Source organism: Leucopleurus acutus (assembly GCF_964270905.1).
Source record: "Leucopleurus acutus genome assembly, chromosome: 1".
NCBI classification, from domain to species: Eukaryota; Metazoa; Chordata; class Mammalia; order Artiodactyla; family Delphinidae; genus Leucopleurus; species Leucopleurus acutus.
In genome coordinates, this window is record NC_139142.1 from 160106795 (window position 1) to 160250973 (window position 144179).

The 144179-nt window shown below is 46.4% G+C and overlaps 1 protein-coding gene across 2 annotated transcripts; it reads right to left on the bottom strand.

Annotated features, from left to right (window-relative positions):
• Window positions 1-28530: 28530 nt before the first annotated feature.
• On the bottom strand, window positions 28531-86936 carry ST8SIA2 (ST8 alpha-N-acetyl-neuraminide alpha-2,8-sialyltransferase 2; the record flags this gene model as incomplete). 2 transcript variants are annotated; one of them, XM_082852975.1, is made up of 6 exons in its annotated part: window positions 28531-28816; window positions 41951-42244; window positions 46670-46927; window positions 50985-51113; window positions 53166-53228; window positions 86839-86936. In XM_082852975.1, 6 exons carry the CDS (start codon window positions 86934-86936, stop codon window positions 28531-28533), a joined length of 1128 nt encoding a protein of 375 aa, XP_082709101.1. The 2 variants fall into 2 exon arrangements, with proteins under 2 accessions (XP_082709101.1, XP_082709102.1); XM_082852976.1 differs by lacking the exon at window positions 53166-53228.
• Between the last annotated feature and the right edge of the window lie 57243 nt (window positions 86937-144179).

Sequence of the window (144179 nt, forward strand, 5' to 3'; positions counted from 1 at the left end):
TGACCAGCCCTCTTTTCTGGGCCACTCTTGCCCTCACGTTGTGTTTGTGGGGGGAATAGCCACATGTCTCAGAAGGAAGCAAACCGGGACAGTGTCTGGAACCTCATTTTTACCAGATGTCAATCGTTGTTATGATAGAATGCCAAGAAAACTTGATGTTTAAATAATATAATAATCTGCTGTTGAAAACATAATAAAATATAATGTTCCAATAAAATAATCAAAGTGGTAGATGAGGTTGCTCATAATATTCTCTCATGGTCCTCTGTTCTTCTCTTCTGTTGCACTCAGCAGAGCCCTAATTGATACATTGCCTGTAGGATGATTATTTTCTTGTTCATCCATTCCTGGTGATGGATACTCCATCTGGGCAAGAACCAACACTGTTCTCTTCACCCTGTATCCTGGCCACCTTGCACAGGGCCTGGCATACAGTGTGTGCTTAGAAATAAACTGTGAGTTAACGAATTTATATGCATTCTTATGTCTCCCTCTCTCAGAAAATAAATGACCATGGCATCAGATGCTTTTCGAGCAAGTGAGTGTCCACCTTCCACATACACTGGGGAAATCCACCCACAGGTTCTGAATGGGGAACACTTCTTTAGAGAGGAGGGCCAGCCTTGGCCCCAAAGTTAAACACTGACTCTTCCCTTTCCTTTCTTTTTTTAAGTCCAGGCCGTGTGGCATGTGGGATCTTAGTTCCCCTACCAGGGATCGAACCTTTACCCCTGCATTGGAAGCGTGGAGTCTTAACCACTGGACTGCCAGGTAAGTCCTCTTCCCTTTATTTTCTAATAGACGAACACAGACACTGATCTTTTTAAAAGCTTCACCAAGACTTGAAGGAATTACATGAAAGAAAATAAAACCTTAAAATTGGCTCTGGGGTTTCACTTCCTGCAAAACACATCATCCTGTCTCTGTCCTCACTCCCCTCCCTATAGCAAGCTTTTGGCTGAGCCCCAGGTCTGCCCAAGTTATGAGGTCTCTCCTTCCACACCTGATTCGTTCTGGTGTTCCTATCCCCTCACCCCAACTCCCACCTTAGTTCTAGAGCTCCCACCCCTGTGTCTAGCCAGGTTGGAGCTGTCAGAAGTGAGTTAGCATCAAAATCATCTCTGGAGAGATATCCTCTAACTCCTGCAGAGCTCTCCTTCTACGTTATCAAAACTGCAGACCCACAACCCAATAGAAGCATTTGCTTCCAGATTTGTTCATCCAGATGCTTACACGGGACTTGTGTCTGCACCCTGTAAAAGAGGCACCGGAATGCTCTTTCCCAGAAGCAGGGAGAGCCTGTTCCAAAGGAAAATCGCAGCTTCTGTCCCAAAGCCACCTGAAATGAATACTTCAGGCTCTGGCTTCTGGCCATTCGAGTCTCAGAAATATTAGGACTCAATGTCAGAGACCCTTGTTTTGCAAACCTCTTCACCCATAAGCTAGGGCCAAGGTGACACTCTCAGACATTAAGGGACAGTGAGTTGCCTGGAAAGTTCAGCTTACAGCAAAGGCAGTAAGACTGTCCAGTGAGGAGTTGCTGGCACAGAAACAGCATGGTCTCGGGCCCCTGATGCTTACCTGGGTCACTCAGAACATGTCCCCCACGCAGGGTGAAGCCTGCTAAGGCTGAGTGCAGTGGGGAGGAAAAGAGGGTATTGTAATCAGCCCTTCACTCCACAAACGCAGGACAAACTCAGAGCACCCTGGCTCAGATCTTAAAAGACAGGGCTTTCCTGGGGATGGGGGCAGCGGGGGCCTGTGCCCGGCTCCTTGGAGGAGGGGAGCCACACAAACGCCCAGAAGCTCTGGGGAGGGCCAGCCCTGTCTGCATGGGGGGGATGCTCTGTCCTAAAATACTCTGCTGCCCATTCCAGCTCACAACCTGCTTTCCAGGGACAGGGTCCTGGTTTGTCCCTACCATGACCACAGGCTGCCTTGTCTCCAACCCTCTCTTATTTGTATTTATTTATTTTTAATTTAAAAAATTATGTTTATTTATTTGGTTGTGTCCGGTCTTAGTTGCAGCGCGTGGGTGGCACACGGGCTTCTCTCTAGTCGTGGCTCATGGGCTCTAAAGCCTGTGGGCTTAGTTGCCCCGGGGCACGTGGGATCTTAGTTCCCCAGCTAGGGATCGAAGCCGCATCCCCTGCATTGGAGGGTGGATTCTTAACTACTGGACCACCAGGGAAGTCCCTTTCCAATCCTCTCTTGTATCACCTTCTACAAAGGGTGGCAAACAGACCACACCTGGGCTGTTCCTGTGTGGCCACCTGGAGGGTGGTGACATATTTCTAAAAGATGTTGACTGTTTTTGTCCCTTGATTATTCCTGTCTTTGCTTCCCCTACTCCACCGTGATTATCTTGCAGCCACAGCAGCAAGAAGTTATGTCAAACTCAACAAATCCAACAGAGTCCCACACGCGACTGTGCTTCAGGGAAGGTGAGATCCCCAGGCAGTGAGCATGATTATGGAGACATCAAGGGTAGAACCCGGAAGCTGGGTGACCATCCTCAGCCCCACCAGCCCTACCCTGAGGCCCAGAAGAACAGAATCAGTCCTGGACCCTCCGACAGGCATAGAGACAGTGGAGGGCTGGCCTGAAGCGCATGGAAGAGAGGAATGAAGGGGGTGCTGGTGGATGCCTGGGTTGATAAGTTGACACCAAGGACCAGATGGCACCCCTGCCCCCATGCTGTGCACCAAATAAGTCCCCAGGATTTAGGCATAGTCACAGGGAAGTAAGGAAATTCTGGATTGATTGAGTTAGAGTTTCCCCCAGCCCTGTGGAGTGATGGCTCAAAATAGAAATAAACTTGAGTTATAGAAAGATGAGGTAAGTTTTATTACTTGTGCACCGAACTGAGGAATGCGATTCGTGTCTGCAACACATGTTTCAAGACTGAAAGGCCCTTTCTTCAGGAGGCAGAACGCTGGGCTTATTTACAGATTCGATGTTGGAGAAGGAGGGAGGGGCGGTCTTGAATTAGGGAGTAGAGGACACAAGCTTGTATGCTCAGGGGCAGAGTGGGGATGAGGGAGAGGCACGTGGAGGGGGGGAGGGTGCGGATGGCTGGTTAGCTTCTTTGTCCCGGGAAGGTGGTGAGGCAGGGGGCCAGTGACTCAGCATATCATCAATTTTCCAGGACCTGGGCTCAGTAGGCAATTTTCTTTTAGAAGCAGGAGATGGCTCTGAGCTGTGCAGCCAGGCCTTCTTCCTGGGACCAAGCTCCAGCTCAGCTCAGCTCAGCATCTCCTCACACTACTTGTTAACTTTTATAATACAACCATGCCCATGAAACTTGCCGACATTGCCACTTGCTGAGTCAGCTGCTGACAAATAGCTTCTTGATGAAGAACTCCGATGGGTGTGCTCTGTGATAGGAGAACCTGAAATAAATTGTGCTAAGCCTCATGCTGGGTGTTGAAATGAAGACAGAGAAGAGAAGGGACCACAAAAAGAAAAAAGAAAAGAAAGAAAAGAAGAGAATGTCTGACTTTCCAGCAAAGAAATTCCCTGATCCATTTTTACAAGAAATCCATATTTTACTCTTTTAGGATAAATTCTTTTAGAATGGATACTGAAGAGCTAAAACCATCTCCTTTTAATTTCCTTATTCCTTTCACCCCCATCTTGAAAGCACCAAAAGACACATAACAAACAGATGCAATGCCCTCCTTCAAACCAAGCAATAAACAAGGCACGATCGCCTTGCACGTGCCGCGTGCCTCCTGCAAAAGAAAAGCTGCTTCTGACCAAAGGGTTCTATTAACGCTCTCTCCTGGAAATGATTCAAGCTTGAGTTCCCTCGAACTGTACCTTCTGTGATCACCTAGGTGGTATAGTTAGCTTAATGGGTGCAATTATGAAAATGGCTCTTGTTAACCATAAGCCCGGTAGCTTTCCACAGTAACTGTGTTTCCTAGCAAGAAACTGGGGAATGTGTCCCTGACTCCAGGTCTTCCAGGATCCTTACAGGTAGAAGGAGGAAAATGGGTCTAAAACCCTGGATTTCCAATGGTGATGTTTGGAACCTTTAAATTCCTTAGAATCTTCAGGGTTTGTCCTTTGGAGGAGAGGAAAGCTAGGAGTCACCTACTCCCTCTTAAGATGGAGGGGTTCTGTTTGTCAGTTTCATTTGAGGGAGGTAAGGTCTATGTTGCTGAAATAGATTTGAAAAGCACGTGACTATGACAGCCAAGAATGGACTGTAAATCAGTCTTCCCTTCAAAGGGAAAGTTGGGCAATGTGGGGTTTTTGGTGAACTTTTGCCTGGATCAGGGGGGTCTTGATCTGAGTCATATAATACAGTACTGAGGAAACCAGTCCCATCCATGTGGGAATGATGCCATTGAGGTTTTGTGCAGGTTTCTGCCCTACACTGCTTGACTGAGGGTCATGACTAGAGCGTGATGGCTTTTCTTGTCAGTCCTAGTTTGAGTTAACTAGTACTTTAAAGAGGGTGGGCTGTCCTATGGAGAGATGTAACAGCTTAAGTGGGTGTTCATAGGGACAGCTGCACCACCTTTTGCTGTTCAATCTCAGCATAGCCTTTGGGGCAGAAATACCGGTGTTCTTGGTCTGCCAGTCACTATCTCTTTGACCTTGGCACCTTTTTTTAAAAAAAATATTTATTTATTATTTAGTTATTTTGGCTGTGCCAGGTCTTAGCTGTGGCATGTGGGATCTTTAGTTGCGGCACACAGACTTCTTAGTTGCAGCACATGAACTCTTAGTTGCGACATGCATGCAGGATCTAGTTCCCTGACCAGGGATTGAATGCCAGGCCCCCTGCATTGGGAGCACGGAGACTTACACAGGGAAGTCCCTGACCTTGGCAACTTCTTAAACTTCAGCCTCTTCATCTGAAAAGTGTGGAGGACAGAGACTATCTTATGAAGTTATTGTAAGAATGGAATCAGATACTTCACATGTAATGTGTAGCATGATGCCTGGCACAGAGCAGGATCTCAGTGTATCATTCCCGTTATCATCATTATCCTGAGAGTGGACGCCTAGCTCATTGACTGAACAGTGCTGAGGCTGCACATGAGCCCATGGAGATATTCCAGTGGAATATGAGGCATGGAAGCCCAGTGCAGTCATTCAAGGATGAACTCCAAGTTCTCTCCTGTTGCATTCAGGAAGGGCAAGGTCTCCTGCTCACTGGGTATGCTACTGATGCTAATGACAAGCGGTCCTTGGAGATTTACCGGGAGGGCATGAACAAGATGGCTCCATTAGGCAGCTTTTGAAAGAGCATCTTCTTGAATTCTCCCTCCCAACCTGGTCTTGAAGTAGGATCATCTGTGTCCAGTGCTGTGGACTTTATGAAATGCAGCTCATTACAGAAGCCAAAATGCTTAGTGGCTTTCCTGAGGGGAAATGGTACAAAATAACTTAACAGAGAATGGCTTGAAAGAAGGAACAAAAAGGCGTTTTGTTCCTTAAAGGAGAATGTTGAACACTCAGTCCAAACACCCCCATAATAATTCATTACTTTATACCAAGCAGACATCTTTTAAATTAGGCAGAATACAAATGAGACTTGTTTTGTGCCGTTAATTTCAATGGTTTTACAAAATATTTGAAGCACTGGCTTTTCTGCCTCCTTTGGAGGCAGACCAAGTCAGGCTGAATCTACTTGTATTAAAAGCCATTCATGGGACCCAGCCAGCCCCATCTTACAGATGGAGCACCATATGTTTGGGCTTGCCCCCGCCCTAACCCCATGTGGAGTGGTCATGTGCAGTCCAAGAATAGAATGCACTATTTCTCTACGTCTGCATTTCTGATTCACCTCTAACCTACAACCACTTTGCATTCTGGACGGAGGTAGGCAAGTTCATCTGGAAAAGATTCAGAGAGACGCTGAGAGTCAGAAGGGATGATTTTGGTGTTCTTTTGTCCCTTCTAGACTCAAGGCATCAAATGCAATCGCATCCAAGAGCTTAGTGCATCTATAAAATGGGACTTGGAAGTATTCCATTTTTACTTTTCCAGGAATATATTAGGCCTTTTAACTTGAAAGCGTAACACTGACTTTTTATTAAGGTCGGGAGGCTCTAGAAAGAATGAATTAAGTGGTTCTGGCCTATTCAAAAGCATTTGATCTTAATTTGATGCTTCTTGGGGGGAATCCCAGAATGGAAAAGCAGAAGTACTGTTGCTCAGATGAGACTGGTGAGTATGGAATCTGAATCATATCTACAACTAGCGTAAGCCTTGAGTGTTTGGAGGGACTTGATGGGAAGAATGGGCCAAAGGTATGTAAGAGAGAAATGCTCGTTTTCCCATTTATGCAGGCTGGAGTGGTTGAAAGAGCATGGAACAGGGAAGTCTGGTCTTTTCCCTGCTTTTGACTTGAGCGAGTGATAGGACAATGTTCCTCACCTGTACAATAAGGGAATCAGGTAGAACTGGCCAATAGATTTCATCTTTCATGCCATCTTGCATTGATGGGTACTGGCTGAGGCTGGGCTTTGTGGGCGGCGTGGTGAGATGAATTAGATGTTTGCCATGAGCCCAGGATCTGAGAGAGAGTGTGTTTACCACTTATTGGATTCAGCCTCAAATGTCTCCAAGGTCCCCTCCAGCAGTAACATTTTGTAACTGTGATTCAGTTTGTTCAACAATTGACCTTCAGAAGCATGGGCACCATTTGGAAACCTCTTAGTGACTGAAGAAGGGCATTTCAGCTTCCAAATCATTCTCTAACACCAGGAGAGCCTCTGTACAAACTCCTATTTCCATTGGCCCATTGTTATGAAGTTTTACTTCCTGGCTAAGGTACTGTTCTAGCAACAAACAATTTGATGTCATGGTAACACAGATGCAGCTAATCTGAAATTCTGATTTCAAGGAGATTGTAAGCCAGAAGCAAGAGGCAGATAATGGAAGTTCATCTTGTTTCAGATTGCTATAGTGTGGCCCACATCTTCTTACAGTTCTTGAAGTTTCAATCAGCCATAATCATGGTGCTCGAGTTATCAGATGTCTATTTTCTGGGTCCTTAGAGAGGGAGCTCTACAAATCTAGGTCTCTGACATCATCTGACCCTGTAGGATGGGCTTTCAAGTAAGCTGCCTGAACCATTACCTGTAACAGCATGTTAAAACAGGACTTTCTGTCTCCTTTAGCTGAGATGCCAAAGGCCAAGAACACAACAAAAGCAGCCAAGCACCTTCATATTCCAAAACCAGGAGCTAGACATCTAAGCAGGGCTTACAAAGGGAGTGACTTAAACCAGTGTCCTGACCCTCAGTCCATCACGCATCTCAAGGGTATAAAGGAATCAAAACTGGAAACTGAAAAGAGAGGATATCTGGGGGAAGAATTGTTGGTATGTGATGAGACCCACCCCATATCCCAATCCACACTCTGTAGGGGAGAGGAGCCATCTGGAGGACCACCTGGAAAGTTATTATTCCCTGGAATTGGAGGACACTGTGGACTGTGACCTGATATATGTATGAGTTAGAAGTTAAGGTACCAGAGCTGGGAGAATCAGGGCTGCTGGGTAGCAGTATGGTGAATCTCCCATGTGTCAAAGGAGATTTGTCCTAGAGATTCCTTAAGAGGGACTTTGACCAAGAGATACAATTGGGAGGGTGACAGACCAGATGTCTGATAATCCTTGAGTGCCCACACTTTACCATTGTATACCTAAATGGTGTTTGAAAACCGTGTGTGTGTGTGTGTGTGTGTGTGTGTGTGTGTGTGTCTTTGTGTTAGTCAGGAGAGACTAGACTTGTGTTTTGAAGCAATCTCCAGTTTTCAGTGGCCTAACACAATAAAGGTTAATTTTGCACATAACATAAGCAGTGAAGGTTGCTATTGAACTCTATTCCACACTCAGGGACCCAGGCTGATGGAGGTTCCCTCATTCTGGAGTTGTTTCATCTCGATCCTGCAGTCTCTTTGTGCACCTCATAGGGAAACAGAGAGCCAGATGGTTGTATGCTGGTTCTTATGTTTTATTCCAGAAGTACCATGCCACGCCTGCCTGTAGTCAACTGGCCAGATCTAGTTACAGTTAACCCCCAACCGAAAGTGGGGTGGGTAGCGTGGAGGGCAGATGGAATGCTTCTTGACCGTTGCTGCCTTTGCCACAGGCTTTTTGATCGTGAGCTTCAGTGTACAGGGATCTGGCTGGCCTCAGGTGTCAGTATTTTTGTTTTTTTCTCTTGAGTTGGTCATGTTCCAGAAGAAGTCTCTTCTACTGTCTTACCTAGAGAGTGAGGCCTAGTAGCCAATCTCTGGAAGAGGGAAGGAGGCGGAATGGGTGGTGAGGGGAGTCTCAGCACTGAGTATGCATAGGGTCATTCAGTTCCTCTGTTCTGTACATATTCTTTGGTTTCATCTGCTTCAATGTTAGGTGTGGGAGGAGCCATCACCCAGTTTCTTAGAGGCGAGAGGAAATCAGAGGGTCTAATCACTTCTTTAAAGTCTTTTAACCAGTTTTCCTGTTTTTAGCCTCATCTTCATACCCAAATTCATGGGCACCTGGCGCCACCTTTCCTGCTGCCAGCTTAGAGCATAGCCAAGCCATTCACCCATCTGTCTTTCATCTTCCCAATTTCTCATTTTTTCTCCCATTCTTTATGTGCCAGAGAATTTTTATCCCTTTTTAAATATTTTAATAGGGTTTCTGAAGGAAGTAGAGGTGGATGGATGCTTTAAACCCCCATCTTGATGCAGAAGACATGTTCTCATAATTTTTAGAAAACCCCCTTTCTAATAGGATGCCCACGCCTTGAGTTGTGTATACATCTTACTTCCAACTGTTTTTATTGGAACTTGGGACAGCTCTGTCCGACTGCCATTCAGGAAGAGAAAATGAGCATTTTTACTCACTCTGTCTTCCTCCTCTTTAGCAAGGGTAATAAGTAGATTTCTTAATTTTCGAGCATTTTTGTAGATGACAGACCATGGTTAATTCAAGGAAGCTTGGTAGAGTAGGGCCAATGTATGTGGAAAAGGGTTTTTCCTTTCTCATCAACCAGATCACATATTCATCTACCCAATATGCCTTCAAGACCTAAAACGCTGTGCTCTGAATGGTACCATAAACCTTCAGAGTGGGAAACAACAGCATAGTGTGGCTTTATCATAAGCGTTTTCAATGGAGAAGAGGCAGAGGGTCTCTTAATGTTTTAAGAGTTTATTTAATGGTTTATTTGAAGCTTGATGAGAGCCCACTTTGTTCTCTTTATAGGGAGTCATAAAAGACCTGATTTCCAGAAACACATTGTAATTTAGCTGGTTCTTTTTTTCTCAGAGAATATGGTGGAATGAAGGGAGACTTTGGGGAGTGGGTGGTGTATGTGAGACACAGGGACACCATGTTGAAATTACAGCCTGGACTGAGCTCTCACAGGCTTTATTTTGCCTCCAGTAGAAACGAGTCATTGTTTGTGCTTTCCAAAGGGAGAACAAACAAATGCTTTGTGCTTGGGGTTTAGCTTCTGAACCCTGGTATAGTGTTTAGAAGATTATTGGGACTCGGTTAATCAACACTACTTTTACATGTGATCATTTGACCTCTTCCAGTTCCCTGGTGTAGAGCTAAGGCCCTCTGAGTTGAGCTCTGATGGCAGTCACCTGATGCCACACCTAGGAACCAGGGGCTAGAATTACGGAGCTAGGACAATGTCCTCTGCACCATCCAGGCCAGCTTTCTGCCTTTAGCACATGCTAAGGAAAAGTTCGGTTTGAATCTAGCCTATGACTTAATGGTTCCCGGGGAAACCTCACTGTAATTCCATAATGGAAGTCACATTATTCTTTAGATTCTCTCTCAGGATTGGCAAGGACAACGCCTAAGTCATAAGCAGGCAGGGCTCCTCTTTGTGCCCCAGTTCTAGAAAAAGGCTAGACCCCCCTCATTGTGCATGCCTTTTTAAATAGGCTGAGTTCAGAGTTACCATCTGGTATAGGCAGGAGTGGAGCTGGTGCCTCGATTTCACCTTGCTTCCTCCAACATCTTTTCATCAGTCTTGATGACTGTCCTGTCAATTTATTACCTTAAATTTGTTTTTTTTCTTTCTTTTTTTTTTTTTTTTTTTGCTGTATGCGGGCCTCTCACTGTTGTGATCTCTCCCGTTGCGGAGCACAGGCTCCGGACGCGCAGGCTCAGCGGCCATGGCTCACAGGCCCAGCCGCTCCGCGGCATGTGGGATCTTCCCGGACCGGGGCATGAACCCATGTCCCCTGCATTGGTAGGTGGACTCTCAACCACTGCGCCACCAGGGAAGCCCCAACCTTAAATATTTTTGAAAAGGCACCACTTTGTAGAATGGGCTTCTCTTCTGTCCTCTACCCCCACCTCCAGATATGATTCAGGGGAGAACCTCCTGTTAGTTTTTCCCCCTTTCTTTTTAACTGAGAAAGCAAAGTGTGAGGCACATGACTCTTTACCATGCTGCATTTATTCCTGCCATTCATTTCTTCCTCTTGTAAGTGGGAGGCTCACATTTAAGACTGTACATCCTTCATGTCCACGGAGAGGGTAAGAATAATGCCCTTGTTCAGGATGGGAAACTGGAGATTATGGTCACATTAGTGGGATCCTGACTGATGACATCATTAGGTGCTTCGATCCTGCTCCTCATAGCCAAGAAAAGTCCTTTTGTCCCTAGGTCAGAAGAAAAAGTATAGGCTCCTGCTAGCCCAGCTGAGCAATTTGAGGAGCTCCCACTGCTTTCCTCCTCAGCTCCTCTTCTCTGTCTATTGTGACTCCCATTAGAGGGTGGCAGGAGACTTCCACTATCCCTGAAAAGGATCAGGAAAAAGCTGAGTTGCACCTGAATGGCCTATGCAGTTGACAGCAATCCTGGGAAACTGTAGTATTTCCTGAAAGATTGGACTGGAGACTAGCAGACTTTCAGAGGTCATCACAGACCTTCTGAAGAGGCACCTTGGAAGTTGGAGTGGAGGGTGGCTGGGACTCCTCCATGTACTAGCTTGGAAGTTAACAACATCAAGTTAAAAGTGGACAAACCCCAGATAACTAGGGATCAGTTGAAGCTGGTAGAGGAGACATGGACAGCCAGCATCAGGACCATCTGAGGCAGAATACCACTGGAGAGGGGGAGACAAAGCTGCATGGAAATGCTATGAAATAAGATACCCATACTGGCTGCCCCTGGAGTGCCCCTGGAGAAATTTGTTCCTAGCAAGTTTCTGAAGATGCACTGCAGGAAGGACAGTATAGATTATGAAAGTTTGTGTCCTAAATATTATATGAGACAGGAGAATGTTGTAGAAAGAGCATGGGCTCAGAAGTGAGATCAGTTGTCACTTGTTGGTTGTTACGTCCTTGGACAAATTACCTAACAAGTCTGATCTCCATTTATTCATGTGGAAAATGTGGAAATGTGGAATATATATCTATATCTATCTCCACTAACATAGTGCTTGGAGAAATGTGGACACTTGGTGTATTAGATGTGGGAAACTAACATTCATCCCTACTCCCTTATAAAGTCTCTGCTATATTTGTGGGGTTGGAATTCTGAGAACTACACTTCCCAGCATCCCTTATCAGCAGGATTCTAATTTAGATTCAGAATGGGAGGCATCCAGGTGTGATTTAGAAACAGAAAATAAAAACAGAAAGTCGCTATTGCACCTGCAAATTTTTGGACAGTTACATGAACTTCAGAAAACAGTAGACACGAGCTTTTGCCAGTGGCTTCTGGGACTGCCCCCAAAAGTTGACCCACTTTAGGGCAATGGGCAGCATAGATCACTAGTGGCAGTTTTTTTTTTTGGGGGGGGGTCTCTGTACTTTCTCATTTCCTGAAAGTTAGTTTTGACTTTCCCTGACTTTATCTTCTCAGTTTATTCAATAGTATTGTAAACCTCTAATTCCCTGCACTAAATCCCTTCCTGTTCAAAATACCTAGGGAGGTTTCTGTTTTCCTGGCTGAATCTTACTAACATATCTGAGTTTTAAAAATACAGAAAGAATGGTGAGAATGAATGGTCTTATGTTTTCCTAATAAAAAGAGGAACAATTGCAAATCTGAAAGATGACACTGAGGGCTAGAATTGTAACAATTGGCATTGAGAATTGGGAAAACTTGGCTCAGGTTTAACCAGGAGAGCTTGAGGAAGAGAGGATAGGAAGTCATAGGTATCTGGGTAAGAAGTGAAATTTTAATTGCTTATCTTTCCCTGCCACTGGACAAGGAATTCTTGAAGCAGAATGATCTCAAGCAGAATAAATTGAACAAAGAAAAATGTAACCTGAATGGAAAAATAAGCTTCCTAATACTGATGTACATGAGACTGTAGGTGGAGAAGAGGTGATTGAAATAAAGAGATTTACCCCATAATAGATAGAGGTGCACCCATGTAACCTATGGTGGGAGGAAGAAACCTATAACTGCAACGAAATGTTATCTCTTTAATGTTTTATTAGACAAACCTCCTGACCCTTTTAAAATAAATGTCATCTGCACCCCATTCAAATAGCCCTTTCAAAGTTGGTTAAATTATAAGTTTGTCTTCCTATTATCTGAGGGAAAGCATGAGCCCTTCCTCCCATGCAGACCACAAGGCACTTCTCAGAGAGGATCTCAGGTGGCACCTTGGTATAACAGAAAGCCTGTAATTTTGATGCATTCAGCAGTGGAGGTGCAGTTGTCAGTCTGCTTCTACTTGTGAGAATTCTCTTCACCCTCTTCTTCCATGCAGCTTTTCAGTAAAGACAAAGCCTTATTTTTTTAAAAAATTGAAGTACAGTTGATTTACAGTGTTGTGTTAATTACTGCTGTACAGCAAAGTGATTCAGTTATACATTTTTTTTAATATTCTTTTCCATTATGGTTTATCATAGGACATTGAATATAGTTGTCTGTGCTATACAGTAGGACCTTGTTGTTTTTCCATTCTAGATATAAAAGCTTACATCTACTAACACCAACCTCCCACTCCATCCCTCCTCCAACCCCCTCCCCCTTTGCAACCACCAGTCTCTTCTCTATGTCCATGATTCTGTTTCTGTTTCACAGATAGGTTCATTTGTGTCATAGTTTAGACTCCACATATAACTGATGTCATATTGTATTTGTCCTTCTCTTTCTGACTTACTTCACTTAGTATGATAATCTCTAGTTGCATTACGTTGCTGCAAATGGCATTATTTCATTCTTTTTTTAAATGACTGAGTAGTATTTCATTGTATATATATATACCAAATCTTCTTTATCCATTTAGGTTGTTTCCATGTCTTAACTATTGTGAATAGTGCTGCTATGAACATAGGGGCACATGTATCTTTTTGAATTATAGTTTTGTCTGTATATAGGCCCAGGACTGGGATTGCTGGATCATGTGGAAATTCTATTTTTATTTTTCTGAGGAACTTCCATACTGCTTTCCACAGTGGCTACACCAACTTACATTCCCACCAACAGTGTAGGAGGGTTCCCTAAGACAGAACCTTATTTTAAACTCTGAGTTTGTTATCTTATTTTCCACAACAAAATCAATCCAGATAAAGGAGCAAATATGAAAAGAGACTTCATCAAGTAACAGAGATGTGTCTCTTCCATGATCTGTTCATGACTGTCCACACCAGATTGGGGTTGAGAGAGGCAATTTCAGTATTTTGAATTGTCCAGATGGCTCCTCCAATCTGAGCTTCCACTTTCCTCCGGGGCTTGAGTGCAGTTCCCTCCAATGCTCACAGCTGACTGGATGGGAGTGGAATACCTAAGGGGTGAGGTTCAAGAAATTCCTGTCTTTGCCCACCTGGGCCACCCAAGGGGAGATTTCTTTGAAAAGACTCTGAAATGAGCCAAGGATCAGTCACTCTGGGGTCCACTCAGTGTGCTGGGCCAGATGGAAGACGGCAGTAATGAATGAACATGAGCTAGGGAGGACATGGCTAGTCAAGGCCACAAGGAGCGGGCAAATGGAGATGCTACATCAGAAGATAGGGCATAGTGATGCCAGTGGCTCAGGACATGAGAGGGAGCAGACTCAGAGCCCTCTCATCTTGGACATAGTCAGAGGAACTTGTGGTTGCTGGGTTGGGCATCTTTCATGTATAATTTTGAATTCTCATGCCAGAGTACAAGAGATGCATTAAGGTGTCTGGCTACCTCTAACTCCAACTTTTTCTACCATTCGGTAGATTTGGTTAGATAATCTGTTGTTTTGGAGGACACACATATATTAGGATAAGTAATGACCATGTTGATAATATATTTCTTGAGGAACTATTTAGGGTGTTTGTAAAGACATAAGGTTGTCCTTATATATATGTGGACATATTCTGCCTGTTGCATTTGGTAGAATTAAAAGTGTTAAGTAAATCAAGAGAGCAGATCCCCTACAGTAGGGACTGGGGTAAAGTGAAGAGATTAGGAGGAGGGAAACACAGTGCGTGGCCATGGTGAGGAGGTCCAAGAGCACAGCTTATTGTTGATCGGGTGGAGCCGAGAATGCAGCCAGGAGCACCCTCAGCAGCCCGCACCCAGCCCAGTTGCTATGGTTAGAGGGTCTCCTGCAAGAAAAAGAGCACAGTCCTGCTCGGCCAGCTCAGAGATCTATGGAGCTGCCATTACTTTCATCCTTAGCTCCTCCTTTCTATCCGCTTGACTCCCACTGGTGAGAAGCAAGAGAATACTATCCTCCATGAGAAAGACCAGGAGAGAGAGGATATGGGCTTCAGTGGCCAATAGAGTTAACAGCCATCCTGGGAAACGCTGTAGCATTTCCTCAAGGACTGGACAGGTGACTGGTATTACAGTGAGAAGAGCTGCAAACCAACCACGGAAACTGTGATTAGAAATGGAACACCGAGGTCTTGTTAGCCACACCTTGGGGGAAGGCACAGTGGGAAGAAGATGAAGCCATGAGGGGTGGGCTTGGATTGGAAGAAACAAGCTGACACAGTGGACAACAGCTGCCTACTGAGTGGGCACCTGCCTGTCCTTCCTCCCCCTGGCACGGCAGAGACCATTATCCACAAATCAACGTTCTCATGAATCCAAGTGGCCTCCCCTGGGGCAGCGTCAAGACCTAGAGGGGTGGCGGGACTGGTGATGGCAGGGCTGATTCCTTTGGTGGCTTTTGTGAATTGGCAGAAATTGGCAGCAGTGTGGCAGCCAGCTGCTTGAGCTGTCCCCTGTCCTTTGCTGTCACCAAGGAGGGGAAACTTCCCAGAGAGGGTAGTCGAGAGTCTATCCATCTATCAAAATTCCACGCATTCAAGGCCCAGCTCATCTATCATCTCCTCTGTGAAACCTGTTCTGAATCCCCCCAGCTTGGATAGGTGGTTCCCTTTTATTTTGCTCTGCCTTGGTTGTACATAATTGTTCCATTAGACTTGAACCTGCAGGGGCAGGGATTATGTCTTCCACAATGCCCGGAACAGGGCTAGTTCCTTGCTGCCTCTCAGTGTGTCCATGAAATTGAATGAATGACTGGAAGATGACGTGGTTAGGCACACTGGGAGCCTTCTCCTTACCTGTTCTTGTTGGTGCCATCTGTTGAGTGGCTCGTTAGTTGAGGGTTGTGTACTGTACATGTGGAGGACACCCCAGAGCTGCCCCAGAGCTGGACGGTCACCATGCTTTGGGAGTATGGGAGGATAAGGGCCAGAGTGTCCCATCCCTCCCTCTCCCTTTGTGGTCCCTGTGTGTGTAGAGGAAAGGGGAGCTGTCTTCATAGGTGCGTGAACTAAGTCCCTAGGGCTTGTTTCCAAGTTCTGCTTCCCCTCAGTAGTAGAGGTCGTCATAAAGAATGGTAAGTTGAAGAGGAAGAATCTGTAGTGTGTGAATTAGAGAACTAACAGCAAGGGGAACACTCATTTACTGCAGGAATTCAAATGCCCCCTCCTCTGTGAAGCATGTCCCCTAGTGTCCTCCCGGGTGAACCTTCCTACAAGCAGAGTTCTTTGCTCCTTTCTTTCTGTTCTCTCTCTCTCTCTCTCTCAGCAGCAATCTGCTCATTCCTCTACATTAACACTTACAGCGCTGTACCATATCTCCACCCTCCCTCCTCCACTCCCACCCCTGGGCTATGAGTCCCTCAAGACCATGGACAGAGTGTTCATGTGTCATGACACCCGGTGGGAATGCCCTGATGTTTCTTAAAGGAATGGATATAGAGATGAATGAGTAAGTGAGTGAATGAATGCATGGGCCTCAATTGCTGTGCAGATAGGGAGGCAGAGATTCATAGAAGGAATTCTGAACCTGGGTTAAACCCTAGCTTGACCACTTACTAGCCATCTGATAAGCCATGGGCCTTGGCCACCTCATCTGTAAAATGGGGATAAATAATCCTGACCTTACAGCGCTGATGGAGGAGGGAGATTATCTAGTCAAAGATCCCAAGGCGGTGGCTGACACATGCTAGACACTCAGCAAATGGACAATTCTAAGACTACTTGACTCAGGGTGTTGCAGGGATACCAAGCCATTTGGAAAAAGGTGCCTCTTCTGGAGTGCAATAGGATAGGAATTGAGGGGGTGCCAACACTAAACTAGGGGTGCCAACTGGCATTCAAAACCCTCAGCTGTCTGTTCCATTACTATGAACACTCCTGCAGCTCTCTGGTAGAGGGAGGTGGAGAAACCTACCTATTCTGTTCAGGTATGGAAACCGAGGTCTGGGCAGCCAATCTGGTGAGTAGCCAGAGAGAAATATTTTCAGGAAACAGGGAAGCACCAGGACATTCATTCATTCAACAGGCATTCCTTCATTATTGGGCACCTACTGCCTGTCAGGCCCTCCTACTTGCTGCAAAGACAGCCAAGGAGGTGAGCTGAGCCAGGTGGGAGCTGAGAACTCTCCACACACTAGTCCTTGCCCCCTGAGCCTGGGAGAGAGGCTGGAAAAGAAGGCAGTGAGTTGCCCTGCATTTATCAGCTGCCTTCTGTGGGTGAAGGACTCAAGGTGTCTCATCAGGTTCAATTCCAAGAGCATCTGAGCCAGGAGGTGTCTTTTCTCAGTTTACTGATGAGGAAACAGAGACAGGAGGTGAGGCAGCTGGACCCAGCCCACGCTGCAGGCAGAATGCTGTAGAGGAGAGGTTAGGCCTGGGTGGTCTGAGGTCCCCAAGTTTCCCAATGCTGCAGAGGGCTGGAGGCCACCTCTCTGCTGTAACCCAGTCTGGTATGAACACCTAATTTTGAGGCATGCTGTTGGAGCAAAAGTCCTGACTAGGATAGCTGGTGGCATCTTGCAGAGGCCACGGGAAGCACCAGGACATTTCCCATCCTGTATCTGTGGTCTTCTTGCTCATCATTCATGCCTTTCTGTCCTCTGTTTCATTGGTTTTACTTCTCCTTTCCAGCCTGGCCTCTGCCAGAAGGTGATTCCACATTTTTCTAGCAGCCCATGGTTTGGCTGCCCCCATCTCATTCCCAGACACCAGGCCAAGCGACCCAGCATGTGCAGGTGGGAATGTCTAGTTCCAGCTTCCCTGCTAAGTTCAAAAGGCAGCAGCTGGGGCTTCCCTGGTGGCACAGTGGTTGAGAGTCCACCTGCCAATGCAGGGGACACGGGTTCGTGCCCCGGTCTGGGAAGATCCCACATGCCGCAGAGCGGCTGGGCCCGTGAGCCATGGCCGCTGGGCCTGCGCGTCTGGAGCCTGTGCTCTGCAACGGGAGAGGCCACAACAGTGAGAGGCCCGCGTACCGGGAAAAAAAAAAAAAAAGGCAGCAGCTGCATCCACAGGGCCCAAGGCTGTGCAGCCATTGCCTGTCACTGTCACTGCACTAATGAGAGTTTCCACTGGGTGGGCCTGGGGGTGACAGCTTGGGGTGTGGAGGGGCTAGCGTCTGCAACTGGTGTGGGAACAGCACCTGTGGATCACTCACCAGCAAGGCTAATGCAGACCCCAGGGCATCAAGGGAAGCTGATCAAAGTGAAGCTTAGGGGCTTCCTGAACCCCTTTGGAACCTGAAGACTTGGGTTCAAATCCAAGCTCAACCACTTCCTAGCTTTTTGATCTTGAGCAAGTTAACCAGCTTCTTTGCCTCAGTTTTCTCATCTGCGAAGTGGGAATATTAATAGCATCCACATGAAAGGGGTGGCCGTGAGGTTTAAATGACTTAGTCCATGTAAAGCATTTAGTTAGAGCTCAATAAACATTATCTGTTATTTTCTGGTCCTCTGCCACCCGCTCCGTGCCCCATCACCCTTCTGCCTGCCAGCCCTCACAGATACTATTCAAAATAGTTGTTTCCCATCACTGGCCTTGCCTGACTGTCCTAAGATGCCTCTCCTTCTCCGCATGCCTCCCCACGTTTCTAGAATTGAATTTGCAATCTGTACTCACAGGGCCACACAGATCATGTTCTCTGGGTTAAGTGATGTACCCATGGAAAACAAGAGGGAGAAAAGGCAGCCACTTCTCTAGGCTTGGCTTCCACAAAAACACCAATGTGATGAGGCTCTGGTGTCTTGCCCAGTGGTCCAAAATGCCCAAGCAGCCCTCCTGCCTGGAGTGTGTGGGAGCAGGGGTGATATGCGAAATATTCAACAATTCAGAGGGGCCCTGACCAATCAGAGTGGACTCTGGCCACAGTGCTGGATCACGGGGTACTGGGGGCTGGGGTCTGTAGCTCTTGACCAATTGGCAAGGAAGTAGTTTAACAATCGACATTGCTGCACAGGTATGTTCTGGGTCTATAGCAGCTCCCCTGGTGGGAAGAGTCAATGAGGGGCCTGTGTGGAGTCTGGGTGGAAGAAAGGCAAGTCCTGTTCTCTTTCCATGACCACATGGTAGAAGGTTGAGAGAATTAAGTGGTCTTGAGGGGCTAGCAGGGTGGGCTGGTGTTAACTGTGTTGGCTTTGACATCAAACTATCCACTTATGAGTTTTGGCATCTTGAGCAAGTTTTTAACCTCTGAGAAACTTGGTTATCTAACCTGTGAAATGGGGGCAATGAAACACACAGGGCTATTGCTAAGGATAAGTGTGATAGAAATCACCAGAATGCAGGGCCTAGCTGAGGAAGTGGGAGCAATCTCTGTTCCTCTTTAGGATGCCTTGGTGTTCTTTCCATAAGGTGAGACTCCTCCCAACTTCGGGGATCAATGAGGTACAAGTCTTTCTTCGAAGCACTCACACACCTGTGCAGCTCATGCTTGTTCTTTCATTCATGCAATGGGGGTTTACTAAGTGCCTTCTCTGTGCCGGGCACAGTTCCAGCAGCTGGAGAGGCTTCAGGGAACACACCAGACAGGGCCCCTGTCCTCATGGAGCTTGCATTTTGGAAGGAGAAGCAAGCAATATGGCAGCCAAGCCTTTCCTCCTGCATCAGGCACTCAACAGTCCTGAGTCCTGGACGTGACTGACACAGGAGCAGCAACAATAAAACCTGCTAACCTGAAATCGAGGAAGAAAACCCTCAGAAGCCATAAATGAAAGCGTGGCCTCCAACCAGAGGCCTGAGCTGGGCTGCTGTGGAAGAGGTGCCAGGGTTCGGGAACTGGATCTGGGTCAGCACTTTCCAGCTGGGGCTGCACCTCAGCACCAGCTGGGGAGCTTCTGAAGATGCACAGGCCACACCCCAGACCAATCCCATCAGAATCCCGGGGTGTGGGGTCCAGGTACCAGTGGGTTTTAAACTCCCCCAGTGGCTCCAATGTGCAGCTGAGCTGGCCAAGGTCTTTGAAGTGGGGCTGGAGATGAGCCTCCCGTGTAGGGCAAGAGTCATGAAGGTCTCTGAGTAGGTGGAAGGAGACTGGAAAAACTCCCACCAGCTCAGCTCAAGGGGTAAAATGCTGGTCATCTACCTGCAGGGGCCACAGGGGACAAAGTGTCACTGTGAGAATTCAGAGCTCGTCTGTGCTTCCTGAGAGGGCCAGGAAAGTGGTCACACTGTCGTCTGTTGCCAGTGTCCCAAGAAAAGACATTAACCATAACCATGGAGGGTGGCCATTTCTGCCACCCAGAGCACAAGACACTGCTATGGAAAACAAGTCCCCACTGAACAGTCTAGAAGGGCAGGCAAACAATAAACAGGGGAGCAAATATGTCAGTGTTTCCCAATCCTGGCTGTGCACTAGAAGGAGTTTTTTTTTTTTTTTTTTAAACTTATGTCCCTCATTTGTTTCTAGAGATATTGATTAAACTTGTCCCCATTGTGGCCTGGACATGGGGGTCTTTTATGAATTTTCTCAGGGTTGAGAACTACAAAATAAGTGAGATAATTCAGATGGCTTATAAGGACCACCTAGCAGGATAATGTGTATGTAATAGAGAGTGATTGGCTGAGAGAGACTTGCGACAGACTCCCCCGGAGGTGACGTTCAGTTTGAGACTTGAAAGATGAGGTAGGTGTGTCCTGCAAGGAGCTGGAGAAGAAGCTTTCCAGGCAGAGGGGACAGAATGTGCAAAGGCTGGAATGAGTCTGGAAAGTACTAGGAAAAGCAGAAAAGCCTGTGTGGCTGGTGTGTAGTGAGCCAGAGGGGAGAGGAGCATTCAAGACTACATAAGCCATGGTAAGATGCTTCGAATTCTCTTCCAAGGGCGAAGGAAAGCCACTGATATGTTTAAGCAGGGCAATTACATGAGCAGAATCCTAAAACTCGTGGCTGCATGCATTTCATTGGCTCCCACTTACCCCCACCCGACTTTTCTCTCTGCCCCATCCTTTATTTGCATTTTCACAATTACTCTGGGAAGAAGGTAGGTAGCTGTCTTCTCCATTTTATAGCTGAGAAGGCACCAGTGTTGAATGACTCATCCGTGTCCCCTGGGTTCTTGAATGGCAGGCTTCTGGATCATCTGGTACCCGTCCCAGAGCTCTTGCCCAGAGATACTCCTGAGCACGAGAAGTCACAGTTGTTGTTACAGCGAGTCCCCGACATATGAAGCTCCAAGTTGCGAACTTTCAAAGATGCGAATGTGCATTCGCATGTCCAATTACGTAAGTTAGTTCACATGTCTGGTGTACATTGTCACGTGTGTGCATCCTCTGCAAGTAGTTGTACTTTTGTGTATTGGGTTGGCCAATATGTTCATTCGTTTTTTACCATCAGCTGGCTCTAATAGCACTTAGTTGTCTTTAACTTCATTCGAAACGATTTTGTTAGATTGTATGTGACAGCTGTCATATCAGCGTGCATTTAAAAAAAGACTTATCAAACTTGGTGAATTTTTGTGTAGCCATTTTAATATTGAAGATGGAAGGAAAAAAAGCAACATTTTTGGCATACTATTCTTTATTATTTCAAGAAAGGTAAAAACACAACCAAAACACACACACACACACACACACACACACACACACACACAAAAGATTTGTGTAGTGTATGGAAAAGGTGTTGTGACTGATCGAACGGTCGTGTCAAAAGTGGCTTTCGAAGTTTCATGCTGGAGATTTCTCCTTGCTGGGTGATGCTCCGTGGTTGGGTAGACCAGCTGAAGTTGATAGTGATTGAGACACTAATTGAAAACAATCAATGTTATACCATGTGGGAGATAGCCAACATACTCAAAATATCCAAATCAAGTGTTGAAAAGCATTTGTACCAGCTTGGTTATGTTCATCGCTTTGATGTTTGGGTTCCACATAAATTAAGCGAAAAAAACCTTCTGGACCATATTTCCACACGCGATTCTCTACTTAAATGTAATGAAAACATTCCATTTTTAAAACAAATTGTGACGGGTGATGAAAAGTGGATACTGTACAACAATGTGGAATGGAAGAGATCATGGGGCAAAGGAAATTAACCACCACCAACCACACCAAAGGCCGGTCTTCATCCAAAGAAGGTGATGTTGTGTATATGGTGGAATTGGAAGGGAGTCCTCTATAATGAGCTCCTTCTGGAAAACCAAACAATTAATTCCAACAAGTACTTCTCCCAATTGGACCAACTGAAAGCATCACTCGACGAAAAGAGTCCAGAATTAGTCAACAGAAAACACATAATGTTCCTTCAGGATAACGCAAGACTGCATGTTTCTTTGATGACCAGACAAAAACTGTTACAGCTTGGCTGGGAAGTTCTGATTCATCCACCATATTCAACAGACATTGCATCTTCGGATTTCCATGTATTTCGGTCTTTACATAATTCTCTTAATGGAAAAAAATTTCAATTCCCTGGAAGACTGTAAAAGGCACCTGGAACCATTCTTTGCTCAAAAAGTTTTGGGAAGATGGAATTATGAAGTTGCCTGAAAAATAGCAGAAAGTAGTGGAATAAAAGGGTGAATAGGTTGTTCAATAAAGTTCTTGGAGAAAATGAAATATATGTCTTTTATTTTTACTTAAAAACCGAAGGCATTTTTTGGCCAACCCAATACTTTACAGTACTGTATAGAGTACAGTATTACGGGTACCTTTATTTCAAACTCAGGATGTCTGGAAGCAAGCGTAAAAGCAGTGGTATATAGCCGATTGTGTTCGTTGGGTACCTAGGCTAACTTTGTTGGACTTACAAAGTGGACTTATGAATGTGCTCTCAGAATGGAACTCATTCATACGTAGGGGACTTACTATACATTGAGTTACATTCACTGCAACCCTGGCTGTGGGGATGGGAAAGTTCAATCCTGGCTTTCCTTGAGCAAAGCAGCTCACCCCAAAGTGGTCTTCTTTGCAACAGCCAACATCCCATCACAGACACTGTCCTGCAACTCTACCGTGACAGGCTTTTTCTAGAAAATGAAGGAGCTTTGAAATAAATCAAAGGGGTGTTTTGTGGCGCCAGCCTCACCTTGACTTACCTCAATGTTCCGCCCTGGAGTCTGCAGTCCTTGTTGGCTGGGCCTGCTCTGCAGGGTCCACGTGGGCCACGGGGCCATCTCCCCACTGCCTGGTTGTCAGCCAGGCAGTAATATTCTATTACTTCCCCAAGGACTGACTGCTGACAGCTAGTGCTAGATCAGTTTTAGGGAAACCTCTTTAATACTTGAACATGTTGTCATGGCTGCAGTATTTGGGGTTTTCTTGACACACATCTTAGAACCCCTTGGGAATCCCATTTCCCACCCCAAGTTCTAGGGGGAGGTGGGATGGCTGAGGAAGTGGCAAGGAAGACGGAGAGAGGCCACAAAGGACCTTCAGCGTCCTTGCTGGGTGGCTCTGTTGGGCTTTGGCTACAGCCAACTGGGGTGATTCTAAACACATGGGATGACCTGGGGTTGGAGAGCTCAATGCACTGTTTGTGGAAACTGGTCCCACCACCTGGACCACTAAGGATGGAAATGAAACTCCTACCCTCATCATGAAGCCCAAAGGTGACAAAAACATTGCTTCTAGACAGTAACCATGGAAACCTCTCATTGCTATGGATGGCCCACCACCAGAACAGCTCCTTGTTCTATGGCATAGAGTGCCCCCTCTCTCCTCCCCTCCTGCCACTTCACTACATTGCCCCAGGCCAGGGCTCCGGTCCCCAGGAAGAGCTATAACTTGGCTCTCCAAGGTTCACCCTGATTTTGGTGGGTGCCAAGGCAAAGAGCCCTGGAGAGGAGAAAATGAAAGGATGGAGATAAAGATGGGAAAAGATGATGACATCCGGCAGTGCTGGTGAGAGACAGGCAGGCTGGGGCAGACTGTCAGTGTCATTGGGGATGCTATTAAGGGCATTCATGAGGCAGCATGCATGTCTGGAGTCCCATCTGACTGGCATCATTCATTCCTGTTCCTGTTCCATTCATTCTGGAAGGGGAGCCTTAATTAGGCATGAAGAGATTTATCAAACAGCAGCCCTTGGAGCTGGTAGTCTCTTTGCCATCTGGACGGATGGTTTCTACCTTGTGACAACAGCAGTGGGAATGATTTATGAGGTCCTACAGCTCCACCCCCTGGGCCTGGTAAAACCTGAATGGCTTTTGTCCTCTCTGAAAAAGAGCGAGATTTTGCCTGTGCTGATGGGCTCATGAGCGGGGCTTCACAGTAAGGTTTGCCCGACTCTGTGAAGTTGATGCCCAGACCCGTGGCAGCCAGGACCTTGCCTAGGGTCAGTTTTCAATTTACAGTGACTCAACTGCAAGGATGAACAGAAAAAGCCCTGGAGTGGGGACCAGAAGACCTGGATGCAAATTCTTTTGGTGAGCTATGTGGCTTCATGTGTTTTTTGCCTCAGTCTTATGACTTATACAATGGGGATAATGATTTCTGCATCTTCCTAACCCACATGATTCTTTGGAAGTTCCTGTGACACTATAAGACACAAAATGACTTTCTTAATTATGCAACCCTTGATAGGCATTGAGGATTTAATCCAACAAACATTTATTGAGCAATTGCTGTGTGCTATGCACCACCCCTGGTGCTGTGATGGACATGGATGAATAAAACACAGTCCCTGCCCTTGGCGAGCTTACAGTCTAAGAACAGTCATAAGACAAGTGCACAATAACTATAATACAAGGCAGAATATGGTAAGTGCCATGAGAAAGGTACAAATAAAGTGCTACGGTGGTTCAGTGGAGGGAGAGATCCCAGTGGTTGGTAGATCGGGAGGGGGCTTCATGAAAGATGTGGTTTCTGCATGGGTCTTGAAAGAACCAGGAGAGAGTGTTTCAGGGGATGAGAACAGCAAGACCAAAGGCACAGAGACAGGAAAACCGGGCACCCCTTCCAGGAATGACGGCTACTCTAGATGGGCTGGTACAAGGTGTAAAGGAAGGATGGGGCTTTACTGGATGGTCTGTAATGTCAGGACGAAGACTTGCACATTATTTTAAAAGTTTGTGAATGGCTGGAGATAAAAAAAAAAAATCTCTATGAATGTCTAGGATGGACTGGAGAACATGAAAGTGTACCCAGAGGAAATCTGGGAGAGGAGACTGCTGCTGAAATTGAGAGACCAGAAGACAAGAATAGTGCAAGAGTAGCAAGGGAATGCATGGAGAAGACATGAAGATGACTTTAGGGTCTCAGAATTGGGTGGTTGAGAGGATCATGGGTCTTCTAACAGTCAAAGGAGAGATTGTAGAGGAAGGGGAGGCAGAGATGATACACTTGACTTCAGAGATGTTGAGTTTCTGGCGCTGCCGGAGCCGATGGGGTGAATGGCTAACGAGCAGTGTGCAATCGAGCCTGGAGCTCAGGGGAGGCGCTAGGCTGCCGGAAGTGTAGGATGCCTCCGAAGGAAGGCGGGAGGTTGCTGATGAGTGTGCAGGGATGTGACGAAAGGGGGCCGAGGAGAGGACGCCAAGGTGGGGAAGATCTCAGTGTGGGGTAAGGAGAGAGGAAAATCATGGTCGGATCTACCTCAGCTACTTTTTAGATGAAGGTAAGGGTGTCAATAAATAAATCGTAAATACATAAATAAATAAATACATAAATAAACAACAAAGGGGCATCGGCAAAGGAGAAGAGTCACGAGAACGTGGCTTCCTGGGCACCAAGGGGACAGGGAACGTCCAGGAGGCGTCAGTGTAGGGCCAAGCAGTGCAAAAAGCTTGGTGACGAGAAAGGGCTTTTGACGCGGCAGCTGAGTCTCTGGTCCCAGGAGCATGGGGGCCACGAGGGGGTCGAGAGGAAAGGCGGTGCCAGCACCAGAAAGCCCCCCACCCCCAGGTCTGGTGGTGAAGGGACGAGCCACAGCAGCCAGGACGGGTGGAATGAGTGCCTGTTGGTGGAAAGAGAGGACAGAGGCAGCAGAGTGGCTGAGGACCAGTGAGAGGATGAATGTCGTTTCCCCAGAAGTGGGAGGAAGGAAGTGAAAGGGGAGGGGAGAGATCAAGAGATTTTAAGGAGAGACTGCATTTCAGATGATTCCACCTCTTCACCGAAGGAGGAGGCTGACGGTAGGGGTCATTTGGGGGTTTGAGGCAAATGGAGAAGATCTGAGGGGCTTCAGGGTGGGTGATGATGGGGTGACTGGGGATTGACTGATGGTCAAAAGGAGGTTGGCTGACGGAGCACCTGCTCCCGGAGGCCTGTGGCCACTGTTATTACAAGGCAGCAGATCAGGGTACCGGGTACCAGGTACAGGCCGGGACTCCGTGGGGCTGCCCCAGACTAGCTGGGCTGCGTCAGAGGCTACAGTGGAACCTCGGGCAAATTGAGCTCTAAATAGGAGAAAAGGACAGGCTGCCTCCTGATCATGGTGCCCAGATGGAGAGGGCGAGGGGGGAAGGGAAGTCGAGGTCTCTGGAGCTCACGCCATCACAGGGCCAAAGTGTCTTGGCAGTACAGGACCTGCGGGTTGGGAATGGTGATGTGCGGATTGTCCTGGGTCCCCAGGCTTCTCTGGAGAGAACCCAGAGGCAGGTTTTAAGAGTTCCTTCCCTTTCCACTCCATCAATTTCAGTTTAAGGACCCAAGACCAAGAAGAGACAGAAAGAAAACCGTGTTTTCCAAAGAGCTCTGGCCCCTTTACTCCCCTGCAAGTGGGCACTGTCAGGTATGCGGAATGCAGGGCCAACTCCAAGACCTGACATCGAGTTCCTCTCTGCACTCACCACTGGAAACTTCTGGAACCCAAGGCCTTAGCTAACCCACTGAGGCCCCACTGGCAATTTTGCCTGTTCCCCAGGGCACTGCGAGCTTCAACAATGAAATGTCTTCCGAGGTCTCTGAGAGGCTCAAGAAGAAAGGCCCTGGAGAAGTGTAAAATGTGATACTAATTATTTCCACTTCTTGTGAGAAGTCCAAACCACTCTGTCCCCATAGAGTCTGTTAGGGCTGTTGCTTTTTTAAATATTAATTTTCTAATGCAAATCCCAAATCTCAGACTTCAAGCGTCAACAAGAAGAACAAGGGAAGAAACACAGAGACATAGTATCGTGATCTTGGTCTGGAGCTGGAGCGTCTGCATGCAGGGTTAATAGGTTCTGAGCATCCTTCCACTGTCTCCACTGGCTTCCCGTCAGGCATTAATTTAGAGCAAATGTCCTGCTTGAATTGCCATTGATTAATTATGTCATCTCATATGCTTGGGAGCGGATCTTGATCCCTTTTCTTAACCCCCTTCCCCTTCAATATAATGTTTTTTGACTTATCTTTCAAATATATTTGAAAACACCGTTATTTATCAGGCAAGGGAATGAATCTAACAGATCAAGCTGGCTAACGCTTGTCTACATGTGACGTGTCATTCCAGCCCCTAAATCATCGGCATCAAGCCCAGGTTTCCCTGGGGAGAGTATGTCCAGTATTTGGATACTACATTTGGCTTTGGGTTTTGCAAAAAGTCTTAACTCTTCATCTTAATAGGGGGGAAAAGGATTTTGCCAAATTCTAAAATCACTGCCTCTGTGAAAAGAAGGAGGTGGGGATGGACATTGCAACCTCTCCCCACAGAGCTGAAAACCTCAGTGTTGGAGCTCAGTGCCGGCAAGTGTGACGATCGGGGTAGGAAAGTGACAAGAAAGTGACATTGACACAGCAGTCTGGCTGCAGAGACACCCCCCCCCCCCCACCCGCTGGAGTGCAGGATGCAGAAAGCAAACACAGTGGCTGTAGAGAAATGGAGCTCGATGCTTAACATTCTTCCATGCTCTGGGGCCTCACTCTCTGGGGCTCCCGGGGCACCCGGGAAGGCAATCACATATATTTTAAAGGGATGACATTTATCTTTGCGGTGCCCTTTCAAGCTTTTGCGGCGGCTTCCCCGGAGGCAGAAGGGAAGAGCACAGTCCTTCCTGTGACATTCTAACAGAGCAGGAAGGAGGCTAACCCTGAGGATGAAAGCCCAGGGTCCCTTCCTCCTTGACAACTCAAGTGGCTTTAAAGAACAACCACCACACTTTGGACACTCTTTTGACTTATTCGGGGCTGGAGTGCTGACTCTTAGTAGGAAGCTGTGATTTTTCGAAAACACGATTTGGAACACCCTAGCAATTTAGTGTCATGTGCCTGCTCGGTCCCAGGTTCTTGGGGGTTCTTGCAAAGCCAGAATAGGACCTGTCCACTGTCTTCTCCAGCCTTCTCTCCAGAGCTATGGAGGCTGGTCTGGGACAGGTGGGTCAACTGTGGTTTGTCCTGTGGGCAGTTCAACTCTAAGTTCATGGAACCAAGTCCTCAGCTCTGACGTGGCCTCTGCTCCTTTTGGTGACCTTGTGCTCCTTGGCTGGGCTGAATGTTCCAACCTCCCTCTTCCTGGTAACAGCACCATTTTAGACTTGGGTCAAGTTGTCCCCTCTGGTCTTGGCTCACCCAGAATCCACATTTCTCAGAGGCTCAGGGCAGCGGCCAACAAGTGGTTCTCCAATCTTCCATGAGCCCAAAGACCCCTCCAACTTGGGAGGCAGTGTGTCATCCAGTCATGGGACTGACATCTCTTCCTGTCAAGTCCTTCTGCCCCCAAAGATGCTCTGAGTCTCAATCTGATCCAGGTGGGTTCTCCACACCTTCTTCCTGTGGCTTATCTGCCTAATGCTAGATGAACACCACACAGTTATAAATACTCAGGTCAATATATATATGCAGGTATAGATATATATATTCTGGTCACTGTTTTACACTTGAACAAAGAAAACCACTAGCCTGCTTGTTCTAGAGTTTGTGCCACCCCGACTCCCATCTGCCTGTGGTGTAGCTGGCAGGAAATGTGAGCCACTGAGTCCCACAGGGCGCTCACCTTACGTGGCCCCGTCGCACTGGCCGACAGTCAGTTTCAAAGCCCCCTGCTCGTGCAGGTTCTTCAGGGCCTTGAACTCCAAGGGCATGGTATGGGGACCGGCCTGGGAAGTGTAGCCGTACTTGAGGCTGTCGTAATAGTGGTACTTGACGGGGTTCTGGTTCTGATCTAGTGGAAAGGGCCAGAAGCCATAGAGGTAGATCTGGTTGCAGAAACGCGTGGCCAGGGTGTACATCAAGAGGCCCGTGGTGGGTCTTTTGATGTGAACTTTGTTAGTCAGCCAGTATCTGGGGGAAAAAAAAAAAGAAAGTGAAACAAAGAAACAAAAAAGAAACCTGAGTTTACGAATTATCCTTTCCAGGAAGGGGAAGATTTTGTCCTGGGCCACAGCCTGCTGCCTGCTGAGGACATGAGGTTCAGAGATGAAAGGGGCTTGCCCAGGTTCACCTGGGTAGAAAGGGCAGGACCTTGACTTGAGCTCAGGCTGGTTGAAACCTAAAGCAGGGGCTGGCAAACTTTTTCTGTAAAGGGCCAGGTGGCAACAATGGCTGGCTTTGCGGCCATACTCCTGGCCTCTGCCATTGTAGCCCGAGAGCGCCACGGACAACACACACGGGTGTGGCTGCACCATAGTTTGCCGACCCTGATAAAGGGCCGCCTCTTGCATGGTGCCCACTGCCTATTGCCACACCTGACTTTGGCAGGGGTTGACCTCCTTGCCTCCTAAGCATCATCAGATTTCTTTCCCATCCCTGCCCACAGGCCCCACACCCCGCCCCCTTCCGCCTCTGATGCAGGCTGCCCATCTCTGAGCATACGTGGCTTCCCTGGAGGGCAGAGGGAGCAGCAAACAGCGGCCTTCCCTGTGAGGCTGGGTTCTGCAAAGGACTCTGTCAGAAGTATGAGAGGAAACACGGGGAGGGGGCAGGGCGGGGAGAGCAGAGCTTTAGGCTAAGGGCTTCCTGTGTTGAGTGAGGTGCTGAGCTACCTTTGTACATAGAGGGCCTTGGTTTACCTTAATCGAGAAAGAAGTGAGGAAGAAACCATCTTCATTTCACAGGCTAAGCAACAGAGGTTGAGAGGTGGTTTCAGTGACAGTTCTGTCTACAACTACCGGTGTGCCTTTGGGCAAGTTGCTTCTCCCTGCTGGACCCACTTTTTCACATTTATGCAACGATGGGGCACAGACCAAGGGATTGCCAAGACAGCCTCCAAGTTCCACCACAATCCAGAAGTGTCTTCAGAACTGGGAAAAGAGACACTCTCTTTGCCATCATTTTTGTTTTCCATCATGGTGTTTCTCCTGCTTGGATTTAGAACCCACTGGGATGCATGGTCCAACCTCTTTATTTCTAGTAAAACCTTCCACTTACCCAATGCTGAATCCTTTTAGATGTAATGCGTATGCCTTGGTGGAAAGCCGTACTTCCCTATCACAAAGTCCTTACTACTGTGTCTCCAACAGACAGTGTCCGTGGTTTTCTGTACTCAAACACACTCTGTGGGCCCCCATCCCACGAGCCCCCATTTGCCACTGTGAGAAACACCCATCCCCCATCGGAAGCACAGGCCAACGACGTTCCCCGTGGCGCCTAGGCACAGTGATGCCCAAGACTATAAAGTCACACGTGTCACTGAAATTCATGCCAGAAGGTAAAACGACGCTGCACAGAACGCTTACATATTGCTAAAAGTTACAACTGTTTTCCATTATTAACAGTGCTTCTAGCTCAAAGTTTGGGGGCAGCTTCTCTAGAAGCCCAAGTACACCCTTTTGCAAGAGGTTCCTTCTGCAGCTCCAAAATAGGGACCCCCAAACATTTCAGAGACTCAAGCTTAAATCCTTTAGCTTTTGGGGGAGACATTAGCCTTTGTATCAGACAAGGTTATAGATTCCTAATAACCCATATAATTTCAGTAAATCATATACTATTGGATATAATAAAACTTATTTCAAGGCTCCCTCCCCCCCATCCTGTCTGTCAGGCCAGGGTGATCTGAATTTCCCCCCTAACATTGATGATGGAGTCTGTGGTCCCCAACAGCCGGAATCAGAGTGAACATGATTCTTCTGGGCTCTGCAGGCGGCCCCCTTTCACAACGGCTGTTGTTTCATAAGCCTGTCCGTTGAAGGCCCCTTTCTCTGTACCCTCTCCTTTTTCATCTTGTCTGAGCCAAGAAACTTCCCTGCAGCTGAATTTTCCAACCTGGAATCAGACAGAGAAGCAGAGGCAGAGGACAGAAGAATGGCTCTAGTCACTGCAAACACAATACAAAAAATAATAGGAAAAGAGTTGGCGGACATACCACAGAACGTCATCATTTCTGTCCTGCATGGTTGAGAAGTTTCATCCCAGCTGATATGTAGGGGGCATGGTGCTGGCTCAGGGGGCTGCTTGAAGCTGAGACTGGGGCTTATTCGATAGGGAGCCCTTCCTTAGACTACCTCAATACTCTATACGCTCAGTGGGGCTGAGCTGAGCTTGGGAGGACCCTGGGGGTTGAGGGCAGGAAGAGTGCATGGAGGAGAAGAATTCAGAAGAGCAGCAGCTGACACCTCGGCTTAACTACATCTAATAATGGGGAGCTCACCCCCTCTTGAGCTACTCCATTGCACTTTCAGCTTTAACTTAATGGTTCTCAACCTAGGCTGCCCCTGCCTGGAGCTTTAAGACGACCCATCCTGGGTCCCACATCCAGGTGCAGCCTGGACGCTGGGATTTTTAAAACCTCCCCCAGTAATTCAAATGTGCAGCAAAGGCTAAGAAGCCTGCTCTAACTGGTAGGTGGTTCTGCCAGAAGAACCTAAGAACGAGACTTATTTAGAGAAAAGAGGGGAAAAGAGTAAGCATAAGGGATAGTCATCGAGTTTTAAAGACAGTTGGGCCTGGAGAACTCATCTAGCTCAGCGGTCTGGCAGGGGATATAGCTGAGCGAGCTGGGAGTTGGGACATGTGTGTAAGGAAAACTGACACTGGCCTCTGTGTTGCCAAGGCAATAGGGAGTGGGGGGGACTGTGGCATCTAAAGGGGTAGCTGGTTTTATTGTTGTCTTGTATGGTCATGTCAAATTTTCTGATTTTTTAAAAGGTATCAGAAATCTGGATTTTAACACAAATTCTCCAAATTTTTAAATGTTGGCAACTACTTAAAAAAAATTTTTTTTTTAATCCGGTGAGTCCCTATTGGGTGAGTTAACAGACCATATCTATGGGTAATCCACGGTTCTCCTGGATTGAACTTGTCCTCTTCTTTCAATTTACAGAGCAAAAAGTGAGAATCCAGGGTGACTTGCCTGAGAAGAGGCAAACCTCTCACACAGCTGGTCAGATAGAGCTTGGATAAAATGCAGCCTCCCCACTCCTGGTTCTTGGGCTTTTTTCACTCCATAGTGATTCGGGGGGGTGGGGGCGTTGCCGGGGTCAGGGATGAGCTGGCTGCAGCTGCTGTTGACACTATCCAGGGACACATGAGCCACGGGCTGTGTCCCCTCATGAGAGCATCTCAAAGACTGTTCACTCCCTGAGAAATTCAAGCCCTAACAACGGCCACATGACAGATTAGGGATCTGCGGTTTGTTTATTTTCTGATTGTAAGGGCTTAGCAGGGTAAGACTTTCAGAAATAAATTTCTTTTCAAGCCATTGATGCTCTGCCCAGAGAGAGGCAGGGAAGAATTGAATCAGTGGGGAAACGTCCAAGTAGCTCATAGGTGGGTCTGAGTTTACCCAGACAAGTGCAGTGCCCTCCCCGTAGATGTGCCTTTCCCCTACATGTCCTCTTGGTGAACTCTCTTTTTTTTTTTTCCCCTCAAACTGAGCACGTGAATCACGTCTTCCTGGAAATGCTCCCTTTGTTCCACTCTCAGCTCAAACTGAATTAGTCATTCCCCCCTTATTATTATGAGTTTTGTTTCCATGGATCCTATCGTGCGTATCAACCCGAGCTGATCCTTCATTACTGTATGGGTTGGACTCCCACTTGAAACTGTACTGTGATCTCCCCAAGGGCAGAGGCCATGCCTTACACTCCTTTGTGGGGTCGTCAGAGGCACCTGGCTCAGTGTGTGGTGCAGCCAAGGCACTATGGCAGAGACAGCATCGCTCAACCAATCCTCCATGGGCTTGCCTATATCTCTCAGCATCCCTTGTAAATGAGCTGGGGTCCCATGACCAGTTCTGGCCAATAGACTGCAACAAGAAATGGTCCCTGCTGGACCAACTGTTCCCCGAGAGCTTACTCCTGCCTTGGAGAACCTCAGTGCCTCCTGGAAAGATGATGTCAGCCTAAGATGAAAGAAGCCTAAATCCTAGAATCGCTGGTTGGAAGACAGCTCCAACCAACCTACATCGCATTTTGCGAGGATGAGAAATAAACTTCTGTTGTGCTAAATCACAAGGGTTTCGGGGATCGTTATTGTAACATAAACTAGAATTGATTATCCTGGCTTCCATGGCGCTCGGCAACTTTGGACTTAAATGGAATTGAAAAATGGGAAGAAGTAGAAAAGGAGAGAGGGGGAAGCTAGCAGTGCATGCAGCTTTGTGACTCTGGCCAGCTAAGACAGGAATAGAAACACCCAGCCTCTCAGATCTGCTGCCCAGAATTGCTCACTGGGAAAGGTGTTAACAGCAAAAGAGGCTCCGCAATGAACTGAGAGCTCAGTGGCAGGGAGGGACCCTCTCATTTCCGATTCTGCCTCTGTGGGTAAACAAGAGCTCCTGAGTGAGGTCTGACAGGGACACGGGGACGCCGTTTAATGAGCAGCTTGTTCTAGAAGCTGACAGTTATGCGGGAACAAATCACTCTCCATTTCCTTTATCGCTCCTCAGTCGCCCTGGCCAATTTAGAGACTGTGTGCATGGCCGACTTGTAGACGATTTCTTTCCTTGAGATAACAGCTGGGTGTTAAAACACAAACTAATTAATTTTGCCTTCCTGAACGAGGTTAGCTGGGTGCATCCAGGATGCTGTATTGACAATGCACCTTTAATATCCCAGTCTGGAGGCTTTAATTAGAAGGCAAAGTAATCTCCAGAAAGGCGGTAATTATTTTTCAAATTCGTTACCCCAATTGCCAAGACAATTAAGTGGCATATTTTATGAGCACGGACGGCAATAAATGAAGATTGCCAAAATCATCACCAAAGCACACTTGTCCTTCTCCCTGGATTCCTGTGCTTGGTATGTGGCAAGCATGGTGGCTGCCATGGTTGGAAAAAGTGACCAAAGGGGCTTTCTCTAAGAAGCTGAAAGCACTTTGTGGGATATAGCTCATATCATCCTTAAGGAACAGGAATGCCTCACAGGTGGTCATCGAGGGATACTTGGTGATGCTTTGCACAGGATCATCAGCAAAGCCAGAAACAGGGCTCTCAGACTCCTGTTCTCCCGTCATCTACACCACCAGCCCGATCTCTGGTCCAGGGGCCTCAAAGCTCATTGCTGTCTTTCCTTGGGAACACCTTAGAGCTCTGGTGTCTTGGGGGGCATCTCAGGATGTAGCTTCCCAGCTTTGTGGAACCGGAGATCGGGGGGCTTGTTTCAGAATTTGGGGCTGGTGTGCAGAGCTGGTTAAGCCCTGGGGATGCTTGAGGCTGATTCCTGGTCCCCAGGCCTCCATGCTTACCCAAGCCAGTGCTCTCATTCAAGTAAGCCAGGCTAGCCTCAAGTATTACCATGCCACCAAAAGCTCCCCCATGACTCCTGGGGTCCACAGGATAACATCCAGCAGCCTCAGCCCAACTTGTGAAGCCCTTGAGATTTGGGCCTGAAATCCCTCCCACCACCTGGCATGCACAGCCACACTGCCACCAGGAACTTCTGGTTTCTTCCAGGACACCACCACCTCCTACTTCTACTGGCTGGCAACTCCTTCTCAGCTTCCCTGAAGGAAGCCTTCTAGGACCTGCCTGGATGGTTTTGTGTACTGTATGTTGTTCTTTTCCTATCCTAGCACCGATCATGCTATGCTGTAATGATTTGTTTACTTGTCTTCCTCCTCCCCTACAATTTAAACTTCTATGAGCGAGTGGGTTGACTTTTTGCTTCCACGTAACCCCGGATCCGAGCATAGCTCACCCATAGAGTGGGTGCTTCACAGATCTCTGTTTAATGAAGCAGTGAGTAAAGATTAGCAAGTAGGGGTTAATGTCTCCCTTCGGGGGCACCGGCAGGAGAGGTGGAAGGAGCCTGGCCTTACCCTAAACCCTTCTAGGCAGCCACTGGGTTCTCACATGTGAAACTTGGGCTAACAGCATCCTAGACAGTATGTTGCCAAAAGAAAGAAGGAAAAACCATGATGCCGGTTACTTAAGGCGTTCCTCCTGCTACACGTGGGGGTGGCCCCAGGGAGTCTAGAGACTGCAGCTCCCGCACAGGTATCGCTTCTATCACTAGAGGCCCTGCAGGGACCCAGCAAGACCATTTCTTGGGGGTTTAAAACTTCTGGCTAGATTCTGGAATCTAAACTGAGGCCACTACAAATAGAAAAAAAAGTTATATTTAACCTCATTCATAATTAAAGGAAAATTCAATTTCATACAACGAGATGCCATTTTTCACCGGATTGGCAGAGATAATAGTTGTTGATAACACATCATGTTGGGGAGGTTATGGGAAAACAGGTATTTTCAATAATCATAGGTGGGAGTGTAAATTGGTACATACCTCTGTGGTGGGCAATTTGGCAATCTCTATGAAAACTAACAATGCGTACAGCATATATCCATCTCTCTTTTTTAGCAATGGCACATCTAAAAAGCAAGACTACATATATACATATGTGTGTAGATGCCAGTCCAGGACAATTGCTGTAATACTGATCATACCAGCAGAAGACTGGAAAAGCTTGCGATGCCCACTGATGCCTTCTGCTAACAGAAATTTTGGTCCAGACACGGTGGAGTATAAGGCAGTTGTGAAGGAGAATGAGGTGTTGCATGTCGATATGGAATAATTTCCGGAATTTAGCAAAGTGCAGTACTTAAAACATGCTCCCTTAGGTGTGAAAGGGGATATTTCTGGAAGGATACACATAGAAAAACCAGTTTAATAGGCTGCTTCTGTGGAGGAGGCTCACTTTTCACTTGAAATCCTTCCATACTATTTGGCTTTTTCTTTTGACCATGTCCATTGCTATTTAAAAAAAAAATCCATTAAAAATGACCAACACCATCTGTGCTTTAACACCCCAGACCTTCCTCCCTTTCTGTAGGTAACACCACCATGCAATGCACTTCCACACTCCGTGTCCACTGCAGGAGACTGGGCCTCAACTCCTGTGACCAGCCCTGGAGACATGCTCTGTGGACTCTGATAGGCATGTCTGGGAGGGACCCCCTCCAGCCTTAGCTGGTCTCTCCCCTGCCTCCCTGCACCCTGCTTCCTCTCTCACCCTGGACCTGCCCTCCGGCCTCAGGTTCTGCTCCCCTCTGACAGGCAGCAAGGCCTACTTTGCCGAGCCGCTGCTCCAGCCCTGGCAGTGGTGCCCGCTGGATCAGTGCCTTCCGAGGGCCTAGGCTCAGCACTCCTGATGCCTAATTAAGTATGAATTCACCGGCCTTCTGTGCCATAGGCTTCTGGGCTGGGCGGCTGGTTACACAGGCCAGCCAGCGAGCTGCTTTCCTGCCCGAGGGCAGCCCTCTCTGTAGGTCCCAGCCTTCCCCATTGTGGTAACTGAATTAGAGCCATTCACTACCAGCTGCTGACCAGAGCTTCCCACTTCCTGCAGCCAAATTCAATTGCCTGGGTGTTCTTCCCCTCCATTGCTCACGCCCATTGCCGACAGCCAGCCAGGGCACTGTGCCACCTTGAGGGCCGGCAGAGCCAGAAGCTTCTGGAAGCCAGGTTGGGTCAGGGGCAGTGAGTGTCAAAGGGCAGGCCTTCTGCTCAGTGTCTCTGCCTCAAGCTGCCCACTTCCCTGTAATGTCCAGGACCGATAACTGCCACAGATGGCAGGAATCTTGAGAGTACACGGTGGGTAGAGATTCTCCTAGCACAGGTGTGTTGAATCAAAGGCTCTCTGTTGGGGGGGGGGGTGGGCATGGGTACTATCTAGCCCAACTGTTAAAGGCTGAATTGCATCCCCTTGAAACTCATATGTTGAAGTCATAACTTCCAGTACTTGAGAATGTGACCTTTGGAGATAAGGGTCTTTACAGAGACAACCAAGTTAAAATGAGGCTACTAGAGTGAGTTCTAATCCAATATAACTGATGTCCTTAAATCTGGAGACAGACAGGGAGAATGATGAAGATGGCCATCTACGAGCCAAAGAGAGAGGCCTGGAAGAGATTGTTCCCTCAGAGGCCCCAGAAGGATTTCTAGCCTCCAGAACTGTAGGGCAATACATTTCTGTGCTTTAGGCCACCCAGCCTGTGGTACTTTGTTACAGCAGCCCTAGCAAACTAACACCCTAACTGTATAATACATATTTCCCTCTCCACAGCCCAGTAAGGGGCATCCCTTGCTGTCTGGACATCTCCAAGAATGCAGAATTCATCCGTTCCTAAGAGACAACTATACCATTTCAGATGATCTTTATTTGTTGGAATGTTCTTCCCAGTGTCCAGAGGAAACCAGACTTACTCTAGATCCTTTCCCAACCCTAGTTCATACCTGGAGACTCACAGCCCAAATCTGCGAGCCCTTCAAGGGCAGGAACCTTGATTTATTGATTTTTGTGTTCCCCCAGCACAGGCCTGGAACCCTTGAGGTGCCTGTAAGTATCTGCTGAATAAGAAAGATTGCTCTCATACTCCTTGGAGACTTCTCTTCCCAAATCCTTTCAACTTTTGAATTTCTTTGCCACTGTGGCCCCTCTCCAGCCTGGTACCCAAAACGGAATGTGATTCTCCAACAATCCATCACTGACCTCCCTGACTCTCAAAGATGTTACCCATCCATCCATTGCTATGGGTGTGTAATGCTAAGATCACATTATCCCTTTGAGCAACCACACATCTGCTGATGGTTGGTACTGTTTATCCCTCTTTACCTGTACAACTGTTTGGAACCCAAGTACAGAATCTTGCATTCATTCATATGAAATTTCTTCCTCTTAGATTGGCTCGTTGTTTCAGCCTGTCAAGAGAAATTTGGATTCAACTCTGAGGCCCCCAATATTGGGAATTCCCCAAAAGTCACATCACCTGTGAATTTGCTAAGCAGACAATTGATGCCTTCAAGTAAGTCACTGGTAAAAATGGGGACAGTTGGCAGGACAGGGTGCTGGTGGCCTGTTCTTAAAGATCTCCATGAAGTCAACATTAATCTAATCAATTAGTGTCTTTGGGGCATCAATGGTCAACAGACAGTGGTCAGTCTGTGTGTCAAGGATATGGGAAGGCAGGCGGCAGTGGGAAAAGCAGAGACTTTGAAGCTTCTACATGTGGATTCTAATCCCCCTCTTCCCATCTGAGTGATCTTGGGCAATCCTCTTCACATTCCTGAGCCTGTTTCCTTATGAGTAAACTGGGGATGGAAATAGTATCTAACTTATAAGGCTGTTCTGAGGTGTCCTGACCTTCCCGCTTGTGCTGCTTAGTGGGGAAGCTGCCCTGTGCTTGCGATAACAGGTGCTTGCGATAACAGGTGCTGTGCAGGTGGAGTCTTGACACGCTGCTATCCACTGCGGTCTACTAACACCACACCTTCAGTGCAGCAGCTCCCAGCCCTCTGAGCTCATAGCACCCCCAAATCCAGAACTGGGTGGGTGTGAATTTCTGCTGCATCTGGTGCATTGCATTAAAGCGAGACAATGTGGTTAAGTTCATGGTTGTGACTCTTACTGGCTGGGTGACCTCATACAAATCACCCAACTTGTCTGGTCATCAAGTTCCTCATTTGTAAGATGAAGACACTAGGGTGCTCAAAGTCAATTCCCACTTGACAGTCTGATCAACAAGCACAAGGATTCTAGTTTCCTCACACGTGTTATTTTCCACTATTTTGATAATAGCCATTCTAGTGGGTGTGAAGTTGTAACGCATTGTTGTTTTGTCTTATATTTCCCTAGTGATTAGTGATGTTGAGCACCTTTTCATGTGCTTATTGGCCACTTGTATATCTACTTTGGAGAAATGTCTATTCAAGTCCTTTGGCCATTGTTGAATTGGGTTGTTTGATTTTTGTTGTTGTTGAGTTATAGGAGGTCTCTATATATTCTGGGTATTAATCCCTTATTAGATAATATGATTTGCAAATATTTTCTCCTATTCTATGGGTAGCTTTTTAACTCTCTTGATATATTGTCTTTTTGGCACACGAAGAGTTTTAATTTTGATGAAGTCCATTTTAATCTATTTTGTTGTTTGTTGCTGTTGTTGTTACCTGTGTTTTTGGTGTCATACTTAAGAAACCATTGCCAAACCCAAGGTCATAAGGAGATTCCCTATGCTTTTCTATAAGAGTGAATTTCTTCTAAGTAAATTGTACACTTTAAAATGGTTTCAATGGGCTATACTATCAAAAAACCAAAATAATGAGTGTTGGCCAGGATGTGGGTAAATTGAATAACAAGTGTTGGATGAATGTGGAGAAACTGGAACTCTTGTACACTGTTGGTAGATTGTAAAACGGTGCTGCCACTATGGAAAACAGTATGGAGGCTCCTTAAAAAATTAAAAATGGAGCTACGGTATGATCCAACAATTCCACTTCTGAGTGGATATCCAAAAGAATTGAAAGCAGGGTCTCAAAGAGCTATTCACAGACCCATGTTCATAGCAGCACTATTCACAAGAGTCAAGAGGTAAAAGCAACACAAATGTCCATGGATGGATGAATGGATAAACAAATCATGGCATATACATACAACAGTATATTATTCAGCCTTCAAAAGGAAGGAGGTTCTGACACATGCTGCAACATGGATGAAACTTGAGGACATTACATTAAGTGAAACCAGCCAGTCACAAATAAGCAAATACTATATTACTTTACTTATATGAGGCATCTAAAGTAGCCGAAATCATAGAAACAGAAGTAGAATGGTGGTTACCAGGGGTTGGATAGATGAGGAAGAGGGGACTTGTGTTTAATCAGTACAGAGTTTTGGATTGGCATGAAGAAAAAGTTCTGGAGGTCTGTTTCACAACAATGTGAAAATACTTAACACTACTGAACGGCACAGTTGAAAATGGTTAAAATGGTAAATTTCATGTGGTGTATATTTTACCACAATAAAAAAGTGTTTATCCTGTCCCACCCCATAAATGGGGTGTTTGTTGGACAACAGATTTTTAATAAGGAAATAAGATTATTCTGCAAACTACAACCCATATTGGAACTTTGAGGTAAAGTTCAGGTGAATTTGACTTAGTCCATTGTTCTATAGACTCCTTTATTAAATGGAGCCTAAATAAATTTCCCTCCCAGTGATTTCACCCTCTGGTCCTGCTTCTACCTCTTGAGTCTACAGGACAAGTCTAATCCCTTGGTTGGGGGTTGGTGGCAGCTGCCCTGATCACAGTACTTATGACTGATTGTCTGTCTCCCCTGTGTTGGCACAGGACACACATTCTGTCGTAGGTATTGCTCCCCAGTATAAATAGAGAAAGCAGGGCACAGGAGACAAGCCATCTGGTCAAGGATGTTATACAACCAAGGGAGTAACAGAGCTGGGATGTGAACCCAGGTGTCCCTACCTCCAAAGCTCATGTTCCTCATGCTAGGCCAGATTGCCTCTTAGCCAGATTCCTCCTCAGCCTTCTTCTCTATGACCCCTTGTTGTTTTCTCAGATGCCTTTGTTCTGCATTCCTCACCAGCTCATTCCTCCTCTTGCAGTAAACACCAGGTAAGTTCCCACCTGGTGGGAACAGAGGCAAGCCCTTCCTCTCAATACAGACATTGCCCACCTTCTCAGTGATGCCCTACTGGACCCAAACCCTATAGGGCCCAGTGTCCGCACAGAGGGAGGGGGCCATTGTCAGAAATCCATCCCAAGGCCCCTGAAGCCCTCATTCCTGCTCCCTCCCCTTGCTAAAAGGAGAACCCTTTCCCATCCGTCTCTCCTGCAGTATTTCCTCCCGGGAGTTCCTGCAAAGGAAGATGTTGCAATCTCAGGATTAACAGCCCGTTTGTTTAAAGGGCTTATTACTGGTGCTTAATGCTATTTTGACAGGTGAAAGTGAGTCAATTATAGCTGGAAATAGTTCTGGCTGCACAGTTTCTTCCAGGTGGTTGCCCATTCCCTAGCCAAGGGACCTTTTTTCTCTTTACCAAAGGGCACTTCGTCTCTTTCCCTCATATCCTCTGACCTCCAAACCACATAAAGACTTTCCTCCTTCCAGGAAGGAACAAGGTTAAAGGCATGGAGCCTAAATCCATGAGATGCGGGCTGCTGCAGCAGCCCCCCTCCATGAGGGGGTGAAGTGAGTGCCAAAGGGAGGCTTGACAGGTCAACCTCCAGGATAAAGAATGCAGCCCTAGGGAGCCTGGGTCCATACAGGTATCACTCTTCTCCATCAGCCACGAATGTGGCTGCCTCTCATTGAATGTCTCTCTAGGTCTTTCTTGAGGGCAATGGGTTTCTGTATTGATACCTATCCTAATTAGACCAGTGCTGGTCACAGGCTTGGGTGCCTCAGGTCGGGGGTCACCTTTATGAAGACAGCAAGAGTTCTTTCTGGGTGGCTCAAAGGACTTCCTAGGGTCACACCAAGTTAGGCTAAGGCCCCAGTGAAGATCATTCCAATGTCCCCCAGAAACTGTCTTATGTCACCAGAGCAGGACTGTGAACTGCCAGGTGGTTGGATGGACCACTGGATGCAGGGCCAAGCTGGCAGTCAGGAGTGTCATGAGATGTATTTGTAACAGGTATCTCACAGTGAATATGCCCAAGAGAGAGCTCTCTTCCTCAACATGCCCAAACACACAGACTTCTTCCAGACTCTCCCATCACAGGGAATGGCGCCACTGTCCACACATCTGCTCCAGCTCTAACCCTGACAGTCATCCTGGATTTCTCTCTTTCTCTCACCCCTTGAGGTCCTTAAATAGAATCCATTAGCAAATCCTGCTGCCTCTACTCCAAATGTCCTAGCAAATCTGACCAAAGCGTTGCATATCTACTACCACTGTCCCAGTCTAAGCCACAGTGATTCCCAACCTGGATTCTTGCAACCGCTTCCCAACAGATATTCCTGCTTTCCTTTTTGCCCCCCTGTGGTTCCTCCTCCACCCAGTGGCTGTCTGAGGATCATTCTCCACACTGCTCTCTGGGTGGGGGCAACAGATTGCTCAGAACTGGCACGCCACATGCCACACATTTGCCAGCCTACTTCTCCAGGAAGGGAGGCTCAGAAAGGCCAGGTGACTTGCAGAGGTCAGACAACGAGTGAGTGGTGGAGCTGGGCTGCAAATGCACCTGGGAAAAGAAAACCGCCTCTCAAGCACCCCCCACACCCCATGGCTGCTCACCCGCGGACGGCGTGCAGCAGGCGCAGAGAGGGGTATGCAGTACGCACGTTGACGCGGTGCTTCAGGATGAGCTCGTTGACCCACTCGACCCGCTCCTTGCCGCCCCTGGCCATGAAGGCGGGGATCCACAGGATGCTGCCGTTGAGGCTGTGCAGCCGCTGCAGCAGCTTCTCCCGCCACGTGGCGTTGACCAAGTCCTCGAAGGCCCGCTGGATTACAGAGGGGTTCATGGTCACCAGGTCTGTCTTGAGCCCCACGTCCCGGGCGTACTCCTGCACCGGGGCCAGGTTGCACCTGCCGGAGAAAAAGGCAGCGATGGTCCTTTTGGGGAAGCTGAGGCGCTGCTGCTTATACTTAACTTTATCCATCCTTTATCTCTCCTTGCCTCCTTCTCATCCCCAAACAAAGACCTAGGGCATCCTCCTGAATTCACCAGGCCCTCCTGTCATCCCTGTTCTTTCTTCTCCTGACACACATATTGACTGGGCCCTTAGCACATACATAGAACCTTGCTGGGCCCCGGGGTTGTACAATGCCTGTCTGTAAGTCAGCCCTCAGCCCACAAGATGACCATGCTATAGGCAGGTGTGACCTGGTCACATTAGGTGACAGAGTGAGGGCTCTGAAGACACACTCCTGGGTTCAGAATTCAGCTCTGATATTTTCTACCTGTGTGATTCTAGGTAACCGGATCAACCTCTCTGTGCTTTCTGAGAGCTTCCTCCTGGCTCAGGAAGAGCCACAACAGTTTTTTTTAGCTATGACGGAGATCACAACAGCATCCCCTCCCAGGGATGAAGCCAGTGCCTAGACACCCAGTACTTAGAACGTTGCTGGACCACAGTGAGAGCTCAGTACATGTTAACTGTTATCATCATCCTCATGGGGAGGAGCATCGGGTGGGCTTCCTGAGGTGGTGACCATCGTGGGAAGTCTGGAAGGATGGCAGAGCAGAAGCCCATCTGTGGATAAGGCACCTCAGGTGAATGTTTCTCCAGCTTGCAAGAGCAGAAGAATCATCTCAGGCAGTGGTTAAAAATACAGAACCCCGGGCTTCCCTGGTGGTGCAGTGGTTGAGAGTCCGCCTGCCGATGCAGGGGGCACGGGTTCGTGCCCCAGTCCGGGAAGATCCCACGTGCCGCTGAGCCTGCACATCCGGAACCTGTGCTCCGCAACGGCAGAGGCCACAACAATGAGAGGTCCGCATACCGCAAAAAAAAAAAACAAAAAAAAACAAAAAACCAGAATCCCCAGGTCCCTCACCTGGAGGTCCAGATTCAGCAGGTGAGCTGAGGAATTGATATTTAGTCTTATAACCAGGCAGTTTAGGAAACATCACGCTATGGCATTTCAGGCCCAATAAATGTATCACGGGGGCCTAGGGGTATGAAGCAGTGTGGGTGTTTAGGAGAAGGCAGGTGATTTGCTCTGATGGGGGCATATTGTGTACAGGAGATGGGGTGAGAGAGGCAAGCAAGGTGAGATAGCAAAGGGTCTATGTGTCAGGGATGCTGCCACCTGGCAGCCAGTGGGGGTCTGTACACAGTGGCGCCGTGTGACTTTTGTCCTGAAAGACCACACAAGTCGGCCCCATAGACAGGCAGATCTGTGAGAACCATAGAGTAAAGGTCAAAGTACAGCCACACATTGTTCTAAGTGGCTCTCGCCGTGGTGTTTCAGGTCCCTCTTTTCCAAGTGCGTGTGGACCATTGTGGACGTGAGTCCTGGGAGAGGCAGAGCATGCTGTGGCCGTGCCTCTCAAAGTGCGGTCCACTCATCGGCACAAGGGTATTTGAAATGCAGAGTCTCGGGCCCCACCCCAGACCTGATGACTCTGCATCTTGATAAACTCAGGTGATTCATATGCTGGTCATGTTTGGAGACACTGGGCTAGAGCCTAACGGAAGGACTTCAGAGACCACCAGCCCAACCGCCCAGGTTACAGATGATGAAACTGAGGCCCAGAAAGGGGAGTGACACACTCCAAGTCACGTGACAAATGGGCAGCAGAGCCAAGACTAGACTCCAGACATCATACCACTCATCTTGCTGTGCAAGTGTCAAAAAAACGAAACAAAGCAAAACAAAAAAACTGTTGGTTAGAACCTGCTGTGGCCTCTGGAAATCCTGGGGCCAGGCTGGGTGGAGCACTGAAAACTCAATACGGAAACCAGGTCAGGAAGGCCGCCTTCAACGCTGCCAGGCTCCCCAGGAGGTGATCAGACCCTGCCAGGGTCAGCTTTTGCCCTCTGACCATACCTTTAACGCCCTCCCGAACTACCCTCACCCCTTCTCTGGCTTCCAATCAGACAAACCTGCCACTTCCCTTCTCCTCTCCCTTCTCCCCTCCATCCTCAATTTTTTGACTGGAGAGCTTTGAGAAACAGGACTGAACCACTGGGTACGCCAGGCACAGACAGAACCTGGGAAAGGACAACAAACTAAAACAAGTGTGGCTGCAGGGCTGCAGCAGCTCGTGCATCACAGCAGATGCAGGAGTCAGCACACCATCTAATCCCACGTCCTGAGGTCCAGGGAGCTCTGTGATAAGGCCGCTTCCCAAAGCCCGGGACAAGGCTGTCTTTGCATCAAGAGAGTCCCGATAGAAACGTGAGATGCGGTTCTGCCAGTGCTGGGGTGCTGTTTGGGATGAAACTCGAGGCTCTGTGTGCCCTACTTTTGACCAGGGGACAGCAAGCCCTTGTTTTTGAGTTGGGTTGGGGGTCAGGTATCAGGGCCATGAGTTACTGAGTCCAAATGTGTCCCCAGGCGACTGGAAAATGAGAAATGAGAATGAGACCTCATTCTCTCTTTGGAGAGAATGATGGTCAAGTACAAATACAAGTTTCTCTGTCGTCCCTTCACTTCCCAGATTTTGTCTACAGGAGAATAAAGGAACTAGTAGAATACACCTTAAAAGAGTTGTCCAAACTTGGGCCAACAACTGGCCAGCCCAGGAGACTTTTTTAACCAAACTTTTGTGCTGGGCTCTATCCTGGGGTCAGCAAACTTTTTCTGCAAAGGGCCAGATAAATATTTTAGGCTGGTGGGCTATATGCCCTCTCTGCTGCAGTTCTTCAACTCTGTACAACTAATTCAACTCTACATTGCAGTGAGAAAGCAGCCACTGAGGATATGAGAATGAATGGGCATGGCTGTGTTTCAGTAAAACTTTATTGACAAAAACAGGTTATGGGCCATAGTCTGCCTGCCTCTGTTCTACACCAACGGTTCTCAATCTTGGCTGTACAAGATCCTTTTTGACCCACGTCCTAGAGAAATGGAAATAAAAACAAAAATAAACAAATGGGACCTAATGAAACTTAAAAGCTTTTGCACAGCAAAGGAAACCATAAACAAGATGAAAAGACAACCCTCAGAATGGGAGAAAATATTTGCAAACGAAGCAACTGACAAAGGATATATCTCCAAAATATACAAGCAGCTCATGAAGCTCAATACTGAAAGAAAGAAACAATCCAATCCAAAAATGGGCAGAAGAACTAAATAGACATTTCTCCAAAGAACATATACAGATTGCCAACAAACACATGAGAGGATGCTCAACATTACTAATCATTAGAGAAATGCAAATCAAAACCACAATGAGGTTATCACCTCACACCGGTCAGAATGGCCATCATCAAAAAATCTACAAACAATAAATGCTGGAGAGGGTGTGGAGAAAAGGGAACCCTCTTGCACTGTTGGTGGGAATGTAAACTGATACAGTCACTATGGAGAATAGTATGGAGGTTCCTTAAAAAGCTAAAAATAGAACTACCATACGACCCAGCAATCCCACTACTGGGCATATACCCTGAGAAAACCATACTTCAAAAAGAGACATGTACCACAATGTTCATTGCAGCACTATTTACAATAGCCAGGACATGGAAGCAGCCCAAGTGTCCATCGACAGAGGAATGGATAAAGAAGATGTGGCACATATATACAATGGAATATTACTCAGCCATAAAAGGAATGAAATTGAGCTATTTGTAATGAGGTGGATGGACCTAGAGACTGTCATACAGAGTGAAGTAAGTCAGAAAGAGAAAAACAAATACCGTATGCTAACACATATATATGGAATGTAAAGAATAAAAAATGGTTCTGAGGAATCTAGGGGCAGGACAGGAATAAAGACGCAGCCATAGAGAATGCACTTGAGGACACGAGGAGGGGGAAGGGTAAGCTGGGACGAAGTGAGAGAGTGGCATGGACATATATTCACTACCAAAGGTAAAATAGATAGCTAGTGGGAAGCAGCCGCATAGCACAGGGAGATCAGCTCGGTGCTTTGTGACCACCTAGAGGGGTGGGATAGGGAGGGTGGGAGGGAGATGCAAGAGGGAGGAGATATGGGGATATATGTATATGTACAACTGATTCACTTTGTTTTAAAGCAGAAACTAACACACCATTGTAAAGCAATTATACTCCAATAAAGATGTTTAAAAAGAAGAATCTTGGCTGTACACCAGAAGCCCTCAGGCTCCCTGGGCTACATGCCTCCACCCCTCAGACAGACTTAATTGGTCTGGGGTGCAGTCTGGACATTGGAACTTTCCAAGGCTACCGAGCAATTCTAATGGACAGTCAAGGTTGAGAAAGGGGACTCACCCAACTAATCTTGTTTCAACCTTTTGGGACAACTGGCAAAGCTCAACTTAAATATGCCTGTCACTTTGTGTCCAGGGGACCTACTGCGGTTACCTGATGACAAAGCTGTGTGTGTCAATCTCCTGCCCGCAGCCGCTGTTCAGCAAGACCCCGGAGTTGCCCACGATGGCACAAGTCCCGAAGTGCTTGTTCTTCAGTGGAGAGGTTCTGGGGAGGAGCTCATAGAGGTTCTGGGACACGTTCATTGTGCTGTCTCGGTCAAAGATGTAATGAATAATATCTCCGGGTTTCAGGGTCCCCTTGAGGACAGAAATGTCCTTTTCAGCATCCAAGAACTTTAAGATTTGCTTCCTACGAAAACCAAACACACATGAGGAAAAAGTCTCCTGTTGCTACCTGCCCTTTGCCAACCCGGCTTTTCCTCTCCTTGGTCACCCTGCAGGGCTGATGCAGCCCAGCACACAGGGGCAGCTAGAGGTCAGATGCCCTCCGAGAATCTCTGGTTACACAGTTTTTAAAGTAAGATCTCCAGTTAGGATCCTCACCTTCCTAGGGGCAGGAATAAAACTTCCCTGGTAATTCTGAGAGGATTTCTATCCTTTTTCTGACCACATCTCATCCCGTCTATGTGTTTGACTGGAGAATCTCCAATCTCTGGTTCTGGGCAGAGACTGGCAACACGGCCCAGAGGCCAATCTGGTCCTCCTTCTAGGAGATAGGATACCTGCCCTGGGAAATGACTTCATCAGGACTGAATGTGAGCTCATCATAAAGGGCCCTGGAAGGAAGGGTGACCTGCCATCCTGGTTTGCCTAGAAAAGCATGGTTTTAGACTGAAAGCCTTGTACCCCAGGGACAAACTGTACCTGAGTCTTGGGCAAACCCAGACCATGGTCACCCTATCTCATACTCCCCTCTCTGAGTGGGATTCAGGGCCACCATCTGACAGGCAGTCCTGAATTAGGACCTGGAAACCGGAATGACAGGGGTCCCTCATTCCTCAGTGGCCAATTTTCTTCCCTGGAAGCCTTCTCTATGCACAGGGGCCTTCCAGGGGGCGAGTGGGTGTGTGGACACTGTGAGGTGTGTCAACCACTCCCCGTTTGCAGGACTGCGAACGTGTCCTGCCGTCCGTGCACTGGTCCTTTCTGTGCTGTGTGCTCCCTGGCCCTCCTCACTGCTGGCTTGTTTGGAGTTTGTAAATATTGATACCTCTCTGGTCCCACAGAGCAGCGTTGCTTTGTGCTGTTTCATAACAACGGTGATCAAAAGACAGCCCTCTAGGCTTCAGCGTGACTTTTAGGGGGAAAGCTCCAGAATCATCTAGCAAAGCACATAGATGGGATGGGATGTGGTCAGAAAAGGGATAGGAATCCTCTCAGAATCACCAGGGGAGTTTTATTCCTGCCCCCAGGAAGGTGAGGATCCTAACTGGAGGTTTCCTTTTAAAAACTGTGTAAACTGCCCCAAAGATTTTTAGAAATGATTCAAGTCATCCAGAGAAGGAAATCTGGTACCCAGATCACCTGGAATTAATTTCATTTCCTGCAGCTAGCGAGCCCCCATCTAGAACAGACACAATGATGCTGTTCTCTTCCACCAAGCCCAGAGTAACAGGACCTTCACACGCTTTGCGAATGTGATGATTTGCAAGGTGGCTGCCCCGTTGCACAGATGCTAACACTGATCCCTGAGAGCCTGTGTGATCTGAGATGGTCACAACCTGTGGTGTATCCCAGCAGGATGCACATTCAATTATTTGGGGAGCTATAAAGAATTCAGAGGCTCCAGGCTGACGCCTGAGAAATCCTGATTCTGAGTGTGGCCCGGGTCTCAGCACGCTTTCAAAGGCTCTGCAGGGGACTCTAAGGTGGGTCCAGGTTTGGGAGCCTCTGGCGTCACCAAGGGGCACCTAGAATGCTCGACAGGGCACAACGCTCCTGTTCCCCTGGTCTTGCCTTATCAATAGTCTGGATCTCGTGCTTTCATGCAGGGGAAACCACTCTTGATGCATAATTTGTATCTCTTGATGGAAAACAGAGATACAACAGAAAACATCGTTTTTATTTATAGTGCTTTACCCAATGACACAACTTTACAAACTAATATGGTCTGGACATTGCTGAAACCTCTGCAATTACTTACCCCCAGAGTATTTAAAAGCAAAGAGAGCCCCCAGAAAGCCCATAGATAAACTCCTCTGTGGATGAATTAATTTCCAACTAATTGTGAGAAATTACTACTGATTATTAAACATCATTCCAAATCACTCACAGAATCTTTATTATGAATAATTTTGGTGACTAATTGAAGGAAGATGAAGGAAATCCTTTTCCCCCGTGGGTGAAGGCACATTGTTCCTGCCGAGGTAGCTGTGTGTTTGCAGGATCCCCATGGCGGCCACAGTCTGGTCTTCTCCGAAAGGGAAATATCCTCTTCTCTACCCAGTGGTGGGAGAAAGAGTGAGTGGAGATTGAGGCGGGCTTGTGCTGGCAGGAGGATTTCACTCACAGGTGGTGTAGTGGGGTGAATAGTGGCCTCCCAGATATATGTTCACCTCCTAACCCTGGAACCTGTGAGGTGCTTTATTTGGAAACAGCATCTTTGCACATGTATTTAAATTAGGGATCTCGAGATCATCCTGCTTACCCTGATGGGCCCTAAATCCAATGACAAGTGTCCTTATCAGAGGTAGGAGAGGGGACACACAGACACAGAGCGAAAGGCCACGTGAAGACAAGGCGGAGACTGGAGTGACACGGCTACGTGGCAGGGAAGGCCTGGAGCCAGCAGAAGCTGGACGGGGCAAGGACAGATGCTCCCCTGGAGCCTTCAGAGGGAGCGCTCGGAATTCTGAGCCTCAGAACTCTAGGGGAATCCGGTTCTCTTGTGTGAAGCTACTGAGCTGGTGGAAATTTGTTACAGCAGTCCGAGGACTCGTCCTTCACAGGGTTGCTGACCAGGGGGGGTGAATAACGCAGGTGGCAGCTGTTGGGGTGTAAGATGAAGGCCGAGGGCCCAGCCAGGGGCCCTCAGAAGAGGCCTTGAATGAGGGGAGGCAGAATGGTGGTGACGAGTCAGCTCCTTCAGATGCTTTCTCAGCTGCTAGGGCTCCAATCTCACACCTCTCTACTCCCCACCCTTTCTAAGGCCCCAAATCCAAGCCTCAAGAACCTGGGGGTAGGGGCATTTTGACGGTGAGCCCACCTGAAGGGGGAAGCTCCCTGCTCTGTATGGTGGCTATGGTCAAGGCTGACCACCATGCCGCAGCCCCCTGTTCTCAGCTTCCTCTCCATGATGATGGGCTGGGAAGGTGGGGCTGTGATAGTCAAAGCTTTCCCGTCTGGTACTGGTTACTGCACCGGCCTCCTCACCTCCATTCCCTCCTCCTGATGGGTGCTCCAGCAACACAGCACAAACACCAGACTTCAGGCAGCAGCTTGGCATGCCTGGCAAACTCCTAATTATCCTTCAAAACCCATTGCTCCTGGCAAGCCTGTCCTGGCCAGCCCTCTTAGCCCCCTTACAAAATGGAGTACTCTCCTCAGTATGATCTATCTCCACCTATTTATATGAGGCAACACCGCCTCATGTGTACATCACACTGCCCTGCTCTATCTTTGTTACATTTGTGCCTCCTGCCAGCATGTCTGATTCATGTCAACGCCCCCGGCTCCCAGCACAATGTCTGCAAGTGAATGGTTGGGTTATACTGACCACTCTTTGCTGCGTCTATCACAGCTCTGTCAAAGTCAAGAGGCCAAAGTGCTGACATTGGAATCCCTTCCTTACAGTTCCCCATTCCCGCCACCCAGCAATGCCTGCACTGCTCTGGAAACATCACTCTGCAAAGATCAGGACAAGAGCTGTTCTCTGGCTAAAACAGACCTCTCCCTTTGTGGTTAGGTGTCCCATCGGCTCCTGGGTCACCTGATGCCCAGTTGTAGCTTTTCTTCATGCCATCAGGGAGTGGCTGCCTACTCAAGCCACACGGGCTGTGGGAGGAGACAGCTCTCCAAAGACAAATGGAAGGACCATCGCTGCTGAAAGGGGATGGATGCCAGGCAAGGACTGCTGCTTTGGGGTCCTCTGGGAGAAGGCATCTGTGATCCCCCCCGCCCCTGGCTCTCACTGCTGCTGACCCAAGAGCCTCACTCCCTCCAAACTCAGGACCTCAGCCAGTTGCTCCTGTCACTTTCCTGGCCTGAGTCGCCGCACATGTGCTGGGCTGCCGGGCTTGCCTGGGGTTTTTATTTCCAATTGATCACTGAGAGATGAAACCTGCCTCAGCGGGAGGTAAACATTTTATTTCTATCCTGACTTCTTTAGATGATGGAGAGTGGCAATTTGCCAGCTTGTGCCAAAGAAGGCCAAGTCTGTCTCTTGTCCTAGAGGTAATTACCACTACCTGATCCTCAGAGAGAGCGTTTGGTTGTGTCTCCACTTGGCCGAGGCTGGTTGGATGTTGCGCTTAAAGCCTTCATTACTTCTGTCAACAACAGCCGGGGACGAGGAGCCATTTATTACAACTTCAGCTCTGGAAGGGGGAAAAAGAAAGAGGAAGAGGGGAGACGTGATCTGTTAGCAAGCCAATGACAAGTCTAACAGTTTTGTTTTTGCACAAGCTTGAATGTAAACTTCTTCGGAGGAGCAAAATTGCAGTTATTAACTGAGAAGGGAAGGAAGTCTATTTATCTTCTACAATGCACCAACTCTCTCCCTCAGGTATTACCTACATATATTCTGGGAGACAGGAAGGGGGTGATGAACTGTCTTTCTCCCCACCCCCAAGCCCCAATGTTTCCTCCCAGTGAAACCTAGCAGCCGCTGTCCTAATAGTAATACTTCTTCAAGCCGCTTTTGTGAAACTCCGAAGAGCAGTTGAATTAAGAACCAAGTATCATAAGATGGTTTACAAACTTAATAAAGAGGAAACAAAAACTCACATTGGGGCAATGGGATGTAGCTTTATCTCATTATCCCTCGTTTGTAAGATGCCACTTCAAACGTCTGTGTGGTTCCAGAGTTATCCTAGCTCTGTTGCTCTCTCCCACTAGATTGTAAACAGGGGAGTTCCCTCACTCATTTCTATATTCCCCAATGGTCTAACATAGCAGCTGCTAAATAAATGTTTGTTGAATTTGAATTTGAATTTGACCTTGGGGGGGGGTGCCTGGATGGATGAAGTTGCTGGCTGGCTCTGAATGCCCGGGGCCAATCATAATTCTGGGTGCATACCATCTTTCCACCTGACTCAGGCGTTACAGGACCCGCTTGAATTCAGATGTTTGAAATCTATGCTAGTAGGTTTCTATGAAACTAGGTTACGATTACATCTCAAAAGGCAATGTAGGAGCCAGCGTGCCTCTGCCGGATGCACACAGATGCATGTGGGTCACATCGCAAGTTCCTTTTGTCTGTGCTGACAGCAGATTCTCTCAGTTAGAATGATAAGTGGATTTCTGATGCCAAATTCTGGAGCTTTAAAGCATTCAAAGCAAACAACTATGTCCTCTGCATTTATCTTGGAACAGCCAAGTTAGAAAAGATGAAATCCTTTTAACAGGTCTAAACCCAACGCTCTATTTTGCTTTTTATAGGTAGAAAGGAATTTATTTGGGGGTGCACTTTCTCCCCACATACCTCCATTCCCAATATTCCTGACTCCTCTGGCCGATATTACTTGTGTGGGATTCAAAAATATGTAACTTTTGCAGAGAACAGAAAATTCAAGGGTTTTGAGTAAGGTGGATGCATTCCCCCAGCCTGCAGGCTTAAAGGGAAGCTATGAAAGGAAACAAAAGACCTGACCCTTTGCAATTTTTGCTGTTTTCACAAACAGAAGTGTAGTGAAAAGATTTCATAAGCTGTGTGACTATGGGCAAATCACTTTATCTCTCTGAGCCTCAGTTTCCCCATTTATAGAAAGAAGGTATAGAAGAGGAAGATATCCTCTGGATGGGGACTGGGTAGGGTCCAACCATAGCCAGTGGCAAGCCTGAGTTTGTTGGCTTGCAAGGCGTTTGCTCACACGCCTGTATCAAGCTGTCTTCTGGCCAAAGACCGTCATCCGAGGAAACACTCTTAGAATTTAGAGTGTGCCTTCAGTAATCAAGGTTAACATTTCTCAATTGACTTCCTAAATATTTTTAAGAGGTCTCAGCAAAGTTCCTGAATGCTCTATTTTCTATCTTTACCTCCTGGACAAGCCATCTACCACAATGAAATTGGGTGAAAGTCCTGATTCCTTTCAGAGTCTCCTTTATTCGGCAAAAATTCAAGTTATGAATAAGCTCATTGGTGACTCAAGTGCGTCCAAGTGAGTGGGCTCTTTTGCAGAAAGAGACTCTTACTCATCTGAATTTTCTATCTCTGCAGCCTCTAGACCTTGGGCCATTTCACGGGCTCTCCTATCGACAACTCCCCCCGGCCCCCCAAAAGTGATTAGGGAAATGCAAAGCCAAGGTGAAACGAAACAGATCTCTTTGCTATTTGCTAAGTAAGAAGGGCACCATCCAGCAAAGAGGAGAAGCAGATTAATAGCTGCCTTACAGCAAAAACAAATGAACACAAAATCTAATTTACAAACCTATTAGATTTGCTATGTAAGCTGTTCACAGCTGATCTGATTGTACCTCTGCCTCCAGAATTCCTGCAAGACAAAGGAAATGTATTATTTATAAACCCAGCTCTTCTTTGCAAAGCCCTCTTCAGTTGCCAGGAGATCTCACAGCCCGCCTTGGAGGACTACAGAGGGACAAGGAAATCTCACCTAGGCCTCTCCAGAAATGGGCAACCTCCTGGCCCAGCCACAAACCCAGGCATTTTCAAGGAAGTAGACCTCCTAGATCCTCCCCGGCCTCTCACTTGCACATTGTTTCAATTCTCACCAAGGTTTCCACTTGAGGATTTCATTTGAGCTTTGAGACAAACTCCTTTGTCTCCTCTGGTTAAGCCCATAGGTTAGCACGCTTGAGCCTGACTAAGCACCTGCTGCAGCATGACTCAGTATTTCCTTTAGCCGGACTCATCCTTTGCCCCTGGTCTTCGCTGGCCGTCACTCACCTGTGGTAAGACGTTGTCCATCACATGATCTCCAAACTTGAGACATCAGAAGTCCAACAGAGGCAGCAAGACTGACTCAACCAGTGCCTCCAACCAAATGTGAGAATGATTTGCTTTTTGGGGGCAGGAAAAATAATATTTAATTGTGTCACTTTACCAGGGAGCAGGAGATGGGTGAGTAATGGGGTCCTTTGTGTCTTCCTCTGGAGGAAAAGGTTTTTGGAGTAAAAGCATTCTAAGGCCCTTTCCAGCCCCACCATCTCTTCAGTTCTGTCAGATTCCATTCTGGATGGGGGCCATGAAGTTTCACCCTGCTTTGCTAATCACACTGGGCCAAGGGGAGAGATGAATCCATCTGCCCCTGGTACCCAGCCCACTTTGTGCTCTGTGTGTGTTTTTTTAAAAGTTGTATGTGAGATTAATTATTTTTATTAAGTTAAATAATTTTTTCACCACTGATTTATAGGATATGTGGTTTGAGGAGATATTTCTTCACACTTTTCTCGTTTTTTTTTGGAGAGCTATAATTTTTTTGCGATTTTAGTTTAATTTTTGAATTAACTTTTATTGGAGTATAGTTGCTTTACAATGTTGTGTTAGTTTCTGCTGTACAGCAAAGTGAATCAGATATATATATACATATGTCCCCTCTTTTTTGGATTTCCTTCCCAGTTAGGTCACCACAGAGCACTGAGTAGAGCTCCCTGTGCTATACAGTAGGCTCTCATTAGTTATCTATTTTATACATAGTATCAATAGTGTATATATGTCAAGCCCAATCTCCCAATTCATCCCACCCCCCTTTGCCCCACCGGTGTCCATACGTTTGTTCTCTACGTCTGTATCTCTATTTCTGCTTTGCAAATAAGATCATCTATCATTTTTTAACATCTAGCATTTTTTAAAAGTTCCATCTAGCCTTTCAGCCAATGTGCTGGCACACTCCAAAGAAATAATTAAAATCACTGCAAAAGCTGTATATTTAAAGAATCCTGTGATTTAATAAGAACTCTTTGGGGGAAGTTAATGCCTAACTCCTCACTGGTTTTAAATCTGGATTTTTCTATCTGCTTTCTTTAGGATTCACATACTTGTAGATATAACATTGTGTGTGTGTGTGTGTGTGTGTGTGTGTGTGTGTGTGCTTGCGTGTGTCTTTTCCTGATAGACTGAAATGTCCTTTCAACATTATCTGGCAACAGGAAATATTCTGCCTCATAGCTGGATGACCAGGCAACAGGACGTGTGCTATGACTCACCCAGTGCCTCATCTCAGGTCTCCCTTCAGGTCTCAAATTTCATTACACACAGTCTAATTCTTAATTACACAGAGTATCATTGGTTCTTCACATTTAAATCAATGTGTAATATCTCTTTTTTGTCTCTCTTCATTTACCCTTGGGATGGCGGCTTTCTCACAAGTCTAATCCAAGGGTCTGGGAATACCTGGCCATCTCTGGCCTGTAGCCATAATCTACTTAGGTCAGCGCCCAAGGGCTTTCCTGGGCCTGCTGCTGTCCACATGACACTGACCTTTCACATGTCCTGACCCTGACCCCAGTCCTCAAAATCAGCACTCCTTGGGGGAGGGAAGACTTGCTGGGCCAGATATTAAGTCAAGTAAGTAATTAAAAGTGTGGTCATAGCTCAATACTAATGAAAGGTTATTGGAACAAAAAAGATTGTCTAGAAACGCTGCACATGAGAATTGATGTATGATTTTTAAAAATCATTATCAATGAGAAATTCAATAAATGGTTTGAAGTAGTTGATTAATAATCTGGAGGTGAGTTGGAGGGAAATCATGTAAGTGTTCCCTGACTTATAAATTTCAAGTGGATTTAACTAGTGTTTCTCAGACTTTAGTAATTCTCATATTCCTATCAGCAGTTTGCCATATTTTGTTTATCACCCATACTACTATCTATTAAGTTTTTAAATTGACTCATCTTTTAAAAACTTCTTAACCTACACAACACCATCTGTGAAAATATGGGTTTGATATCATGATTATATACTCATTTGAAAAGAACACAAAACCATTACCACAAAAATATTTATCAGTGGAATTCCTAAAATCATCTTACTTATTACCAAGCATACTTATAGCACCTCTGGGGAAGACTGAATTAAACAGTTAAATATTTAAAGAAGGCAACCCATACAAAATTGGTAAGAAAATGGAAGAGGATATTTATCAAATCTTGATGAGGTGTGAGGAATATATGTGAAGGACTTTTAAAATTCAGAAGTGGAAGAAGAAATCCTAAGAGAAAATATAATTTAAAAAAAATCTTCATAAAAATTTAAAATTCCGCTTATACAAACAGCAAACCTCAACAAACTCTGCTCAGCACCTTTCTTGAAATCTGAGAGGACTCCAGGTGAGGTGAGCACTGCATCTGTGCATCTATCTGGTTTAACGCAACCAGGGGTTTGGAGAGGACTCAATGCTGAGCAACAACTTCCTCCTGCTTTCTCTTCTCCTGCCTCCAGGCCAGGTCCTGGGGCGCATCCAGTCCTGCTGACGTGGGCACCACAAACCATGCACTTTTTCATACCAGTCCTTCCTCTAACTCTGGGTTTCCCTACCTCGGCACTATTGATATTTCAATGTGGGTGTTGGGGGTTGGGCAGCTATCTGTGCATTGTAGGGTGTTCTAGCTGCATCCCTGGCCTCTACCCACTTTATGCCAGGAGCAGCCCTCCCCACACCCCCAAATTGTGACAACTAAAAGTGCCTCCAGACATTGTCAAATGTCCCCTAGGGCAGGGAGGCAAAATTGCCTCCATTTGAGAACCTCTGCTTTGACGTGTGTTTTCTACCTAATGCCTCTGAGAAGATGAATCCCCTCCATCAGCCAACCCATCCCATCACCTTCCTATGCTAAACCCCAAGCCCAACACCTGTGCTTCCCCTCAAACCCATCTTAGTTTTCAATTCTCAGCCACCTTTTCCTTCTCTTCCTAAAGCATTCTATTACAGCATTTGTCACCTTTTCATATTTAATTATTTCATGGAATCACAGATGGGAGACTTGAAAGACATTTTGTCATTGACATAGTCTAAACTCCTCCTCTTATAGTTGAAGAAACCAAGGTCTAGAGATTTGTTTCTGGTTTCATCTTCCTCAGCTGCTCGCCACACTAGAAGGGAAGCCCCTGGATTGTGTGCATTAACCATGTCTTTTATTTTCTTTATCTGATGCTTTGACATCTGGGACCTTGCTGACTGTGGAGGGACAGCTCCTCTCAGGGTTAGCAAATTCCTAGAGATAGTAAACAACTGGCCTGGGAGTGCACCTTTCAAATACAAATCAACTAATCTAGAGCCCATACCCCTGCCACCTCCCTTAGTGGGATCTTATTCTCTGGGCCACTATCCACCTGCCATAATCACCTGGAGCTAGGTACCAGACATCTATGCATCTATCTGGTGTAATATAACGAGGGGTTACAGTTGTCCCAGACAGGTAGGACAGCTCCTATGCCCCAGAGTCTGCTGAAGTTATCCAAACTAGCCAATCCTAAGCCTGCTTACCCTGCTTCACCCTTCCTTCCTATGGAAACCACAATAAAGGCTTTTGTCCACAGTTCCCCCTCCCCTCCCTCCTAAGTGACCTGGTGCTACTCCACATGGCCCTGCATGATGTGGTGTGCCACCCCTCTTGGAATGTGGGAGTATAACACACTACATTTTCAATGGTGGTCACCTCCTGATCTGTTGGCCTGACCATACCTAAATAATAATAAAACCTATATTAAAACAGGGGGACCCTGTTTTGTTCACCTTCCCAGCCTTGCATAGTACTTTGTCCAGCTGGGGCTCAGTGAATCAAATCTAACTTCAGTGCTAAGTGGGACTTTTCTTCCAAAGTCTTCCCTGCAGTTTTCATGCTGTGTTCACACATATTACTTATACCTGTACAAGACACGGTTTCACCTCTCAGATACCCAGAGAACGGGGCAGACTGTCATTCAAAGAAACTCAGGTTGCAGATAATTTGGCTCAAAATGAATCACATGAATTGGCAAGGGATTTTTTTTTCTAATTAGGTTTTGCCTCCATTGTTATTAAAATAAGCTTACATCCCTTGTGATTGGGGAACGCTGATATCTGCTTGGTTGAGTGACAGAGGAAGATGATCAGGTGAGAAAAATTTGCTAAAGATAATTCATCAACTTCTGAAATCACAGAAACAAAGATGCTTAGGTCATCCAAATGAGTAAATATGTGGGAAAGCTCTTTTCACACTATAAAGAGCTCTATAAAACAAGGTATAATATTAGTAATAATCCCTGTCCACTTGACCCTGCCCGATATTCTCAGCCATAGTGAGGATGGAGGTTGATTACTCCAAAGCTCTACATTTTAAGATGTCAGTCTCCTTTCCACCATGAACATAATACTCTTTCCAAGCAGTAAACTAAGACAAAAAATAAAAATAGCCTGTTTAAAAAAATAATAACAGGGACTTCCCTGGCGGTCCAGTGGTTAAGACTTTGCCTTCCAACGCAGTGGGTGCGAGTCCGATCCCTGGTCAGGGAGCTAACAGAAGCAATATTGTAACAAATTCAATAAAGACTTTAAAACAGGTCCACATCAAAAAAATCTTAAAAAAAAATAATAACATGCATAATTGGATTTGTTTTCAGTGAAAAGCAATTAGCAAACCTGAAAACTGCATTTCTGTTTAGCCTCTTCATCCAAGCCCAGTTGTTTTATAGGTAAGGTCATGTTTCAGTGTGCTGGGGTCTCATAGCTGTGTTAGAATCTCCCACATCCTTGGTTCCTCACTGAAGAGTCAGGCTCAGTAAATGAACTTTCAAGAGCTGAAAGCTTTAATTAAGTGTGCGGACCCAACTTAAAACAGTTGATTAGTCCTGAGAATGAAAGATTAAACTAAAACACAATTCATGAATTTGCAGATGATTCTTCCGTTACAGTTTTGGGAAGATACTGAACGTGTGCTTTCAACTTGTGCATATAAACCACTGGGGGTCCTGCCTGTTGATCCTCCAAGGACACATTATAAGTATGTGGCCCCACAAACACATGGTAGGGAGAAAAGAAGGAAAAGGATGATTTGCAGTCATTCACATGAGCAGAGCAAGGGATTTCAACAGGGTTCAAGGGTGTTTTTTTAAAGACTTTTTCTTTTTTGTGGTGAAATATACATAACATAAAATTTCCATGTTATCCCTTTTTAAGTGTACGATTCAGTGGCATCCAATATATTCACAATATTGTGGAGCCATCACCAGCCTTTATCTCTAGAGTTTTTTTCATCACCCCCAACAGAAACTCTATACCCATTAAACAATAATTCCCCAATCCCTGCTCCCCCAACCCCCTGATACTCGATTCTGTTCTATTCTTCTATCTCTGTGAATGTGCCTACTTTAGATATTTTTTTGTAAGTGGAATCATACAATATTTGTCCTTTTATGCCTGGCTTCTTTGACTTAATAAAGTATTTCAGGGTTCATCCATGGAGTAGCATGTCGGAAGCCTAGCTGTGGATGTGGCCATTCTCAGGAGCTAGAATATCACAGAGACGGGGGAAGGAAAGTCCCTTCCAAAGTGTTTGTGTCTGGATCATTGAGCACCTGTGATTAGGACAGGAGCAGAAGTCCCACCAGCTGACAAGTGCTTGGGGCTCAAGAGCTCAGGGGCTCTCCTGCCCAGAGCATACTTGGCTAGGAGCTTCCTGAAATTTTTGCTGGCAAATTGAGCTTTGATGTCCATTTCCTCCTCCATTTGAAGAGCTGTTCGTACTTGGCCAAGTGCTCAGACGGGCAAGGGGGCACCTGCCTTGGTTGGTCCAGTGCAGATCCAGTCACAAGGCTGGCAATGACAGTATCTTCAGTTTCCCTGGCACAGTGAGAAATATGGTGCCCCATCCTTTGGACTGGGCCAGTTTGAACTCCTGAAAAGACTCTGTCACAGGGTCTTTTTCATTCATTCTGAGCAGAAGGCAGTTGCACAGAGTCCTTGCCCATAGGCTTGGGAATACGTTTCAGGTTGGTCGCTGTGCAACCATCCCCTACCACCTGGGCACCACCTCCACTAGTGGAGAACTTCCAAGCTTTACAGTCATACTGGTCTAAGGCATCTTCAGGGGATGCCACTAGGTAGTCCTTGATGAAGGACTTGTACTCATTCACCAACTCATCAGAGTGATGTAATGGCTGGGGTCATCAGGAGACCCAAAGTTCAACGTCATACTTTCCAAACTCTAAGAGTTAGATGCTGCTGCATCTGTGCCATTCACCAACCTTTCCCATCACATTCCACAGCAACTCCAAGGCCCTGAATTCTTTAGGATATAAGTTGGCAAACTTTTCCTTAAAGGGCCAGACAGCAAATATTTTAGGCTTTGTGGGACAAGAGGAAAAATTGAAGATCTTATGCAGATGAAGATACTTAAACAACAAAAGAGAAAACAAATTTCAACAAAGTTCTTATTGATGAAATTAAAAATATAATAATAATGATTGAGTACATTATTTTGGGTAACAGGTCTGTTAATAAGAAGAATGTAATTCTTTTTGGGGGATGAGACTTTAGTTAACTGAGGTTCAAAGTTAGTGTTCCTGTCATCATGGTAGAAAGGTGGCCTCATTCCCCTATAGAGCCTTCCCTTGCTTCTCTGAAACACTGTTACCTTCCCTCTGGTGAACTCACCGGATTGTGTCACCTGAATCTCTCTTTTGGACTTATACTCTATACACCCTAACAGTGTTGGAGAACTTGTCATATGGGGAAGCAAGTTAAGGGCACAAGCTCTGAGATAAGACTCCCAGTGTCTGCATTCCAGCTGAACTAATCATTAGCTGTGTGATCTTTGACTACTGCTAACCTATCTAGAAGCTTCCATTTGTTTCCTCATCTAAAAAAATGAGTAATAGTATCTACTTCACGGAGTTTTTATACAGATTAAGTGAGCTAATGAGTGCAGAGATTAAAACAGTGCATGACATATCATAAAGCACTTGGTATTAATGTTATACTTATTTAGATTTTTTTGCAACCCTTTAAAACTGTAAAATCATCTCGGCTGGAGAGCCACACAGTAACAGGAAGCTGCCCTGTGAGGTAGGGTAGGCTTTGACCTGTGAGGTAGGCTTTGACCTGTGAGCCTTTGCTAATTCCTTCTCTAGGATGTTAGGAGCAAAATGCCCCTCCACAAAGCATCTCTGCCCCATTTCTGATGACATCCTTCTGGTCGAGGCAGGCTTCTGCTGCCCTGAGCACGGCTTTCCTGAAGTCACAGCTCCAACAGTGAGGATCAAAAACTCCTGTACTGTCGGCTCGTTGGCAGCGTGAAAACTACCCTGGATCACAATGAAAGCTGGCACTGGCCAGTCACTTCCGCACTGCCAGCCAGGACTCAGTGTGACGGTACAGGGGGCCCCCTCTCAGCAGCGTCGGCTTTACAGGCAGCAAACGACACTTCTGGTATGATGTTCGCACCAAATTTAGGTTTATTCCCAGTGCCACCCGTGTCTGACACCAGTTCGTTACCCTCCTCTGGGTCTACCCACTCAGCTTCCAGCTCTTCAGGCCGGGTCTAACACCTTCACTGATGTGTTCGACAGTCTTTGAGATGCCTTTTCCTATTCAGCAAGTCTCATCATGGCACTGGAGCTCTTGGACCTCACAGACACTGAAACGCTGCTGGGCATAGAGCTCCGAAGAGACCAGTGTAGGTTTCAGCCTTGACAATGGTGTTTCCATGACAATTGAGACCTCTGGCTTCTGTGGGTGTTGTAGGTACTAACAGGAGGGTTACAGCAGCAAGCTCATGGGCTTCTGTCTTCTTATGCCCACCTCAGTGAATGCTCAGCTCCTTCTTCTGCCATCCTCTCTTCCTTCACGTTAAATATTAGCTTGGTTTGATGTATCCGCTGGCTGCAATTTCAGCAAACTTTTGTTTGGTAATCAGCTTCCATCAGTGTTCAAAAAGGTACCAGCTCACTCTTGGCTCTTCCCTCTGCTCGACCTCAGAAAATATTCGTGAGAACGGAGGGCTTTGATTCCAGCCAATTTCCCCAGTCTCTTGTACTAGCCATCTGCACATCAGAAAAGTAAACAAGCCACTTGGATGCCAAGCATTTCCCATAACACTTATTCCTGATCTTTTCTCTTTCTCATCATGACCAACAACCAGGAGAGAGACCATATAATTTATCATCCAGACCAAACACTTTCGCAGTAAACCGAGGCACCAGCCAGAAATGATACATGAACTGGGATGACCAACTCATGTGGTACTGGTCCTCCTCCAATCTACACGCATTTTATAAAGGAGACAGACTTTATAATACAAAGACTTCTAAGAGAATGATGCGTTCCAAATCCAGTCCACTCAAAACCCCAGAAACCAATGCAGTTAAAACTCAGAGACGATACATATCTATGCAGTTGGTTGAACTGGAGCTGGTGAAAGCTGTCAGTAGAGAAGACTTCTCCAGTAAGTAGTTCATGGCTACGGAGCCTTTTCTGAGTCCCTCCCGACCCACTTCTGAAGACCCTTCTTTACAGTGAACCAGCGTCCCTTGACCTGCCTCGGTGTCCTGGTCACACCTGCAGCAAGATCCTCCCTACACTCAGCTACCACTGCAGCTTCACCTAGCACGTGGCTTCGCCACCAGTCCCTAGACTGGGGCCAAGCCTAGGACAGGGTCCTGATCATCTCTGCATTACCATGAAGGGGTGGAGGTCACATATCTCCTGCACATCCAATGTGCTGCAAAGAGGACTGCTGAATGAATAGATGAGCCAAAAAAGCTGAAGCCATCCCTTCGCTGTAGAGAAGAGGATTCAGCCCCCGCCGGAAGCATGTCTCGGGGAGGAAGAAGGGAAACCCCAGCCTCACTCCCACCTCCACTGACCACCTACCCACACCTGCCAGGAGTGCTCCAGATACAGGGCCTTCGCACTGGCTGTTCCCTCTCCCTGGAACATTTTTCCAACAGATACCCCATGGCTCACTCCTCCCTTTCCCCCTTTTTCAAATCTTGGCTCATATCGGAACTTCTCAGAGCGGCCTTCCCTGACCATCCCATTTAACATAGCATCTGCTGTCCTACTCCCTCCACGGTGGCCCTTCCCACTCCCATCCCCTTTTGTCTTCTCAACACCATATCATGTACCTTGTGTACGGTCTGCCTCTGCCACAGGAGTGTAAGTTCCATGATGGAAGCACTGTGTCTATCCTGTTGACGGCTGCACCCCTAGTGCCTGGCCATCATCAGAAGTCAGTGAATAGTTACAAGTAGAAGGAATCTGCCTCCTCCCGTCCTTTGTTACAAGAAGCCAGCTGTCCTCTTATCCAAACCCAGGACCTCCACCTGTGTTTGGAATTGCATCCCTTCCTGCCTTGGGCGATTCTTATTCCATCAACTACTTCTTCTCTCTTCCCCATATAGTTAAAGCTTCATTTCAGCTGCATAATAATTCTGGTCTTTATCTTGGACCTTGTATATGTCAGACTCTGTCCTACAAATTTTATATTACTTCATTTAAGCCTGACAGTAGCCCGAGAATGTAGAAATGATGATCCATTTCTACCTGAGAGGAAACAGAGGCACAGAGAAGGGGAAAATCCTGTCTGGGGCCACACAGCTACTAAGAAGGGATGTCAGGATTTGAACCCAGCAGGCTGGCTCAGACCAGCGCCTTAGGACTCTGCCATGTTGCTGGCTCATCCCCACTAGCATTTATATATATGTGTGCTTTTCTCATCTTCAATAAACGACCCAACTTTTCTTTCATACACCCCTCAGCTACTTCTCTGTCTCTTTCCAGCACTTTGCAAACTTCTACACTGTCTGTGATTCCTTTCTCCACCCTCTCCCCTACAACTCCATTCTTGTTCATGTCCCCAACACTCTATCAAAAGCACTCTTGTATGAACACCTTGTGATGGGCATGTCTGTCCCCATCTTATTTGAACTCTGTCAACATTTGGTGGCACGTCCTCCTTCCTGGATAAGTAAAGTCGGGACTTCCTGGTTCTGGCCACAGGGTGGCCCTGGACAAACCTTCTCCCTCTGGAGGAAATAAGCTACTGGGAAGAGTCATGATAAACGATCCCAAGTGAAGAGAAGGGTTAGAGTCCTCAGGGCATCTTTAAGATTCCTCCTGGCTCTGAAAATCCATTATTTTAAATCACACTCCTCTCAACACTTTAAGGTTCCATTAATAACGCATAAAATCCCTCCTTGATTCTTTCTGTTCCCCTAAGAGAGGGTGCCCCCCAATTTAAAAAATCTCAATTTTTCTCTATATTCACACCCAGCAAGATTTTGTCCAGCATTACTTTCTATCAAAATATAGAAAATATTTTTCTTACAAAATATTAGTTTTATAAAATTTTCAGATAAAAAATATGGTTGAATATTTTTGTCAACATCTTCCTGCCCCCATCAAAATTTATTCCCCAAGAGCGATGGCTTCATTATTCCAGGTGACAATCCCAGTCCCAGACGTACATGTTAACAAAACACATCCTTAGGAAGGGGATGTGGATTCCAAGAGAACAGTGAAAAGTATTAATAACTTCATTTGCCTGAGCTCCACCCTGTGCCAGGCACTGTACCAGTGGCATGTTAATTTTCATATTTTGGTTTTAGAAATAGGACATGCAGGCTCAAAAATTTAAGTGATTTGCCCAGGGTCACCCCCAGCAAATAAACTGTCAGAGCAGGGATTCAGTTTGCATATAGTCCAACCACGTGTGCCTGCAGAACACTGGCTCCTGCACCCTGCCCTTCACCTGCTGCATGTAAGAATTTATTACACAGTCAAAGAGATGCCAGAGACTTAAGAGGAAGCAAAGGTTACTCAACAAGTAGTTGTGAGACACTTGGTGAGCTAACTGGGAAAATATTCAAGTCAGATTCTCCACTGGCACCACACCAATAAGGACAAAATGTGATCTAGCCATTAAAAACTACGCTTAGGAAGAGTTTTATATGAAAATTCATTCAATCCTATTTTAGTCCATTTGGGCAGCTAGAAGATAATACCGTAGTCTGGGGGGCTTATAAAAAACACCAATTGATTGCTCACAGTTCTGGAGGCTGGAAGTCTGAGGTCAGGGTGCCAGCATGGCCAGATGAGGGCCCTCTTCTAGGTCACAGACGTCTTTTATCCTCACATGGCAGAAGGGGTGAGGGGTCTCTCTGAAGCCTCTTCTATAAGGGCACTAACCCCATTCATGAGGCCTCCACCCTCATGACCTAATCACCCCCAAAGGCCCCATCTCCAAATACCATCACATTGGGCATTAGGATTCCAACATGTGAATTTGTGGGGTGGAGGACACAAACATTCAAACCATAGCACTTCCACTGGCCCGTCACTTAGCGTCCACTATTGACAGTTGCTGCGGCCTCCTGCTGCAGACACAGTGTTAGCCTTGGCTGTCGTTTTCCACTTTTTTATTGTATTAGAAATATACCACTGCAAAACCTTAACGGAGAGGTTGGCAGCCCTGAAAACTTCTCATTTCATTCGTGTCACACGGTGTGGATAAATCCGTGCTCTTTAAAGAGAAGCAGAACGTCTGTCCAACGGGCCGTGCTCTGCTCTTGAACCCGCCTCGCTGGGACTTGAAAGCTCTCTGCCTTAAGCCGGCCTTTCTTCCCTCCCCTTTGTTCACTTCTTGACAGACCTGCATTCAGAAAGGCCGTGTCCCTATTAACACAGCTGCAGCCTTTTCCTGAGAAAACCCCTGGAGGGCACCTGGGTTGGGGACGACTTTAAAGTCACTTTTCTTCTGGGTGTTTGATATGTCTTGTCCCCTTCCCTACTCTGCGGGACCTGGATAAATGCGGCTCCCCCGACAGCCGACACCACTCAGGGAATGTTGCCGTCACCTGGAAGGAGGACGGCGGGACCGTCAGTGAGGGTGCTGGAGTTCTGGTTCCCAACGTGCTCTAGCTTTGCAGCCCTTGGCCTCTCGAGGTCTGGAGGTCCTTCTCTGCAAAGCGGGGTCCTGTGGTGGGGTTAAAGCAAGAAACTCCAGGCAGACATGAATGTCAGTTGCAGTGTGTTATTGAAGGCGATGGCTGCTGCCTTCGGGGTCAGAAGAAACCACTGCTGCGTGTGGACTCTGCCGAGGCCCCTCGGATCAGCTGTCCTCAGGGAAGCTGCCTTCCAACAGCATGGTCCATTAGGGAGAAATAAGGAGCGGTGGATGGAAGAAAATGGAATGTGTTATCTGTGGCAGAACTGTGATTCTCACCGCTGCTGCTGCTCTGTCGGATGGCTCTGCGGCCGTCCAGTGGGGAGATCTGCCCGAGATTAAATTAGTGCGTTTTCTTTTCTTCAGCAAAGAAGTGCTCAGCTAACTAGCACGAGAGGCACATCTGACAGTCATGTTGCCAAGACCTGGGTGTGGTCCATCCACCAGCCACGGGGCTGTGCCGGATGAAGCCCCAGTGGGACCCACAGGGTGTGGCCTGGTCCCTGAGTGGGTTGACGACACATCAGTTCTCCTGAACGAGACCCTGAAATGTCCCTTAGGTCCTAGATTCCCTCCTCCTTCATCAAGTGTCAACACTCCTCCAGGTTTTCCTTGAAACTCTTCCCTGCTGCTCCCTCCCAGGCCTTCCTCCTAGGCCCTTCCCCTAGATGTCAGGGTTGCTCAGAGCCCACCCTTAGCCCTTGAGAAGCCCCAGCTTCCACTGTTCATCTACATGCCCACAACTCCTGATGCACTTCCAGGCTCCAGAATCACAGAACAGCCTAGTCACCGCCACACAGACCTCAGACCTGACCGGCACTCACACCCCCAACCTGCTCTCCCCCAGGTTTCCCTCAGGGAATGGTACCCACCCAGTCATGCAGAATCAGGGTGCTGTGGACACTCCCCATCCTCTCTCACCAGGTTTCCCCTCCAAGATCACCCAGCCTTCAGACTCTCCCACCTGAGGACAGCAGGTGCCATGCCCTCATGCCTTCCCTCAGGTTCCCCGCCATGGTTTCTCTCTTACCTCCCTGTCCGCAGAGAGTCATCCTTTGCCAAACACTCCCACGTGGGACCCGGATTTCCAAGATGCAAAGTGCAACATGGCGCTTCCTCCTTGAAGTGGGTTCCCTCACCGAGCCCCATTGCTTTCAAAATAAAGTTCGGGTTCCTTAGCATAGCACAGAAGACTCTGAGTCTGTCCTCATCTTCACTTTCTCACACATCCACCTGCTAACTCCACCAAGCAATGGGCAGTTTCCGGAACACGTGAGTCAGATCATAAGATCGTGCCTTTGAACGTTATCCTCTCTCTCCAGAATCCTTTATTCTGTTTTCCATTTTCTTAATTCAGAGTTTATGACTTGCCAGCCCCAGGTCGTATCTGGCCTGGGGAGCTTGCACAATGTTAAATCTTTTAGGATTAAGAGGCCAATGGTAAAAACTCAAGGGATTAGTCATTATAAAATATCTTAAGTTTTGGCTTCTTTTGAACAATCAGAACCCTGAACCATAGTAACTGGTGGAGATGAGAAGCAGCTGTGCCTCACTTTGGGAGTGGGGTATAAACTATATTTTTCCACAGTCCACATCACTCCTTACTGTCTTACACTGTACTGTTTCACTTATTTATGTGACCTGCCTAGACCTTGAAGGCATTTGAGTTTGAGATCCCTAGACCCACTCCTACTCAGGTAGCAAAACTCAGCTCATGTCACCTTCTCCATGACCTTCCCTGACTCAGAAGCCCCACTTATGCCAGGTACAGCAACGCTACGGGACCTGAGGGTGTATAGGAAGTGGCAGGGAGTACTAGTTCCTTGCTCCCTTTCAATGACAACTGACAAGATGCTTATTGATAAAATCAACCAGAGCAGAAGAGGAACACCCAGAGGCACCGTCGTCCCCACCCCACACACAATATTCAGAAGACAAAAGTTCTGGAAAAGAAAATTTGGGAGCTCCATTCTCCCTATGATGTGGCACAAGGCGGCTTTCTTGGACTTGCTGATTGAATCACTAACTGATAGACTAGTAATGGAAAGCCAGCCCTGGCTCTGGAGGGATACGCAGCCCTAATGCCTCAGGTGTGAGCTGTGGTCTCCATCCCCACTCCCCAGCGCATGTTCTGTGGGAGTCCAAGGCTCCGGGGAGGAATTGGGGGGGGGGTTCTGCCCTTTGGGTCCCCCTTGTGAGCTGCTTTCTGATTGCCTTTGAGAAAAGCCCCGAGACAGTGCTCAGGGTGGAGAAAATGAACTCCAGCCCTGTTGCTTCAGGGCACGGAAAGTGACATCAGCCAACAAACATCACTGCAGCTGGTAGCAGGTGGGGGGTGGGATGCGGATGGGCATAGGGAGGATGCTGGCACCCAAGGCTGTGTCCAGGTTGATGCTAGAATCGGGCGTCTGAATGGGGACTTGAGGAGACATCTGCTCAGACGGATAGTGGAGAAGCGACCATGACCAGAGTTAACACTGACTAGGCACTTACCACGGGGCAGACACGGACCAAACCCTCACTGTGGATTTTCTCCTTTTGTCCCTATCGCAGCCCTAAGAGGTGGGCATTTTAATGACTCCCATTTTGTTTAGGGATGTTAAGCATCATATCCAAGGGTTTACAGGGAAGAGGGAGCTGGGGCAGGATTTGAACCTGGCTCTGTCTGACGGATTATCTCCAAATCAGGAACTTGGTGCAAGAGGTTGGGGTGGAGTGGTGGTGAAAGTCTGAGCTCAGTCAGAACTGGGGCATGCTGTAACGGGAGCAAACCCAGAAGAGAAGCCAGAGAGCAGGGCCAGACGGGCATCGTACCTGGGACTCTACACCTGACTCCAGACATGCCCGCAACTCCAGCTGCCACAGCTGAGAGGAGGAGGTGTGAAGCCATGTCAGGACAAGCGGAGTGTACGAGTGACCCGGGGTTGTTCCATACCTCTTGATTCCCACCCCTCATTCTAGGAGACTTTGACCTTAACACTTTGAATATTTCCAGCAGCTTTGGACAGGAAGTTCAGGCTGTGCAGAAGGCTGGGAACCTGGTTCCTGTTCTAAAGCAGCACAAAGGAGAGGAACAAAGATGGGTTAACAGGAAGCCCCCCTCCTTTGATTTTCCTCTTGCCCTAAGCGTCAGGCCAGACATCCAGGGTGGGCTGGGGCCTGAGGCGGCATCACAGTCACAGGCCTGCCTACCTCCAAGGTCTGGGCTGGTGGCTCTGGACGGTGCCCAGGGGACAGTGGCCCAAGTTGTCACTAAGGGCTCTGCATCTGGGGGCTGCTTCAGAGCCTCACCCTCTTTCCATTTCTCCTGCCATCACATTCCTGTAGAAAGTGCCAGGGGAGAAGGCTAGGGTGAAGGGGGACACCCCGGCCCCTCCTTGAGGTTTAGAATAATCAAGAGGCAAAGAGAATTCTCTACCTCCCGACTGACAGGTGGACAGGAAATTTAACCCTTTTTTTTTTCTAGATAGTAGAACACCTGCACATGCTTGCACGGGCACATTCAGAACCAGGTGATGCTGTGGGTGGGAGCAGGGAGAGGATACACAGAGCCTACTCATCCCCTGGCAGAGGGGATGGGAGAAAGGGATCTAGCCTCTTGTTTTCTTGGTGGAAATGCCTCTTTCATCCAACACTGTCGTTAACATGGGCTTTGGTGAGATCCCTAACTCCACCCTCACTAGCGGAATATGGAAAACGGAGCTTCCTCACCTCTTAAAATGAGTAAACCATGAAGAGTAAAAGAGATAATGATTACGTATAAACAGCTTGCCAGATGCTATTTTAAATTTTATTTTTATTGCTGTTCCTATTAAACTTTTCTGCGAAGAGAGAGTAGGTCATGGCTGAATTCTTCTTCCTTCTCTTCTTTTTGTTCTAACTAACGTGCATGATGGGCCCCGGGCTGGGCTCTGGGGTCACAATGGGGGATGGAGACAGTCTCCTGTCTGAAGGTGCTTAAAATTGAAATCTGGAGACAAGAAACACTCACACACATACACATACAGGAAACACTGCAGCAAAGGAACAGAATCATAACCGCCCATCCATACACTGGGTGATGCTAAGAAGAAACGAGGAGAAGCAGCGATTAGAGACTGAGGGTATACTTGGGAGCAGGCAGGGAAGAGCTGTTTTGGGGGTGGCATTTTGTCAGAACCCCAGAATACGAGGAGGGCAGCCTCGAAAGGGCTGTGGGAAGAGCATCAGGCAGAGGGGTCTGCACAAGCCATGGTCCCAAAGCAAGAGGAGCCTGATGGGTGAATGGATCCCAATCTTCCCTCATGTAAAATTCATGTTGTTTCTGGGCCCTCCTCGCCCCAGAAGATGGTTTCTGAATCTTCATCCCCACCTCTGTTTATTGGTCCCATTTTCTCCTCAAGATTGTGACTTTCTCATATAACCTTTCCCTCTTTCCTTCTCTCCCCTCATTGCTTCTTTACCTTATTTTTACAAATACACTTTTTTAATTTTAAAAATATTCTCCTTCTTCCTGGTCCTGCTCTCGACCTGCTTCTCTTTGCCTCTCAAACCTCTAGCAAGGCCAGACTGTAATCACGGCCCCCTTTTATCAGGGACCTCTCTGAAATCTCGCATCACCTCACCACACCAAGGAAAGAGGTCTCTCAACTGTCACCCAGAGCCCGCTGATGCCCCAGCCAGTGGCCCTGGAGCATCCTCATCCCATGCGCCCTTCCGCCGGGGGCGCTTGCCCCCCCCCTTGGTCACGGCTTTGGTCTCTCCGTTCTCCCCTCACTTCTTTGTCCTTCTCCATGCCCTTTGCTCCCTTGGTTCCTCCTTCCAACTCTCTAAATGAGGGCAAAGACCGAAGCTTAATCCTGGGGTCTCTGCTACGTTAAAGATGGCTACACTCATGGCTTCAACCGTCTCCCTCCAAATGGCTTCTGATCTCCATCTCAGCTCTGACCTCTCTCCTAAATATTATTCACTTACATATTGGTTACAGTTGCCCACCATCCAGGTGACTATGGACAAGTCCCTTCCCATCTTGGGGTGTCATCGCTGTACCTGGAAAATACAGGGGAATGGGCTGGCTGGCCTCTTTTGTACCTACACTCCAATAATTGGTGATTCAATGATTTTTAAATGTCTTCGATCCTACATAGATGAACTCTATCCTGTTAAAATCATCATGTTTAAAGTCAAACTCACCATTGGACCTTAAGGCACAGCTTTCCCTCTGGATTCCAATACCCACAGTGGGCTCGGCCATCACTGACCATCCCAGAGTATTGTCATTTCTCCTCTGTAACCAAGACTCCCTAGCTCTCTCTTCCTTTCCATTTGTAGCCCCTTCCCCCCAGCCCAGACCCTCCATGCTGCTCCTATAGATGACCTGGGTGGTCTCCCTAGCTTCTGCCCCTTCCAGCAATATACAGTCTACACGTTCCTGTTCAAAACATTTCAAGGGTCTCAATTGTTCATAGCAGCTCCTCTTCAGCTTTGTGGAATCCTTTGAGAATCTTTTAAAATGTATGGATCTTCTGCCTAGAGAAATGCCTAAGATTTCAAGAGGTTCATGGGTCTCCTAAAACCCATCACAGACTCTTTAGAGGTCTTTGGACCCCAGATTAGACCAAAGCAACCCCCCAAAGAATCAAGTGTGAGTTCCTCAGCTCCTGACAGCCTGGCTCTGCACCCCCTGCCCTATCGTATTTTCCTCCACCCTCAGGTCGTCCCGAAGCCCCCCACTCCAGCCAAGCCCCAAAGGTAGGAACAGCTCTTTGATGTGCACTTGAACCTTCTTTGTCCCAGGCCATTCTCCCCATCTGGATCATCAATTTCATTCTTCTTCCAGCTAAGTCTTGGACCATTCCTTCAAGCTCCCACCCTGATCCCACCTCGTCTAGAAAATGTTTCTCTTGCCACCGCCCTTTGTGGGGACTCCCTCTTTGGAGCTCCTACAGATCTGAATCATCATCACTAGGAGCACAATATTGTCAGTTTTTGCTTCTCTGACATGGCAGGGCTCACCACTGAGGACAGGGACGCTTACTAGGTTGAGATGCTTGCTGGTGATAATGAACCTTCCTGATAACTGAAGGAAGAAGGCTTCCGAAATCCTCCAATTGAGCTATGACTGATGCCAGCTTTTCTATCTTTTATTACATACACTCACATCCTTTTCTAAAATGTGGTACATTGAGCATAATTTATCAGGAACACCCATGCTGCTGTAATAGAATGATTCTCCAAGTGGTACTGAGAGGCGGGGAATAAAGATGCTGCTGAGCCTTGTCTTGCCAGTTCATCAAGAGGCTTCGTTGAGATGTGAAAGCATCCACTGCGATGCCTGGCATGTGGCAGACCCTCAGTGTATAAGTTTGCCTTCCACCTCCCTCAGAGTGGCTTTTTCCCCTTTTAAATGTAGAGCAGGTGGTAGGTGAAAATAGCGCAGCACCTACTTATTGCCCTACTCTAAGATTTCAGGCCAAGGAATTTAGAGGCATAGAAAAAGGATTAGCTATTTCCAGTGAGTCTGGACTCACTCAACAGGGAAGGTATCCAGTGGTGATGCTTTGCAGCTAGAGAAGACCTGTGGGGTTGTTGAACCTCATTTACAGATGGGGAAATTGAGGTCCTGAGAGCTTAGGGCCTGCCCTTGAGGTGGCAGATCTCCCAGCTCTCACTCACCCCAGACATGTTTCTCATCCTCACACAGGACGATGTGTGATGCACATTCCTGTTCACAACATTTCAAGGGTCTCAACTGTTCATAGCAGCTCCTCTTCAGCTTTGTGGTATCCTTTGAGAATCCTTTAAAATGTATGGGGTCCTTCCCTGGTGGCTCAGTGGTTGGGAGTCTGCCTGCCAATGCAGGGGACAAGGGTTCGATCCCTGGTCTGGGAGGATCCCACATGCCGTGGAGTGGCTGGGCCCGTGCGCCATAACTGCTGAGCCTGTGCTCCAGAGCCCGTGAGCCACTACTGAAGCCCGTGCTGCCTAGAGCCTGTGCTCCGCAACGAGAAGCCACCGCAATGAGCAGCCCACTCACTGCAGCCAAGAGCGGCCCCCTCTCGCCACAACTAGAGAAAGCCCACGTGCAGCAATGAAGACCCAACACAGCCAAAAATAAATAAATAAATATTTAAAAATGTATGGATCCTCTGGCAAGAGAAATGCCTAAACTTTCAAGAGTTTCCCCTCCATCAGACCACAAACTCCTCAAGCACTTTTTCTGTGCTGGGTTCATCTTCGCCTGTCACCAGCATCTCACACAGGGCTTGTGAGCCCTTGTGTGTGAGGAATCAGATGCATTTTACTCACACAGCTTTGTGATGACCACACCAGACTCGTGGTAACAGACACGGAAACCAGGTACCAGGGAGCCTTCCTGCGGCTTTTCTCCAGGGGCACTGGGATGCCTTGTAAGGCGGCTGTTTCTGCACCTAATTGGGAACAGACTGACTTTTCCAGCAGACTTGGCCCCTGGCAGAGAGTGTGCTGGTTACACTAAAGTGCTGTACTTGAGATATAGTCATTGAGCATTTACTGGGCGACTTGCCCTGGGTATATGGAGATGAACAGGATAGAAATGGATCTTTCCCTCATGGAGAATCATCTTGTGGAAGATGAAAAAAAGAAGAACAGAAGTAAATATACCATCACCTGGTCCAGGCAGAACAACCCTCTCCAGTGGCTAATCTCCACCTATTTCCAAGACAGAAAATAAAAACAACACTACACAATGGGAATCTGATGAAGACCCCAAACCTAAAAGTCAACACAGTTTGCTTTATTTTATCTCAATTGATCTCAACTCTCAAATATTCCAGCTTCAAAAGGTAAGATTAGGTACCGTTAAGCCAGCCAGACCGTCATCGATTTAAAAACCCTCCTTGATACCACAGGATGGAGGAGGTTGCAGACCCTTATTAATCTCTTTGTTATCAGCACGATCTCAGCCTGCCAGGAGCCAGTGCACCTGATTCCCAATTCTGGCCACATCCACATCCCTCCGGTCCTCTGGCTTCTGTGTACCAGGCCATGGAGCTTGTATATAGCACCATGAATTACCCTGTTAAGAAACCTTTAACAGTGGGCTGGTCTTTTCTCCAAGGAATCAGGGAAAAGGAAAAGTGCGTTTCATCTATAACCAAGACGGAACTCAATGGATTTCAAATCAGACAATCACGTGGGAGCTGATATAAACCATCATATTTTCTCTCCTTTGGCCATGGAAAGGAATATATAAATGATTGCAGAATGTAGGTGGCAGGAGCTGTTCTGAGCTTCCCTCTGGAACTAACTCCCTCCTTCCTGCCCTCCCTCCTTTCCTTCCTTTATTCTCCAAACCAGCACTTACTCTCTGCCAGGCTCTGTGCAAGGGGCTGAAAGTACAATGCAGCACAGATGTGAAATGGTCCTAGCCCTCCTAAAGCTACAATCTACCAGGCAGGAAAGGCACCAGGCAAGAAATATGAACCGTGAGGAGGAAAATATAGAGGGTGCCGGGAGACTCTAAGACGGGAGTCTCACCTAGTGGTGTTTCTGGGAGTTGGTGGCAGGGCTCAATCATCCTAGACTTTTGAGTCATCCACAAGGTTGTTTCATCGGAGAATTCTTTTTTTGAGCGCTGGGCAATTTCCCAGATACAATGAGAAATCGTATCTGTAACTAGGTACTTTTTTGGAAGATTAACTCACTTACTCTCTATAGAAGTTTTACAAGGACTTGTGGCGGCTTTGCTGCCAAGGGGGCAGATAATGGTCACAGAGAGAAGTAAAGCAGCCACGTCATCACAGCATCGACTTCAGTCATTTTTGGGGTCTACCTTTACGTGTTTTGCTAATCCCACTTTATTGACTTAATAGTTTTCTTTAAATCGACTCACTTAAAAACTTAAATGAATTAATCATCAAAGGAACCTTTATATCATTACCATAAATAGAATACCAATATCCCTTGCCCTAAATAGAAAGTAATGGCAAAAATAAATACAATTAAATTCTTGGCTTCCAGCCTGCCCAGAGGCTGTCTTTATCTGAAGTAGCAGCTTGGTTTTTAAAGGCTCCCCTCTACTTGCCTTCGATAGCCCCTAGAGGCCTCCCCCATCAATTCCTCTGCTTTTTATAACTGAGAATGGAGTTTGGAATTAGATCGCTGGCTGGGCAGGCCACCAAAACCACTCAGGAACCCCAAGAACCCTAGGGAACTGTAACCACGTGTGCCAACTGTGAAGTGGGGCCATTGGCTGTGCGAATGATCACTTCCAAGCCAAGCTCACGAGGGGACTTAATGACACAGTCAAGCAGTACTTGACTGACCAGCTTCTCTGGAAATTTCTATCACATGCTCCAGCCCTGGGTCAAAGTTATTCTGGTACAGACATTGCGGCCTCCTTAAGCTCATTTAATAAATCAATTCAACCCTTGGTTAAGATTTCTCCTTGCCTTGGGACTCCCCTGGTGGTCCAGTGGTTAAGACTCTGTGCTCCCAATGCAGGGGGCATGGGTTCGATCTCTGGTGGGAGAACTAATATCCCATATGCTGCACGGCATGGCTAAAATAAACCCAAAAAACAAAAACCAAGTTTTAAGACCTTCTTGGCCAAGAAAGTTGCAAAGAAAGGGTTAACTCTGAAATCAAGATTAAAAAAAAAAAGCCTCATGGATGAGATGGAAAATAAACTGCATTAAAAAAAAAAAAAAGATTTCTCCTTGCCTTACTTCATGCCTCAGGCCTCATTTGTGGGAGGGTGAAAGGGAGAGAAGAAGGTTAATCCACAGGCTTAAACCCCGGCACCCCGGAAACGGCCAGGTAGACCTTCATAAAATTCAGTTCTTTTTTCTGTGTTTATCGAGCAGTTACTTTACCTGAGTCTCAGTTTACTCATCCATAAAATGGGTTTTTCCAGGGTTTTATAATGAAATAATGTATGAAAACCCCTAGTGTGCACACAGGCATCCAGCTGTAATAATAACCATTACTGATTTTTCTGACATCCTTTTGAGAGTCAAGGCCAACTCTGATGGGCAACAGGGATCCTCAGACAAGTTTCCCCTGGTTTGATGGGCCAAGGTCTTTGCCTTGGGCTGGGGCTCTGCAGAAGGCCATGAAACCACTTATTCCCACCAGTGCAGGGAGTGTGTATGCAAATTACCTGGGGTCTTGTTCTGATGCAGATTTCATCAGGTGTGGGTCTGGGGCGAGGCCCGAGATTTTGCATTTCTACCAAAACTCCAGGTGAAGCCCATGTGGCTGGTCCGAGAACCGCACTTTGATTGACAAGGCCCAGTGTTTCTCCAAGTGTGGTCCTCGAAAGGGCCAGAGATATCAGCATCACCTGGAACTTGTTAAGTGATGCCAGTTTTCAGGCTCCACCCCAGACCTGCTGAATCAGAAACTCTGGGGGTGGGGCCGGCACTGTTTGTAACAGCCCCCAGTTTGGGGACTGCCTGACCCTGGAAACCACAGCACTTGCTTACTCCAGTTGTCTTCTGGGAGTTGCCTGGCACGAGCCTAAATGGGGAGAGTCAGCTGTATCTCAGCAGGTTCCAGACCAGCAGGAACTCCCTTCTCTGTTCCCTTGAGCCAAAAACACTAACCATGGCTACTCTGATGCAGATGTAAGAAAAGTGCAGCTAGCAACCCAGATCTGGGAGGGAGGGGCGGTCTGGGCTATCTGCACCCTTGGCCTCCCACCTCTCTCCCCCCTGCTTCCCTCCCCCACCACTCCCTGACTTCCATGCAGTTTAGACTTTGACAGAGACCTTATGGGCCCCTCCACTGAAGTTAGACAGGAAGGCAGGCCAAGGAGTAGTTACAGAGAGTCCATGAAAAGTATATGTTTGCACTTTCCAAGGTCCTAAATCCCAGGTGTTGGGAATTTGGGCCCCCTCCAGCAAGTGTATCCAGATATGCTCACAACAAAGAAATGGTTTGTGTATCTCTAATTCCAGTCTACGTCCCTTTCTCTTTTTCTCCCTCTACTGCCTCCCAACCATGATTTTTGTACTATATCATTTTTTGAATTAAACAGTACTCACATTGATGTTGCTTTGTTAATACCACAACTATGCTCTTCAAATAAATCAATGTGTCTTGAGCACCTGCCAGGCACTCTTCTGGCTGCTTTCATTTGTGTGTGTGTGTGTGTGTGTGTGTGTGTGTGCGTGTGTGTGTGTGTGCATGTGTGTGTTTAGTTGTGGTAAAATACACCTAACATAAAATGTACCATTTTCACCATTTTCAGCTGTACGGTTCAGTAGTGTCAAGTACGTTCACATTGCTGTGCAACCAACCTCCAGAGTTCTCATCCTGCAGACAAAACTGAAGCTCTGTGTGCCAACCGAACAGCAACTCCCTTCCCGCAGCTCCTGGAAACTACCCCTCTACTTCCTGTCTCCATGAATTTGACTATTCTAGTCATATAAGTGGACTCATACAATATCTGTTCTCTGTGTCTGGTGTATTTCACTTAGTATAATGTCCTCAAGGCTCATCCATGTTGTAGCATGTGTCAGAATTTCTTTCCCTTTTAAGGCTGAGTAACATTCCATTGTATATACCTACCACATTTTGCTTATCCATTCACCCGTTGATGGACATTTTTTGGCTATTGCAAATAATACTGCTATAAACACGGGTATAAAAATATCTGTTCAAATCCCTTCTTTTGATTCTTTGGGGTATATACCCAGAAGTGGAATTGCTGGGTCAGATGGTAATTCTATTTTTAATTTTTTGAGGAACCACCCTGTTGTTTTTCACAGCAGCTGCACCATTTTACATTCCCACCATTTATAATTTATTCCTCAGAACACTGTGAGTTGGATACTAGTAACTCCATTATACAGATTAGGAAACTGGGGCTCAGAGAGGTGAAGCCACCTGCCTGAGGTCATGCAGGTAATAAGTGTTTCATCAGTGATTAGAGCCTCAGTCTTTCCATAGCAGCTCCCAGGGGCTCCAAAGGTGTGGCCCTGTGTCCACAGGCATGAGCAGTGAGTCTGGCTCATAGGGAAGACTTGACAGTCCTTACTGACCGGAGAAAAGGAAAGCCCCAGGCTGGCAGCTGGGAGAGGTTTACAAAGAAGCCCTAAGGGAGTCATCCTAATGATGCTGGAGGGTAGAGCTTTGGCGGCGGAACCCTCTGGGGAAGGGGCTGCAGAGCCTTAGCTGGCTCCACCCCCAGTGCTGGATGGCTCCGGTCTTCTGGAGCTATTTGTCGAGGAGCTGCTGCTCTCGTGCTGCAGTCTAAGAGGCTCTCTGCCCGGGCCAGGACCTGTACACCACTATGGGTTTCTCTCTTGCCCTTCTCTTTGCCTCTCCTGGGAACTAAACCTATGGACTGGGGTATAGTTTGGACATCAGGCAGAGTCCGCTTAGAGCTAAATCCCAAACTTAGGAACCTCAGAGGTGCAGTAGGAGGGGCTTTGCTGCTTACAGGAGAAGAACAAACAAAAGTCGCCTGATCAATTTACCAGCTCATTTTCTCCGGGTATCTTAGCCTCCCCGCTACATTATTTAAGTCACGCTGGCTTTTACTAAGCAAGAAGGTGTGAATTAATCCTGTGTAGCACTCCTCCGAGCATAGCCAATATTCTCGTTCTTGAAACTGGAGATGGGAAGCCTAGCAGCAAGGACAGAGCTCAAGGGTGTGTGCCCCTCCCCTCCTCAGCCTTGCTGAGACGTTGCACCCAAGGGCGCGGTCGCCATAGTGCTTGGGAGGCTCGCCTGACATGCCACGAGTCCTTTCTGAAGTCCTAATGTTGCCAGTTTTCTCTTTGCAAACTGTCTTTGTGGTACAGAAAATGGCCCAAGGCAGGAGACGGGAGGCGGGGGGACAGGGGCAGGCGGCCCGGTGATTCGGGGACACAGAGTCACTATGAACAGCGTGGGGGATGGAGTCGGGCAATCTTGGCTAGCACCTCATTTCCTTGTTACTGGCTGTGTGTCCTTAGCAAGTCTTGGCACCCCTTTGGGCCCCTACTTCCTCATCTGCAGATGAGCAAACATGGCAGCTGTGAGGCTTAAGAGATTGCCCCGTGCAGCTCTCGGCACAATGTCAGCTCCCAGGAAACGGGCTCCCTGGGCCTGTACAATCTCCCTGCAGAAGCCTGTCCCCTCCCAGCCTACTTTCTTCCCTCCTTGCCACGTTCCGGGAAGCGGCCTGCACTAGCCCTTCTCTCTTTCCCCAGAAGAAAATTCCTCCAGGTCTTAATCGTCTGTGCTGTTTTTCTCTCCCATCAGTGTGTGTGTACGTGTGTGTGTCTACTCTGATGAGCTGGTCAAACAAATGTGCTCCAGAACCACTCTGATGAGACCTGGTGGGGATGAAAAGGGGGCTGGACGGGAGGGAAAGGGGGAAGGTGGAGTGGGGGGCACCATTCCAAAACAAGATGCTGCGGATCTGGCGACCCTAAATCGCATTGATCTTCTGGGCTGCCATATTCCATTACGGCCTCACCTCTAGTTTCCTGTCTCCTGAGCTCTCTTCCAGCGTTGCTGCTTTCCGGGTTTCTCTCTCCCACAGACCTCTCTCTTTCCAAGCTTCACCCTTTGGAAACACGAGCATGCGTATTTTCCCCATTGGATGTCATTTCGTGCGTCCGTTTGGGAGAGTTCTACTGATTCCCTGGAACCTGGGTTCCCATCCCAGCTCTGCAACTGACCAGCTATGTGACCTTGGCCAAGTTACTTAACTGTTCTGTGCCTCGGGTTCCTCATTATAAAATGGAGATAATAACAATATGGACCTCATAGGATTGTGGGGAAGATTACAGGTGCGAACAGAGCTAAAGTGCCTAGGCTATCATAGGGCACACAGCAGACCCGCCCCCAAAAACATGACTGTTGTCACTCTCTGCTGGCGTCAGCCTCCACGGAGGAAAGATGTATGAGGAATGAGCCCCTGTTTCTAGAAGCGATGCCCTCTGTTTACTCTTCAAGGTAAACTGAGACCCCAGACTACAGATTTCAGTGATCGGTAACATTTCCAAAGAATTGGGGTTGGGGACTCAGTTTAGGAAAAAGATCACAACTACTATCTACCATCACCCTCTTTCAGGAAAGAGAGGACATCAATACCCAAAAGAAAAAAAAAAAGAACAGCATCTCAAAGGATAGTTCTTGGGAAATGACAGTTGGCATACTTGAAACTAACATAATTGTCATGGCTACACTGTGTTTTTTATTTTTATTTTTTCTTTTCTTTTTTCCTTCTGGATCACCACCCATCAGCACTGGGAAATGCTGATCTCAGGGTCATTTCAACCTCCAGCCATCAACTAAGAGAAGGAGGAGAAATTGTAGCCCGGAGCCTTAAAAGGGGACCAGGAAGCAGAGCTGAGCGTCTCCGTGTTTCTCCAACAATAAGAGCAAAGTGCTGAGGAAACTCTGTGACAGAGCCAGGAGCTTCCTTCTCACAGAGCAGTTTCAGAACTCAAACACACACCCACACAGCAAGGCAGGACGCTGGGTTTCCAAGAGCAGCGAATCAGGATTCCAAGTGCTAGAAGTGTCCGGAGGAGCTGCTCCCTGCCGTGTGTAACACAGACACCCCTTGAGCAGTTCCCTTTGCCACTGTGAAGTCTGTGACAGCTGAAGCTAAGAAAATGCTGTGACAAACAGGTCCTGTCAGGACACTGGGCGGCTTCCTAGCCAAGTGACCAACTGCAGGAGACTGGGGAGAATTTAAATCCAGCCCAGCTGCCCCCCAGGAGAGTGACTAATCCCAACACTTAAGGACAAGCGCCAGACCAGCAGTCACTCATTCACAGGGGACGGTTTCCCTGTGCGCAGATGACACCCAAGCGTCTCACCTTGGGGCTTCTCCTGGAGAGGTGGACCTGTCCCCGTTCCCTGGCAGGAGGCGGCCACCTGACCACGCCCCTGTGGCATTCATGTTCCTGCCCCTGCCTTACTCCTTTCACTGTATCTTTCCACCTGCCTCTTGAATTTGTTTTTGCTTGAGGCAGCTGAGAGGTGCGAGGCTCCTGAAACCCACTGAGGGTCCTTGCAGCTGCTATGAGTCTTGGCTAATCCGTCACGCTTCCCTGGTTTGACCAGTGTTTGAAAATCATAACACCACTTAAAAGTGCTTAATAGAGAAAATCTTTGAGATGACACACATCAACCTGACCTCTTACTTCTTACTCCCTCAATGTTTCAAACACACAACACAGCCTTTCTGTTCAGCATCCTTTCTGGGGACCAGCCCTAGGAAGGAAACAGTTGGCCCCAACTTAAGTCTGCTCTTAACGCCAGTGCGGAAGCCGTTAAGGTGATAAAGATGGGCAGAGCAGGCACTTCCTCTCCAGGCAGAAGGAGGACGGGGGAGGCGCTGGCACTGTTGGCAGTGGCAGGGCTAGAAAGGGCTCTCTGGAGAAAATGAGCTGGACAGAGGCTTGGAGGTGGGGCTCTACAGCTTTGCTTTTTATCTGAACTGACAGTGGGAAAGTTATCACTGGGTCCTCCTCTTTTACAAATTAGAAAGGTGCTTTCATTCCCATTGGCCTGTTCTACAACATTCTGAGACAATGAAAACTGTGCCCTTAACTGGGCTGTGGCCTCCATGCTGGATACACATGTTGGGAAAAGCAAGGGGCTTTCTGAGCAAGTGGAGGGTGTTTAATTGTTATTAGAATCGTGTAGACCTTTGGGGTCAGAAAGGCCGAATGCTTACTTTTGCCATGTGCTAGGCCCAAGTTTGTTCATCCTAAAAATACTTTATGGGCTCTATTTACTAAACCATATACTTATCACCAGGGGCTGGGGATAAGGGAAAAAATAAAACAAAATTGTTGAGTCCATCTCCATAGGATACTGTCACTATGGGATGCTAAGTGTACACACGGGAGAGGCAGCTACCCCAGACTGTCCAAGGAAGGTCTGGGGTCCTGGAATTCTTTGCAAAGGAGGTGATACTAGCCTTCGCCTTAAAGGAGGAGGGAGGGGAAGTAAGGATGGGTGGGGTGTGGGGTTAAGAATAGTGTGTGCAAGGAGGTTGTTCTAGAAAGCAGTAAGAACATGTGCAAAGGCACAGAGGCATGAAGTCATGGTACCTTCCAGGGAAGTGTGAGCAATACAGAATGTCTGGAGGCCAGGAAGGCTGAAGAGAGAGGCTGGGGCCAGATTAGGTATTACCTTGTACGCCATGCTAAAAGCAATGGGAGCCTTTAGAGAATTCCACTGTCTCTGAGAAGTATTCATCATTTGCGATCTACAACATCCCCAATTTGTAAAACCTAAGCAATTTTAAAATCCAGCAACCCCGCTTTACAAGGGGAAAGAGGCCCTGAGTGGTGAATTGGTTTCTAAGATGGATATCTATTTGCAATTTAAATTTGATGCTAGGAACAGTTGGCAACAAGGGCTTGGAGCAAGTCAGTTAAACACCAGACTTTCTTTCTGTCCTATTTTATCCTCCAATCATGTTTATACTTGAGTGAAGTACATGAGGACTGGGGCGAAGAGTGGGCTTTAAAAAAATGTTGCACGGCCTTGTGCGAATGTGTGTTTCTTACAGAGTGCCTGGACTGCAGCTGCCCAAGGTCATTTCCTTTCTCATCCACCTGGACTCATCCACTAAAAGGTGCACCTCACCTCATTCTCAGCTGATGGCGGTAGTTACCAGCCCACGGATCTGAGGGTCAGAGCTAGTCCTTCCTTGTCTATTACCTTCCCAGACAGTGTCTGATGTCTGGGGGGCACCAGGACCCTGACCATGGTGTACTGGACGGCATCAGTTCTGACCAGTCAGATGTCCATTCTCACAGGTCAGTGCCCGAGAGGGACCAGTTGTTAAGCATCTTTAACTATCACCTAGTCCAGGTTCCTGGATGCCCAGTCTTGTGGTGTGTAGAAGTGAGGAAGGCTCATTCTACTGACATCAGAATCAGGGTTGCAATGGAATGGGAGTTTTCTCTCCTTCAGAAGCGTTAGCCCAAGGCCCCACCTATAGGTCTGGGATGCTCAGGCCCATGGCCAGTGAGCTTGTCTGGCAAACCAGGATATAGCATCACACTGAACTTTGACTGGACCAGAGGGGCACTTTGGGGAGACGAGCCCCGAGTCTTTCTCCAATCCTCATTACTCAACTTCCCTCTTTCTAAACTGCTGAGGGCAGGGGAGCAGGTAACTACTAAGTCAGACCAGGCTCTTAGGAAAACTGGGCCTTTGAAAGGATGCGGGTGGATGAGTTAGGAAGGCTAGTTCTGAGACCTATTATGTAATGTTACTGCAGGGGGCAAAGAATTCGTAGGACAGGGCAGTCTAGCACGGCAGTCAAGACAGGGGCTTTGGCTTCTCTTAGAATTAGGGTCATTTGCTTTATCACAAGCAAGTTATACAACCTCTCTGAGCCTCAGTTTCCTCACTGATGAAGTAAGATAGCCACCCTACCTAGCTTCAAGAGGTTTGGTGAGGACTGAGTGAGCTAGTGCTTTAAAGCAGTAAGCACGGTGTCTGGCAGTATTTGTGCTCAACAAATAGTAGCTTTTGGCGCCACTAGTAGGTGACCATTGGGTTGCCAGGAGGATGACATGTGTTAGCGTCTATAAAGCACTTGGAATAGCTCTTGGTTCATAGCAAGCACTCAATAAATAAATGAATGTTAATGACCACCATCATCTTCACCTTCACCATGGCCATGATTTCTGTTATTACTAGCTACATCCTCTTTAACAAGAGTTCTGTAACTGTTTTACGATTAGAGACCTCATCTGGGGACTAGGGCATTGGGTTATAAGTGAGGAGACCTGTGCAGGCTTGCCCTGTCCCTAACCAGCCAGGGTGTGATCTTGGATAAGAGATGCTACTTCTCAGGGTCAAATTTATCCTAATTGTAAAAAGAGAGGAGGTTTCTTAGGGGGAGCCCTGCCCTCCTTTCTCACCCTAAGGCTCTGTGAGTGTCAGCCTTCCCTAAGGATGCCGTGTATGCCCACCACTGGGCTAGACCCCAGAAAGATATTTATTCAGTAGATGTTTACTGAATGCCTTCTGTGTGTCAGGTTCTGAAGGCATCACGGTGGGCAAGACAGCCATGCCCATAACTCTCTCTTGAAGGTTACACTCAAGACTAAAGCCCAGGGGATAATCAGAAAAAGAGTTTTAGCTTATGACTTGGTCCAACTGACTCTAAATTTGGGGTGCTGCATGAGTTGATGGGGGCTGTTTTACCAAAGCTCCACCCAATCTCTGATTTAGAATTTGAATTCACTCTTTGAATGCTTTGAAGAGCATTTTACATTTTTTTTTCTCATTCAGCCCTAGGGAGACATTTCCCCAAGCAAGCAATTTAGAAACAGAACTTTGAAAATCATCACTTAGGAAGAGACGTGTCTCTAGGGAAATAGGCCCTGGAAGAAAACCCCTGCCCTTCATAACCCGTTATATGATTCCTTGGGCAGGACAGAACTTCTGAGATCACCACAGCAAAAGCCTTATTTTATAATAAAAGGAATCAAGAGTTTAGCAAAAATATATCTCAGTTTTGTTCCTCTAGACGATACACATGAAGTTGTCTTTCCTCTTTTACTTCTCATGTGTTAATCCTCGGAAAATTTACTTCAAGAAGAGATTTTTCCTTCTTTCCTTCCTTCCTTCCTTCCTTCCTTCCTTCTTTCCTTCCTTCCTTCCGTCCTTCCTTCTTTCCTTCCTAAAAGATCACAGGGTGCCACCATTGCCTTCCAGAAACAGCCATCCTTTCACAGAATTGTCTTCTCCCAGGGAGTGGTACTGGCAGGTAATTTGTAATCTTCCTTAGCACAGGTCAATATCAAGTAGGGGAAGGGTGGGCAGGGCTGGTGCAATAGCACCGTGGTCTCGAGGATGATCCCAGGTCTCCCGGAAAGGCAAAGCATAGGGTGAGGAAGATGAGTCCTGCTCCTGGCGCCGCCTCACTGGCCACTGTACTAGGGCACTGAGCCCCCGCTGGCTGCTCAAAGTTGGGGTGCTTCCAAGGATTAAATAAGTGACTGAGCTTGAAACTTGACTTGAAAAACAGATATAGGGGGCTGCGGGGATTCTGGTCTTCTGTTTCATGTCCTTCCTCCCCCAGTTATGGCAAATCCCAGATGAGTTAACAGTGTGTGGGGAAGACTGGGGGGTGGGACAGGAGGAGGGGCTGCGGGAGAGGGGTCTCAGGTCTGGGTCAGGACTGGTCAAGTCAGGGGTCAGCCTGCGGACAGGGGCACCAGAAGGGGGGATAACATCACACCAGATGTCACAAAATTGCTAGACAATTTTCCCCAGTGTGGGCCCAAGCAGGACCCCCCCCCCCCCGACAATGAAACACAGCCATAGCACAAGAGCCCTGGGATTTAAATATATATGTAAATGCCCTTCTTTGCTCAGGCCTTGCAGCTTATTTCTGGATACCGTTAGAACAACCTAACGTGGGGAGTAGGGGCGTTACAACACATTTGGCAGGGAAGTGTAGCATTATGTGCAAAGTGATTTGTTGATTGCATTTGAAAACTTAAAAGTCACTGGCCTATAGAAGACATTCGGTAAAAGTTCAGTGAATGGACAAGCGAGGGATGCCTGAATGGGTGCAGCTCTTACGTTTTCATAGCAGAACAATGGGCAGCTGCTGGTCCTTCCCTCACATGTCAAGGTCAGCAAGTGGTCTGGGCCAGGCAGAGCCCACATCTGGGAGAAGAGTGTGGGAGCCGAGAGGAAGACCCTCCCCACCGCGTCCTCCATCACCTCAAGACTTGTCTTGCCTGATTTCCTTTCCGATCCACGTTTTTGAGGCGAACAGCTACAGAACGTAGCGTTTCGCTATCTCCGCGTGGGAGCATGTCGTGTATTAACTGAACACTATTTGTGAAAGTTTTGTGAGCTCTTGGGGAAACCGAGAATGAGGAGGAGGGAGAGGCAGAGAAACGTTTGGTACTTGAAGAGCACTGGAGTTCACAGAAGGAATTCTGCGGTGGCCAAGATGGGAAGGGGCAAGGAGAAAAGGAAAGAGCAGGTAGTGGCGCCTGCCCCGGGTTTGAGTCCTTAGGGCCTTGGCATCCTGGACCAGGACTGGCCTCTCCCTTTTGAGGGATCTGTCAGCTTAGCGAGCCCTCAACTAGCGCTGATAGTGAATGAAATAACAGATGGGACAAAGGAGGGGCGCACGCGGTGCGGGACTAGCCCCACGGAGGAAGGGACTTTCTGCCCACTCTGCGACCTCACTTTCTCTCTGCCCAGGGCCAGGAGGCTCTCCAAAGGGCCCCTCAGAACCCTGGCTGCACACTCCCCCTCCTGCCTATAGCGGGTTGGTGGCTCTTTGTAGCGGCGAAGCGGAGAGGGGCCGGCCCAGGGGCGGGGCGCGACTCTCAGCCTCCAGGACCCACATCAGGTGCGTCCCGCGCCGCAGCGCGCACTCTTGGAAGTCCGGCGGCAGGGCAGGGGCTCGCGGTCCCCCCGCTCCCCCCGGAGAGATCGGGAGAAAAGCGAGGGCTAGACCGCGTGCTAGGCATCCTCCTCCCCAGCCCCCAAAGACGAGAGGGCGGTGGTACAGACTTTCCCGAAAGGTCTCCATCGCGGCGCTGCGAGCGCACAGGAACCCGGGGGCACAGGGGGAGCCGCGGGATTAGCTGAGCGCCCAAAGCCAGGTGAGGGTGGGGAAGGGATCTCAGCTAACCCCCGCGCGCTCCGCCTCTAGCGGTGTCAGCCCACACCCCTGTGCTGGGCTCCCGGGCCGGCGGGAGGCGCGTGTGCGTGTCTGTAGGTACTGGGGACACTCGCCTTCCCGGGAGCCCGTGAAGAACCCCGCCCTCCGCCCCGGCCCGGGGATCCCCTCCCCCAGCACAGAGATCCCCGCGCGCCCCCTGCCCACTTTGCTCAGGCGAGAAAGCGGCCGAGCAGGAGACAAAGAAACTCCTGCCTCCTCCACTCTCGGCCCCTCCGCCCGCCCCAGACACTCCCGGGCGCCCTCCCTCGACCCCGGCGACAACGCGCGCGGACATGCAGAGGAAAGGAGGCAGAGTGGGCGAGTCCGCTCCCCGACGCGGTCCAGCTGGAGGCTGGCAGTGCTCCCTGCCCGGGGACACCCAGTGGCAGCCGCGCCCCCACCCTCCGCTCCCCAAACAGTCCCGGGCTCCCTGCACAGACACCCCCAGCCAAAATCGTCCCCCGGCTCTCCAGCGGAGCGACAGGGGGGCGCGGCGCACACAAAGCGGGCGTGAGGGAGGATGCGGAGTACCGGGGTGGTAAGAGATCCCGCCAGGGCTCGGCACGGGCCCAGGCGCAGCTATTTACCCGATTTCTTCTTCGATCTCCGAGATGTCTGCGAAGATGAGGAAGACCACGAGCAGCGTGAGCGCAGCCAGCATCCAGCTCCGGAACTGCAGCTGCATGGTGGGTTCGCGCCCACCGGGACCCACGCGGGCCGGCGCAAGGAGCTGGGGCTGGAGGGCGCAGCGGCAGGCGCGGGAGCCTCCGCGCGCGGCGCCCAGCGGGGCAGACACCCTGCGCTCCGGGCGAGTCCGGGCCGGCGGCGGCGGCGGTGGCGACAGCGGCAGACAAGGGTTGCTCAGGCGCAGCGAGCCGGCTCGCTCCCTCTCAGCTCCCGTCCGCCCCTCCTCTCTACTCCCCTCCCCTCCATTCCCCCGCCCCGCGCGGGGCTCCGCGCGCAGTTTGACAGCTTCGCTCAGCTCCTCTGCCCTCCTCCTCCCACCCCAGTCAACTCCAGTGTCCAGCCTCCCGCCTTTGCTTCTCCCGCCTGGCTTCTTTCAGCTCCCGAGGGCGTTGGGATGTGGCCGGAGCCTGCCACTCCCCGCTTAAGGAGGCTGGGCTCGGGGCACCGGGTGCGTCCGCGTACAGAGCTGAGCCCAGGGAAGAACGCGCACCGCCCGGCGTACTCCGCCGGCTGGCAAACGCCCTCCCTCGCTCGCTCTTTGTCCAGCGCCCTCGGTTTCTCACAAAGTTTTCCCGACACAAAGACTAACACCTGGGGACAGCCCCCGCGCGCGACGAGGAGGCCGTTTCAGCCAGGCAGATGTTTCAGCAGTTGACGAATTAGGAGAGGTGGTGGAGGAAGGGGAGGGGAGAAGAAATATCCAGGACAGGCCAACTTCGGCAGAGATGCAGATTGCAATTTGTGGGCGAGGTGCTCGACCGCCGAGAAACCACCGCCTTCAGGCGGTCATCTTGGTCTCCATTGATAGACCCAAGGAGACCGGGTCCAGAGAGTCCTCTGAGTTGACTGAGCTCTTGCAGCCTTGCCTAGAACCCTGGCTCCTGCTGGAGTGACTGCTCTACCCACAATGGCAGACTCAGTGCCCGCCCTGCCTGGGCCCTCGCGGTGCTAATTCCGAGCTGGGCTTCATCTTACCAGCTCTTGCCCTCTCCTGGCAAAATCAATAATCCCCGCCCCGGAGTCTTATCTTGATCTAAAGGTCTGCTAGAAAATATGGCTCCCACAAGGGGTAATGCCCCCCGTGCTGAATATTTTATGCTTCCCCAACCTTAGCTTAACTTAAATTACATTTTGCACCAACGATTAGCCTGGGGTGGGAAGGGCCCCATTAAGTTTTACTGGAATTAGATAATTACCCAAATTTTCTTTTTCTTGCACTAATTGTAACAATCCTGAAATCAGGAAACTTCCCAGAAATGACAAGCTGGTTATGAAAGTGAGAAGCTATGTGGAATGTCCTCTCTGGAAAGCCCTGGTGAATGAGTGGGAGAAGCAGATTGGCTGTGCCCCTGGGGCCACCCTTACAGAGCCAGGTCCCAGAGGAGCTTGGAGAGGAGCTGGCGGTGTCTAAGCCCCTTCAGAAGAACCCTGGGTTGGTGAGAGGGCCTTTTTGATTTCCCCTCCAGAGCACTGGCTGTGCTCTGCCTCTTTGCCTTCTTCTGCCTCTTTGTGTGTAGGAGTTGTATTTGTTATCATTTTGCCTTGTTTTTCTGAGATGAATGGTTGGGATTGTGGGATAGGGAGAGGACAGAACAGGATACAGCTGTTATGCTGCCTAACATTTCAATCACTCATCCATTCACTCCGTCACTTGGCAGTATTTATTGAGCACCTACTCTGTGCCAGGCTCTGTGCTAGCGGCTAGAGATAGCATAAGAAGAGAGAGGCACATGTTTCCTGCCCTCTAGTGGTTCATGGTTCACGAGGAAGACAGACCTGGAAATTTGTAGTTGTGGAAGGGGCTGTGAGCTACAATACAGCTATGGCCTCTTGAATAGCTTATAATTGATTAATAAGATCACCCGCAAAAGCAAGAAGGAGCTGGCTGGCCTCTCTCTCCCCAGCTCTCTGCTTCTCTACCAACTACACCCTTACTATGCGGAACATCGTGGAGAGATTGCCATGATCCTAAATTTATCCCAGGTCAGGTAAACGTCGCTGCTATAAGCACTGCTACAATAGAGTCTATTTCCACTTCCTATTAGGTGACCCATGTTATCATCCCAGCCTTAGAGGCTTCCTTCTTTGGACTCACTTGAGGAGTCATTATAAGTGGCCAGGAGGAGTAGAAACTTGGTGAATAGTTCATCCCTTATAGAGAAATCCTTGTAACCAGACCCAAAGAGCAACATCCCTCAAGTACATCTGCTGGGAAGTAGCACGAGCTTTGTAACGTGGAGGCTGTCCTTGCACTGAGAGTCATTGAGATGGGATTTTACTCGGAGAATAATAGGGAACCCTTGTGATAGTTGATTGTGGAATGCTGTCCCTAAGCACTTGGGCTTGAGTCTGTGTGGGCCAGCTACTCTCACAGTGATCTGTGTACATTCACCGCCCCTTGCAGCTGTCTCCAAAAACTGAGTTTGTTCCTGGCATCTGGAAAGAGGAAGAATGATTGGATCCAAGGTGTCACGTCTGCTGATGCTGGGTAACCTGCCATGTGGGCCCACGCTTGGCTTGGCCATCCTGACCCCTCCTCTCCTTCTGACCCCTCTGTTTAAGCGTGACTTTTTCCTGCCTTGGTTTGTCCAAGAAACTGGAAGGTCCCACAGTAATCATTTCTTTAAGCTAAGTCATTGAATGTGTGGGTTAAAATATAGGAGTTTATGGGATTGGCAGCAAATGAAAAGTCACTACTACCCATTAACATTTTAGCTCAAATTAATAGAGTCTATTAGCTATTCAGGCACCTCATCAGGCCCCGGGAAGTGCGTATTAATGAGGGAAAGAGGAACAGGAAGCTCTGCAGAGCCCTGAAGGGGCTCAGTCGAGTCACACCCAGTCATGGGGCGGTCCCTTCTCATCCCTGACACTGGCTAAGGGCGTGCTTCCCCTTCCAGGGTCCAACTTCAGGAGTGGGGACCGCAACCCAGAGCTGAAACTTGGAGAAACTCAAAATTGCATGTACCATTTACACATCTAACTAAACTCCCTCCACCTCTCACCCCCAGATATATAGACTTTTCACCAGAACTACTTCTTAGGTGGTAATGAAGAATCCTTTTGGCAATCCTTTCACATGGGTACCACCTTCTTCATTTTACACTGGAGGAAACGGAGGCCCAAAAGAGGCTAAATTGCCCAAGATGTTTCACCTGGCAGAGAGGAAATTTTAATTCAGTTAGGCCTCCCCGAGCCTCAGCAACTTCTGGGATCAGATTGCCAAGGCCCCCTCCAGCACTCCAGGCAGCTCTAAATGGATTTGTAAGCTACCATTGCCTTTGATTCTTACTGTATCTTCTTAGTTCTGGGATGTCAGGATTCAAGGAACAAATTTATCTTCACTCCCCGCACACCCTTCATCATTGGAGAGACCATGATCATAAATCTCAATTTTTGTCTTTCCACATGAAAGAGCCTAGGCCTTTCAGTCAATCCAAACTTGTTTTAAAAACTCAATAATAAGTAATAATTTTCTCATTCAGAACTCTTACCTGGTAACTCTCACCCTTGACCTCTCTCCGAGAGAGAGAGAGAATTTTGACATTTTTAACATTTTAGAATGTTAACGACCTGCAAAGTGGTAATGACCTGACTTTTTCATCATCTCTGAAGCAGAAGCTATGAACAGCTATCGGTGGGACAGGGTGGGTTGGGGGGGTGTAAGGAAGTAGACTATCTTAGTTGGAACAGACTAATAGGCTGTTGTGTTTCTGCACCTCCAATAGCTGAGAGAACCTGCCTTCCTTTCTGAAATTTACTCTAAATTTGAATGTTCTCGGAAATGCAACTTTTCACCCTTCAAAATCAGAATCGAGCCATAACAAGGAAAAGTAAACAGGCACATCTGCATTCCATCTGTAGCTTTTGTAAGTGGTAAAACTATATTAGCCAAAGAAAGGAAGGAAATATATCCAGGCAATTGCTGTAAATGTTTCTGGGATTATCAGCAGGAGATCTTGGAAGAGACTGTGCTCCCCAGAGAATTGGAGGTGTTAGCAGAGAGTGGGGAAATGGTTCAGTTTTGCTGGGATTTTTCTAACCCTTCAGACGGTATTAAAGGTAGTTTGAACCAAAGCATGAAGTCAGGTACCAGATGGCAAAGATAAACCTAAAAGAATGTCCTCACTTTGCTGTACATCTGAAACTAGCACAACTTTGTAAATCAACTATACTTCAATAAAAAAGGGTTTAACCAAAAAAAAAAAAAAAAAAGGAATCATACAATTAAAAAAAAAGCATCCATGATACCAGTCCTTTGTCAGATACACATATTAAAAATACTTTCTTACAGTTCAAAAAAAAAAAAAAAAAGGTATGTCCTTTCTCTATTCTGACCAGTGCTTCAGCGAAATTATCACTGCGATCCTGGAATCAGCTTTCTCTGAGTCAGCTCACCCAACTTTGCTCAGAGTCCAGCATGACCCCTCACCTACCACCACCCCTTGAGGCATCTGAGGAAGCTAGCCCGAGCCGGCCATCCCTGGCACTCAGTTCTGTGTCTCTTCTTTTAACCTAAGTTTGGATCATGGACCTCCATATTTTCAGAGCTGGAAGAGTGGGTAGAGACAGCTCCTGGCCACTCATTTACTTAAGTGTTGCTGCATCACCTGTCATGTGTCTGGAACTCTGCCAGAGGGCTGGGGTGTAGTGGGGATCCGTAGGTACAGTTTCTGCTCTTCTGCAGCTTGGAGTCCTGGGGGATTTTACAGATGGAAAACCCTGGGACCCAGAGACAAAAAGACTTGACCACAGCCCCACTGCTAATTTCAGAACTGAGAACAGAATTCAGCTCTCCTGTCTTCTAGTTGAGTTCAGTGCTAGCTCTCCTGCACATACCAATTTTATTTAGTTTTTCATGACATTTCAGTGAGATTGTAAATTCTCAAGGGGCATAGACCTCAATTTCTCTTCTGGTCCCATGTTATCCATTATGGTAGAAACTAACTCAATACCTGTTCCAGCCATGGCCAATCTCAAGCCCCAACCATCACCTCACTGAAGGCAACGTTGAGAAGAGTTGATATGGTATTTCTACCATGTACAGACCATACATGAAATAATCTCAAGAACATAGGTAAGGGACTTCCCTGGTGGCACAGTGGTTAAGAATCTGCCTGCCGGGCTTCCCTGGTGGCTCAGTGGTTGAGAGTCCGCCTGCCAAAGCAGGGGACACGGGTTTGTGCCCCAGTCTGGGAGGATCCCAGATGCCGCAGAGCGGCTGGGCCCGTGAGCCATGGCCGTTGAGCCTGCGCGTCCGGAGCCTGTGCTCCACAACGGGAGAGGCCACAACAGTGAGAGGCCCACATACCGCAAAAAAAAAGAATCTGCCTGCCAATGCAGGGGATACAGGTTCAATTCCTGGTCCAGGAAGATCCCACATGCTGCAGAGCAACTAAGTGCAGGCACCACAACTACTGAGCCTGAGCTTTACAGCCCACAAGACACAACTACTGAAGCCGGCCTGCCTAGAGCCCGTGCTCCGCAACAAGAGAAGCCACCGCAGTAAGAAGCTCATGCACTGCAATGACGAGGAGCCCCCACTCGCCACAACTAGAGAAAAGCCCACGTGCAGCAACGAAGACCCAATGAAGTCAAAATAATGATAATAATAATGATAAATAAATAAAAATTTAAAAAAAAGAACATAGGTAAAATGTAGAAAATAAAATTAAGAAGTGATGCATTCTGAGTATGCGTTGCCTTTAATATAATTTATTAATGTAAGTTATATACTTTAATGTTTAATGACAGCCCTGTTTAACAATCAGGCATTTCCAGCACAACACTGGTGACCAGTGGCAACAGGAAGTTGCCACAGTCACATCATCCTGGTGAGCAGGTTTGGTGAAATACCATTTCTAAAGTGGACTCCAGATGGGATAGTCTCCAAAGCCATGGTAGCGTTCATCAGAATATCCACCTGCTGGGATCTTAGCACAAAACACTGGTTAAAGGGGAGTGCCCCTTGGCCCCAAGTGGGTTTCTTGTACGATGTCCCTTTAGGAGTCCTCTTCTACTTCTCCTCAAATGTATTATTTGTGGTTGTACGTCTTTTTTTCCCAGTTCCCCAAGTCAGGTTTGATAAAGCAGATTGGGAAAGTTGCAGAAGGATCAAGAGGCCAGTGGTTTTATGAGTGAATTAGTTTGGGTTAAGTTTAGCTGCAAGCAACAGTAAACACAAAATGCCCAAACCCAAGTTTTTCGGTTTTTTGTTTTTTCTCATGTGCGAGTCTCCAAGCACATAGCCAGGGCTGGTTTGGCCATGGGGTCCCCAAGGTCCTTAGGGACTCAGGTCCTTCCAGCTTTCCTCTCTCTCATCCCTACAGTGAGGCCCTTTCCTTGTGACCCATCACATCCAAGTTCTAAACAATAGCATGGAGGAAGAGACAAAGGCAAAAAGAAAGTTCTTGAAACTGGCCACATGATACTTCTGCTTCTGCCCCTTTGTCCTGAATACTGTCATGTGGCCACGCCTAGCTGCAAGAGAAGCATGAACAAATCTTTATTCTGGCCTTCTATGTGCTCAGCTAAGAAGTCTATCATGGAAGAAGGGAAAGAGAGATGTGGGGGACAACTGGCAGGCTCTCCCACAGTGGGGATGGAAAAGACCACGGCAGGCTTTTTCTCTCCCACCTCCAGCTCTGCACACAAACCCTCATTAGGCCTGCCTTCAGATGACTGTGTGAAGCAAGGACTTGCTGGAAGTTGCTGACCAGAAATAAGCATGTGTGTGGGTAGCAGAGCTGTTTCTGTAGCTGAGTTTCATGTTGTTGCATTTTCTGTTTCTTAGCACCCTATTTTCCTACCTTTATTTCATTGTTATCACCCTAGGAGGCAGTGTAGTGGTTTGTATTAAGCAGGTATTTTGGTTCTAATGCTTTGACATCTGGATCCTTGCTGACCCCGGAGAGACAGAGAGACCCTGCCCAGGGTAGTCAGTTCCTAGAGATGGTAAAGGATTTGCATGGAATTGTACCTTTCATGTGCAAGCCAAACAATCCAGGGTCTACACCCCAGCCACCTCTTTACGGGGCTCTCAGTCTGGGCCACTATCCCCTTGTCCTAAATACCCTAAGGCCAGTACCAGATACCAAGAGACAGCCCCTATGCCCCAGAGCCCACTGAAATTATGCAAACCAGCCTATCCTAAGCCTGCTTATCCTGCCTCACCTGTTCCTTTCCATGGAAACCACAATAAAGGCTCTTGCCCACATTTTTTCCCTACACATTCTGCTTTCTGACTGACCCTGGTGCTTCCCCTGGTGGTCCTGCATGGCATGGCATGCCCCCTCCTCTTGGAACTGTGAGTAACAAACTATCTTTTCGATGGCTCTCCTGATCCATTTGCCTCACTATAGCTGAATAATAACACCTACATTTAAAAACAGAGCAGTGCTCCTCAAACTATTCATGGTGCAGGACCAGCATTTTTATTAGGTTTTAAATTGCTCATTGATTGCAGACCAGTGCATGTCCTTCTGCATGACTAGTATGCATTTCACACCATGGGCTACTCACTGTGGCTGTCAGGCATCCCCAAACCCTCTTCATCTAGGGGAGCCCTTAATCACATACAGAGATGTTGCAAATGTGAAATTGTTATAAAAGTTTCTAAATGTTTGTCTTTACTTTCTGTACGTCTCTCAGCAGGGATCAGTAACATACAGTTCACACACCAGTACTGGTCCATGGACCACACTTTGAGTAGTTCTGGTTTAGAGTTGATTTCCACATCACATAGATCACTGTTCAGAACTTAGCTTCTTGTGTGATCTGTATTCAAGTTTCAGTCTCCTAAATATTAAGTGAGGAAAATAACAATACTCAGCTCACAAATTTCCGTGAGAATGAACTAAGATAACGTATCTAAAGTACATGGAATTCTAGCATAAAGTAAATGCTCATCACATATGGACTTTCATTTATTATTTAGGATAATGCAAACATAGAAAGGATATATATATAAAATGTGAGCAGTGGTTATTGCTGGATGGTGAAACTTGAGTTGATCTGTATTTTTCTACATACTTTTCTCTGTTTTATAAAATTTTCTACAATGATCATAAATGACTCTGTAATCAAGAAAAATGTCATTAAAATTTGTCATGCCTATTTTCTCTGCACTGAATTTTTTTCTCCCAAAGTTTAATATTCTTTCTCAATAACCCAATATAAACACACATATTAAGAAAATTGGTTTTGCAAACAATTTCCAATCTTTCTTTGATGTTTCGTAAACATCTACCTAGTATTCATATTGCAATTTACAGTGAAGGAAAGCACAGTCTACAAAACCGTGCCCCACTCATGGTGGGAGCCTCGGAGAGTGTTCCCTCTCATATACTTCTCACCTGATGTCACTGATCATCACTTAACCTGGATTTCTCTGTTGGTTGTTCTACATCTCAGCCCAGCCCCAGCTTCTGGAGCAAAGGGGCGATTCAGAGAGCCACCCGCAGAGAGAGGAGACAGTGGCTTAACGCCCACATGGTGCCCCAAATCTTGCAACTCGCAGGGGTTGAGGGGGCCTCTTCCCCTCTGCCCCACCATTGCTCAAATTCTGCTGACCATGGTTTCATGCTGGCAACAATACTGATGATCTGTTAAAATGAAGGGTGAGGGTGAAAGAAACATGAAGTTCATAAAGACATCCTTTCTTTTCAAATCTTCACAGATAAAGTTCTTGTCCAGGCCTTCAAGGCATCCTATGGTGCACAGCTCTCTTTGAGAAGAATAATCCTCACTTTAAATGCAGTTAGGTGACCACTACACATCGTGAAATATCCTCTTTTTTGCTGGGAGGAAATTTATTGAGATGAAAAAGAAAGCCGTAATTTAAGTTTCCCCAGACAACATATATATTTTTAGAAATTTATTAAATCCAAATTGTCTCAAACTCATCCAAACTCTAAAAGGGTATTATTACTACTCAACATTTATTACAGTGAACATTTTCTTGGAAAGACTATCTTTACCACCAAGTAGAGTTGCGTGTTTTTATGTTACAAATATTCTTCATAGTACATTGGGATCCCACATGCAATTGAAGCTTAGACTAAAAGTTTACATACAGGGAGATAATTTTGACAATTCTGAATGATTATGGAGATTTCTAGCTGTGTACCTGCCTTTACGTAAGCATATTATTGGTGATAGCTATGATTTACTTGCTTCCAAGTCCTTAGTCAGTAATAGAACCCCAGCTATAACCATGATCCAGTGAAGAAATACAGTCCATTTCTTAGGTTTCTGGAAATTCACTGAGATGACAGATGAGAGCTGGGTCCCTCTTTTGGTCCGAAAGCTGTTTAGTAGATTTTCCTGAGTGGCCCTGGGAGCCGCCTCTAGCCATCTGACATCAGTGGGAGGTAGACTGGGCACCTAACAGCCACCCTGGTGAGCACTTAAATTGCTCACATACTGAGTCAGACAAATGCCACAAGATTTTCCCAATATAGCAGCGCATGGGTTCCGGAGAGATTAGGAAGGCCAGTTTACTCTTTCAGTTTTCTTCCAAAAGGAAAAAAACTGGAGTCTCAGATCCAGAAGGGCCCCATTGTGGGTTATTTTACCTCTGTAAGTGCTCATGAGGTCCTTGGCCAAACTCTCTCACATCCACTGATTCAGCTGTTTGTGTGGACTGTGCTTCTAGAGCTTACAGGGAAGGTCAGGAAGAAAGAGAGACCCAGTGACAGCTGGAGAACTTGGAAGACTTTCTTTACAATGTCCTTCCTTTCCCCTTTTCCTTTGTGTGAATAATCCCCATTTGGACAATTTGATGAGTTTTGTAATTCTTTTTTTTGGGGGGGTGTATAGTTGATTTACAATGTTGTGTTAGTTTTAAGTGTACAGTAAAATGAATCTGTTTTACATATACATACATCCACTCTTTTTTAGATTCTTTTCCTCTATAGGCCATTACAGAGTACTGAGCAGAGTTCCCTGTGCTATACAGTAGGTCCTTATTAGTTATCTGTTTTAGATATAGTAGTGTATATGTGTCAATCCCAATCTTCCAATTTATCCCTCCCCTCCCCTTACCCCCCAGTAACCATAAGTTTATTCTCTACATCTGTAACTCTATTTCTTATTTTGTAGTTTTCAAGATATAAGTGAGTTCCTTTGGCCTTTTATAACAACCCCCCCCCCCACATTCTCAGCACTGTCATCCTATTTTCTACTTGAATTGGTAACGTCTTAGCTTTTATGTGTTTTATAAACCTTTTGTTTTTTTCCCTATAGTTCAGCTCATTTCAAAGGATACTATTCTCTTGTGGTTCCAGGCCTAGCAAAGGGGATGGCATCTTCACCTTCCCTTCCTTACCATGTCTGTGTGCCAGCCGCTGGGAGGGGCAGATGTCCTTCATGCAGGATGAGTGCCCCAGGATCAGACCACAGCTGGCCTCTGGCAGAGGTGTGCCACTGCAAAGGAAGAAAACAAAAGCAAAGCTGTATTCATTTCAAGCTCCATTAGGGGCATGTGTTGGGGAAAGGAAATCAATGGGAAAGATGAAGCTGGCAGGAAAAGAACTTCTTTTCCTTCGTTTCTGGAATGGAATTGACCACAAATAACGACAAAGCAGAAATCACTAAGCAGCATCTATTTTTAAAAATAGGGAAATTTAAAAATCACATCCCAGAAACATTTTGTTGTTATTTCTAAAGCATAGCGAAAGAAAAAAAAAAAAGAAGATAAATACTAAAAAGATTACTGCCACTTGGTTCTTTTTTCCTTCACACGGAAAAATATTAGCCAGGACCCAGGACAACAGTGCACAGCTAGCCATTGTGAGATTAGGAGAGGGAGACTCTTTGAATGAAGAGACTCTTTGAATTGTTGTTCCAAGGTCGCTGCAGCGTTTGAAAGGATAAACTCTTAAGTATCAATAATATTGATGATTCAACATAATTTTCTAGATAATAGAAAACCATTTTACAGTTTTGCTTTCAGAAGCCGGTAAAGAGAGGGCTTTCACAGGGAGAGGTTTACCACTCAAAAGTCATCCTCATTCACTGACAAAATAAAATATAAAAGGTATTTTCAAAGAAGATGTGGATAGGAATATAGTTTTGGATGTTTGTAAACTAGTCCCTGCAGAATCAATCCTTACTCTGCATTCATACAACTTGTGAATTTATGGCCGTTCCAGAAAAGGAGGAAATTTTTTCTATCAGTCATTTGATTTCTTTTATGCAGTCAGTCCAGGATGCTTTCATTTCCATTCATTTGATAAGCTTTTCCCCGCAACTGCTTTTGTTGTCCTGCTGTAATAGCTGAGGGAAACCACCAGGTGGCACTGTGCAAGATGGGCGGCGGGGTGGGGGTCGGGCTTACCCAGAATGACGTGGTATCCCTGGGCTGAGACAGTGCCAGGAAAGTACTGGACCACGAAGAGTCGAAAGGGAAATTGAGAGAATGGGAGTATAGCGAGGAGACAATCACCTAAAGAGGCAAGAATCTTACATTTTGCTTATTGACCTGTCTCAGAAGCCAGTTTCAATCACAATGTAACTGGAATTGAGATGAAAAAGTCGTTACAGTAGTATCTCTGGAAATGTATCCAAGGCAAACAAGTCAAGGGGAGATGGATGTGGATTATCAAAAACTGGTTGGAAAATCCGAGTTATTCCTTCAGAGGAATCCAAGGTATTTCTTCAGAGGAGTCCTTTTCTTAATGCCCCTTCTAGCTTGGGTGAAGAAATTAAATTTGAGCGGTTCTTCAAACAATCAACAACAAAAGTCAGTAATAGAATGACACCTTGCGCCATCAGTGAAAATCAATAACAAATCAACACTTTGCACTATTCCTGATTTGGGCACAACCACAGTAAGGTGTACATTTCTAGCTGTTTTAAATCAAAAAGTTAAAAATATGAAATGTCCCCACTTTCCCCAGATATCCCGACATATAATTAGACCAAAAACCAGAGTCTTTCTCTTGACATCCCTTCCCCTCCCCCAAAGAAAGGGGTATAAAACAGCAAATCCACTTCCTTGAAGGAGGAGGAAGAGGGTGATATTAAGACAGTATCTGTGTCCTCACAGCTCACACACCTGCCACAAGATCCTAGTAAACATCTTCCCCTTATGTGCCCAGCTCTGTGCCCAGCAATCTGATTTTTAAGAAACTGAAGCCAGAGCTTTTCCCTCAGAGTCTTTGCAAAAGATCCCCAATTCAATTATGAGGTGACACTTGTCACATGTTGCATAGATATAGCTGCACCCAACTCCTCATTAACTTAATGGATTCCTATAGTCAGTCCTCCAGGGATGTGGAGATTCATGGCAAGTGTGGGAGTATTTATAAATGCATCTCGCATTACTCACAGGTTCTGAAAGTGAGAGTGTTCTACTCCTGTAGCAGGTAGGGAGGAAGGGAACACAGTACCAGAAAAGCTGTCATCATTTGTTCATTCATTTATGCTTTTTATGACACCTAGTTTTGCTTCCCAAGAAGAGAATGTTTATTAATCTTCATGCCCTTTGTCCATCTTGGAGTTCCTGCTGACCCATTTCATATGACATTTTTGGAGTAAAGACTTAAGTGTCACCTATCTAGGGCAGTTGGCTTTGCTTACAGATTGCATTTTTCCATGTCCAGAGGAAATTATTTTTTACCAGGTGTCTCTCAAGTATAAATCATGGATCATAAACTCATAGCCCAAGTTTACGCTGAGTCACAAAAATATCTTCTTGGGCCAGCAAAGTAGTTTAAAATGTTTTGAGTCTAAAGGCCTTTAGTGGGCCACAGACTTCAGCTCTCAACAGGGTCCACCACTCCCTGTTGTTTTAACATCTAGTCTGATTCACATACCTGTGATCTGTGCTTGGCTCCAGGGGCATCTAAGAACTAGATCTGTGTGAAACTCACATTGTTGTTAGGAAAAGAACCCAGAATGTGTGCACTTTATTGAGGATGGGTCAGCACCTTCTCATATAATAGATTTTAAATAGAGGGAGATAATCCCATATACTGTTCACAGGGGGGTAATTTGGAGCAACTTCTCTGGAGGGCAAACCTAGTGATATAATGGAAATCATGTTATATGGGACATCTGTTCTATAGAGGAATTGATGGCCAGTGAGAATGGAAATGGGCAGACCCACCAGGAAGAGGCCTGTGCCTGCACAGCCATTATGCTCTAGGAGCAGCAGTACGATTTACAGAGAGGAATGAAGGCCTTTTGTTAACCTAAGTCCATTAAATGGAGATCAGTTAAAAACACCTCATAACATAACAAAAGTCTTTAAAAAGAGTATGTGCTCAACCCAACAATTCCATCCATCTCTAGAAATGTTTTCCTAAGCAAACATATAAATGAGTGTGGAAATGTTTAGTTACAAGGATGTTCACAGAAACATCGTTTATAGGAATGGAAAATCGAAAACAACCAATTGTCTGGCAATAGGGTTTCATGAATAAATCATGTGATGGCTATTCAGTGGAATACTATGCAGTCCTTAACTCATAAATAAGTGACATTTGTGTATATAGAAATTAGGTTGCATTTTAACCTAAGTGTCCATCGACAGATAAATGCATAAAGAAGATGTGGCACATATATACAATGGAATATTACTCAGCCATAAAAAGAAACGAAATTGAGTTATTTGTAGTGAGGTGGATGGACCTAGATACTGTTATACAGAGTGAAGTAAGTCAGAAAGAGAAAAACAAATACCATATGCTAACACATATATATGGAATTTAAAAAAATGGTCTGAAGAACTAGGGACAGGATAGGAATAGAGACACAGATGTAGAGAATGGACTTGAGGATACAGGGAGGGGGAAGGCTAAGCTGGGACGAAGTGAGAAAGTTGCATGGACATATATACACTACCAAATGTAAAATAGATAGCTAGTGGGAAGCAGCTGCATAGCACAGGGAGATCAGCTCAGTGCTTTGTGTCCAGCTAGAGGGGTGGGATAGGGAGGGTGGGAGGGAGGCACAAGAGGGAGGAGATATGGGGATGTATGTATATGTATAGCTGATTCACTTTGTTGTACAGCAGAAACTAACACACCATTGTGAAGCAATTATACTCCAATAAAGATGTTAAAAAAAAAGTTAAGTTGCATTTTTAGTAAGTGGAAGTTTATAAAACAATATGATCACACTTTGCAAGCATAAGCATGTACATATTTTCATGGTGGAGTGGGCATCGTCCAAGATGGTGCCCAGGGATGTCTGCCTCCTGGTATTCATGGCCTTGTATAATCCTCTTCCAATGAGTAACTTGTTTCTTACCAGTAGAACACAGCAACATTAAGGGGATTTCAATTCTATAATTAGCCTACAAAAGATTATGACTTTTGTCTTGCTATCAGACTCTCTCCATTGCCTTCTTGGCTTGTACATTTTGATGAAGCCAACCACCATGTTGGAAAGGCCCATTTGGCAAGGAACTGAGCACAGCCTCCAGCCAACAGCCACTGGAGAATTGAGGCCCTCAGTCCAATAGCCCATGGGGAGCTGAATCTTTCTAGCAACCATTGAGTGAACTTCCCCAGTTGAGCCTTCAGATGAGACCCAGCCCTGGCCAACTTCTTGTATGCAGCCTGTTGGAAACTCCAAGAAAGAGGATGTCCAGAATCCTGACCCATAGAAGCTGTGGGATAGTAAATGTGTGTTGTTTTAAGCTGTCAAGTTTGTGGTAATTTGGTACTAATAGATAACTAATACCTAGGATAAGAGGTCTGGAGGTATATATTGGAAAATATTGGTTGTCAGTATGTCTGGATGGCATGAATGTAGCATTCTTAAAATGTTTGGGGGCTACAAATCACTTGCACGTGATACTGGCAATCTTTTATATTTTATTCTGATGAAAAATTTGAGATTTTGACACTGTTATTGAATAAACAGAAGAATGTCTTAACAGTTTACAATGTATTTGGCTGATTTCATATACTTATGTCAGAGCGATCATGTCTCTGAGACACGCTCTCTATTTATGGTGGGGGTTGTGATTTGGGGTGACTTTAATTCACATATTTTTCCTCCTCTTTATTGCAGTTTGTGTTCTCTGGCGGCAGGCACTAAAACAGAGTTTAACTTCCAAGATTGTTAAGGATCAACACCTGTGAAAGGAGGGGGAGGAGTGGTATTGGGTAGAAGGAGACAGTGAACTACAGTGCAGGTCTTATAAAACCTCATCCACCCAGAGGGGAACCTGGAGACAATATTGTCTCCTCCATGGTGGATGCTCTCTGGTAGATGTTAATATGTGATATAAAGATCTTCATACCTTGTGTCCACTGCCATATGAGCATCTGCATGCTGCTACCCAAGACCTCTTTGTCTTCAATCTCCAAATCTTTCTCTGTCCAGACTCCTGACCACCCAGACAAACTACTCATATTACCCATGAGCTATAATGTGTTCTTACTATGGTCCAATTCTCCTTCTGCACAAAGTGAACGATGAGGTGCACTGCATGAAGTAGAACCCATTGGAAGGGTTTTCCTCACCTCTGATTTTCAAAGCCACCCTTAAGCAAGACTCTAGAGCAACTGCAATGGCCATCCACTTTTAGCTTGTATTCACATACCAAGATGACTGTCTCAGACAGCTCAGCTACTATAACAAAATACCATAGACTGGGTGGGCTAAATAACAGACACTTGTTTCTCACAGTTCTGGAGGCTGGAAGTCCAAGATAAAGGTGCTGGCAGATTTTGTTCCTGGTGAGGACCTTCTTCCTGGCTTGTAGACAGCTCCCTTCTCTCTTTATCCTCACATGGCAGAGATAAGTTTTGGTGTCTCTTACTCCTTTTATATGGGCACTAATCCTGTCATGGGGACTCCACCCTCATGACCTCATCTAAACCTCATCACCTCCCATAGGTCTCTCCTCCTAATACCATCACATTGAGGGTTGGCACTTCAACATATGAATTTGGGGGGGCATAAGTATTTAGCCCATAACATTGACCCATCTGTAAACCAAGCTTGGGTTTTTCCTCCTTCAGCTTGTCATACAGGCTCCTGTATATGATGAGCTGAGCGTGAAGTCATGAGGATCTAGGCTATCTATTCATGCAGCTTGCTTGCACCCTCTGGGCCAACCGTTGCTCAGTCTCATCCCATTCATTTTTGTTGGGCTGCTGCTGGGCCAGCCCAACCTGAGGACATGATGACAGAATTAGACCATGATGGAAAATTCTGGACACATGGTCACCTTGTGTTCCATGGTCAGGTGCTCCATCTCTACCAGGAGCTATTTTCTAAAGGTGTGTAATTCTACACTGCAGATCTATGGCCTTGCAGAACCCTGGGTTCTTCACTGTGGTTATTTCACTGGAATTTACCATTTGCTTCACACAGCATCTTTGTCCACCACCATCAACTCAATAGCATAGGTTCTGCTGGGTCATACAGCTCAAGTAGCAAGGCTGCTTGCACTGCAGTCTAGACTTGCTACAAAGTCCTTTCTGGCTCTAGCTCTACTCGAAGTATACAGTATTTCATTTCAGCCAGTATATGAGCTAGAACAGTACTGCAAAGTATATAATATGATACTTCCAGAACTTGACAAAATCTACCAGTGTTTTGTCAAGCACTGTGCTTCCTTCCTTCTTCATGGGAGGTATAAATGCAATACTTTACCTTTTTCTTGGGAGGAGATGTCTTGGCATGCCCCTGACCACTGTACTCCTAAAAATTGTATTGATGTGGCAGACTCTGATTATTCCTTTCACTCTCAGGAGCATATGTGTCACACTAAAGCATCCCATGTGCTAGCCAATTCTTTCTTATCTGACCCAAATTATTGCAATATCATCAATGTAGAGGATAGACTGAATGTGCTGTGCTGTGGGATGTTCAAAGCATTCATATCTCTTTTGCAGGGAGAGTTCATATATCCCTGGGACAAAATTATGAATGCATATTGTTGCCTGTTCCATGTGGGTGCAAACTGTTTCAGATCCTCCTTTCTGGTAGGAATGTAAAAGAATTCATTTATCAAATCAATTACCACATATCATGTACCTGAGGCCATGTTAATTTGAGCTAACAAAGTCAATACATCTGGCATGACAGCTGCAATTGAGGCTACAACTTGGTTGAGTTTGTGGTAGTTTATTGTCATCTTTCAGGATCCATCTGGTTTCTTCCAGGGTCTGGACTGAGGCATGTATGGAGATGGCATATTCTGACATCTTTAGATCATGAGTCAGTAAACCTTTTCTGCAAAAAGCCAGATAATAAATATTTTAGGCTTTGTGGCCATACATTCTCTGATGTAACTACTCAACTTTGCTGCTATACTGCAAAAACAGCCATAAACAATATGTAAACAAATGAGTGGCTGTGTTTCAATAAAACTTTATTTAGAGAAACAGGTGGTGGGCCAGATTTTGCCTGTGGGCTGTAATTTACCAACTCCTGCTTTAGGTCTTTAAGACTGTCAGCAATTCCTGCCATCCTTTCCAGGACGTGATCCTGTTTTTGATTTGCTCTCTTGTTTTGGGGGGGGATGGAGAGTCAGGCCAAGCAATCAAGCAGTTCATAAGGTTTGTTTTCTGCACTTTCATACATTTGATTGGTAACAAAACAATGAGGCAAAAATGCATTCAGACAATATATTTATTAGTTATGGCACAAAATGTTTGCATGGATTCCCATTGTCCCCCAAGCTCCATTGGACAATGTGGAGTGGGCTTAGTGGATGCTACACACACACACACACACACACACACACACACACACGTCTATGTCACAGGCAAGGAACAACGAGCTTAGGAAACACTAAATCCTATATGAGGCTGCTGGCAAACACACCCATCCTCCTCTCCAGAGAAAAGATTAGGCTTATTACTCTAGAAGGTAAGAAAATCTTCTGAGAGGAGGGAGATTTTATCATCCTGGAATGTGTCTGAGGGTCTCTATCTTAGAGACACTATTTCTAGCTTCTAAGACTGTCTGTTATAGAAACAGTCTTGCAGCGTGCTTGGCTCAGAAGATGAGCAGAAGTGCCATAACTACGGAGAATTACCTCCAAACAAGGACAGAGTTCCAAGGCTTCCCCTTTGCCTTCCCCACTATGATAGTTCCCACCCTACTGATCAAGAATCCTGTATGGGGTTTGCACCAACTACTGAATACATGAATCGCAAAGATGCATATCGAGCCCACAGAAGTGACCACTAGGGGGCTTCCCTGGTGGCACAGTGGTTGAGAATCTGCCTGCCAGTGCAGGCGACGCGGGTTCGAGCCCTGGTCTTGGAAGATCCCACATGCCGGTAGAGCAACTGGGCCCATGAGCCACAACCACTGAGCCTGCGTGTCTGGAGCCTGTGCTCTGCAACAAGAGAGGCCGTGACAGTGAGAGGCTAGCGCACTGCAATGAAGAGTGGCCCCCGCTCGCTGCAACTGGAGAAAGCCCACGCACAGAAATGAAAACCCAACACAGCCAATAATAAATAAATAAATAAATAAATAAATAAAATTAAAAAAAAAAAAGAAGTGACCACTAGGTGGGTCCATGGACCCAGTGGATCCACTGTAAGCCAGATCTTGGCCAGGACCCCACTTATTAGCTGGTCCCTATGTACCCCTGACTCTAACAGAGGGGGAAGGATAGTGATGCCTTAGTTTTTTGAGTATCACTGTTAGCTCAGACTTATGTCCAACAGTCCTCCAAATGTTTGACTGTTCCCCTTTCCCCAGTGTACAGCTACCCAAGTAAATAGCTATAGGTTCCTTTGAGGAAGGACTGTGGGAGTCATTACTGTGTACTTGCCATGGTGTTGTAGACTCCTTCCTCCTGGGACAAAGCCACCTCTTCAGTCAATTGGTCTGAGTCTGAAAACTGGCTCAAATCAAGAATATGGATAAGAGGATGTGACATTTTATTGGGGTGACAGCCTTCAGCCTTCTGCTCATCTATTCTTGTTTTCTTCTGGTGGTACAAGCTTAATGGTACCATTGTGGGATGCCCATCTATCTCACCTCTAGTGACATTATGTTCTGTTACTTGTCTCCATAACAGGAATTTTCTGTGGGTCTAGCTCCCTTGGATGCCACTCCTATCACAATTACTGTGTACTCATCACAATAACTGTGTCCACCTGGGCTTTATTGTTCCAGGGTCCCATCATCCCCATTGTTCTCAGTGTGCCTAGCTCTGTAACAGCCTCTCTACCACCAGCCCAGGCTTACAGAGGAGAGCTACTACTGAACTTTTTAGTGATGCTGGTGCCCGCCAACCACTGACTTTAGAAAGTGGTGTCTTTTTCAAGACTTCCTTGGAACATGCGCTGAAACTTCTGGCTTTACATTGTGTATCCACTCCAGCCCATCCATTTCTCTGAGCCTTTTAATCCCTTTCTCCAGCATCTGCATGGTAGTTTTGGCATTTCAACTTCACTTAGCATGAGCCATCACTACTCCATGCTTCTAGGTGCCATCCTTGTGGCAAGTCAGCACCATCTCCTGGGGTCCTTGCTAGGGTGCATCTTGTCCACTCTTAAATGAAGTCCTGAGCCGAAGCCTCAGTTTTCTTTGTCCTCTCACTACAGGAGATGAAAACCCCTTTTTTGGCTATCAGGGAAGACCTCTGGCTTTCACACTTGACTTTTGTCAGCTTTTTGTGAACTTTCTCTAGCATACCAGTGGTGCTTAAAAATAACCATCCAATCCATTGTCTTTATAGGTACTATGCCCCACCCCCACCCCAATACACTCTTGATAAGTTGCACCAGCTAATGCATTCCCTTCAGCTGGCTCACCATTCCAATTGATCAAAGGTGAGAATTCTAACAAATGAACTCTCTGCATTTTAACTACCACCAGTCATGGGGTCTTCATTGCCAACCAAGCAGCCAGTGATCCTCCAAATCTTCATCCTATTGCCTGCTTTCTTGGACCACTCCCAGTACCGGTTATCCCAGGTTGGGTTCTCTCCAAGTAGATGTCGAGATGGGAGTTTTTAATGGGGCCCAACACCTGTGAGAGGAAACATGATTAGGCAAAGAAGGAACAAAATTAGCATGCATGCTTAGTAAAGCCCTGGCCAACCTCCCAGAGAGTTCTGAAGCATGCATGGCCCATCAGAGTTGTCCCCTATTGGGCTGAAATGTCCAGGCATCAATGATGAGTCACTGGGCATGAACTCCCCTGGGAAGGGCATGTTCTTGGGCAAGGTGGTGCTCAGGAGCTGAGGCAGACACTGAAGGACCTGACATCTGGAGCTGTCTGCTGACTGCACACCCAGTAGCTGAGGCAACAAGTATTTCCTTGATTGGGAATCTGGGTGAGGCATCCTCCTGTCCACCATACTGCTGAAATGTAATTCCTCATTTTTTTCCCTACAGTGTTCATGTATTATTTTTCTAACTAAATTAAGAAGAAAATAAGACAACATTTTTTATTTCAAGATGAAATTCAAATCAGATCAACCTCTCCTAATTTGATTTTTTGTTTCAACTAATTTGTTTACAATTTCTAGGGTGCAAGGTAGCATATATGATCAAGCTTCCAAACATCAATTTAGAAAGGGGTAAATTCAGTAAATCAGTTGATCAGTAGATAATTTTAACACCTTTGTGGAGCCCACTACTGACTCTCAGCCTCTCTTGGGTTGACTATATCAGGTGCATTTGACATCCACACAAGATGAATTCAGATTTCACAGCCAATCAGATAGCCCAAGCCCTGGGAAGTAATGTCATGTGATGTCCTTAGGAAGACAGTGAGTGACAGGCAGATTGTAATCCCATCTCAGTGTGGCATTGACTTGTCCATGTTGTACTCATTTTTGGAGTTCTTTTTTCTGAGTCTGGCTTAGATTCATGTGGCCATTAGAGTCAACCCATTTGCACAAATACTGACTTATTAACCTGAAACAATCAAAGGGAGGGAGTGTTCTTTCTTCTCCCCTTTATCCATTTGAATGTTCTCTTTCTGTGAAAGTGCTTTTGGGAGTGAATTAGTAGAAGTCCTTTGCTTTTGAAGATATGAAGACCTGCCTCATCCCTCAGCAGGATGGGGCCTCTCCCTGCTTCTGTCTAATAAGATCTCTTTTCTAATAAGAAAAGTCACCTTCTGCCAAGAGGCTTTGAGGAGTAAGTAGGGAATTTAGTTTCTTTCCTATAACTATGGGAAAACAAGCCCAGAGGAAAAAACAACCTGAAAAATTGTGGAGGGTCTGTCCGGGGGAGGGAAGATAACACAGGACTTGGTGACAGTCAAGCTCAGGGGTAGAGGTTTAAATACCACCTATTTGTATGAGACTTTGGTCAAATCATATAAACTCTCTGAAATTCAGTTTCTTCCTATAAATAACCAAGATCCTGGTGTTGGGCCATTTCTCTGTCCTTTTTCATAGCAAAATGTGCTTGCTGTCAATTCTCTGTCTCCATTTCCTTTATGCTTACTTTCTCCTCAACCAATTCGCAACAGTGCTTTGCCCACCATTCTGCTGAAGTGGCTCTTAGCTACCTCACCAATGGCCTCCATCTTGCCAACCAAGGAGTCCATTTTCAGACCTCCCAGCAGCATCTGACTTGGTTGGCCCTTCCTTCCTCTTCAAAGACTTCCCCCTCTAGGGTTCCAGACAAAACACTCTCTTGGGTGGCCCTTTCTTCTCTTGTTTTTGACCATTTCCTCTTCCTCTGGCAGACCAGGACCAAATTATGAGTCTCTTCAGATCTTCTGTAGTAACACACTTTCTCTAACGATGTCATCTTGGGGATTCAAGACTTTAAATATAACCTACAGGCTGAGGACTTTCACACTTAGATCTCCAGCCCTGACTTGCCCCTGAATTTCAGTCTAGATATCCAGTTGCTTACTTCACATCTCCATTTGAATGACTCATCAGTATCTCAAACAGACTCTTGTTTTTTCCCACTGTGCCAGTGGGGAATGGGCTCAGTGAGGAACCCAAGAGCATCCTCCCCTTTTTACTCTGCTCCCATCAAAGGTTCTGGGAATCAAGAAACTCCATTTCCCCAAATCCCTGACAATGGGTTTCCAGTTTAGATTCCACTAACAAGAAGGCTTTGTATGAGATTTGGAGGAAATTAGAGAAGCAGAAACCAAATAATTGCTCCTCATGGAATCAGCAAATGAAAGATTTTGCCGTGGCCCCCAGCAATTTCCTATGAATCATCTACCTCTGAAGCTGAAATTATTTCAAGAGGTTTTCCAAACTTCCACAGCTTCCTCTCTCTCTGTAAGCTGGAGGTAAACCAAGCTACCCGGGGCACCTTTCCCTGACCTGTATTCTTTCTCCGTTTCAAGGGTTTGGTAACCACCTACTACCTTAAATCCTTTCCTGCTTAAAATAACTCAAATTCTTTCACTTCTGGTATATCCTCCAAATCACCAGCCCTCACACATTAGCATGCATCAGCAGTACCTGGATGTCTGTTAAAATAGACTGGTGGGTCCACCACAGAGTTTCTGATTCAGTAGGTTTGGGGTGGGAGTGAGATGATGCTCATGCTGCTGGTCCAGGGGCCATAGTTTGAGAACCATGACCTAAACCTTTGCCATCTGAGTTAATGGTATCACCATCTATATAGTTGCTTAGGCCAAAAACCTGGGACTCATTCTTGATTCTCCTCTTTCCTCCATGGCCATGACCATGATCTTGGTTATATAGATGAAGAAGCTGAATTTCAGGGAGTTTATATAACCTGACCAAGGTCTTTTACTGATATGTGGCATTTAAACCCATTTACTTCAGAGGCTGACTGTCACCAAATCCTATGCTATCTTTCATCCCCATGGTAGACCTATCACAATATTTTAAATTGGGGAAACAGTTTGTATCTGCATCTCTTCATCCATGAAGACAGAGTAAGGGTCACCAGCTAAAAGAAGTTGGAGGTTTAAGAAGTGAGGGGCCTGTATGATCTGGTCACCTAGTAGAGCAGAAAGTCCTTGGACTAGGTAAGAGTTGTTGAATTGCTAGGCATGGTTGGGGTGCATTTTGAGATTTGAAGTTAAATTTTTATTTTTTGGTGAATTATACTTGATTTACAATATTGTGTTAGTTTTGGGTATACAGCAAAGTGATTCAGGTATATATACATTTATGTGTGTGTACATATATATATAATATATATTATTTTTCAGATTCTTTTCCATTATAGGTTATTACAAGATATTGAATATAGTTCCCTGTGCTATACAGTAAATCCTTGCTGTTTATCTACTGTATATAGAGTAGTTAATCCCAAACTCTTAATTTATCTCTCCCCTCCCCTTTCCCCTTTAGTAACCATAAGTTTGTTTTCTATGCCTGTGAGTCTGTTTCTGTTTTGTAAATAAGTTCATCTGTATTATTTTTTAGATTCAGCATATAAGAGATAGCATATAATATTTGTCTTTTTCTGTCTTACTTCGTATGATAATCTCTAGGTGCATCCATGTTTTGTTAACTGGCATTATTTCATTCTTTTTTAATGGCTGAGTAGTATTCCATTATATATATATATCTTTATCCATTCATCTGTTGATGGACAGTTTGCTTCCATGTCTTGGATATTATAAATAATGCTGCTATGAACATTGGGGTGCATATATCTTTTCAAATTAGAGTTTTCATCTTTTCCAAATATATGCCCAGGAGTGTGATGGCTGGATCATATGGTAGCTCTATTTTTAGTTTTTTAGGGAACTTCTATATTGTTTTTCATAGTGGCTGCCACAATTTAAATGCCCACCAACAGTGTAGGAGGGTTCCCTTTTCTCCACACTTGAGGTGAATCCAGTGCGTCCAGTCTGCACAGGCATGGAATTTTCTCCAGAAATGTTTGCATGGGCCACTGTAGCTCTTGAAGAGTTCAGGAGCAGAATTGCTAAATCAAGAATCATATACACTTTACATTTTGGTGACCATTGCCAAAGAGCTATGCAAATGTACTCTCCCATCAAAATGTTCTCCACACCTGTTAATATAGCATTGTATCAAACTTGTGTATCTTTGCCATCTGCTAGATGAAAAAAAAGTCTATTTTGCTGTTTTTAATGCAAATTATTTCATTATATGTGAGAGTGAATATCTTTTTGTATGCTGCTTCTGTGAACTGCCTATTCCTGATGGGGACTACTTATGAATATGGGGATAGTCAAGTTAAAAGAAAAATACATTGTTTGTCCAAGCTACCACGCAAATACCTGCTATTAAAATATTAAGGAGCAGGTCCTAATACCTTGGGGCTCAGGTTTAGACACTGGCATCAGAGGTGTGACTTTTTCTAGAAAGTAAGGTTTCCTTTGTTCTGGCTAGAAGCATTTTGGCTGGGGCCACAATCCTTCTCAAAAACATCCTCATCCTACCAAAGTGTAGGTACCAGCCAATCAGAGACTGGTACCCAGATTCCCAGCTCCTACCACTGCAACCCCATGACAGGTGAAATTTTGCCCATGACACAGCCCTAGGGAAACACTGAGAGGGAAGGAGAAGCAATGAATAAAATGAAACAATAAAATAAATCCTCTTGCTTATAGGTTCAGTGGGAACTGTGAGTCAGAATGATGCATTTGGCAGCACAGAAATGATGCTGATGAATACAAAACTTACGATCATACACTTTTTTTTTTAAAGAAGATGTTGGGGGTAGGAGTTTATTAATTTATTTATTTTTGCTGTGTTGCGTCTTCGTTTATGTGCGAGGGCTTTCTCTAGTTGCGGCAAGCGGGGGCCCCTCTTCACTGCGGTGCACGGGCCTCTCACTATCGCGGCGTCTCTTGTTGTGGAGCACAGGCTCCAGACGCGCAGGCTCAGTAGTTGCGGCTCACGGGCCCAGTTGCTCCGCGGCATGTGGGATCCTCCCAGACCAGGGCTTGAACCCGTATCCTCTGCATTAGCAGTCAGACCCCCAACCACTGCGCCACCAGGGAAGCCCTGATCATACACTTTTTAACCCACTGTACAGCTCCTTAAGAGAAAATAAGACTCCTAAATCTAGTAAGTTTGTCTAAACTGAGACCCACGGTGCATACACATACTGTGCTCTTCCAAATTTTTAACCTGGAGTATGAAAGAAATAAATCCCTTGGACTGCTTTTCTTTTTTTGTTGGGGGAGGGTTATACATAGATTCTGTTGAAAAGTGGCTGAGAATCCCTCTAAGCCCATGCATGCAGAGGGGGCATGGTGCTGATATCGGAGAAAGAACATAGGGTATTGGGATAAGATGCTGGTACAGAAGTAGACGCCTGTCCTGAGGGTGTGGTTGTGGCCCCAGGAGTCCAGGCAGGTAAGAGGGAAAGAAGTTGATGTGTTTTGGGAATGTCCAGGAGGCTGATGTGATGGGTATATGGTAAAGCTGGGGGAGAGAGAAAGAGACAAGCACAGAGGGGGAGGCAGTGTCAGGCCACATAGGGATGGGATTAGGGTAAGGGCAGTTGGATGGATTACCTCCACATCACCATCCCAAGTAGTCAGGTGCAGGGAGATGAGGAAGGCAGGGAGCAGTGAGAAGTACCTACAAAGGCAGAGCTTTACTGCCAAAGGGAGTGAGGTCTGCAGGCTCCCTGGATGCTGCGGCAGGTGGGCACATAGCTGAGTAGCCGCATCCTAGATGGCCCCGCTCTGTGCTGTGTTAAAGCTCTTTCTTACTGGGAGCTTCCTTACTGGGAGCCCAGTCACTGTGCATATGGGAGGATGTGGTTAGTGGCTTGTTTCACTAACAGCAACAAAGCAATTAATCTTTCTGGAGCTGCATGAGCCTTTGCCTGAGCATTTCACAAGTGTGCTGCTGAGAAATCATCCCAGGTAAGTGTCTGGGCTTCCTTCAAGCCCCCTGATTATAACAGCACTCCTCTAGGGCAATTCTCAGGCCAGCATAATCCCATATTTGCCAAGGGCAGAGCGGGAAGGGCATGGCTATCTCCAGAATCCTTTTTCCAGATGAGAAAACTGGGGCAGAGAGAAGTGACTTATCCAAGGGAACGGAGGGTGTTGGAGGCAGAGCTGGGACTAGACCCAAAGGGAGGGCTGAGGAACTGGTCTTGACATTAAGCCGGGGTCAATGCACCTGACCTGGGTGAACAGGTGTTGCTTCCTCCCTGGAGGTTTCACTTGGGTTGAGTTAACAGGAGTTTGGTCTCAAGGACAAGGGGGATGATTTTATTTTTCTCGAGTTGAGGTCACAGCGGGCACACTGAGGGATTTTCTGGAAGACCCCATATTTAAGGGGTGCACATAAAATGTCTAGAATGCATTAAGAGAGTGAGACCAATGGCGAGAGAGAGTGACAGCGTGGCACGTGGACAGTGGGCAGTGGAACCGACAGCATACAGCTCAGAGGATCTGGGGGTTGGCTGCGCAGAACATGGTAACGAAGTCCAAATATATGAAAGGCTGACATGAACAAATAATGTACTTTGCTTGATTATTATTATTTTCTCTATCATTAATTAATAATCCTATTGCCACGGAGCTACTTCTCATGTTTTATTCCAAGTATGTAGGACTGTAATTCCTTCACACAGGGTTAACTGCTTGGGACCCGAATCATCCTTTAGAAGAAAGAGTCCCAACTCTAGCTGCACATTTTAGGGGCTTTGCAGTTCCCATACCCCACCCCAGAATTTTTATTTAATTGGTCTGGGATGGAGCACTGTGGTAGTTTGGACCATTAGGCAGAGTATTTTTTTCCATCTTGTTGATATTGGGCTTGGCTGTGGGATGTTACTGGACATGACAAGAGCAGAAGCCTTAAATGTGCTTAGTTTGGCTTGTCTCTCATACTCCATTGATGGGTCATGAGAAGAATGTACCCCAGGTAGCCACTGCTCTAAGGAGTATGAAACATACATAAAGCTCACCAGAATACAACCTGCAGTCCAGAGTGTTTCCCCAGTTGAGCCCAACGTAGATGAGCCAGGCTCCAGTCCACCCACAGACCTGTGAGTGAGAAGTGAATGCTTGTTGCTTTAAGCCACTGAGTTTTGAGATGTTTGTTACACAGCATTGTTACAGTAATGTCTAACTAATACAAGGCCTTAGCCCTAAGATGGTCTGATTCAATTGATCTGAGTTGAGGTCCAGGCATTAGTATTTTTCAAAATGCTGCCCAGGTGATTCTATGGACAACCAGGGTTGATAATTGCTGATTTGGAACACTGCTTTTCTGCCCAGGATTTGGGTGATTCTATCACAGCTCAAGCCGGTGTTTCTTAAAACCTGGCTTTGGTACCCTGTACATCAGAATTCCTGGGATAATAGGGCATCTCACATATTAAGAATGGAGATTCTTGGGGCCTGCCCCAGACCTACTGAATCAGACTCTCTGGAGTGGACCCAGGACTTTGCATTTTTAACATGCATACCTTCTCCCACCTCCCCTTCCCAACCCTGGGCATGTTTCAAGCACACTGAAGTTTGGCAATGGCTGGTTTAGGGATGCTTTCCCATCTCCCACCACTCTGCAGTAATAGAGTTGATGATAATTGAAACTTTCTTACTAAAAATTCAAACCATTTCTGCTTGCCTCTATGAACATTTGACTTTAGTCTTTTAAGTCTTTATAGTGGAACAGAGGAGAAATAGGTTCTGATCTGATTTTGATATAATGGAGAAGGTTGGACTACATTATTTTGTCCAGCTCTAATACTCTATGATTCTACACCGTTATATTTGTCATATAATCTGTGTAGCAGTGGTATGAAGTGGCTCAACCATTAGCTACTGCAGCCAGAATGGTGTCTAAGAGCTGTAAGCAGGAAGTCACATGTCCTTACGGGTCCTGCCTCAGACATCAAGCCAAGCTGAACACTGGGGCTCTAGATACCTTGGCCTTCAAGTCTGAGCTGTAACCCCACCAGCCAGGGCCCTTGCAGAGGCCACTCTGGATCCTTGTGGCTCTTGTCTGGTTGACTTTCTTTACACTGTGCTCCATTTCTGCTCCACTTTGAACTCTTGGCTTTCCAGTGTGGATGCCAATCCTGTTGCTAGTCCTTTGGACTTGAAGTTGAGATTTGCTCTCCCCTGAAATGAAAGCTCACTTTTTCTTGATGACTCTGATTGGCTCCCACCTCTAGCCTAGCAGTTCTCCATCTCACCTGGGGAACTTGAAACGACCTTGATTCAGGTTCCCTCCTCCCCAGTAATTCAATCAGAATCTCTAGGGTGGGACAGAGGTGTCAGAATTTCAAACGCTCCCCAGGGGATTCCAAAGGGCAGCCAGGGTTGAGAGAGCCACTCTCTGGCAGAAACCACACCACTCTGTTAAAAGTGTGGTTTCTACAGAGTGAAACCACTCTGTAGTTTCAACGTCAACGGGTGCTGCTTCCTCCCTGGAGGTTTCACTTGGGTTGAGTTAACAGGAGTTTGGGGGACAAGGGACAGGACACCACTCTGTAGCCCCCCCCACCTCCATTCCCAAAGCTTCGGTTAAACCCCCCTCACCAGGACGCTGCTTCTGCCAGAAGGATTTCAACACAGTAACCATGTTTCTACGCAATAGAATAGCTCTTTTTAATGTCAGTCCCAAACTGGTCATTACCTTCCCCACCCGCAAGAAGTAGAGGGCTTGAAATATGCCCCCAATCATCAGGTTGCAGTCTGAGAACAGAGGCAGCTGGCCAAGGAAAACAGAGCGCTCCGTGAGAGAGACAGAGACAGAAAGCTTCAGGGCCATGCAAAATAGGAAGAGAAGCCATTCCCTTTAATGAGTAACCAGCGGCAGGCACTTTGCTGAGCAATACAGTTGATAAATACTCTGTACTTAAAGTGAACTTTGAACAAATGCATAAGCAGAGATTGAGTGTTTTCTGCAAATAGAAGCAAGAAAGGGCTTCATACAAAGAAGCCGTGTCCCAGCCCAGACTGAAGTGCGACAGGAACGGGGTTAGAGACACAGCAGAAAGAAAGTAGCCAAACCTAGGTGGTAAAATAAACTTCAAAACACCCAGATGAATCAGATGACAGGCAAGCTTCTTAATGATACTAAAGAGGGGTTGCACGAGTTCTGTAGCGAGAAGAAATTGGAAACTTCTATCAGAATCTCACTGTATGTTACTTACAGTTTGCTCTTTGCTGACTGTATAGGAAGTGGTTTATCATTTTTCTTTCCACAGGGTGGGCTCATCATTTTCCATTAATTCTTTTGTTGTCTTCACAAAGGCCAGAACTAAGGGTTCTTTTACGGAAACATACCTGGACAGAGGGGTTTGGACATCCAGCCTGGGGGCAGACCAGGTAAGTAGCTCCCCTTAGAGAATGAGCCTTCAGCACCTTAATTTCTCTCTAGGGATGATGCAAGTTAAGTCAGCACTATCAGCCCCCAGAACAGAAGATAATCAGTGGCTGTGAGAAAGGATGAATGTTAAAGTCCCGGGAACGATGTGGTTGGGACCGTCTTCAGTGAGACGAGGAACCAGAAAAATCTGGAAAGGGTACTTGTCGTCAAACTGGAGGGGTTGAGAGAGTCAGGAGGAGTGTTTCCAAGCAGCCATGTCTGCCTTTCATTAAGATGAAAAGCCAGATAACTTCCTAGTGCAATACCAACAGATCTCAACAAGGCAGCCCAAACTCACCAGCCCATCAGTTCCAATGGCAACGAGCCTGTGAGAATGGGATCTGACTCCCTTGTCTGCCAGGACCCGATATTGATTTTAGTTTCTGACGGAAATAAACAGGATTTGCTTTTCTCGGTGATTTAAACACACATAATTAAACAAGAAACATCAGGGCTGAAAGAGTAAAGTGCCGTGAACAGACTTATTCTTTTAGTTTTTCCTTCATTCCTGGTCCTCCAGGGAGGCACCTCTCAGCTCCCCCACTGCTGGTGATTCGTTTTGGAGGAGTTTCTGGAAACTCGGCAGAGGAGAGGGTTAAACGACATTGTGGCTGAAAACGGATTAAGAGCGAATGATTACATGAGAGCTGGGCTGAAACAGAGCCCTGCCCTGGCAGTCAGCTCCTGACAACAGCACGAAGTTACGTTATGTGGAAGGTCTCCTTGGATTTTCACAGAAAGGGGCAGATTATCAGCAAACAAAAGGATACAAAGCCCAGACCTTAAATAGCTAGAGAGAAGCTGGGTGGGAGAAACAGTCCCTGCCAGGTCCTGTCTCTTGGAGGCTTTGAGGCCAAATCCCATTTTGCACCAGATTTAATGGAGAATTCTTCTGAAAGTCAGGATCTGCCCACCGCCTTTGAACATCTTCCTTTAAAATGGTGTTAATGAGCTTGACTCCATCTTCAAGACCACGAGGCCCCATTGCTGCACCGGCAGTGTTGCCATCTATCTACCCAGGCCCTACCATCTGATGGGAGATTCAGTTTCACCCTCGATTTTCCTTTTTTATTCCTTTATCTGAGAAGAAAAGAATATTTAGACATTTAATTGTCATGTAACGAGATAACTGTAACAAGTTAATTCGTTCTCAATTAAGTTGCATTTACCATACCACCTGAATGTGTTCTCAGCAATTAGGGGCGTCTAATGAACTTGCAGTAGCTGCCTGCTTCCCACAGCCAGCAGCACCGTGAAAGCATCGCTCCCGGGATCTGAGGCACCATGTTCTCTAGAAAGCTAGCATCAGTGTATACATCCAACCTGTCTTAGAATCAACTGGATGTAACAGCTGGTCAATCCTCGAAACAAAAAGCCGGACCAGCTCCGTGAAAATGGAAACAAAGAATCGTGGAATTCATGTAACGGAAAGAGCACTGGCTTTGGAATCCAAGGGTTCAAGTCCTGACTACTACTTTCTAGTAATGTGACTTTGGGCAAGTATCTCCCCAAATCTCTGAGCCTCAGTTTCCCCATTCCTATGCCAGGCATAACAGTAGGGGGCTTACTAAGATTCCTGGGTAGACTGGTCAGAGAGTGAGGGCAAAGCCTTACAGGTGCTGTGTATAGTAGACTTTTTGTTAGTTTGTGCATGTCTCTCTGCAGGCTCTGTGGTTTTGTAGCATTTGGGCAAAGAGGTTACCTAGCTAACCATTTGGGGGGGGGGGGTTGTCATTTTAAGTCATTGCAGGAACCCCTAGTGACATTTCAATGTCCTGTCAGAGGAGAAAGCTCCCCGCAAGCATTATCAAAATAAGAGGGATGGCCAGGGGCTCTACGTGGATAAGGGTAATTATTCATTTTATTCCGGTGTTTCCCTTAAGATTCAGCGAGATGGAGATCAGGAAAATGATGGGAGTTATCAATCAAGCACTGGGGAGCAATCATGAAACTAGTCTCCTCTGGGGAGAAAACAGAGTGATGGAGGGGGAAGGAGGAGGAGGAGAAGGGGTAAGGCTCTCAGAGAATCAGCATCCAGCCACAGTGAATGGGGTTCAGAATTCCAGCTCTCCCTCTCTATTCCTTTCTAGCCACGGGTTCACCTTTTGTTCAGCGCCCACTATGATTAAAAAGCCACATTGAGGAATCATCAGAAGGAGAGAAAAAAAATTTACAAACTAATTTGCATTTTAATGAATTTTTAATTGAACCCAAATCTGTTGTTTCTCTTTAAAGATGCAGCACTGACTTTTTTCCCCTGCTGCTGTGGGCCAAGCAGGAACTTAATATGATAAAAACAATGATAATGTTAAGCTTAATTAGGTTTGAAATCTCTTCTAGAAAGGCTGCATGGAGTCTGGGAATGGTGAGCATTTGCTAGCAGCAGGCTAAGAAGCCAGATTGCATTGGTAGATACCTTCTTCCTAAAACCACCAAGAATGCACCCAAATCAGCCAGGCACCTATGCTGGGCCAGGACACCATCAAACAGTTCTCTCCTCTCTTCCTCATGGTGCTTTTGGGTTTCTAGGCATGGGTACCAGGCAAGCCCAGCCAGTGGGAGGTGGACATTGGATTTCCACCCTGGCTTTGGTTTTTGTTATCATCAGCTGCTTCACCTTCTGTTTATATCACTTAGCAGGGTCACACTAAGGCACATAGATGGTGGTCTAGGTGATCCATGCACGCTTTGGGAGAAGGCACTGAGAGGCCACCATTGAAAAGAACTCATAACGGTCTGGGATTTTATCCTACTTACAAGCTAACACATCACGGTTCCATGGATGCTGGCAGAAGACATGACACTCCTGGGTCAGAGACAAAGGACTTTATTACTCATGGCAAAATCTGTAGCTGGAGCTTCTGTTTGTACCAGTTCTCCATGACCTACAGTTCCATGGAGGTAAAGGGAAGTGACATAGGTGGGCTTGGATGGCTGCTTCACAGGCAGTGAATTATGTTACACTGTGATTGGAGGATTCATCACTTTTATAGGGAGGGGAAGAAAGCCAGCTTTGGGGAGAGAGATGCTACCTCTTCCCTTAAGGTTAATCACTGAGGACACAGCTCTGGAAAGTAGTCCAGGTAAAGAGCAGTCAGCGCCTTGCATTCTTAGCACGCTTAGCAAGAACATACAATGATGCTCAGGGTCCATGGTGGCTTCCAATTCCAACAACCATGCCTATGTGTTACTTTCACAGTCAAGGGCCAGGTCTCAGCGGATTCGAAGGCAGTGTGTATAGTAGGTATAGTGGAAAGAGGTTTGTTTCTTTACTGGAAAGGAGTAAGTTATTTGTTGAAATTATTACTCAGGCAGTCCTCTGTTTTTTAGTATTTTTGCGGTAGATAAAATTCTGGAGTATTAATTGATGAGTACCACTCGACTCCAAATTTCTCCATTTGCTCCAAATGTCCTGCTTGCTTTCTCCCCTCCCTCCATCACCCTTTCTGAACCCTTCAGCCCCAGCAGTCAGATGTAAGCCCAGTTCCCCCCAAAGTGATGACCACGGCAGAGCCAGAGGAAAAGACATCACATACTTGGCTTTAAAGATTAAAGAACCACTGCACCAGAGTATGGCAGGAAAATTTGGGAAGGATGTTTGTTTGCCAAGCAGCTCTTTTTCTTCTCCAAACACAGACTAGATAACAACCCCACAGCCTGAGGGCAGGAGAGAACCATCAGAGAGGAAGAAAGAGGTGTGGGTCCTTGTGAACTGTCCCCTCAGGCTGACTAGGGGGATGCCTACTCAATAGGACCCTCAGATAAATTTAAGGATAAGCTACAGTGGGAGCAAAATGGTGTCCTGGAAAATATGGTAGAGAGAACCTGAGAAACTCACAAAATTTCTTAGGGTGTGCAAGAACAGCTGAATTTTCCCTGTGGCCTAAGGTCAGCTTCCGCAGGTGGCCTGGTCATCAAGGTTGACGTAGGTTTTTGTCCAGCCTGTGAGTTCCAATTTGTTCTTGCTCTCCCTCATATTATACCCATCTTCCCTGCCAGCTTATTAGTTCTGAGGACTTCAAGTGCAGTGTCAGACAACAGCCACACAGGGACTGCTTATAGCTGTGTAAGGTCAAATCCCTGCTGTAGCACACACACCCACCTACCCATCCATGTACCCATCTACCCACCCACCTACCCATTCACCCACCCATGTACCCCTCCATCTACCCAGCTATCCACCCATCTACTCATCCATCCATCCACCTATCCACCCACTCATCCATTCACCCATCCACCTACCCACCCATCCAGCCATCCAACCATCCACATACTCACCCACCTACACATTCACCCTACCCCCCCACTCATCCATCCAAGTGGTTCTGCCAGTCTTTGATTTATATAGGTCACTCTGTTTCCATCTAGAAGGAAACGTCTGGAAAATGGTGGGCCTGTAGCATGGAGAGGAGAGAAGGAATTTAAGAGAAGTTTCTCCTCCATGCTTGCTCCAATCACTGAACTCTTTCCTCCCCCAAATCCTTTGAACTCTTAAGTCTACTCATCCTATAGAAGCTCTATGACAGAAGAGGGAAACCAGGCCATTTTCACTGTTGCCCAGACTGGGAAGCAGGATCATGTCTCTGCATGGGAGACAGAGAAGCCCTTCTGATTTGACAACTCTTCAAATGCATCTCTTACAATAGTGACTCCAACCAGAGAATCAATGAATCACACCAAACAAACCTAGTTATTTTTAGTACTTCTCTTTATATAAGGTGAAAGTACAAATGTTTGCAATTTTCCAGCGGTCTACTGGGAATTTTCAAAGATAGGTATAGAAAATATCCTGAACATTTTATTTTATTTTATTCTAAATTAGGATCCAATCTAGGGAAGGCAAAAAATCTAAAGAGTTGCCAGAGGATATTCAGATACTTGATTAAGATAGGATCATTGGATGCTTGAAAAAGAATAATTGGCTACCTATTTATCAAAGTGATTATTAAATATTTTTAAATAACAGGCTTATAAAACATCTGAGCTCTTTTTATATGATGAACTGCTTTTTCATAATCAAGGACATAATAAAGTAAACATAAAGCTCAGATAGAGGGATAGAAAATTATTCTGGTAAGACAAAGAATCTTTGCTATCTAGGAAGATTACACAGAAGGTAAAGAATATTCTTTTATATTATGGATAATGACATTGGTCAGTAAATCAAGGAAGCCAGCCCTTCAAAGCTGGGAGAACTTTGTCAAAATGTTAACATTTTCATGGCTTCTTTTCAGAGTCAGGTGTTATAAACCAAGGCAACTAGATTTCACTTTCCAAGTTGTGTCCTTCCCTTATATCTTGGAATAGACTTGCTTAAAAAGTGAAAGCACACAGACACTTGTATTTCTGTCACCATCGCTCCTAGTATTGTCTCAACCATCCATATTAATTATGATTTCTAACTAAAGTAACTAACTTCTATTTCACAGAGCAAATTAGGGGGTAGATAATGGAGGACTGTCTGTCATATATGAGTATTTTAGCAGACTAACAGAACTTGTGATACATACAACACAATTTTATATAGCTACAGACACCACTTTTACACTTTAAAATGAACATGTTTATTAACATGACCCAAAGATTTAGCTGTATAGCTTATAAAAATAAGAAGCAAAAGCACATATACTTTAAATTATAATTTGTAATCAAAGTCTCATTATTCTATCTTATTTTGAAAATAGCTAAGTATCTAAGAATTATCCATTAATTAGCTCACTCTGATATTTGTCCAAGCTTTTAATTCACCTAAAGATGTTAGAAATTGTCTAAACTGGTTCAATACAAAATATAATTACTATTGATATGAAAAGGTCAGATAATGACTCAATTCAGTTGAATGCAAATTTACATTTTTCATAATCTTAAACCTCATTGGGACTAATGTTAGTTTATTTGATTAGTAAACCTATATATACTTAGGAGACTCAGATTTTGTTAGGAATACAAACCCAAGTAAAATAAAATGTACTATGGTATTACACTTAACACTGATAAATCAGAGAAAAGATATAGCTAGTGTTTCTTGAACTGTGATTTGCCAACATTTTCTGTAATTATGTGTTTGGTTCCCTACAATGTTTCTGAGCTAGAAATTTATGTAAGATGGATTTTTTCATGTCTAGCATGTCGAAGTATCAGAAATTCAATGTTTCTATTTCCTGGGAATTTTAGGAATATTCCACTTATATGTTGATTTTTGTTTATAAACAAGTCAGAAGAGTGCTCCCATAATTTAAGAAACAGAATATCTTCCAGAGGTAGGAAAATATTTTATACTCTTACAAATGAGAAATCAAGGCCTTTTTCGTTTATGGACTGACAGTCATATAGAGAATTTGTAGTTTCAGCTCTACAACTTTAGCCAGAAGTCAAAAGTAAATACAGAAACACAAAAATTCACTGGTCCATATTTAAAAGATCCAGTCTCCTTCCTTGTAGGCTGAAATTCTTAATTGAGCAGAGCTTAAAATAGTCAAATAGACAAACTAGGTAATCTGTCACCTGTCTCACCCAACAGAGACTCTAACATCCCTCTACAGAGATTACTACATGGTCAGATCATAAAACCAAAATCCCAATCATTACTGCCACCCCAGGGATTCATTTATTGGTGCCAAGTGAACCACAGACAAGACAAAGATACCAGATCAGTAGAAAGGAAAAACCTTGTCTTTCTGCCTTTCCTCTTGACTCTTGACCCTCACGTTCAGAGCAAGTTTCTGCTGCTATGACCTGAGTCACACAGGCAGATCTGGGGAGCAGATGGTCCAGTGTGGTCCTTTGTGGTATAAGGCAACACAATTGGTGTGTCGATCTCAGTGTGATGCTCTTAGAGTGACAGAGCAAATGCCACACTGGGAGCTAACTAACACATGTCTGAGGCAATAGAGAAGGAGGGTTTCCCCATGGACTTAGAATTGGTAGGGAGCTTAGTTATCTTCCCACCCAATGTCCTCATTTGCAGAAGGGGAAACTGAGTCCCTCAGAGGCCAAGATTCTCTCCCAGGGTCCCACACCAAGTTATAGGTAGCTCCAGGGCCAGGAAATGCAGACCTTCTGTCTTCTAATTTTCACAACCAGTGATGTTCATAGTAAGTTACATCATGTAGCCAAGTTATTTTTCTGGTACTGAAAACCCCTAAAAGTCTTCATATGTATTCAGCACCCTGGTCAGTTATTTTCACTGCTTTTGTCATTATCAGGAGTCTGATTATTTGATTCTGTAGAAGATTTAGAGGAAGCCAGATACTGTGTGCTCAGAAATGGTCTCATTCTTTTCTGGATCAAAGATAATTATAATAATAGAAATTCCATTCATGAGTCTGTTTCTGTAGGCTGGATATTCTACTATGGGCTTTACATTCATTCTCTCATGCAGTCCTTTACAATAACCCTTCAAGGAAGGCACAGTCATTGCCATTTATAGATAAGCAACCTGTGGCACAGAATGGCAGAGTGATTAAGGCCAAAGTTTCACAGGATTACATGCCAGTGCTGGGATTTGAACTGGGATCTGATTCTTGATCCTGAACTCTTGCCACGTTTGAAGAATATTAAGTCAAGATTCTGGAAGGTTTTGAAAGTCAAGTTACTCAGTCTGGATATTATTTTTCAGGCAGGCCTTTTCCAAAGCTTATTCTATAAGATATAGTCTTGAGATTTTAGCAGATGTTTCAAAGGGCAATACATCTCTGTAGCCCAATTCATTGAGAAGACCCCAAAACACAGGAAACAGGTCTGTACTCCCTTTAATATGCTACTGTACATTGCAAAACACAGAGAGGATCTTATCTGCAGCGTCTCCCCCAAACTTATTTGGCCGCATTTCCATGCTCAGAATATCATCTGTGGACAAACTACAGCAGTGGAGAGCCTCAGATAATTTCTGAGCAGAAACATAGTCAGATCTGTGTTTACAAAGGCAACTGAGGCAGTGGATTCAAGCCTGGACACAGTGGTTTCCACCCTCTGGGGGACCAGTTAGAAAGTAGCTAATTCCACTGAGGTAGAAAGAAAACGAAAAGTAACCTCACTCATCCATCTGCTAATGGGCAGAGTGGGATCCAGGGACCACGATTACCAGCATGTTCAAAATCCTCATCTAGTTAAAAAGCCATCCTGCTTGAGACAGCACTTTGAAAACCATGTAGAGCTACACACACACACACACACACACACACACACACACACACACACACACACACAGATTAGCAAAGACTAGACATCAGAGATGCTGTGTAAACACACAGACTCCAGCCTTAGTTCATCCTGTGTCTAGACCTCAGCCCACCCGCTCTGTGTTGATCCCAGTTGTAAACACGCACGGTCTAGGAACGTAAGCTCCCACTGCATCAATCCAACCACCAGCCTCACCACGGACATTCATCCGCCACAACATTCACAGCTCCCTTCTACACCAAGACCAAGCCTGCTCATGCAGAGATGCCATCCGTTGGCAAAGTATGTCTGTGGCACCATCCAATTCTCCACCCACATGGAAGCACTCGAGGCAGTGAGTGTTGGTCATGGGTCTTGTCAACTGATGTCGTCTTTTCTTGTTTCTCTTGGCAGGTGTAGGTGTGTGTGTTTGGTTCTTTGCATCTCCTTACTCTTCCCATCATAACAGACCTTGCCGGACTCTCTGGATTGTGGGTGAGTTCTACTAAAAACATGTCTAATTGGGAATATGTGAATATTTGGACCATTACTTTTGTGATTACCTTCTAAGGGTCGGTTAAAACAAACCACAGCAGTGTATAAGGGGAACACCTAAGCTTGTGGTGGAGGGGACAGACTAACTGCTATAGAACCAGATAAAGTGGATGGGATTCCTGACTCCATGTCTTAATGGCCATGGACCTTGGACAAGTTATCAACCCTCTCTAAATTCCAATTTCCAAACATCCAAAATGGGAATCTGGGACTATTTCTACAGTGGGTTTAAGGATTAAAAGAGGATAAAGCACTCAATAAATGACAGGGCCCAACATCTGTCCACAGGGAGGACCTGGTGGTTAGTACAATTGGCTTCTGCTGCTGGCACAAATCTCTTTCCTATTTCACTTTGCTTTTGCCTGTCAGCTAGTCCCCATTCAGGTCCAGTGGTTCTGATGGCCAGGCAATTGCCTTTGCAAGCTTATCCAGATGTTCCAATTCTAGCCATATCTGATTCATATCTCTGTATCAGGGACCTAAATGAAAATTGCTATGAGTATCAATTCCATCAACTCTGGAAATCGCTGGGCTCCAAACTCTCCCTCAAGGGAGACTTTTGGCAACATAACTTAGATTATAGTTCAGCTAATGTTTAGTGAACACCTGCTATGTGCTAGGCATTATGCTGTGCTTTCATACAAGTTATTTCACTAAAGTTACAGAAAAATGCCAATTTTATGGTATCATCAGTAGCTCGAGGTAGCATTTATACATATATGTCCAATCCTAGCAGGGTAAAACTTCTCTTTTCTGTTTTTTTTTAAAAAATTAATTAATTTATTTATTTTTGGCTGCACTGGGTCTTCGTTGCTGGTGCGGGCTTTCTCTAGTTGTGGCGAGCAGGGACTACTCTTTGTTGCGGTGCTCAGGCTTCTCATTGCAGTGGCTTCTCTTGTTGCGGAGCATGGGTTCTAGGTGCGTGGGCTTCAGTAGTTATGGCTCGCGGGCTCTAGAGCGCAGGTTCAGTAGTTTTGGCGCATGGGCTTAGTTGCTCCGCGGCATGTGGTATCTTCCCAGACCAGAGCTCGAACTCGTGTCCCCTGCATTGGCAGGCGGATTCTTAACCACTGCGCCACCAGGCAAGCCCCTCTTTTCTGCTTTTAAGAGTAATATTCAATATATTTATCACCGTGTATAGCTTGAGTTCCAACCAATCAAAATGAGACCCTGGAGGATGGCACCTGGGCAGGGTCGGGGGTGGGGGGTATTTGAGGACTGCAGTTATTTACCAGCTGGAATAGAAGTATTTTAACAATTCAACTTTCAATATTTTAACAATTGTTATGACTGATCTTGGTCAACCTGGATGAATATTAACCCCATCTTCCTTCCCAATGGTTCAGACATTGGAGAGATGGCGAAATATTCCTTTACCTCCTTCAGTTGCTGCTACGGGAAAATGCAGAAAGTGTTACCCTTGGGGCTCCAGGGACAGAGAATGAAAACAAGATCCATGGTTTCTGGACTTTGGAGACAGACAGAAGCTGGGTGGGCTAGTTGAGGCCATGTATATAGTGGTTAAGACCTCCAGCTCTGGATCACGTGGACCTGGTTGGAGGCCTCCCTCCATCACTTACTACCTGTGTGATATTGGACATGTTATTAGCCTTGCTGAGCCTCAGTTTCCGTGTTTATGAAATGATGATAACAGAACTACCTCACAGGTTTTCTATTTTCTTTTTTTTTTTGCGGTGCGCGGGCTTCTCACTGTTGTGGCCTCTCCCGTTGCGGAGCACAGGCTCTGCATGTGCAGGCTCAGCGGCCATGGCTCACGGGCCCAGCCGCTCCACGGCCTGTGGATCTTCCCGGACCGGGGCACGAACCTGTGTCCCCTGCATCGGCAGGCGGACTCTCAACCACTGCGCCACCAGGGAAGCCCTTTCTTCAGTTTTATGAAACAGTATAGATAAGTCTCTTAACACTGTTATTGGTTATTAGTGTAACTGGAATAATATTTTCAAAATACCCGTCAAAGTTTTCTGTCTTCTCAGAAATGCAGTTTTCTGGAAATTCCCTGGCGGTCCAGTGGTTAAGCCTCCGTACTTTCAATGCAGGGGGCGTGGGTTTGATCCCTGCTTGGGGAAGATCCCACATGCTGTGGTGTGGCAAAAAAGAAGAAGAAGAAGAAGAAGAAGAAGAAGAAAGAAATCCAGTTTTCTTCTTTTGACTTTTATGCCCTCATTGCCTGAGGGAGGGAAGACCAAATATGTGGAGGAAGTAAGATTTGTCAGAAAGGAAGAGGAAGCAGAACGCCCGCCATTGCTGGGGGGCAGAGAAAGGGGGAGGGTGAAGAGTAAGGTGTCAGACATGAATGTCCTTGCTTCCTTCCCCCTCCGATTCCTTGGGGAGACTGAGGAGGATTTGTAGAAACATTCGAGAATTTGGGTGAGTCTCAAAATAGGAGGGTTTGCTCCCTGTTTCCCAGAGGGTAGCCCAGAACTGCAGCCTCTCAGAGAAGGCCTGCCCTCGGCGTGGACCAGTACGGAAGGTGCCAGGCTGACAGCCGGGGATGTTTGCCCCTGAGAGAGGGCCCAGCTCCCTTGTTGCCCAGTTCCCATGGCATCTGGGGCCCCGGAAGTTCCTGCTTGTTTCCCCTGGTGGGGGACACAAAATAATGAGAGATCCCAGCGTGTAGAATATCACTGGGAAGTAGCCCCAGCACGTGGGGACCTAAATGGGGGCTTATGGCAGGGACTCCAGATGTCACCTTGGACCTCAACAGGATTCCCAAGAAACAGACAGTAGCAATTGCCCCTCAGTGAACACCAGCACAGGAAACCCAGTGAGGGCGTGAGAGGAGGGACCACCTAGCAGGGTGCATGGGGACCCAGAGGATGGTGGGTGACCAGAGGCTCCCTCGTTACCATTGCGGGGCTCTGCCAGCTCCCCTCTGCCCTTGGTGCCAGCTTGGGAGGGAGAAGGAGGAGGGGAAACCCCTTGAAATGGGAGCTGAGAAAGAGCTGAGAAATTGCTACCACTTCCCTCCTGCCCACCCCTGTTGTCTCCAAAATGGGGACTCAGATGAGGGCAGTTACAGACATTGACTCTTGTCGTATATTAATTTGGATAGGTCACACCAGCTCTTATTAACAGCAACAATGATGCATTGTGGCAATGATCAGGTGCAAGGCAAGAACAATGCAACACCAGGGGGACTTGATACTTCCCATCAAGAGGGTGTCTCTGGAGCACCCCATCACACCCCTCTGAGGGGGCCCCCTGGCAGCTCCCCTCCCCCAAAACCTCAGTGACCACAGCCCGGCTCCTCTGTCCTACAGCTTCCCGGCTTCACCCTGCCCCTTTACCTGGACCTGTTTGGATTGGTGACCTGAATTCACACTCTTTTCCCTGGTCCACCAGATACCACCTTCCAGTGTATCTCTAGTTTGCTTCTATTAGAATCCACCTCTGAAATCATAACATTTCAGACATCCCATTCTCTGATCACAACCCTGTCTCTGCTCGCGTGTGTCACTAGTTATTCATCCTCCTTCAGACAGCCTGTCCCTTGACCTATCTATTTCCCTCTGTCCATCAGCGACTCCCATCCTCCCTGCCCAGAGTCCGGGATCCATCCAGAGTGTCAGCCACTCTCTTGCCAGCATCCTCAACTCAAGCCCCTTCATCTCACCCTCCTGGCAAAATCCAGCCACACACCACTTCAACTCTTAGCCCTTTCTGCTGAGCATTGTGAAAGGAAAACAAAAAAAATCACACAAGCCTGCAAACTGGGGCCAAGATAAATTCCCAATATTCAACCAGAAGTAGAGCTGTGACACCGCCCAGGATGACTTCTATTTTCTCCTGTCAGCCCTCTGTCCCCATTCTTCAGTGGCTTTAATTGATCACACCTACACCCACCCTGTCTCAGCAGACGATCTTACTTACAGTCTACTTCCAGAGAAAAGTAACACCGCAAGCCAACGTCCTCAAAATGTCCTCAGGCTTCCTCACACCTCCTAATGGATTTATACCTCAATGTACCATTTCTCCTTTCCCTCTACATCCAAGGCTTCTCCAACCCCTGTGCTTTGGACTTCATTCCCTCCTGCCTCCTCTTCACCCTTGCTCTATCCCCCCTTTGGCCCCATATCTTCAACTTCTCCTTCTCTCCTGCTCCTTTTCCCTCCACATTCAAAGATTCTGAAGTCATTTCTACCCTAAAAATAAAAATAAATGAAAAACAAGCTCCCTAGGCTCCACATCTCCCCTCTAGCTGCTGGCCCCATTCTTCTTCCCTCTTTTCTTCAAATAGTGTTTTTTACTCATTGCTTCCAATTCCTCATTTTTACCCACTCCTGGGTCTCTGCAATCCACCAGAATCCCACCACCCCACTGAAAGTGCTCTAGTCAAGGTCAAAAAGGACTAACATCCATGGTCACTACATCCAATGATGTAGATCTTACCTCATTTGACCTTTTGGCACTATTGCTCCCTTTACAAAAATGCCACCTCCTTTTGATGCCAGTTCACACATTTCCCTGGATCTCCACACACCTTGCTGGCTACTTGGACTCCATCTCTTTTTTGGAGGAAGGGCTTCTTTGTCTCTGATGATCATCCTTTAACCCAGTGGTTCTCAGAAATGTGAGCATGCATCCGAATCATCTGGAGGGCTTCTTAAAATACAGGCTCCTTGGGCTTCCCTGGTGGCACAGTGGTTGAGAGTCCCCCTGCCGATGCGGGGGACACGGGTTCGTGCCCCGGTCCGGGAAGATCCCACACATGCCGCGGAGCGGCTGGGCCCGTGAGCCATGGCCACTGAGCCTGCACATCCGGAGCCTGTGCTCCGCAACGGGAGAGGCCACAACAGTGAGAGGCCCGCGTACCACAAAAAAAAAAAAAAAAAAAAAAAAAAAAAAACAGGCTCCTGGGCCACACACCCACAGAAGCTCTAATTCAGTAGGTCTGGGGTGGGTCCTAAGAATTCACATCTCTACTAAGCTCCCAGATGCTGCTGACGCTGCTGGTCCAGGGCCCACACTTTGAAAACCACTGTTCCCAGGTGTTTGTCTTCAGCTCCTTTCTCTTTTCTACACCAGTGGCTCTTGACCCTGGTTGCACATTAATATCACCTGGGAAGCTTTAAAAAAATAGGAAGGCTTGGACACCCAGGCTGAGTTAATTAGAATAGCCAGAAAAGGAGCTCAGGCATTTGAAAGAGCTGCCCAGGTGATCCTAATGTGTTGCTAGGGGTGAGAACCACATCACCCCTGGTGATTTCATCCACCAACATGGCTTCACTTACTCTCTCAATGCTAATAATGACTCATAAATTTCAGACTTTAGCCCAGAAGTTGGTCCTGAGCATCAAAGCTGTATTTCCAGTCACCTGCTAGACATCTACCCTCCAATAGCTCACAGAACCCTCACATTTACCATGGCCATGCTGGAACCCACTATTACCTACCTACTTCTCCTTTGGGGTTTTCCATGTTCAGTGCCCACCCAGTTGTCCAAACTAGGAAACTGATGGTTAGAATTTACTCTTCCGCTCTCTATTAGTTTCCCGTGTCTGCTGTAAATAAATTTCCACAACTTGGTGACTTAAAACAGCAGAATTTTTCTCCCACAGTTTGGATGCCAGAAGCCCCAAATCTGGTTTTGCTGGGCTGAAAGCAAGGTGCCTACAGGTTTGCGCTCCCTCTGGAGGCTCTAAAGGAGAACCTGTTCCTTGACTATTCCAGCTTCTGGCCAGCATTCCTTGGCTTGTGGCCATATCACTCTAATCTCTGTCTCCATGATCACACTGCCTTCTCTGTCTGTGTCAAATCTCCCTCTGCCTCTCACTCATAGGATGCTTGTGACTGCTTTTAAGACTCACTGGATAATCCAGGATAATCTCCCCATTTTAGGTTCCTTAACTCAATCACACCTACAAGGTGCCTTTGCCCCATAAAGCAACATTTACAGGTTCCAGGGATTAGGACCTGGTATTGTTGGGGGCCAGTCTTCAGCCTACGACAAGCTCCTTCACCCCCATGCCTGCATCATAATTTAGTATCCCAATTCTGCCCATGCTACTTCCATAAGTATCTCTGGTGTCTCTGTACTTCCCTCCACCTCCATTGCTGTGTTCAAATCCAGGTCCCATCACCTCTTGCCTGAACTACACAGTAATCCCTTAAGTGAAGCCCTGTCTGCCCTCTTGCTACCCTCTAGCTCCTTTTCCACAAGGCAGAGTAATTTGCCCCAGAAGGTGATGCTGTTCCCCTGTTTTACCATCTCCAGTGTCTTCCTATGATTTCTATGTAAAGCCCATTCTCTTGGTCCTGGCTTTGGGATTCCACTCTGGGATCCCACTGCACTTTTCTCCCTGCTTATCTGTGCCAGTCTCTGTGATCTTGGAGCCCTGCTACACTCTTTCCTCTGCCTGGAACATCCTTCACACAGCCCCTATTGGGTCCTGGGATAGCTTTCCATGGCTACCTATGCTTCTTCAATCATAGACCTAGCGCAGGTCAGTTGTAACCAAGGTTTAATTTTCTGTTTCTCAGCTAGACCGTAAGCTTCAGGAAAGCCAGGCCTGATTTGGTATTGTTCTTCTCCTTCTCAGTGTCGAGCACAGTGCTGCCTCAGTAGGTATCAAACAGTGTTTATTGGATTGAATTCCCATGACCCTTCCCAGCCCATTGTGCTTTAGGGTCTCAGGGACACCATCTGGACTATTTAGACATCACTATTACACAATGAAAAATCAGTTCCTATTCACAGAAGCCCCAGGTGCATGTTTCTTCACGTCATTGTTGGGGCTCACCTGTGTATTCTCTCTCCATCACATGGTTTTGGGAGCAAACAAACTGGCACGATGCTGGTTTTCTCTGATTGGCTGGAGAATGATCCCACATCAACTCTGAGCCCTGAATCTAGTTCCTACACTCATAATTCCAAGCCCTTGAGCTGGGCCAGCCCCTACATAACCCATAATCATGAATTTAAACAACATTGTACCTACAAGACCCAGGCTCTATGTTCCTGGTCCCTGCCTGCTGCCTTTCCCGACACTAATGACTACATATAGGGAAGGGTCAGGGGCACGGGTCAGATGATCTTTAATGACAAATGAATCCAGATAATTAGTGGGGGATCATGCCATGTCACTGCTACTGCATAAAATGCAGATAAAGAGCCCCAGGCATGGTAAAATTCCAGATGCCCTTACCTCTTGCCCAACTTCTTTCCTCCTGTTCCACTGCCTTCTTCCAGATCTTTTAACTTAACCTCCCATTCCCAGCTCTTTGCCCTCTGCACTGATCTCAGAGTTTAGGATATACTCTCTCCATCTTGCTGGCCTGGATATCTTATCAAGCACCTAACTCCTAGAAGTTCATTATCCTTCCAGCCTGTCCTTCCCTAACCCCCAAAAATGGGGATGGGGAAAGTGCGTGCATGCGTGCGTGCGTGCATGCGTGTTTGTGTGTGTGTGTGTGTGTTACAGAGCAGCTTAAGGATTTTCCTCTTTGCTTTTGGTCTACAAGACTTCTCCCTCCTTTGGTCCCCTGACAAGACTGTCAGCGTAGGAGACCCTTTTCAGTGCCACTACTCTGCTGGCGTCATTTCCCTACCTGTTCCTCCACTCCCCAGCACATTTCAGGACGCTGGCTGCTACATGCTGTTCCTGCCCCTGGAATGCCATTCCCATCTTCTCTGCCTGCAAATTCCTGCCCATCCTTTGGGAATCGGCTCCAGTGCCCCTTGCTTTCTGAAGCCTCCCCATCGCTGCTGGCAGAAATAGACGTCCCTCCTTCCTGTACTCACAACACCACCATTGAGCTCTGTTAGAGCTCCTGCACCATTGTAGGCTAGGGGCTGTTGGCAGTTGTCTCCCCGACTCAAACGTGAGCTTGCTCAGCAGGTCTCTTTCGTCTCTGGATTGCCCATGTCTGGCCCGTGATTTGTGCTCAGGGTTTGTTACAATTATTCCTGGACCAAGAGGAGAAAAGTCCCCATCCAGCAACGCTTGCTCAGCCTTGGGCAATAGGGTAAGCGGCCCTCCCAGAGCCTCCCTCCCCACTCATCGTCCGCCTGCTCCCACTTCTTTTGTGATTTAATTGGGAGTTGGTGCTTCAGCCCCTTGGCTGGCGCCTTTAGAAAGAGAGTCATCAGCGGTGAAAGCTCGCCACATCGCCTCATACCTACAGGGCTTGCTGAAATGATGCCCGTGCCCCTGCCTTCCTGGCCTCTCCAGCACCTGCGCCAAGTACACAGGGACCACGCTATGCGTTGGATCGGAGGGCAAAGCTGTTTCGAGAAGTCCCCGCACCTGGCGGGGCATTATCTCGGTGGTGTTGGAGCTTAGGAAATTAATGAAAAGGGAGGGAAGGCACTGGGATCTCAGACTCCCAGTCGGGTCTTGGCAACCCCTGAAGCTGGCAGTATTAGGGAGCTAATGTGCTGACCGCGGAAGCTCAGCTGGTCTCCCGTCCTGCGCGCCGCGTCGCTTTTTCTTCACGCCGATGAGATGCTGGCGGAGATGCAGCAGGCACGCTGCTGCAAATGCTAAGCATGGGCAGCTGTGCCAAGATTTGGAGGAACAGATGATTCCCTTGCAGCCCAAGAGGCTTAACCCATCCAGCTACCCTCACTGATTCAAATGGAAATCTAGAAGGAAACTGATGCTGTTGGTTACTAACCATGTGCCAGGTACTTTATATTGTTTACTTCACTTAATCTGCCCCAAAACTCTGAGGTCTTTGCCTACCATCCCATCTGACAGAGGAGAAACCCAGGGCTCCTGAGGGTACGTCACCTCTCACAGCCTGACCACCTCTTACCCTTCTACAAGCTGTGTCCTGCACAAGGGCTTTGGCCAAGTGATCAAACGGAGGCTGAAATCTAGCCACATTCTGGTTGTCAAACTCTCCAGAGCCTGTCTTTCCCCAGAGACTGGCTACCAACCTGGCTTTGCAGCTAGGACTAGGGCTAAACCGGAGTTGGTTTAAATCCTCAATTGGCTATCCTGCCTCCCTCTATATTTCAGTCCGAAAAGCAAACCCCAAACTTAGGTGAGGGCAAAACAAACAGAAACCAGGGGAGACTCAGTTTTGCAAGGAACAAGGATCCACTGACCTAGTCCCTCTGCCATCTTTTTTTTTTTTTTTTTTTTTTTTTGCGGTACACGGGCCTCTCACTGCTGTGGCCTCTCCCGTTGCAGAGCACAGGCTCCAGACACGCAGTCTCAGCGGCCATGGCTCACGGGCCCAGCCGTTCTGCGGCATGTGGGATCTTCCCGGACCGGGGCACGAACCCGTGTCCCCTGCATCGGCAGGCGGATTCTCAACCACCACGCCACCAGGGAAGCCCTCTCTGCCATCTTATTTCTTCTAATCACGACCTGATAATTTGTTTGTGAGTCCCACCCAGCTGCTTCTCATTTTTCAATATAAACTTCTTTGGGCTGCATTTGGGTAGGATAGGGAGACTGGGACACATGTCATTATATCATCTTTGCTTATTTTTTTAAAAAAACAATCATTAATATTAATACACCCTCAATAACAGGGTTGTCTTGGACATAAGGCAGCTAGCTTGATTGGTTTCCCCACAGCTAATACAGCTGGGGTTTGAAGGTCAGCATCTTCACGGAATTGCTATAAACAATACAGTTAAGCCTAGCTGAACACAACTCCAATGCTGGTTTGATTCCTGCCTTCTTACTGCCTCAGCCTCTGCCTCTATCTCTACCTTCTCCAGCCCATCCTACAGACCTCTGACAGGTAAGCCCTCATAAATCAGTTAGTTCATTGTTTTTCTTCCCAGCTCAAAAGCTTTAAGGGGGTCCATGTTACTCAGAGGATGAAGTCCTAACTTCATCCTCAAGAGGTTCTCAGAGTGTGGTCCCCAGACCAGAAGCATCAATATCATCTGCCAACTTGTTAGAAATGCAAAATTTTAGGGCTTCACTCCAGGTCTCCTGAATGAGAAACCCTGGAGGTGGGGGTCCAGCAGTCCAGCATTGGAACCGCCCTCCAGGTATTTCTGATTCTAAAGTTTGAAATCCTGACCTCTTTGTTACCTTCCACTCCAACCAAATCTATCCTCTCCCTGCTCCTGGTCATGGGCTATTTAATCATCTTTTTTTTTTTAATTGAAGTATAGTTGGTTTACAGTGTTAATTTCTGCTGTACAGGAAAGTGATTCAGTTATATATATATATATATATGTATACACACACATATATTCTTTTCCATTATGGTTTATCACAGGGTATTGAATAGAGTTCCCTGTGCTCTACAGTAGGACCTTGTTTATCCATTCTATATGTAAGAGTTTGCATCTGTATTTAATCATCTTCATCTCTGCTCTTATGGTGCTCACTGGTGATAGCAGCAGCTGGTTTTCTCCCCAGCCTCCATCCTCCTCCCCTTTATTGCCAATAGAACTGTATTATGGAGACACCGTTGTGCTTTGCTAACAATATTTCCTTTGCAAGTAGGTGTAATCATAGAATTAAATTCTAGCTAATGATTTTAAGTGGAAGTTTAGAGAGAGGGACCTCTGAGAAGGAAGGACAGCTGGGGTAAGCCCCTTTTTGTCTTTCCACTTTTTCCTCTTCCTTCTAACTGCTACCTGGAATATGGATAGAATGGCTGGAACTGTAGTAGCCTTCTAGGACCTTTGGGGGGAAACCTTGACAGAAAGGCTACACACGGCCAAGCAGAAAGGTAGAAAAAGCAAGGGTCCTTTGAAGCCACCATGTCAGCCCTGGAATATAATCTCTGAACTTCACAGGAGAGAGGGAATCTCTGAGTGTAGAAGCCATGAAAGTTAGGTTTCTGTTGATAACAACAAAAAGCAATTTCTAACAAAATGCCTTCCAAATTTCTCTTTATTTATGCATATCCAACCTGTTCTTTAAGGCCTGGTTTGTTTCACATCCTATTAATTTAGCAAACACTGGGGAGCATCTCGTCTGTCCCAGGCGCTGAGTAGGTCCTGGGAATGACAGGTGAGCACAGCCTCATCCGTGCTGATATGATTGAGGACTCGTCTCTCTCCCTTGCAGTCCATGAGCCTGTCTGCCATTCAAGGGCAGAGCCTCTGGCTCATTCATCTTTGGCTATTAACCCCTAATGTGGAGCCTGATGACTGGGAGGGGCCTAGTAAAGGTTTGTGACATGAAACAGTGACTGTCGTGGACTCCTCTAGAAGCTTCACCTGAGTTCTCTGGTCCACATTGATCAAAAGGGAAGTGACATTTACCAAGCACATACTTTATACCAGGTTAGGCAATTTTTTCCACACATGATTTCTCTCCTTCCTCCCAGCCACCCAGCAACATTTGAGTTATCATCCTCATGTACATTTGGGGAAATTCAGCCTTGTTGAGATAAAAATGATTTGCAGGCTCATTGTAGCTCAGCCGGTAGCTGATAGAAATGGGATTGATACCCTACTGGGATGTTTTCGGTTGCAAGGAACAGAAACTCCAATTTAAACTGGCTGAAATGATAAAGGGAATTGATTGACTTACAAAGCCCAAAACTTTCAGATGTAGGGCTGGCTTTAGGCAAGAGTAGTTCTAAAAGGTTCCTTCTGTCACAATCCACAAAATTCCTGAAGTTCACTTGATTGAATTAACTTGGGTTCCTTGCCCACTCCTGAACCATTTGTGGGGTTGATGAAGATGCGATATCTTAGGCTTACATGAATATTTATGGCTTCCAGGCAAGTGTACAAACAGAGGCTTCTAGGCAATAGCCACCCCCTCCCCCTTTGCTCGTCCATCCCATGCTCCATCCACATGGCGAAGGGCTTTATACACATGCATGTGGATACCCCGCCCTCATGTTCAAGCTCTACACCTGGCCTAGGCGTGGGCCCACTGGCAGCATGATCTGCCTCTGGGAGGACAGAAATGGGCAAGAGACCAGTGCAGGCCCAGGAAGTAGAGCCCTGATACCAAGGGCCTGCTCTATAATGGGAGCTGTAGGCTCCTTGTGGGTCTGTTCCCCCAGTCCCCCAGACTCTCACATTATAGTAAAATGCATGCTTGAAATGGGGTCAAATGCTGGGCACTCTGAAGTGTGTGGCCCAAGGCAGGAGTCGTGTTGCCTAATTGCCGTTCTGGATACAGTGATTAACCTCAGCTAGTGGTGCCCATCTCCAGAGCTGGAAGTAACATCATACCCACTCAAACCTCAGGCCTGCAGAGTAAACTGGAGTGTGGCTTGGGAGGGATGTGATGGGAATGGATGCTGAACGGGCAACCACCAGCTATCCCTACAGGGCTAAACCATGATGCCTGTTAGCCAGAACTTGCAGGCAGGACCCATGTTTTGTTCACCACTGAATTCCCATCACTAGTTGCAGAATCTGGCCCAGTGTAAGTGCTCAATATATATTTACGAAATGCTGAATGAATGAATAAGAAAGGCTTCCTCTTATCCCCATCACTCATAGTTTCCATCATATGTATCTTGCATAGTCTAAATCTTTTTGCTTTTGGCCATTTCAGGTAAACTCTCTAGTTCCCCCAAGTCTAGCCCCTGAGACTCCATTCTAAGATAGGGGCTGCAGGTGGGCCTGGTGTGGTTCCTTCCCTCAAAAGAAGTGGCATCAATCAAAGCAGGACACGTGTTTCAGAGGGAAGGTCAGTCAGTGACTAAAGAGCACCGTGTCTTCCATAGAGCCCAGGACCTCCAAGACAGAGTGTAAATGAGGGTGGGGTGCACATTCTTCAGCCAGTTTTCTAGACTTTCAGATGCTGACATTAGAATTTGATCACACCAGATGTGTAATTTGGCCAGGCACCATGAAGCACTTTGCTTTTGTCCAATTTACCATTATCAATGGTCATCCATGGAAATGACTACACTTTGATGCTCAAAATAGCTGGCCCTGTCTTCACTCCTGTCTCCACAATCAACAAGGGTCAGCCCTGTGCTCCTCACACACTGGCTCCCAGCAGCACCTTTTCTGAAAGGGAATTTTCTTGTCTCTGTGATGAGAACAAAATGTACGTTACCTCCTGCTTCCCAGAGATAGCACCACATTTTCTGAGACGTGAGTTTTGACCTGTGATAACAGCCATCTTCAGATGATGGCCTGTCCCTGGACAGCTGGGTCCAGGGCTCCCTTGAAACAATAGTATAAAACACACCAAATGTGAGGCTGCTCTACAGATAAACTCAATCTGGTTCTTTTAATCCTTTCAGTCAGTGATTTGAATCAGCACATGCCTAACCCTGGAGGGTGTGATGTGACCCCCATATCCCAAAGTCCCCAAGTAGGTTCCAGGGGCTGACAGAACCTATATTTCACTTAACTTATTCTTGACTTGAGTCCCCTCCCTATTCATTCCACCCACCAGTTCCTCCTGAATCAAAAGATGGGTCTAAATTCTCTGAGGTATTTCTTGGAGGACTGTATGTACAAGAACTACATTCCAAAAAGTTCTCTGAGTGATTGGTCCATAGCAAGTTCTAAATAAACAGTAGCAAGCCTCATGGGACCATAAATTCATGTTTACAATATTGTCTCTTATCTCTGCAGCCCCAGCACTGGGTGGGTATTATCAGCTTGTAATTAGTAAGGAATGATTGATTGATTGAGTCAATGAATGGATAAATTCACTATCCCTGGATTCAACAGGTATAACCCAACTCACTCTTCCCCCAAGGTTCAATTCTTCCTTATACTGTAGCCTACCTAGATGGCACAGTAATAGCTATACTCTCCCACAGTTCGGGATGTCTCAGCCTCAGAGAATTGTCAGTCCTGACATATTCAATATTGTCTGGTTCATGGGATTTATCTGTTACAGGCCCTGGTACGGAAAAAAGCACTGTGAGCTGAACTGGCATGCCTAATGTGCAGTTGTATGCAGTCCTGGTCTTTACTCTAGTTCTCATCATTGCTACAGTGGCCAGAGCTGACTAGCAAAAGAGGCGATAAAAGTGAGTATCCAGAAATTCAAGGCCTGATTTAAACCTTGTGCTTAGAACAAATGTTCTCTAATTTATATTGAGACCCTGATAACAAAATGACATTTACAGTTTTCAGTGTCAAAAATGAAGGGGAAAAGAAATCAAATCTCAGATGCCAGGTCTTACCAGTAAAGGATGTAAAACCCATACGAAGTACAAATGACTGTTTGACAGACTTCTGATTGATGGCTGAGACATGGTGAAGAAGAAGCTGAGGAAATTATTGGAGAAATACTATTCTCAGGTTTAGATGCCGTCTGAATAGACGTTGTTGGTAGGTTGAATAATAGTCCCTCAAATATGTCCATGTCCTAATCCCTGAAACCTGTGAATATTACCTTACTTGGCAAAAGGGACTTCGTAGTTGTGATCAAGTTAAAAATCTTGAGATGGGGAGATTATCCTGGATTATCTAGGTAGACCTGATACAATCAGCATGGTTCTTATAGGAGGGATGCAGAAAGAACCAGAGTCAGAAGAGAAGGTGGTATAATGATGGAAGCAGTGATTGGAGTGATGTGCTTTGGAGATGGAGGAAGAGGCCACAAGCCAAGGAATCCAGGTGGCAACTAGACACTGAAAAGGGCAAGGAAACAGATTTTCCTCTCAGAGCCTCCATGAGCAAGCAGCCCTGCAGATGCCTGGATTTTAGTGCAGGAAGACTGATTTCAGGCTTCTGACCCCCAGAACTGTAAGAGAATAAATTTGTGTTATTTTAAATTCACTAAGTCTATGGTAACTTGTTACAGCAGCAATAGAAAACTAATACAGACATCAACCATCAACCCTGAATTTATGGCTAATCTTATAATGAGTAATTTGTTGTGTGTCTAACCTCCTACCAATGGAGAATTTACCGGTGAGGAAGGTTCATGTGGCCTCACAGAGACTTGCTATAGAACACTTTAATGATTTGTCATGAAGTATGAAGGGATTGGAGGAGGGGGAAATCCCACATTACCAGTTTGAAAAGTCATTCTGCATTCCAGTTACTTGAGGAAATGAATCTGAGATTTGGTGGAATGATAGCCAAGAGTAGCTTCTGCTTCCAAAGAACAGGTTAGGAAATAGAAATGTTTTCTACAGAAAACTATTTTCTCATGTTGGGACTTTCTAAACTGTTTACCACAGACCTTTCAAGATGTCATTTTAAGTCTCCATAACTCAGTTTTCCTAGAGTGGTTAAATGTATGGACTAGAGTCAAGTTGCCAGCAGTGCTGAAGGCCCCCTTGAGATTGTGAGCATAACTTTAATGTCAGGCAAGTCTGCTGTTTGTTTCTCTCCAACTACATCCAGCTCTTCCAAGGCAAACATGAGGTATATAAGCAGGATTAAAATTTTATTAGGCAAGTGCAGTGGCAGAAAGAGAGGAAGGGGATTGAGGATGTGTAAAAGAGTGTTACTAATGATGGGCCATGGATTTAAGTCAAGAAAGGAGAGCAAGAACTTGATGGAGTAGTGGATAGTAAGAGATTGGTAGGCTCAAGGGGTTGGAGGTCCTCGTGGGACCAAGGAATGGTTGGAATCAAACCACTAGAAGGAGTAATGGTGGTGGTGGGTAATTACACATAAAATACAATCTAGACCATGATGTGTCTCCCAACTTCCTCTCCAAACTCTACCTCAGCCTGCACTGTACCTTAGTCCTTAGCTCAGCCACATCAGCCTCTTCTCTTCCTTGAACCTGCTCAACCTCCTCCAACCATCCCCCCATTCTTTTTTGCCCTCCCTGTTCTGTCTGTCTGGAAAGCTCTTCCCCAGAAGGATCCTGTGGCCGGCTCCATCTCATGATCCAAGCCTTCCCTGATCTCCATGTAAAATCGTGACCCACTCCATCCCTCATTGAGGTTACTCTTGATCATATCAGTCACATAATACTTACCTAAACCTGAAGTTATTACATTTATTTGTTGACTTGTCTACTGTCAGTCTGCCCCTCCCATCTAGAAGGTGAGCTGCACGAGAGCAGTGACCTTGAGTGTCTTGTTCTCTGCTAACTCTCAGCACCCGGAACAGTGCCTGGCACAGGAAAGGAACCTAAGAAAGTAAGGATAAATGGACAAAGGCATGAATAAATGGATTTTTGTAAACAAAATTTTCCTTCATTAACCTTAAAAATTGTTTAAAACAATTAAACAATTTAACCTAAAAAATTGTTAATCTGCAGACATTTTTTTTTCCCCAAACAAGTTCAGTATTTCTGTCAAAATCCTTGGAAACCCTTTCTAGTAGGGGCAGCAGTTCTCAAGTGGGGGCATTTTTGTCCTCCAAAGACATTTGGCGATGTCTGCTGACATTTTTATTGTCCAGTGTACTATTGGTATCTAGTGGGTGGAGATTGATGCCAAAAACTCAGCCTCTGTGCACCAGTGCTGAATCAAATCTTTGAGACAGAGTTTTGGGTGAAGTAGAAAAGAATAGCTTTATTGCTTTGCCAGGCAAAGGGGGACACAGCAGGCTCATGCCCCTCAAAACTGTGTGTCCCAACCCAGGAGAATTTGGTGAGGAGGTTTATAGCAGTGGTTCAAGGGTGGGTTTGCTGTTAAGGATTAGGGGGTGTGTAGGGTCTGCATTCCTTAAACCTGGCCTCAGGTGGCCTCTTGCTGTGGTTATCAGATGGTGATCTTCTCTGGAATGAAGAATGCTAACTTCTTCCATTTGTTGAGGGTTTTAGTTCTGTAAAGAGCTCAAAGATATTTTTATGTGAATCCCTTGAGGCAGAACAAGGACCCTGCCCCCAGGCTGCATTACTGTTTCTTGGCTGCTCCTCCCTTGTCTCTGCATCCCCTCCCTTCCCTGATTAGCAACTGTTCAAATCTGCCCTTTGGAACTCAGGAAGGTCATGGAGGCTGGAGTCTGTTCCCTACAAACAAGCAACGGGGGACACAGAAAGGCTTCCGTGCCCAGGAGCCCCACAGGGTCCTGCTCGGTTTCAAGAGCATGGATGCTGTTAAATATCCTACAGTGAATAGGACAGCTCACTATCCACAGTAAATTATCTGGCCCCAAATGTCAATAGTATCAAGGCTGAGAACCCTGCTAGGAGCTAAGAGTAATCACCCTGTGAGAATTGCTGGCCAGACCAAACCCTGTGAGAAACTTTGTAACTCCCCAGTGCCCTGGAGAAGTGTCACTGTCCGGTGAGGTTGGAACTCCCCCATAGGCTCTGCCAGTGCACTGTGTCTCTCCAGTGAGATGTTGTGAGAGAGCCACTGGATTGGTACTAGCCAAGATAAACAATCCAGAAACTTCACACACTTCTTCCAGGAAAGAATAAAACCAAGAGGGTAGACCTGCATTTGTAACTGGTTGTCATTGGCCAACTGGGGCCTGGGCAGCCTTGAAATGGACAAACATACAATTATGTGAAAGTGAAAGCACACATTGCAGGCCTGTATGGTCCCAGCACTGACGGTTTCTCAACTCCCAAAGCCCTTCCTATTCATCAGGAGAAACCCCATTTGCAAAACATTTATTCAAGGCTTAATTACCAATAAATCCTCCCGTGAAGCCACTCCATTGAAAGGCTGCACAATAGCTTGGCTTGGTAATCAATGCCCCATTCATGCGCTAATGAGTGGAATCAAATGGGTGTTAAGAGGCGTGGTGAGCAGGCCCAGGGACCAGAAAGACTCCATCTAGCTTTTTCCTTTAGGGCTCTTCTCTAATTAGGGCCCTGTTCACATGTTAATCAGTGCTGGGATCCTTGGAAGTTGGGGACAGCATTCCCCTGAGGCACCTGTGCTCCTGTGTAGGCAGGTGCACTAGTCCCTGTGAATTTCCTCCAGCCTGAAACATCAGCCCTGCTTCCAACCAGTTGGTGTCTTGAGCCCTGTTTTTAAATAAGGTGGGGTTATCCCTGAGCTGACCTCCACCCATACATGCATATCATCATGCATCAGATCCAGGGACTGGGTGCTGCTCTACATGCATTGTTCTATTTAACCCTTATCACAAACATGGCACATGATTTTATCATTATTATCCTGATAATAGAGATAAGAAAACTGAGGTTTCCTGACTTTTTCCAAATCGTATAGATAATAATCAGAATGGTCTCCCATTCACCAATGAATTAAACATTTATTTTATGCACATGTGTGCCAGGTACTATAAATACAGTCCAATGAGGGGGACAGATACAAAAGCAGGTAATTATCACGCCACACATGGGGGCTCATGAGGGGGGCCTGCTCCACTCCAAAACCCAATGTCCTTCTCCCCTGCGTTGAGTTATCCCTCATTGGTAATCCAGGTAAGGGCCTGTGGTGACTTGGACCAGTGTGTAAATGGTGAGAAGCCATCAGATTCTTGTAAGGAACAATTAATTCCTATAATTTTAAACTTACTCTAGATAAAGGCAATAGGAGAAAAGAAATTTACAGTTTCATTTCATTTGTGAACGTAGATGTACAAAATATTGCATGAAATATTAACAAACTGAAACTAACAGGATATTTAAAAATAATATACCTGGAATTCCTTGTGGATTAAATAAGAAAAATAGCAACCCCAATAGAAAACTAGTCAAAGCATATAGAGAACAAACATATGGATACCAAGGGGGAAAGCGGGGGGTGGGGGTGGTGGGATGAATTGGGAGATTGGGATTGACATATATATACTATTGATACTATGTATAAAATAGATAACTAATGAGAACGTACTGTATGGCACAGGGAACTCTGCCCAATGCTCTGTGTTGACCTAAGTTGGAAGGAAATCCAAAAAAGAGGGGGTATATGTATATGTATAGATGATTCACTTTGCTTACAGCAGAAACTAACACAACACTGTAAAGCAACTATACTCCAATAAAAAGTAATTAAAAAAAGAAAAATAGTCAAAGCATGTGAACATGTAATTTATGGAAGCAGAAACCAAATGCACCTGAGGAGGTGCTTAAAGTTATTAATAATCAAAGAAAGACAAATTACAAAATAATATACCACTTTCTATCTAGTAGATTGGCAAAATTAGAAAGCTGGATAATGCCAAGTGTTGGTGGGGATTTGGAGATGCACACCCTTAGGCACTATTGCCAGGAGGGCAGATGGTGTGATGGTCTGTAGAACACAGCTGGTGCTCATCTCTTAACTGAGTCCAATTAAGTAGATGTACACTGAATGACTCAGCAATTTTATCCCTCTCCATCTGTAGTCTGAAGAAATACTTACACAGCTCCCCAAGGGACATATACAATACTTCGGTGAAGCATTGGTTGCGGTGCCAGGAGTTCGGAGACCATCTGGGTACCTATCATCAGGAGATTGGATAGATAAACGTGGGGAGTGCACAGAGCAGAGCAGGGAGCACAAGTTTAGAGAGAAAAGATGAATTGTAGCCATAGCAACATGAATGAACTTGAAAAAAATTGTAAT